Source organism: Taurulus bubalis, assembly GCF_910589615.1.
Source record: "Taurulus bubalis genome assembly, chromosome: 3".
NCBI lineage: Eukaryota > Metazoa > Chordata > Actinopteri > Perciformes > Cottidae > Taurulus > Taurulus bubalis.
Window position 1 is genome coordinate 23,491,084 of NC_136591.1, and position 144,179 is coordinate 23,635,262.

Genomic DNA, 144,179 nt, shown 5'->3' on the forward strand with positions numbered 1-144,179 from the left:
GTATTTTGTGCAGTGAGGCTGCAGCAGGCTGTCTGGAGAGCATCTGGCTATAAAGTAATACCACTGTCAACTTACTGTCTGTGATGACACAATGTCTGTGATGACACAATACTTCACAATAAAATAATTTAGATACAGCTATAAACTTTATGGCTTTCATAACATTTTAGAGGGTGTGATCAATCTATTTTGTAGTTTAAGAAGTTTTACTTCACAAAATTGTATGTAGGCATTAAGCACTTTAAACAGAACAGGTCACTGCCAAAATCCCTCGTGTACAGGAAGACAATCCCAGTTTGGGAATGGCGGACTCCGCCACTCACAATGCAAAATCCCTATGTTTAATTTTGATTTAACATTTATTTCAACAGATAAAATCCGTTGAGATAAAAGCTCTTCTGCGATGGCGTTCTGAAGAAGGCAGCACAGTCAAATGTCAAGTGCACGTCAGTTCCACGCAAACAATAAAACAAAGACAAAACAGTACATTACAGAGTAAAAACGTAGGTCAACAAACCAACAGAAGAGGTTCAATAGACAGATAGTGTATGATACACACTGTATAGACAAAAAGGAAACAACAAAATTGTTATGCGTGGCAGCAAGAACAGTTTGTGATTAAAACCTCTGATAACTTTTGTTTAAAAGTAGCTAGCGAGATGACCGACTCTAGATTGAGTCTAGTCTGCAGATCATTCCAAGACCAAGGCCCTTCATAAAATTGACAGAGTCCCATCAAAAACACAGATTGAGTTCATGAACATTTAAGGATGATACTTTTAATTATATACATGTGAGTGCTGTTGCAGTGCATCAGAAATCTAATTTACTTTTGCTTCAAATAGAAACTTGGCTGTGTGTCTGTGACCTCTTTGAAAGAAACACAGTTTCCTAACACTCTTGGCGAATAGTCCTTCCATAGTTGGCCAGCAGATTTATTGCTCCACATGGAAGACAAGTGAAACAAGCCTGCCAGCCTGCTATTGTGGTCCTGTTTGTATGCGTGTGTCTCCATCAGTGATGGAGACACACACTCTACATGTGTGTGTGTGCGTGCGCGTGTGTGTGTGTGCACGGCGTTGGGAAACATCCGAACAAATCTACTTCACTTACTGAGCGATTGAAAGTGAAAGTTTTATCACAGTTTCTGGTATCAGACGATGCCACACCGTGACTTAAAACAAATATGATGTAAGTCCGCCCGTGGCGGTAAAGAGCCTCTGGGATCTGATGGTCTTGATACGTATCTGTTTACCGGGAAACAGTGCGCAGTGATCTAATGTCATTTTGTTTTCTTCCTGCCTTTCAGGTTAAAGAAAGAAGCAAAAGAACAGAAAGAAAAGTGAGTACAGCACTTTTTCTGCATGGAGATTGTTTTTTGTTTTTTTCTTCCAGGGGGAAACAATGGGGACTTGAGATTTGATCTTTTTCCTGTTTTGCCCTGCAAACAAACTCTCACTCTCAGTCTTCAGCAGCTCCCGGCCTTCCGGACATTCTCCCGTATGCTTATCCTGTTTTGTTTTTTTCCCTCACTCCCTTTTTCTGCTGCCTTGCCATATTCTTTCACATTACCAAACACTTCCCAACGATACAATTTAATTAAAATACAAGCTACTACATGATATCATGTCATGCTGAGATTAGCATGCAGCTCTCAGGTGATAAACACGGGGGAATAGCAGCTCAATCCATTCAGGTGAATGAGTGACACTTGATGAGGGCATTGCCCTCTCTATACCTGTCCTTTACACCTGTCCTCCCTTTTGTATCTCATCTTTACATTCCTCTCATCTCTTCTTTACTGTTTACATCCCACTTAACTTCTGTTACTCCGGCAACTGGTTGCTCTGATATAGATAACAGTGTTTTTGAAGACCGGTTAAACTGTTCTGTTTATGGTTCTTGCTTGAGTGTTCAGTGTGCACAAGGTCATTAAAACTCTTTAATCCTCCTTCTGCGAACAGTCGTTAATATCTCTCGGTTGCAGGGGGGGTTGCTGCTTGTATTTTGGTTTTATGTCAGGTCATCTGTCATATAGATAAGTACTAGTTTTGAGACCTCCTCTTTAACCTTGTCTTGATTGTTTACGAGTCCGGCGTCGGTGGTGTGCGTCTACAAAGCGATGGTCTTAGGGTCATTCAACTCTCATTTCTGATGCTTTCATACTGTCATGTTAATTTTAACATCGGCGCTGACCTCTCAGTGGTGACGGGTCTCTGGGGGTCTTCCTGATGTGGTTGTGCAACTGTCAACGTCCACAGGGAAACCGGACCTAACATGAAAGAGGAAGTTTACGCATTTACAGGAGTTTCGTCCTATCTTTATTGGACGGTGTCATATTGGTCATTCATCCCAGCTGAGTCTGAATGAGCACCATTGGATGGATTGTCATGGAATTGAATAAACGCATTCTGATCCCCCCCATCATTAGGTCAAATGTCCTTTGATTTACAATCAAATAACTGCAAAACTAATGACATCCCCATCAGCCTCCGCTGCACTTTGTCTTTTGATGCTATTAAGCGAATGGTATCATGCTAACACGCTAAACTAAGAGGATGAACATGGTAAATATTATATCAACATGTTACCATTGTGAATATGTAACTATGCTGGCATTAACATTTAGTTCAAAGCACCTCTGAGCCAAAGTACAGCCTCGCTGACTCTTAGCCTTCTCTTTTCTATTTTACCTGTTATCTGGTACCTGCATCAAAGCCGGCATGTGAATCCAATATTTCCACAGGCTAAGCCAGGAACTTCCGCAACCTGTGCAGCAAACTCTGTTTGTTCCAGAAGACGAAGAAGACCAAAGGCAATATTGTCTGAGGCAATATTAGAGTTAAACATGACCTCTTCCTTAAGGAAACTTGTTATCATTGCAATCACGAAAATGCATTTAAAGATGCAACCTGCTGCTAGTTTTCAGGTAAAAAAAATAAAATAATAATAATATATATAGTGGTAATGTCACTCCTGCTGAGGTAAAACTGTGGTTTGAGGTCTTACTATGATGTGTTGAGCACATATTTTTGAACATGCCAGAATCTAATCATGATGAGGTAAAAAAATATTATTATCATTATCTTCAACCACTATACAGTTTTTCTCCTTTAAACAAAAGTCAGCATGATGCCCTGTATATACATACAGTTTCCATTAATGTCCACAGAGACATTTAGTTTTTTCATTTCTATTTGAGAAAAAAAAGATCTGTAGTTGTAATCATCTGAGACAGCAAAAGCTTGTGCAGCCTAGCTCGTCTTTGAATTCACATCCAGCCCGCACCTGTGAAACTCCAGGTGTATGCTTGACAGGCTTGTTCTCATTGTGCTGTGGTCTGAAACAGGTTGAATCAGCCATAAAGAGTTGACCCAGATACCTTGAAAGATACAGTTTTGGTGGAGTCCAAATTCATTGTCCTCTGAGAAATTTCAGAACAGCCAACCGAGCCAAACCTCAAACTATTAACAATTTTTTGTAATATTCAAGTTGGACAATGAAGCCATTTCCTACAGAGAATATTTTCTATTCATCACATTGACAAAACGCTACATTAAGCTGCAACCTTACGACCTACAAAGCAGGACACACTTTTGTAGTTGCTTCTTTATTTTTTTGTTAATTTCAACAGCTCAACAAAAAAAAGTGGTGTTTTTTGTGTGCTGCAATCTCTGAATCAAGATCACCCCCTTACTGAAACACATTTAGACATATCACACACACTCATGTGAACACTGCCTGATGCCGTACTCATAACATGATGATAAAAGTTATCATCCCAAACTGGCCAATAAAGACAAAATAATCAAATTAAGAAATAACCTGTTATGAATGAAAATGATAGTTTGGCTCTTTGATTAATATAAATGATAAAAGATTGCTATTTATCAGTGTTGGTTGTCAGTTGAGGCCTTTCTAAACACATTGGCCCATCTCTCCTCAGTCTCTCAGGCATCTCTCTGCGTTGTTGTCCTCTTTTCTCTTTGCAGAAAATCCCGGAAAGGCAAGGGTAAAGGCCAAAAGAGAAAACGAAAGAAAAACCGCGACAAAACAATTCACGATGCGTATGTCAGCTCCGCCTTCTCCACCTACCTGCACTTGAGTGTTGCGCTTCTCATAATTAAGCTAATTTGGGAGGAGCTAATTTGCCCCTTTTAATTTGCACCGTTAGCCCCATCAACTAGCATGTCTCTTCTGTGTATTGTCCTAACTTTGTCTCGTCTGTCATGTTCCACGTATTCAAATTATCAGTGTCTAAGCTCCCTTGTCTGCTAACGTTGTTTTGTTAACGTAGCTTTAGCAAAACTTTACGTAACTGCGATAACCGGGAAAGTACAGCAGGCTTGCCAGCCATATCCCACATCGCTAGAGATGAACCATGACCCATCTCCACACGCCAAAATACCCATCTAATCTCCCCACAACTTCACCAGCTCTCTGTCTGAATAATATCACTCCGTCCGGGGGAGACTGGGACCTTGGTTGGGATGAGATACAGCAGCGTATCATGAAAAACAGTACAAACTATAGAGTTTCTTCTCACATCTTGTCAGATACCAAGTTTTCTGATTGATAATGGAGACGTTTAAACAACGTGAAAATAAACAGATCAGCAGTGAGCAGTAACTTGAACATTTTACTGAAACAAGGTCACAGCTCCACCACCATGGCTATGCAGACGGGTTCAAACTGTTCTGGTATCTGTGCTGGCATCAGGATTGTAATCGCGGTGCTCTGTTCAGTGTTGAGTCTGTGCCGCTTTGCTGTGTCTCGTCCCCGTCTCCTTTCCACTCTTTGTTCTTTTCATCTTTACCAACAGTTTTTGCCATCGTGTGCATAATGCTGGTACTTTGTATGTAATGTAAAGATCTAAGTGATGGCTATCTATTGCCTTTTTTATTTTTGCTAAGGGGGATATGTAAACAAATTGTTTAGCATGTACTTTTTTGTTTTTTTGCCTGCTTTTGTCTCTGAAACTATACAAGAGCACCCATATTTTATTCAACAATAATATACAAATTATCTCATGTTTCTTCAGTGCTCATACTGTAAAAGAATATGTGTTTATGTATTAATTTGTCATTTGTACATTGAGATGTATCTAAGTCTTCATCTGTCAATTTTACACCTCTGTTCTGAATCTAATGTCCCTCTGTGGGAGACATAGTCTGCAGTTTTCACTCAATAAAATGAAATGTTTCTTAATGGAGCACCAAGCAGACCCCTGAGTCTTCTTTATCAAGAGTTTTCCATTTTTAAGAGTGAGAGCAAGGTCATTGACCCGCAGTTCAAAGCCAATATGTGTTGTTTTGTGTTGCATGAAACAGTCCAGTCCCTTTGCTCACTGCATGTCTATCACCTACAAGGCATTTGTGAGCGGTCCAATCAATGAGAGAGGTTTTTGGGGACGTGACGGAGAGTAATTTTACTGCTTGAGTATTTGCCTGCTCTGTGGGAACCTGTGTGCAATACTACCCAACTGTCACTTGCAGTACAACTCATCGGGCCGTGGCTTGGAAGAGCAAACTGGAGCGTACGAAAGGGTTGACCTAATGGTGACCTTTCTTATGGGTGGTAATAGTACACTGTGATAATCATACTCTCTCTCTCTCTCTCTCTCTCTCTCTCTCTCTCTCTCTCTCTCTCTCTCTCTCTCTCTCTCTCTCTTTCTCTTTCTCTCTCTCTTTCTCTCTCTCTCCCATCTCGGTCTGTCTCTTTCTGTCCAGTATTTGTGAGCCATGTTGTGATCACTGCTCGGAGAGGAGAAAGCGCTTGTTCGTGCAAGATCCAGCAACCTGCCGGTGCTCCTGCAAGCACACAGATGAATACTGTAAAGAACGTCAGCTAGAGCTCAACGAGAGGACCTGCAAGTAAGTTCTGTCCGATTATGGAGCCAAATGGAAATTGTAACTTCTGAGTTCTGCTCCAGAAGTATCTTGCGTACTTTAGTAAGGGCACTAATGTAGTTATTGTTGTTATAGTTGTTGCCAAACCGATCTAAGATGTGTCTGTGATATGCAAGTTTATTTTGAAAAGACTATGCATGTAACAAGAGGAAATTGACACATGTTGCCTTAAAAATAAGGAGTAACCTTTTGTAAGATATCATCAGAAACATTGTATGAGGATATGTTGACCTTGTCCATGGCTCGTGGTGACAAACCCAAAGAGAATTATCAACCAACTCTGCAGCTCCTCATAGCTCTACAAAGCTTTATATTGTTCTTAAACTCATTATTCTAGTTGAATGGCCTGCAACTTTACTGATTTAGTTGACCAATCAGGCTCTCATCGGTTTTGTTGACACTCTAAACCCACTTTAGGCAGCCTGGCCAGCACCAAATGGCAATAGCAACTAGATGCGGAACATAGTGCCGCTAAAGAGCAAGATATTTCCGTCCAGAGTTGGTGGAGACTAAAACAGAGCAAAAAGGGGGGGGTAGCATTGGACTCACATTTGTCAGGTGGAGGCAAAGAGGACTCCAAATAAATGTAAATGTCGCTCCATGACTCCTGGTTGATGTGTAGTCAACTGATTGCGAACACCTTCACCATATCAACCTTAAAAGGTGATAATATATCGGTGATGTGTTTGTGCGTAGTTCTACTGCCCCCAGGTGGCCAGAAAATAAATTGCAGAGCTTTGTGATCCAGTGACACGGGCTAGCAGAATACTGTAGCAGCTAGCATGAATGTAACATTGTGACTTTAGATCTCTATTTGTTTATGCGTGTATATGTCTGAGAAAAAGGCCAATGCATACTTCTATAGACAACTTGTATTTGTTTCCTTGTTCTGATAACTGTTTCATCTTTCCCTCTTGTTTAGATGTGACAAGCCAAGGAGATGAGAGAGGTGGCAGCACCAGATGTACAAGATGAAGGAATATTCTAGATATTTCACAGCACAGCACTTTGAACCGTAAGCTCTTCTTTTCTGTGGAAAGCATTCCCCTTGGACTGTCTTGAGAGTGAACAATAAGAAAGACTGAACTGAAGCTTCCTCCCACTGTTTATCTGTGTGTATATAGACCATGAAAAAAGACACACAAAAAAAAAAAGAGTACAGAATTGTTATGCTGCTACAAAAACAAATAACTACCCATCATTTGACAAAAAGCAAATAGCCTTCATGCTGTTTTGCATTTCTAACAGGCTTGTGATGCAGGTGTCGTCTCGTTGTCAATTCATTGTATGCAATCACTTCACTGGATATGAGTCTTTACTGTGGTTGTGTGTCAGGCATAAAATTGCCAAACCTCTCAATGTATATGTAACTGCTAAATCAGTGAGTGAGTCTGAAGAGGATATGGGAGCACACTCTTCTTTCGAAAATGATGGATGGATTTTCATTGGTCGATTTCTACTTTTGCTTTTGGAGTATAACAGCAGGAGAACCGGGACAGTTGAATCTGTCTTTACATGACAATGCAGGACTGACATGGACTTACACAATGTCACCATTGTGAGCAGCTTGCAGAAGAAGAGACTCCGGAGTGCCATATACTTTTAAAGGGATACTGGTTGTTAATATAGCATCTATTATTTTGCTATGTCCGACATGAAAACCACTGAAAACATCCTATACTGTATGTAGTTTGATTCCATTTGAAAAACTGTGCCTCGCAAAATGTACTGAGAAATCTTTCGAGTGCTTTTTAAATTATTTTGTTGTTTCCTTTTTGAGGAGAGGGGATTGTCAAAGTAGTTTTGTTAGTTTTTAAACTCAATACAGAACCTTTTGATTACATATCTTCATCTCTCAACTTGTACATACGTAATATCCCTTTATCCCATAGTCCATTTTAGATAATTTATAATGTTATAGAGTATTTTTCAGTATTCTACCCATATTTAATTTGGTCTATTTATATATGCAGTGTTATGTACCTGTGGCTGTCCTATCTCCCCCATGTGTAAGGTCACTGATGGCTACTCTCAGCATGGAGCCTCTCTGTGCTGAACAAAAAAAACAAGTCAAAAAACGATTTGTTAACATTCCCTAAATAGATCATTTGTACTGATGACATCTCCTCTGGATTGTTTCAACCCCTCTTATCTAAGGGTGTGGGTGCTGTGTAGGATTTTAACATGCTGTGTTTTTGTGAAAAGGTGTGTGTATGAGTGTGTGTTCACGTGCATTTGCCGATGCACACATCTGTATGGAGGTGTTAGTAAGTTGTATTTAAGTATTTAAGAAAGTAGCGGACCTGTGTTGTGTCCGTCTTGCAAGATGCAAATACGAATAAACTACTGCTAGCAGCTCAGCATACACTACCACAACAACACCACCGTTTTAAATTTGGATAACAATCTGCATCCTGCCGTAGACCCCTCATTATTAGTTATCTTTGTCTTTCCTTCACTATTAACATGTTTTCTGTGTCCATGTAAAGCAGCAAAGCATATTTATTTTCAAATTATATTGTTTTTATATAAAATAAGGAAAAGGTTGCTGTGTTGTGAATGCTGTGTTTTCAATAGGCAACATGAGTTTTCCATGTTTTTGTGCGGCAAGCTGATACTCACACATCTAGTCAGAATCCCTGCAGAATGTAATCTGAAAGAAAATAGAACAGAGAAATAAAAAATTCCTGCACGCTTTTCATGACAGACAGCCTTATGAATAAAATGGCACTTTGAAGCAGTAATTTCATCTGTTAAATCTAACTGTAGTCACCAATTTAGGATTACTATTATCAAAGGAAAAATGTACTATAAAAGTTGGGTTAGGCTTTTGTAGGTAAGGTTTTGGTAATAAGGAAAATCCTTTGGCATCTGTATGAGATGCATCAGGCTTTCAACTAACTCCAATTCAAACCCTCTATGCCTGTGGTTCTCAAACTGTGGGGGGCGACCCTCTAGTGGGGCATGGAGGTATTACAGGTGGGGCGTGGGATTTGGGATTAATAATCCTATTAATCCCAAATTATTCTCTGCATTTTACCCATCCTTAGTAATTAAGGAGCAGTGTGCTGCTGTGAAGCATTGGGGGTTCAGCGTCTTGCTCAAGGACACTGCGACATGCAAACTATGTGGAGACCAGGGATAGAACAGGCTACCTTGTGGTTTCAGGACGACCACTCCCCATGAGCTACATGAGAATTTTACATTGTACTTTTGTACTAAGTACACAGACAAAAAACGTCATTAATAAATACATGGTGAAATGCCTGTACTTTCATGGAAATGGCTAGGTTAACAGGTTGCGCTTGCGCGACTCGCCGACTCTTGGTGTTTTGCTAAAAGCCAATCTCACAAAAAGTTGGACCATTTTGTTAGAATTTTGTTGTGGCGGTGGGGTTCGAACATCTTTCTTCCTTCAAAGTGGGGCGTGACAGAAAAAGTTTGAGAACGACTGCCCTATGCCATCATTAGCCACCGAAGTAGTGTAAATAGCAAACAAAGTCCACCTGGGCGTAGGAGGGGAGGATGGATCAATCAATCAATGGATGGGTCAAACAAACAAAGGACTTTCACTCAGGAGACTTCTGTTTGTGTCCTGTATGAAACAAAGCCTTCATTGACTTATTTTAGCATACATTTTTATGTTACTTACCTAGCCTTCTCAACGCCACTGAAGTAACAAGCGTACTTATTTTACTTAAAAATCCTTATTTTAACCCCAACAATTATATTTTCATCTTTACTTTTGTTGCAGAAACCTGACCAAATACTTTTGTAAACCTAAAAGCTAAGCAAACCCACGTTGGAAGTTTAATTGCAAAGGGCCACTGACTCAACGTCTGTATTTGACGAGTTGTGTGAACGTATTGCAACTGATGCAGAGGACTCCAGCAAAAGAGTTGATCTTGGCTTTGGGTATGCTGCAACAAAATCTAGGAAAACACTGTTTGGCAACCACTTTGGGCCATGATTAGGGTGATTCTACAATCATTACTTCCATATTGAGAGATCAATCTTACCGTGTCATTTTATTTGGTGAGTCACTGTGAAGGTGGCCATCAGCTAAACTACCTCAATGCGAGGCGAATGAGACAATATTTATTTGCATCAAGAAACAATGCAGCGTGTTACAGTGAATAGTTTCACTGCAGCATTGGGCTGCCACCTCTATTGGCCATTTTCCACAACCAGAATTATTCCTGGAATCCAAGAACCTTTAGCTTTCCATACAGATTAACTGTAAAAATAAAAAATAAAAAACTTCCCTGGAACATGTTTTCTAATTTTGATACGTGGGCTGCACAGCCAACCACTTAACTAGATTATTTTCCCAACAGTCCCTCTTTTCGTGGAAAAGAAATGTTCCCTTCTTGGACACTTTCCGTATGTATTGTATAACAAACTTGATACCTATAACCTCCAAGTGAAAACACCCTCTGCTTTACCAGATTATCATGTCACCTGTTCTCTTTTAGTTAATCTGGGAGAACACAGAGCAGTTTTAGCTAACAGGGCATGGGATTAGGGATTTTTTCCAGTGACACTGCATCAGTAGCTGAGCTCTTGGCCCCTGGACCAAATCCAACCCTTATGAATGTAGATTAACTCGAGGTTTGTGGATCTTTGGCCATGTTTGTTTTGAAACTTGCTTCCTCTTAGCCCTGTTGCTTGCTGCTTCCCGCTGGATTAGCTCCTGCATGGCGCTAATGCTCTGCTGTGCTCTCCCTGACTCATGCTCTTTATGTGCATACCTAAATATAAAGCACACCATATAATCCCTGTAAATTGTGGGGCCCCCTTTACTGGGCAAAACACCCCAAAGAATGTCATAAACCGTCTAATCTGTTATTTACCAGCAACCCAGAAACCAGCGAGCTAAGGTCGCTAAACTGAGTTGATTTAACATCAGTTGGGATGGTTTGGATGTTGACATGTAAAAAGCATCAAAGAGAGGGTGATCATTTATTTGTTTGTGAGTGTGGTGACACCAAATAAGCATATATATTTTGAAAAAGAGGCTTTAAGACATACAATATATAATTTTAGTTAATTAATGGTTAAAGGAAATCCAACAGCATCCCAAAAAACCCTGAATTAACTTGCCTTTCACAACCATTAAAGGGGTTGTTATTTCTCTAATGTATAAACATACAATGTGATTATTCAAGCCCATGAGAACAGTGGTACTATGGGAAACTAAGAAGTACATTAATCCTTATATTATGTAACCTTTAAAAACATAGTCTGACCCTTTATGAGGAGAACAAATCCTTCATCATGCATATAAGAGATATATGAATCTCCAGTGGCAAGCAGTATGTCAACTTGGGGTGTGTGCGTGTGTGTAAAGGCTACTTCACTTCCCTTTTGATTTTAAGTCTTATCATTCCTGGACTCCCATTTATCACATGTGTTAGATTAAAAAGAAAATACGGTGGGAAAAATGTATTCATAATTAAATCATAGCTTGTGTTCTTATCTCAGTAAAGTCAAATTGAAAAGAGTTGAATGTAATCAGTCATATGCAATGGTGTATTGTTTAAAACCAACAAGCAACTTCAAAACGACAAATAAGTCATAGTCATTTAAAATTTTCTATAATCCTACTTCGAGATTTTGGACTCGTTGGTTTTTAAGGACAATAAACCAATGAACTAAATAAAGCGTTAAGCAAGCACAGACTCTTGCACAAATAGCACCACAGTCTGCTCTCATGCAGGTAACCTATGGAAAGGTGCTCAAAATCCCCATCCATTAGAAAGGTTAAGGCCGCAAAGAAGAGTCACGAGGGCCGGCGGACCAGAGATCCTGACTGATACTATCTGCTGAACCGATGTCGGCATTACATTAAGGGCGGATCGGATTGCCATGGGTGTACGAGTCCCTGCCTCTCTTCAGCCCAAAAGAAAGGGCATCCTTGCACCCTGATTGGCCAGGAAGGGAACTGCACCAAGCTACTCTCAATTCCTAATTAGGGGCCGGTCCCCCACACAACAGGCGATCTGAATAACCCTCCAATCAACTCAGGAGAATTGTGGCATACGTCCCAAATGAACTGGGAAAAGGGAAACGTGAAAGACTTAGGGATAACATATCGGTGTTTACGTGTGAGATAATGGCCATAGTTATGGCCTTACAGTGGGTAGAGGACATTAGGCCAGAGAGAGTGGTGATTGGATCAGACTCATGTTCAGTGTTAACTAGTTAGTTGGAATGCTTCAGCAGTCCAACTATTGTTATTGTCTTCTTTATTCAACTTATTATTATTCTATTTCTTCCGTACGTATTTTGAACCTCTTCTATTCCTTCATATATTCAGCTACAGAAACCGTTCAAATATTAAAATATTCAGCTACTTAAGGAGAAGATGGCAATGACCTCTTCATATTTCTGACTTTTCAAATCTTTGAATTATTAAGCTTTTTATGAAAATTAAAATGAATGGGAGCGGATGGGGAAAATCTTCAAATCCTCTTCAACTTCAAACGCTCACAAGTTCTGCATACGTTCAGCTAAAGACACAATTTAAACTTTTAAAATGTTGACAAAACCTTCAGCTATTATTCTATAATTTCATATTTTTGATATTTTTTCAAATATTCAAATTATTAAGCTTTTTTGAAAAAGAAAAATTAATGGATTCCTATGAAGAACATCTTCAAATCTGTTTAAATCTCTTCAACTTCAAAAGGTTAAGGGTTCGCCATGCTTACAGGTAGTGACACCATTTCAACTTTAAAATGTTGACAAAACCTTCAGCTATTACCGTATGATTCAGCTTTTTGATATCTGTAATAGTTTTTTAACTGTCAGCGTTTTCATTTCATGCTTTTTTCCGACCATTTCTGCCTTTAACATGGGTGTGTATTGCGCCGCTTAGAGTGCGTGATGTCACAGCTTGAGTGTAGTTCCCCTGGAGGATTAGTTAGATTTTATTTTTGCTTTTTGCCATCTCCTCCACAATACTAAGTCTTTGGGCATAATTTATACATCAAAACGTAGGAAAGCTTGTCTCACTTCTTAAACTTGGATCGATTTGAAGCCAACAGATTCAGGCGTGTTTAAATCAGACGATATGTGAGAGGTGGCCTCCTTCTTCTTCCATTCGCTCCCATGTTAAATCTTCCTCCAAAAATGTCTCTCTCCCACGACCGTACCTGATTTAGAAATTGCGACTAGAGACACATCGTGTAGCCTAGAGACCCACAAACAACATCGACGCGTTCGCAAGAGTCTTATCTCTCAGAAAATATTATTATTTTGGCGTCTTGCCTATGAACTTCTTGAGATATGAAGCTTTTTATAAAAAAAAGAAAACGCACTGGAGTCTATGGAGATCAAACAACTCAGTCTCTCAGTCATGTCACAGGTGTTTTCAGTTTGAACTAATCACTGCACACTGCAGCTGTTGGTGGAGAAACGGCGCGAACGGCTGCGCGCGTGACAAGTGGGCGGAGTTTACCCAGCATTCAGTTTGCTGGTGTAATTTTATAAATGTGAAACCGTGACTGAACATTTGTACCCTGTCAGGTAAGTAGCGCCCCCTGCGCCCTCGGCTGTAGTCTGTGGAAATTAAATGATTCTCTCTTCCAAGAGTGCAATGCACTATGGGTATTAAGTGTATGGTATATTCATATCTACATTCCCCTGGGTCCTAAGTCCCTCTCTCTGTTAGCTTCTTAACATGCTAACACCCTCTCTCTCTGTAGTTCCTCCCTATAACAACTCCCTTATTTTCTCTGTCTCTCTCCATCCTCCCTCTCTTTCTTTCTCACTCTCTCCTGCTCTGACTGTCTCCCCATATGTCTCTCCACCCCTCGCTCTCTCTGTTTTCTCTCCTGCTCTGTCTCCCCCCCTCTCTACTTTCTTCCCTGTCCTCCCTCTCTCTGTCTGTCTTTCTTTCTCTCCCTTTCTTTCTATACCTCTCTCGTTCTATACCCCTCTCTCTTCCTCTTTGTCTTTCTTTCTCTCTCTTCTGTTTCACTCTCTCCCTCTCTCTTTCTATACCTGTCGTTCAACTTTTATATCTTCTATTTCTTCTGTACACATTTTGAATCTCTTCTCCTCCTTCATATATTCAGCGACAGAAACTGCTCAGCTATTAAAATGTTCAGCTCCTTAAGGACACAATGGCAATGACCTTTTCATATTTCTGACTTGAAATATTAAGCTTTTTATGAAAATTAAAATGAATGTGATCAGATGGAGGAAATCTTCAAATCCTCTTCAGCTTCAAAAGCGTACAGGATCTGCATACCTTCAGCTACAGACACATTTTAAACGTTCAAATGTTGACAAAACCTTCAGCTATTATTCTATAATTTCATATTTCTTATATTCAGCTATATTCAGCTGTATTCAGCTATGTTCAGCTATATTTAGCTATTTTCAGCTATTTTCAGCTATATTCAGCTATATTCAGCTAAATTCAGCTGTATTCAGCTATGTTCAGCTATATTTAGCTATTTTCAGCTATATTCCACTATTTTCAGCTATATTCAGCTATATTTTGAAATATTTAAGCTTTAAGCTTCAGCTTTTTGCATTCCAACGCATTTTCAGCAGGAAATGCAATTTCTAGTTTGAAATGTTGTCACTCCAGAAGCAGAGAGGATTTAATTTATGAGATTACAAGCACTATACAGAATCAATCAAATGAGGATGACGGTTAATTGTGTGTGGGTCCCGGCCCATGTTGGAGTTGAGGGCAATGATAAGGCGGATAAAGCAGCAAAAAGGGCTTTGAAGAGTGGGAGAAATATTGTTAATTTAAAAATAAGTAAGTCAGAAGCTAAAGTGGTGATTAAGGGACAGGTCAAAAAGATATGGCAGAATGAATGGAAAAAAAGGGAACAAAGGAAGATATCTGTTTAAAAATAAACCATTGGTGGGGAGTGCAGGATATAGTGGATATAGGATGTATTATATATTATTGGGAAACATAGTAATGGAGGGTGTGAGTTCTGTGGAGAGGAAGAAACTGTGGGCCATGTTTTATTGTTACTTTCCTTAGTCCACACTCCAGATTAGTGGGTGGTGGTAATGCACCCGAAAGCTGTTTGCCAACCACCATAAAAAGCAATAGAAGAAGAAAAAGAAGAAGGGGAAACGTAATGCTTCTGTGTCTTCTGAATTTATTGTGTCTTGGATCTCTTTGTCTTTGATTTATAAAGATTGTAAGCATAAGGATGGAGTTGAAAAGTACAACAATGGAAGCAGGTGTGATTAGAGCTGAGGCAGGTGACGTGCTCCCAGGCAGGTAAATTACTTCCCACTGCTGACGTGTAAACCCATAGAAACCATGACTCGGCAAAAAACAATCCCAGACGGGTGTCCGCAGTGTAGTCAGGCGTGCTATGTGCTCACTCACACGTACTACGTCTTAAAGGCTTCCGATCTATATTTACCCACGTTTATGACTGATTGTGACACTGAGAACTATTCTCCATGAGTCATGAGGCAGGAAACCGGAGAGGGAAGGAGGGAGGGGATGAGAATAAGACTGAAATCAGTTTAAAGAGGGGTCAGTGGAGCATGGTGGAAAAGAGACTAATTGAGCTGAAGGGGGAGAATTAAAGAGGATAAAAAATGGGATGGAGGAGAGCGTGATTGAGAAGGGATAAGGCGGAGAGCTGAGGGGGAATTTGCATTTGGGTCCCCCTCATTCATGTGTGTGAGTTTGTTTGCGAATGAAATAAATAGAAAATGAGTGAAACGTGCAGAGAGAACCTGATATGAGGACGCAATATTTCCCCCTGTTAAAAACAGCAGATTTGCATAAAATGCAACAACATCTCTGAAACATTTCTGAAGCACATATGAAGGTCAATTGCAGTTTTGCCAGAATGGCTGCACCCACTCACCGCTCACATGGGTGTAGTCCAGCTTACACACATTACCACAGCGTTACCATTCACTGGGCATCTAAGAATGTGTGTGTGTATGTGTGTTTGTTTGTGTATTGATGTGTGTATATTTGCAAATGGCCGTGATTATTGATTCGTTGGACATCACAAAAGGCCTCTTTTTGTTAAAATATGTTCCCCCCCTGTTTGTCTCTCTTTCTTTGAGGCTTATATTCAAGTATTCCTCTCAACTTCAGTGCAAGGTACAAGACTGTGCACATCTAAGCTCACTAATTAACACCCTATATCTTATTTGTTTATTCCGTACAAAAAAAAACACATTGTGTGGGGTGTTTTTTACGCAAGGTTATGTGCCATTCTATGTTTTGGCAGCAGGCGTTAAATCAATCTTCTCAGATGACTCTCGGGCAGGAATCCTAAATGTATTTCCAGAAATGTCAAACTAGTCATTAAAGTTTTTGGAACACAGAACAGTTTGTGATATCAATCCCCTTATAGAATGCTCTTTGCACCTTGCCTCTGCCCGGGGAGGTGCTCGAGCTCAGGATCAGGAACAATTGTGTCTTGCTCTGAAAAACTTCAGGGCACTGACTTGAACCCAAATTAAGCGATTGTGAGCCACTTACAATGCCCTGTATCAGCTGTTTTGTAAAGTAATTTGAAGGCATTGTAGTTTAAAATGTTCCTGTTTACCTACACAATCTGCAAGTGAGGTAGGGATGTGATCTGTGGGAATTACTGCAGATCAGAAAGGAGCTGGATTTGTGTTTCGTTTTTTTGTATTGGACAGGCCCAGCCTTGTTAGAGAATCCAAAAGGACTGTGTTGAAAAATAATTGGCAGAACTATACAACTCCTGATCAACCACAAATTGCTTAAATTACAGGTGTGGAAGCTGATTTGATAAAGCATGAAATTTAAGGATGAAGTTAAAGATTAACGCTATCTCACTCTTTCATTCGCCCCCAAAAAATACGATTTAAGGGTCAAGGATGCCGGCAGATGAGGAGTTTTTGCGAAGGTGGATAAAATAATGTTCTCATAGTGAAAATTGACTCTTATAATCTCAAAGTCCAAAAGGATTTTTTGACTGCATCTCTGTGCATGTGTGTTATGTTTCTTATGAAGCAAAAAGCCTTTTGAAACCGATTATCAGAATCCTCTGCAAAGTGACACCCATCCTCTGCTATGTATCTAGATATTTTATGTTAATCTTAAAATACTTTAAAATACAGTAAAATTTCGCTATTTTGTTTTACTAACTAATAAAGGTATATTTGTGTGTGTGTGTGTGTGTGTGTGTGTGTGTGTGTGTGTGTGTGTGTGTGTGTGTATATATATATATACATATATATATTTATATGTATATATATATATATGTAACTTCCGTGTTCATTTACATCTTTAAATAAATAAGCAGCCTATACATCTATCTTTTCCAAAGCGTTTTATTACAAATTACTCATTTCAGAAGAAGTCTTTGGATGACTATAAATAACAATTTGCTTGACTTTGTTTTGATTAAGAAAACGTACATACGCCGGCCCTTTATAAATACGCGGCAGTTCTATACAGCAGACTCCTCCACAATGTAAACATTTTGCTCTTTCTCCCACATATACTGTAAATCTAACGTCCCCACCCACCACAACATTTGACTCATGCGTCGACCCCTTCACAAGGTGCCTTATAGAAACATAGAAGTGATAAATGATGTGATTTTTATCTCTTATCTTTCATCCAGATTGCCTTCTCCCGAATAACTGTGCCATCTGTTTTAAAGGTTACATTTTCCAGATTTTCTGTTGTGTTTGACAGTGTTTGATACTGCCACGTTATAAGAGTTGAGCTTTTGATGCAGTCATTTGGTCAAAGTTGATGCCTTCTCTTTGTAAACCTCTCCCTCCGTTTATGCGTACTATTTTCATCTTTCTCTCCGTCCTCTGTATATGACTCTAAATATCACTCCCTCAGGGCAGACACAGGGATACTTTTTTTCTTCTTCTGAGACCACAACAAACTTTGACCAGAACATTTCTCTGGCATCAGCAACCCACGACAATAAACATGACTTTTCCCATGATGAACCAAGCTCCTGTGCCTCTCGCATACTGCTCTTACTGGAGAACAGTTCACAGATAGTTCACTGTACTGGTATATAGTTCACTAATGGGTTAACACAGTGAGTCCCAAACACAGTACATAGACAGATTGGGGAGTAGCTCAGTTTATTTGTAAAAAATAAATAAAAATAATCCACTTTTTTTTGTGTTGAGTAGAAAAAAAAGAACTACCAAAAATGTGTTTAAACACAGCTAAAATTATTAGGTAAAAAAAAAAAATGTTTTAAATGGTTGAAATAGTGAACAAAAACAGTTGCAATAGTTATCTAACAGTATAGGCAAATAAATAAATGGTTGAATATTTAGCTAAAATAGTTGATGAATGAGAAATGATTAATAAAAATAGTAACAGATAAACAGTTAGCCAGAAATGATTGAGAAACAGTTGCAACAAATAGCTAAAGTAATAGATTAATGGTTGAAATAGTTTTGTTATCTAACAGTAATTTATAAACAATTGAAAACCATAACAGATAAGGAGTTGAAAGAGTTATTTAAACATAGTTTAACTGTAATAGATAACCCTGCAAAGTCGGCCAAACAGACCTAATCAATAGAAAAATGTGTAAACATAAATGACATCTACTTTATAATCAATTTAAATGAAGATACTTTGAACATGATAAATGGTGAAGGATGAGCTAACCTAATACACCTATGGAGCTACATCAGAAGCCTGAACAAACATAAATATGTTCAGAGACACACATTATTCACATTAGGTATTGTGTTAAAATAGGTTTGAAATGTGCACAGAACAGTGAAAAAGAAGGTCTGTCCGACATACAGACACAACGGCGTTAGCAACACAACTTCAGACAAATGATCTACTGGTACACCAGGTATCCGTGATTAATGGCTGCTTTTAAAAATGTGAGACACCATATGGTGTATAGAAGCGAGAGCCCATGCCTCTCAGCCATGCCTCACTGTTTCATTGTACACGCTGTCCAGTGGTGCTGCTAATTAGCCACGACTAATGGTTGGTAATGCATAGCGCAGAGACACGGTGTACAGGAGCAGGAGATATTTCCGAGAGATTAGCAGTCGGGGCTAGTTTAAATGTGAGATTAAGACATTCCCTGCATGTTCTCTGCGAAATACGACTATTTCTGGCCACTTAAATCATTTACATGTGATTACTTTCGCTTTTGCTGAGGCTTGACAATCCATCAAATTGTATGAGCGGGGGAAGGGAAATTATTAGTTCAGGTTATGTGGTCAAGTGTCTGGTAGAAGTGATAATAAATGTCTAAAATTAAATGTTCTCATTCTTCTTTCAATGGAAGATCTGGTCCAGGTCTTTATGACCACAATAGTCAGCAGTTTAAAGACTGTTTACGTATGTATGTTTCATTTTGTCATCCTGATTGTCCACACTGTAATTGTACTATGTTGGTCTATTAAGAACATCTATAGCACTAAAAGAGGGATCCACTCTACGCCATGAGGTATCTTTCCCTTTTTTTCCCTGTGAACGGGTTTTTTCCCTGTGAAAGGTTTTTTTCCCTGTGAAAGGGTTTTTACTATATTTATTGGGGGAGTTTTTCCTGATCCGATGTGAGGTCCCGGGATAGGGATGTCATGTGTACAGATTGTAAAGCCCTCCGAGGCAAACTTGTATTTGTGATGTTGGGCTATATAAAATAAACTGAATTGAATTGAATCTTTGGGGAGTATTTTCTTCTCTAAATAAGGGTCAAAGGTTAGGTTGGATGTGCTCAGCTATAAAGATTGGTTTGTCCTCGCTAATATTACACATGTTCTATTACCACTTGTATTGAAATGCATTAAAACGTTAAAAAAACAGCAAGTATCATGTTCAAATTCACAATGTAACATAACATTTTTTAAGACCCGACTCACATAATGTGTGACCTTGTCGCATTATGTTGTCATGTTGTTGTGATCATACAGTATTTTGCCTATACACTAGGGTATTAATCAAAAACTTTAAGTGGATTAGGTGTAATCGTCTTACTGTGCCATACTTAAAGGTTTTCACATACATGGATTGATAGCTACTGCCAAATCCCTTCAAGCGCCCGTCACTCAAACCTGTGCCAACTCAGAAGGCCCTCTGCTGCATCACGGCGTGAACCGCTGCCTCCCGAGACCCACGCCTGCGTCACAGGGACCACCGCTGCATGAGAGGCCCCCGAAGCACAAACATCTGGATCACGGGTCCAGCTGCTGCGCGGCTTCGCCAAGTGAACTGTTGCAGCATTTGACCAACTGTTACATCACAGGAGGGAGAGTAAACTGTTGCATCACAGGAATGGCCTCGGGTTAACCCACGAGTAGACCTGTTTCACCAGTGAGAGTTAACTGGAAATCTAGCATGCCGAAAGAGATCTGTTGCTATGCTTACCTGTAGTTTAACAGCTCTAATTCAAACTAAAAACGGGGACTATGTGTGATACCTGTCAGCCAATGAGAAAGGGATTTTTATGTGGCCTTGGTATAGTATAACAGATCTCTATACAAGATCAATAGTTATTTAGAAGATTTTAACATATGATGCTAATTATGTAATGCTTGTGTTAGTTTAGTGTTTTAATGTTATAATATCTGTTTTTTTATATATTGTTACTGCTTTTACTGTTTCTGTTTTCACCATGTAAAGTGCCTTTGGATACCTTTTAAAAGAAGCATTTTAACACAAAGCCTTCAGTTGTGTTTAAGGAGAGGAGCCTTTTTTCCGGCATTTTTTCTATTTATAGTGCTTGAGAGTCAGCTTTCTGGATTTACAACGTAATGTTATATAACAGCTATGTTGTTCCATCACTGCAACAGTCTTTTTGATGTCTAATAAGCATGGCACGGCGAAGTAACTACTATTTTAGAAACATAAAGAGCATTAGTTGATTCAGCAAATGCCCCAAATTTAAGTCCATGTGACTAAGCCCTCTGCTGGCTGGACCAATTATGACTCTCCAATCAAGGAAGTGTTTTTTTGTTGGTATGGAGCCACAAAGTTCAGTGATGGAGGTAGATGAGGTTGTTGGATGTCTTTTTGAAAGTATGTTGTAGTGTAATCTGGGGGACTTGTTGCTGCTACTGACATTGACTTGTCATGAAACCCCAGTCATACAGTCGTGGTGTCTGGGCATTGTGAAAGCCTGCTTGATTTGTCTGTCTGGCACAATGAAACATCTCCACTCCGCATTGGGATTTCTGCAGCACATCGCTGTGAGAAATATCCAAGAAATACTGCAGATTTGACTGCTTCTATACTGCTCTATATTTGCAGGCTTGCCAACGACTGTCTGGCAGGTTCAAGCTCAAGGACAGACAGATAAGAGTACACACACTGAGCGCACACACTCACACACACACTCACACTCACACAGGTTTGCAAGACTAAATTAAATATTTATCAAATTCAGGGAAACGTTAGAAAGGAATGAAACATAGCCTCACATATAAACTCTTACTGGAGAGTGTGTATAAACCATGCAATATTCATTAAGAGTTCTCGATGCAATATGTCAGCTCTTCTTCATTTTATCTTCAGGGGGTATACATGTACATGCTTTACCTTTGTACAGTGAGGTGTACAAGGCATTTTTCAGTGATAACAAGCTCCCATTAAGAATGCATGTCAGGTGCTGTAAATGTAACCAACCTGTCAACACTCAGCCGAGCCCTAATGGGATTTCACTTCCTGCAGTGTGTACACAGACTGTATAAACAATGTTAAATCAAGTGGAGATGAAAGCAGGTAGCCTAATCTTAACTCTTTCTATGCCGGGGGAGATATTATAGAAAAAGCAACAGTGCCGTGGATTTAATATAGCAAGAACCCTCCTTACTTTGTCAAAAAAAGAAATTGATAAACATGAACTCATCGACTCATTAGTCATCGCAGCAACACATTACACTCCTCTCTTTCCCCGGCCTACTATCTCTCCCTCTCAAATCTCCCGGTCCTCCCACTCTTTGCTCCCCTCCTCCGCTCGCCTGCCCCCTCGGTGTATCTCATTTTTAGCATCGCCGATCTGTAAGCCAAGAGCCGCTGTCACCAGACCCCCGAGTCCCGCAGAGTTCTTGGGAATGGCATGTGTTCCCAATTGGCAGCTTAACGTCGGCTGACCACACAACTACACACCAGGGGCTTTTCTAGAGACCAAGGTGGGTGAGCACCAGCTCTCGTAGTTCATCAAAACCACCATGAAGTAAAAAATGTCAGGTCGGGATCCACCAGGAGACTCCGCAAGGTTTCTGACACGATGAGACGAAATTAGTGCCTCTTTCGGACGCTGCTGTATCAAACAGGTGCACACATTCATCTGCAGTCTCGTGATATTGCGTCCCCCCCCCCCCCCCTTTACTCCTTCATAACACCTCTGCACACAGATAATGTCAATGTTGCTTCTCAGGTTTCAGAGGAAAGTGGCACAGGGAGAGCCAGGCGTTTCTTGGCAGTGACGATAGCGTCAGCTCTCCCAACCACGCCAGTCAGCCTCTGGTGCATATGTGCAAGTGATAGCTTGTGTGCATGGTTATAATATATGTTTAAGCGTGGACAGCATACCCGCTGTGCATTTTTTTGTGCACAACTCGAGTGATATACCACCGCGTGCAGATGCAGACGGCTTCGCACAAGAGCTGGATTTATAAAAAGAAAGAAACACACAGAATTTATAGCTTTGGCTCCGTGAGTGTGCCACATAATGTCACTGGGAGTGGCAACATTAAGAGGGAATATACAGAGAAAGGTCAAGGTGAGACAAGAGCAGGACAATGCAATTGAATCATCACCATTACTCTGGTTCTCTCCTTTTTATTATGTATTCCTCTTCCTCTTAATGATAAACTAAAAAAACATCCTTTTTATTTGTAATTCCTCTTCCTCTTAATGATGAACTAAAAACACATCCTTTTTTAAAACACATCCCCAAGTTTCTGTGTCTTTGAACACACTTCTTGCAAAGTTTTTCTTTCCTGTTTATTGTTCTTTTTGTCCTGTCATTGTTTTGCATTTGCTTTTCCTTGTCTGTCTCCACATCACAGGCACTCCAGCAATAATTAAATTTCCCCATCCTTCTCTTGCCCTCTGCATTTACTCTCTTGCACGCTCTCTCATTCACTCTCCCATTAGAGTTATACCTACGGCCTTTTATTTGGAGTTCATGTCATTTTTGATGATGAAGCTGTGTGTTGAATTTGGCGTCAAAGTGGATCTGGCTGGAAAAGTATGTTTTTTTTAGCCACACTAATTAACTACATGTCTGTGAACGATGTTGTTTTGAAATATCTAAACAACTATTCGATGTATTGCCGCGAATGTTTGACTTTCGTGGTAATGAAGCCGACTCCCTTTCGTGATCCCCTGACTGAATTTCAACAAATCCAAATTTTTCAAACCTTTTCCATCAGCCTCAGCTGTACTTTGTGTTAAGTGCTAACGAGCAAATGTTAGCGTGCTAAACTAAGATGATAAACATACTACCTGCTCAACGTCAGTGTGTTAGCGCTGTCACCGTGAGCATGTTAGCGAGCTGACAGAAGCATTTGACTCCAATCAGCACTATGTGCAGCCTCACATAGCCGCTAGCGGGCTGTACGACTCTGGTTTCTCCTTGATTTTCTTGTTTCCTCTCCTGGTCAAAGTCAAATACAAAAAGGCTAAAGGCTAAATATAACAGAATTTGAGGAGCTAAAGTAGACGGTATGACATCTTGTAACCTTCATGTCATCCTCACCTTATTAATTTATTTTTCAGTTGCACTATAAGAATAGGTCTCTATCTTTTGCTTTGTCTGCAACAGCTTGTATGCAATTTGTTTGAGACATTGTGGTTGGAATAGATTTTATAGCTTAAGGAAAAGTATTGCACATTAGGGATTCCACTTACCTACCGCCATCCACATCCCCAACCCACTTTCTCCTGCAGACAGTGGCATGACCAGGCAGGAACACAGATATGCACACTCACACGCATACACTGACACAAAGAGGTAACCCAGTAATTAGGGGTACTGTAATTGCTACTTAGCATTGTAAACTGGCGGGGCAGTGTTGCCAGGGAAGGGTTGTTGACTGTAGGTTTATGACAGGGAACTTAAATGGTATGTGTTTATCTACATTCTGCAGTGGTGAGAGCTGCTGTCTAAAATATCCACCAGGTTCTCCGTAATGGAGTTGGCTGAGGCCGTAAAGTTCCGTGGTCATCATCATTATTGTCACTGTAACTGGAATCTGATGTATGACTCCCTCAGAGGGGGGATGTCGGACATAAATATTAAATGATGTCATGCACGTGAGCTACTTTTTGTTGTGTAATGTGTCAGCTTTTTTCTACAGTAATGGCAGGTTATATGTGGTCTAAGTGCCATCCGCAAATTACTTAGGTTAAGTTAAGACAACTTTATGGGGTCAAACAGCTGGTCCCCACAGGGAAAATCATTACATGCTGAGGTTGAGAATTGTTTTTTTTGGTTTACGTTTTAGGTTAAAAGAGTGGCGGTCCTCATCATGAGTGGTTGAGGTTGGGCATGTAGCGGGTACGCCTAAATTTAACACTAGAACTGCAAGGTTAATGCCAGAGCTAGATATGTGTAGTGGAAAGAAACCATAAAACCTTTGACTATGTGGTTACTTCATGTAACTGGGCCCTTAAAAAAGCTTTGAAAGTAACACAAACTGTCATGTTGGAAGGTTTTTTGTACCTTGTATTATATGTTTCATCTATTGTTTGTAGGATTCAGTTGTATAGTTCTTATTTTCTAATGTAGGTTAACTGTGTAAATTAAAGGAACAACAATATAAATAAATCCCAGAACGTATTGTTCTTATCTTGACAAAGTCTGATATGTCATATTTATAGAAATATTGTACATTACAATGTTGTCAGTTAGCCAAAACCAAGGTCTGGGAAGTATTGTAATTCAATGCAGTGTCTGTGACAACTGTGATGTGTGTGTGTGTGTGTGTGTGTGTGTGTGTGTGTGTGTGTGTGTGTGTGTGTGTGTGTGTGTGTGATGGACTGTGATAGACAGGTGGTGGAAATGACAAAGTCAACTATTTGACACTGAGCAATTACAAAGGTAGTCTTGTGACTTTGTGTTGCCATATTTTCCATAGGTGTTGAAAGCAATGCTTTTCAAATACATATCATATAAGCACACTTTGCGTGTGTGTGTGTGTGTGTGTGTGTGTGTGTGTGTGTGTGTGTGTGTGTGTGTGTGTGTGTGTCCATGCATCCACAGCAAGCAGACCATAACAGTAGGAATCTCAGAATTAGATCACATCATACTTTCGCAGCCCCCGGTTCTTACATTCCCACACACAACCACAATAAATCCTCCCACAACAATATTTCCATTCAAGCCACACCAAATCACATTCATGAAAGCCGCACATTTCCAAGCTATTATTCCTTTTTGGGGCATTCTCAAACTCAAATTCCAATGTCCCAAATTTCCATATCATTCAGATGAATGGCAGATCAGCAGATTGCTTTTCCTGCCCCGCTCTGTAATAAACAATGGCTGCTTTTCAGGACTTCAAAGTGTTAGAGGGGGTGAGAATGAGCAGTTGGGTGGCATAAATATCAAGGTGAGAGATTAGGGCTTATCAGAGATTTGCTTTGAGGAAAAAATGTCTCGAGTGGCTACTGCTGGACTGAACAGCAATAAAGTCTAAGAGAAGTCCATGTGTTGCCACAGGGTCAGAGGGTCAGCTTCTGGTGATTTATGAGCTCATATGGAAGACAATCTATTCACGTTGTCCTCTACTTCTTGAAATCTCTGCCTTTAATTTGTGTCTTCTGCCACTCTTTTCCTGTGTGTTTGACCTAATGTACCCTTCCACCCAGAGAGCTTTGCCTTTCCAGGAAAACGCCATTTCACCTAGTCACCATACACTTTTGATCACCACTGCTCTTGCACAAGTATGGTAAACAACGACAAATTGATCTCTAAACAGCATTTCTGTTGTAAACATTAATGGATTGCGTTTCCAGTGTTATTCAAGGTCACCTAAAACTGACGTGACTCCAAATGCCATTCATTCATGAAGGTTTAGCTCCACGGGTTGTGAGGGGAATGCACTGGAGTTGTTGGGGATCAGGTCCCCCGTCATGGGTCAGGCAATACCCTACCGCCCCCCAGTGGTCAAGGGGCAAATGCAAACGACCTTGGAGGTCATATCAAAGCCTACACCCAGAGGAATTTATATGATAAAACAAAAACATATAACAATAAAAATGTTTTTTATTGTGAATTATCTTATTTAAACTTGGCCTGATATTGCTATTTTGATCTGAGGTTGCAGAAGAGTTCTCTATTTGACATTCAGCAATAATATAGCGTCAAACAAATATTATCTATGTAAAGATACAGTGGAGTAATGTCTACCTGAGCAGAGAATGGAGTCGCTCGGTGTGTTGTAATCAGAGCTTCTCTTCTGCCTTGTTTACATATCCAGGCCGGCTGTGCATGCCTTTTAGTGCATGTGAGCTCGCCCCACTTGTTAGCTAATGGTCGCCTCCCTGCAATACACTTCAGACCCCTTGAAAGCCTCATAGCAACATTTCGGGGAGATCTCAAAAACCACAAGACAATTATTTGTCACTTCAATGTATTTTCAAAGCGTACCAATGGCCTGCAGTTTCCATTATTCAAATATGAATAGCGAGTGCGAGAGACGTTTTTCCGCTGTAAATGACACATTCCTCCAGAGGCGTGACAGGTTGCGCAGAGCTAGCCTGTCTTCATGTCTATTTGTGGACCTAAATGGACCCCCTTCAGACATCATCTCTCTTCTGTTGGTGGTGGCTGTAGCTCAGGGGGATGAGCGGTCGTCTCGCAGCCACAAGGTAGCTGGTTCAACCCCCAGTCCCCCCATAGCTCACATGTCCCTGAGCAAGACCCCCAATGGCTCCCTGGGCACCCCCCAGGGCTGCCCACTGCCTCCCATCCAGGGATGGGCCAAATGCAGAGAAGAATTTCCCCAAGGGGTTTAATAAAGGATATTTTCTTTCTTTCTCTTGGATACCAGGACAGGAATGAGAAAAAGCCAAGTTCTGTGTCTCAGGTTTGAGCATGTGCTTGTACATTCAGTAAGTGAGAGAGATATGAGCTGTTACTGTGAGTTATTGTGTTGTGTAGTTGTGTGAGTGTTCTTATTGTTAATTGGGCGGGGTGGTTACAGCTGATATGGACATTTGACTTGGTTTTAACTCTCAGCTGTCAACATGTTGAGAGCCGTTAAGATGCAAGAGTTGTGCTCTCAAGTTCCTGTTTAGCCCCTTGAAGGAAAAAATCACAGTGTACCAGAGTGCTGGTTCTGACTGGATAAACTGGAACAAATGGCAAATTTGTCATCAGTGTACTTCAACCTGTTCTGGAAAGCAGCACACAATGAACAAGAATGGGAGGCAGCAAGATATAGCAAATCTAATTGCGCACCTGTCTGAAACCAAGCTACCGTGAGTCATTTACAATGCTGCACGTGTCAATGTTCGCACATAACTACAACTTGACCCCAATTCTCTCCTGACACTGTGACCCGGGTCAAGGGACTTTTACGTCACCCTTTTGACATGTAGCTCTTTTTTTTCCGCCACACACAAAGCCTTAACTATGCTCATGATGGACTGGAGGAACAGCTCAGAGATCGTGAACCAAGCTGACTGGTGGAAAAAAGTGGGCTCCCTGGGGCAAGTCTGTATCGTTCCCAGTAGTGCCAGAAGGACTCTGGTCGGGCTGCGTCAGTTCAGCAGGTGCTTTCTGCACCCTGAACTCTGTTTCTCACCAACACTGCAAGTCAGTGATTATGACCGAGATTATGGATTTCAGGCAGCAACAGCCTCTTCCTGCTGTCACTATCTCTTCACTCTGACTCCAAAAACTGGAAGTCTTTATACCTTTTCAGATGTCGTCACATAGACTTACACAACAACCGATTAAGGCCACACACTCATTTAGCCTACACGGACACAAGTACACACACACACAGTCCATTAGACTAAACTGTGCCCAGTCCCCGTAGTTAATGTTTAGACTCACTATGCCTGTAGATATACGCAGCAGGTGGTGGAGACGCTGGGCTGAAGGTCAGCCCCACACGTGCTGTTTGATCTTTTCCAGCCGACAGCGAGCCAAATGACACAAATTAAAGGCCCTGGGGGCGGGGGTGGGGGGGCGCAGCGTCTTTTCGTAAAAGAGACACAATCACCTCGGAAGAAGGAGGTCATTGTGTAGGTTGTGATATATAAGAACAGGATATTCAGGTGTGTGTGTGTGTGTGTGTGTGTGTCTGTGTGTGTGTGTGTGTGTGTGTGTGTGTGTGTGTGTGTGTGTGTGTGTGTGTGTGTGTGTGTGTGTTTGTGTTTTTTTCAGTTTAAAAACATTATTCTTTCTCGTCAGGTAATATAATCTGTTTTTCAGTGTACTGTAAAACGTTTTCACTGCAGCCACAAACTCCAGTCATCTTGTGGTCTATGTGTGACAACTATGAAACATTTTAAAACCACAATGAGCGGCTCTTCGATGCTCTACACAGCAGTGCTTTGAGCTAAATGTTTAGTAGGTACAATGTTGACCATGTTCACATGACATGAAGAGTGCTAACATGCTAACACTTCCTAATCAGCAATCGACACAAATTACAGCTGAGGTTGATGGTTTTTTTTGGTCCAAAAAAATGTATATTAGACGCTTGGAATTTCGACCATGCACCAAAGAATCTGGAGGATCACCAAAGTCATTGCGATTCATCGTCTGTGAACCATGAACATTTTAGCATGCTAGCATGGTTAATAAGCCAACAATATTGTTTAACAGGACTTTGACCGTGAAGCATTTTCAGCGTTGGCTGAGAGGAGCAGATATCAAAACCATATTGATTTCATTGGTATAAATAAAAAATATCATTAACCCCGTCCTCCAGGTCACCTTTACATAGACACAGACACAGTTAATCACAGTGCTACTGTACGACCAAGTGACAGATTGACAGACAGTCTGCCCAGCTGAGGGAGAAGAGCTGACAATCGCCCGGTAAGATGAAGAATTCAGATGTATTAAAAAGGTAATGCTGATAGACACCGAACAAAAATAGCACAGAAAATCCTGCACATGGTTATTCCCGGGGCCAGACTGAAGGTTATGAAAAGCATTGTTGACCGATCACGTCTATTTTTATGGGCCACCCCATACATGACTCCTTTTTGCAAACTAATGTTGTCAGTCAAGGTTTGACAGTGTGACTCTCATCACATGCACGCGCCCACTTGCCAAATTATCTCCACCTGCTCTTTCCAGTCCGTTCCAACCATTCTCCTTGAGGCCGGTGCAGGCCAAATCCTGCTGCTGTGTTGGCTTTGCTCTGCTCCGGCCGGTGAAAGGGAGGATGGGGGTTTTGTTCTGGTGCCCAGAAAAAGGCCTTGGGGTGTGACACAGAAAACAAGACAGGGAATACAGTGGAACAAAGGAATACCGTGAGGGAATGGGGTGGCCACACACAGTCTCACAGATATACAGTACGTCTGCAGGAAGGTAAACGTGGCCACAGTTCCCATGTGGGATCCAGGATAGAGAGAAAAGGAGACGAGGTTGAGCGTGTGTGAAATGACAGGAAAGGCAGATTATAGAGTGAAAAGGAAAGAATGAGACAGTGACCCACTCAGGCTGCCAGTAAGCAGCTGACAGCCTGGCCAGTTGCCTGCGAACCCAACGCCTCTGCAACGTGCAGCCTGCCTCGTACACAGCAGCGTCGTGGAAACAGTTACCAGGCGCGTCTGTTTCACTGAGTCAACAGCAGCCACTGGTGGACAATTCCAGACACTCATTCATAAAAATCCGACCACAAATATATTTCACAGGAAGTTTGGTGGTCACAGACGTCAAAGCCTGGACGTAGAAATTGCTCATGAAAATATTTTTAACCAAAGTCACGTAAGTTTCAATCGGTGATGGGTAACTTTATCTCTTCACAGTTGCAGGCATGACACAGTTTTGCCATCATGCACACCGATTTCCACATGTCCCGTCAATACGCAAGCATATATGTCCACACATTCTCACTCCAGCTGAAACAACAGCATCGCCACAGAGCCAGCAGGACATCCTCTGCTGTAACAGACTGTATAGGGCAGAACAGGACAGGACAACCTCCACCAGACATCCACGGTCCAAACCCAAATCAATTTAATGCCCCAGTACTTTTGGATAAAAGGGGAAATCACACAGTGAGCCTTCAGCAAGGACACTGTCCTTTGCTTCATGGGCCAAAGAGTCACAAGAGAAAAACTGTATAATTGAAAGCAGTTGTGGTCAGAGGAGGAGGTGTCTGATCTTTGCCTAATGCATGAGCAAGTAAAAGTAGGAGGGAAAAGACGTCAATGCGGCACTGAGAGAGGCAACGAATGTGATGAAACCGGCCTGGCCCCGTTAAGTAATACCTTAGAGAATTTCCATGTTTGCTTCATTTAAAACCCGAGCCTCCAGTCTGGGCCGGAAATCTACACTAACGGGAACAAATCTTGATGCACATACAAACTGACGTCGAAAAAGTAACGTAGAAGAGAAAGGTCAGGATGGTCTGCATTTTCTGTCTCACCTGCATTTATGTTGGTTAATAATACAAAATAAATTATTAAAAATTAAAAATCTGAAAACCTGTTTCACCATATAAAAGTTATTATGCAAAGAAATGTTTAACTGCATTGACTGCACTCTGGCCATAGCTGAAGTTAATTAATTTTTTTTTTTACATTTTCAACACTGACATCATAGAGCATAGAGCCGCAGTAACTGCAACCTCTGCAGCCTCAGACTCAAGAGGAATTCACATGATTTTATGTGTGTTAGAACTAGTCACATATTAAATGTATTCACAAAAGGTTGAGTTATTAAACTCGCCCCTTAGTTAGCATGTCTGTTGACAACAGAGAATTATGTAAGGAGATTTAATGCTGTTAGATTGAAGGTTCAAAAGATGTGTAGGGTCAAACAGAAAGAGAACGTTACAGTTAAATATACGAAAAGTGAATAAAACCCACGCACTTTTAGATCGGATGTTGGGATTGTGATACAAATTTTCTGCAGTTTTTGTGATCGCGCAAACAGGAATGTAAACGTTAGATACCAAGACACAAAAGAGACACAGCTCATTTACTTTAACGCAGTACCTTAGAGGTTGTGAGTGTGTGCGGCCTCCTTTGAGACTAAGAGCGTGTGCTTATTCTGACCTATATGCAAAGTCCTGTGTGTATCATATCCCCCCCGCCCGGTGCCCCCTTCCTCCGAGTTGGATTTTAGAGGCGTGAGGCAGAGAGCGTGACTAGCAGCGTGACAACAACGACGTGTGTGTGTTGGCCCAGAAGAAGGGGGGATCAACCATCGATTTGAATCAGGGGTGCTAGTGTTGGGTACAAAGACTGGAGTGGCGACTGTGTGCCTCTCTGCAGCTGTGGGCCTACGTGAGCATTGGCAGGAACGCTCTGGTTCCTCGTCACACACCCCTCCCTCGCTTGTTCCCTTACTCTCTCTCATCTCTCACACTACTCCCTTCCTTTGCTCATTTGCACCTTCTAATAGACTTCTTGCAGCCCCTCCTCCTCCTTTGCTAAAATCCTTCTTGCACAGTTCTCTCTTTTTCTCTATCAAAACTCCCTCACTCCTCTCCCACGTCATGTTCCCAAACGGCAGGGACCTTGACAGTGAGCGATGTGTGGTGTTCGGCCAGCCAACGGATATCTGAGACCAACGAAAGGGAAAGACAGAAAGGCAAAGATAATCTTTCCCACACACACACACACACACACACACACACACACACACACAGCTGATCTGGCCTTAAATGACCTCGAAGGGATATGTGTGTGCATTTGTGTTTGTGTGTGTGTCACGCAAAGCAAGTTTACTGATGTCATACATACGCACATGCAGTAGCATGAATGCCAATGCACACAATCATGTGACCACTCATTTATCTTGAGACTGTGTGTAATCACTGGGCTGTAAGGCCAAGGTCAGAGTTGATACTATGCACAGGATTTAGCAGAAGGAGACAAGGAGGAGGAAGGGATAGGGAGGAAGGAAGATGAGGAGGTAGACAGAATACTGGAAAGAACCAATAGATGGTGGATAAATGAGAGAGTTTAAAAGAGCTTATACATTGTTGTTCAATTCAAAATGGGAGAGGGTGATGCCAGAGGACAGAAAATCATAACAGAGAGATAAAGGACTGAGCTGAATCGTCTGACTGTCCTTGTGCTCCTCAGCAGGTGCATTTTTTGGCAGTGGATCGGATTGGAAGGCCCATGTTGCCACAGCCATGCATCCTGAAGAGCAGTGCTGACCTCTACTGGCTGAATATGGATGTGGGCCTGTGTTCATGTTGGCTAAATTATGCAAACTAATCTATGAGTTATGAGTTGACAGATAAAGACATAATCAGCCATTCCTCAAATTATATTATGACTATGTTTGTTAGGCATTGAAGGCTGCTAGATAACTACAGATAAAAGCTGTTTCCATGTTCATCTCCATAAGTCTGCAATAAATCGGTCTGTTACAGTGCACAAGTCTAAAAGATGAAGCAGTATTTGGCTTATTTGGCTTATTACGATAAATTGAGACTTAAAGAGCAACTGGGAAGTGAGAGCTAAACTTGATAACAGTCTGGACTTTAGCGTTAGCATTTTATGAATAAAAAAAATATACCTGGGAAGTTATAAAAAGAGGAACTGAGACCATTAAGGTCACACCCTAATAAACTAATGTGTGGTGCTAAAACACAGCTGAATGCAGCACTTTTATATGTTAGTGTGAACTGTATGAACCTCAGCTCTCTCTAAAGTGGATTCAACAGGATCCATCAGCGTTATTGGGCCTTCATCGCCAACTTCTTGGGTTGAGGCCATTCCAGCATGCGTCTGGGAGAACTTCTTTCAAAAAGTCCTTCAGCAATGCAATGTTTCTCTTTGTGTTCATTTATTTTAATAATATTTTAAGTCAGATAAAGGGAAGTCTCCTTCAATGAGCGCTGCCGCAACTAAATGATTACAAACATAATGGGAAAAAAACAAACCTTTGCCTAATGAGAAACCAAATCATTTATTTTAGTGAAGACAAAAATGCACAATTCATAGAATCATTTCTTATAAAAACCTTCATTTCTTAAACACACATTCAGAGCTATTATTATGCTGCGCAATACAACATCCACATCTTTAAAAAGGCGGAAACCCATTTCCTTCATTAAACATTCAGAAAAACTAGCATTGTATATGCCTTTATTTCCCTTGTTTGTTCTTTTTGGAACAGCTTAAGACTGCTTTCTTAAAAACAATGTTTCAATAAGAGCAGTGGAGACTTATGAGGCTCAGTGTTGATCTATGATCAGTTTTTCAGCTCAGTTTTTCATCTCCGAGATACACATCATCATCATGTCTGGAATGTCTCTCACTTTAATAGAGGTATTCTATGTTTTTGACATGTTCACTTGATCAATATTGATACTGCAAGTGTAGAATTTGAGGAAATAGATCACAAAAACTATTTCAGATTAGTGACATATGCAGAAGCAAAATGGCTGACCCTGGAGCTTTAAGTGACTCCATTACTTGGAAGTGCCTTTTTAAAGAAAACACAATTTAGCGCTATTCATTCGCACTTCAGGGTGAAGGAGAGAAATACGTCCATTGATCGCCTAACAATAAATGTGTGATGCCTGAGGCAGAAACAGTGATGTGAATATCATGTGACAACGTTCAGTCAGTGAGTAATCAGAGGAAGACAGGAGGAATGGCGTTTTCGTCATCATTGCCAAATGCAGACCCCTGGAGTCGGCCACCTTTATAGAACTGCCCAAGGTTCCATTTGGCGGGCGCAGACACATGCCACATGACCACACCTGTGGGGTTCACCGACACCACGAAGCTAGTGGAGTCTTTCAGCATCATGGTCTTCTCAGTGAAGACGTCATAGATCTGAGGGAGGGAGACCATGTGATTCTCCTGCAATACTCAGGCGTGTTTGAAGTTATGACAGGAGAGCTTTATCGATGAAGATGAAGAGATGATTATTGATTATGTTCAGTAAGAAAGTCCATGTAGCCTTGTGACACAGAGATACATGATGAGTAGTGATAAAGCTGTATGTGCTGTGATAAACTGCTAAAGTAATGATTTGCCAATGTGACAGTACAAAAATCAGGTGCAGATATTGAAATAAACTGAACAATAGTTTCTGCGGTTTTGAACAGACCAACATTTATAGATGTAATGGCAGTAATGAAGTGGAAGTGGAAAATAACATGTACTTGATATTATCTGCATTTAAAACAAGTATATGCATTGAAGACTAATTGGAAATTGACCCTGTGGTTGTAATAAATTCAGGTACTTCAAGTGTAACTTTTTTCGAGACAGCGAGGGCTGGATGAGTGGCTACAACAGACAAGGGAGGATAGAGATGTTGATTGAGTAGACAGGAAAACGTTAAAAGACACACAGTACCTTGTAGCTGCCGGCGGTGTAGTTGAGTTTGCTGAGGGTCGTCTGGTAGCGGTAGGGCATGTCGTTACGACGACTGAAGAATACCAACGCACTCGCATTGTTTGACAGCGGGCGCCAGAACACGTTAATGCCATTCTTGTCCTGGCAGAAAGAAATGTGAATAATGACTCAAAGAATAGGAAGAAATGTATTGTTTGAGAGACAGAGGATAGAAAAGAAGTAAACATTGAAGTCAAAACTCTGACCAGCTCATTTCTGTTTGTTCTTTTTTCACCGTGAACACTTTTAAGAAGCTGCACAACCCATAAAAAAGTGTGTCACCTTTATAATGCGCCTTCCCTGGATACCCATGGCGTCCTGGCTGACGCTGATGACCATTTTGTTCTGCAGGATGCTGCGGGCCCCGCTGCTGATGGTGCGCAGGTCATTGGACATGAAAAGAGGAGCAGCCATAATGGCCCACAGAGCCATCTGAGCCCGGGACTGGTCCATGCTGAGGCCGAAGTCGCCAACAACCAGCTGTGGAGGTCAAAATCAGATAATCAAGGAAGATCAAATAATAAAACGTACCTGTCGCACATTTTTTTTTACTGTTTTTAGGTGCCTAACCTCATATAGTAAATAGTAAACATTAACTAATTGAATATGATGTCAGTTGAACAGACCATATCTGGGTCGTTCCACTTTCCAGGTCCAGCTGCAGGTGCCAGAACATTCTGGTTCTCAAAGAACCAGTCAATAATGTTCAGGACACTGTCCCAGGAGTCCTGGATGTCGCCATAGTTACGCCACAGGTTGCAGATCTCACCCAACTGAGTGTAGTTTACCTGAAAACATAACTCAGTTTCACAAAAAGGTAGAAATATCAACTGGATTTAAAGTATTTAGAACGTAGTCCTCACAACAGAGGCTACTTAAAAACATTTTGACATGAATTATGTAAAAACTGTCATGCCTAAAGGTTCAGGTGGATGATATAAACTTTAAGACAATACCTTCGGTGGCAAGCCCCCCTGGTAGGCAGGCCAACTGCAGGAGTAGCCAATGGGACGGCCCGTGGCATTTAAAGCCTTTGACATGAGAGGGTATCCTGCCCAAGAGAGGAAAAATAATCAAATCAAGTCAGCAACATCTTAATAACCACAATGTAAGAGTCACAATGTCACTTCCTCCTTTCTTACCCTTCGCTTGCTCGGTGGCATTAGAGTAACAGCCGTCGAATTTAAACATATCCACCTCCCAGTCGGCTAAGGTCTGAGCGTCTAACTCGATTTTGTCCAGTGTGGTGCCAGGATACCCCCCGCAGGTGTGTGTGCCCATGTCCCCGTAGAGGCCCAGCTTGAGACCCCTGTCATGCATATAGCGTGCCAGCTTGTGGATGCCTCCTGGGAACCTGATGGATAGGCAATTGTCATGTTATACCAAAGTGCACACGGCAGAGATGTACAGTTAATTAGGGTTGGGTACCGAGAACCGGTGCCAATATGGCACCGGTTCCAACACGTCCGGTACCTACCGGACCGAAAAGCAACTCAGATTTCGGTGCTTCCTTCCGGTGCCTGAGCCGATTTTAAATACTTTTTTTTACACTACTCTGTAAAGTTGCACGGTATATAGATAGTAAAAAGGTAGCGCGGTACCCGCACGCTAAAAACGATTATTAAAATAGCGCGGATCAGAGCGCACTCGCTGCTCTGCTCTCTGACCGCCTGCAAGCCCAGCTCGAGGGGGCGGGGCTTCCAGCGCTCACACACACACAGTGTCACACAGAGATCGCTGCAGACACGAGCACGAGCTTTTGAACGTCCGTCCTCAGCTTGCTGGAACAAATCTCTCCAGTTGATATTAATGATGACGTGTAGTCCAGTAAAGCAGCAGTTATAGGATCCAACAGTGTCTGAGTTCTGTTGCACACGGTCCCATCAGGCCACCTGATGCTTGTGTCTGTTCTTTTATTTATATATATATATAGTTTGAAGTTAAAAGGTTTGAAGCTGTAGTTTGAAGTCAAGTGTTTTGTATGTACTTATTTATATCTATAGTATACTTTAAACAGTTCATAATATTGTTCAATTTGAAGAAAAAAAATTGCCTTGGCAATAAAAAAGTATCGGTTCAGGCATCGTTTAGGCACCGGTATCGTTTTAAAAGTATCAGTTTAGCACCGGTATCGGAAAAAACCCAAACGATACCCATCCCTACAGTTAATGGAATCAGGGCATAGTCTTGGGCACTCCTTTTTTGCTGGACTGAAAAATTATACATGTACCGACAGAGAGTATACGGTATGATGTCCCTCAAATAGTGAAGCTCTGAATCAGAAAAGCCTGCAGTGGTGTGTTTAGGATGATGACCACCTCTTTTCACTTCCAAAATGCAGAAGTCTTTTTGATATGCTGATGCTGCATGTAATAGCCTACACCACACACACAAGTGAAACTACTGACTACGAATGTTTTTCGAGTCATATGACTGTCACATTGTAATGACCCTGTTTAACTGTTTTATTGACTCGCAGGTTCAGAAGATACAGATTATTCTTTACACACTGTGTGCGTGTGTGTGTGTCGGTTTATACTGCTCCGCTACCGTTTAGGGTCCGCCTGCAGCCGCCCCTTCTCGTCTCTCTTCATGGAGGACCAGCAGTCATCTATGTTCACGTAGACGTAGCCAAGTTCCCTCCAGCCGTCCTCTGACAGTCTGTCTGCCATGTCGATGAACAGATTCTCACTGGAGGGAAGACAGAAATGTCTCAATGAGAGGTGGAATAGAGCCAACACATGTGATTAGCAAATATTTAAACTGGAAAGTCGCTAAAAGGTCCTTGGGAGCTGCAGATTTGGGGGCTAATTCTCTGTTGGTTAATCGCTATGAGCACATTTCATACATTGTTGTTAGAATTCAAACATATTGATTATAACCGCATTAACAGTTTGATTTACACAATGTCATTGCATAAAGAGCAGTCTAACTTTGTTGTAGTACGTGAGGGTATTTATTGAATGAGGTGATACTCTTAAGAGTGCTTCTTACTGTAACGGTAAAAAGAAGAGGTTCTTAAGTTAAAAGGCAAAACAAATATTTGGCAAATGAGTCTTTGAACTCTTTCACAAAAAAAGGAAAAGTAGACAATGTAGACCTCAAGACCTTTGTTATAACTCGAAGAAAAATATCTGTTCACTAATTACAGCTGTACGATTACTGAACCATTCTTCCGATTGTCTGCCATTAATGTTGGTCAACGCCCTTCATTTCTAAATTATTTCTCAAAGTATACAAACCTGATTTGGGATGGCTAGATGCTGAATAGGGGGGTTGAGACATTGCATGGAAGGTCAATAGTGGCTTGTTTGACTGGTGCAATTTCATCATTTTAATAATTTAGTGGGGCAGTGAGGAGAAGCAGCTTCACGTTTTAACAGAACTTGTGTGCACTATGTAGTCATTCTTGTTCTTAACAATTAATATCTCTAACAGCGAAATCCACCCTGAGACGAGACACTTATATTACAATACACCTGCTTTGAAAGAAAAGACCCCCGTCTGCTATATTCATGAAATGTGGATTTACCTGATGCAGTTCTTGGGGTCGTGTGCACAGTCAATGTCACAGCGGAAGCGTTCCCAGGCCAGCCAGCCCATCGGAGGGATCCTCATCTCTCCGTTGTCGAGGGCAAAGGTGGCCACGGAGAGCGCGGACACGAAAAGCAGCACCGCCAAATGCATCCCTGTAAAGGAAAGAGAGGTCAGCGCTTTGTGTCGAGGTGTTCTGACTGTGCAGAAATGTTATCATGTAAAGTTGTGTGTTGTTTCTGAAAGTGGTTTTCTTCAAAAGCTGCTTTTAATCAAACCAGCCAATGAACACCGTCATGTGACAAATGACAAATGGCATCTCACATACACCTCCTGAGTGTCACCTGACTAAGCATATGCAACAATCTGCCAGGTGACTTCTGCCATTGTAAACAGCTGACTGAATCAGAAGCCAGTGCTCATTACAAAGGACATGAAGTGCTTACAACATGGAAGAAGGATTGTAATGTTGCTAACTGGCACTAAACTGTGGCTTTAATGTATAATAAGCAGTACCCGATAATGTACTAAATAGATTATTTGTATAAACGATACAAATACAGTGTTTGCTGATTTACACTCATATGACACACTTAACATCGTTAAAAGATAATAGTTATAATAGTATAATAGTTACTTACTGAAATCCAGTGACCTGCTCTAATTTACAGGAAGGAAGACGAGCTCCACAACTCCGAATCTGTGCTCCTGTCTTATTCTTCTTCTTCTTCTTCTTCTTCTTTGCTTCCTTCTTCCTCCACTCCTAGACTACTTCTTTTGTTCTTCTGTGTCTTCAGTTTAAATACTCTCAGACCGTAGAACAAACACCGTGATAAACAGCCTCTCCGGTCGAGTGTAAAGACATAAAGTGAGCCGCTCCAATGAGAAAGACTACGAGCGCGTCACGTGACATCTCTGACGTCACCTGACTGCAGCGCAGGAGGTTGGAGGGTATAGTACGACCTGGGCCGCGTCCCATTCTTCTTTTTTACTCGCCTTGGACCTTTCCTTTCAATCAGTCCTTTCCCTACTTTTTTTATTTGTGAATACTTTTACATTTGAATAACTTTCCATTACAGTGACAATGAGCAGCAGAGAGCTACATTTGCGTTTGTTATGGTCTTCAAAAAATAAATTGTGGTACCTTATCTGATAAGACACCATTTATAAAGGGTTTATAAACAACTATAGCATGTAGAAAACTGGTGTCTTTGCACACGCGTGCAAGAAAAAAGATCTGTGGTAAACGATTTTAAGAGATTTTATCATTTGATTCTTTGAAATACAATATGTTATAGTAAATACCCTAATCAAGAGTTTTAAAGCTTTCACATATCTTAAAAACGGTTGCTAACAGTAAAGTGTTTCAGATGATCTGTAGCTCAGAGTATGAATATGGCAAGCTGTCAAAAAGTAATGGTTCTGTAGTAAAATTGCTCCAGTGATTGTTATAGCAGTATAGCATTTTACTGTTCTTTTTTTGTTTTTCCATTTGATTAGAGAGTAACTCCAACACAGCAGCAGAGTTCAGCAGGAGGTTATTTCAACCATTACAATCAGTTAAAACCCTTTTCATAGTATCACCTGAATATATAATAAATGAAAAGAGAACCTTGAAACATGCATTACAATATGTTCACTGGTTTACATAGTGGTTGTGAATATGCCATAATGTAACTGTTAACTGGTTAAGCCTCTGTAAAAACCTTCAAAGAGGATGAGCTTGTTTGGTCCACACTTTTATATTTTGGTGGGTGAAAACTGAAAAGTGATATCGAACAGGTAAAAGTGGAGCGACTAAATCTGAATATATGCATGGTAAAGATTTTTTGGGGGGCATTTATTGCCATGGTTATAAAGTGTCGGAAAGGACTCAGTTGGACGGTGCCAGGAGGGATCTATTTTTGTGAAATGGGTCCAGTTGCTTGATGACATGAAATCAGAACTAAAGCAACTGCCTGTCAGTAAGTTGCACTGACAAACTGCAGGTGGCGGCAATGCAACTCATGGATGAAGCTGCCATAGAAAGCAACAGAAGAAGAAGAACGTAATTTGCCAGCGCAAAGGTATCTACGAGGAGACATGGCAGAAACAAGTCTGGGTAAGATAACTCAACAGAAATACAGTGCAAACTACTTCGTACAACTTGAGATATCTAGCAAGGTGTCAGATATCCATACAGCTGCTTCCAGACTTAAACGTTGATATCTGAAAAGGACTTAAAAACAGCAGCCAGAGTTGCTGCTGTAATGCCTAATACAATGCACATACAATTTATTTTTTTGCAGAGAATCAACAGCATTGACACAGGTGTGTAGTTAGTGAAATGGTCTGTGGAAATGTTTGTTGTCTTTTCATAGTTCAGACAGATTTCCTGGTTTTAAGTTTCATCGTGGACCCATTCAAGTGGTTTCACTTTCCTCTTAAAGTGACAGTAGCAGTTTATAGAAATAAGGAACAGTCTGCATGTAAGAGGTGGGAGAAGTATTCAGATCCTTTACTTAACTAAAAGTAGCACTGCAATACCACAATACAAAAGTACTCCATTGCAAATAAAAGTACACATGTACTTAAATATATTCAAAGTAAAAGTTCTCCTAATACAGAATTACTTAATTACTGTTGGATTAGTACTGATGTTTTAACATACAAGCAGCAGTTTAATGTGGCCGGAGATTCAGCCCATTTTAAGTATGTATATGTGTTTGGGAAGTTTTATCTATAACAATACACAACAAAACTTATTGTATAATCTGATCGTGTGTTTTGTGGAGTTAAAAAGTACAATATTTACACCTGAAATGGAATTATGCTTTTTTCATTCAGTATGCATGATAATAATAATAATAATAATAATAATAATAATAATAATAATTCTTTATGTAGCACTTAGCAAAATGAGTGGTGACAAAGTGCTTTACAAAGGGCAGGCATAAATAAATAAACTCATCAAAATGAAAATTGTGAAGAATAGATTATATTTAATTAAAAGAGTAAGAACAAAATAAAACATTGAAAAAATACTGTAGCAAGATCAAGATTTTACTTTAATGCAACTCTGTACCATCTTTCGACTGAGGAAAGCCCACATCTTTCAAACTACATGCCACAGTTTTTAATGCAGGATTTATGTTAAATATGTGTACCGATGATGGGGTTATTTTCTCCAACTTTAGAAAGCTCCCATGCAGACCCTCAGTGGACATTATACAACAGACTGAATAGTACTACATTTATTGTGGCTTTATTGGCAAGAAAGTAAAAAAAAAAGAAAAATTGCCAAAGGATCAAAATATAAAGGTATTTTAGAATAGAAATTACCGAACATTGTGATTGTTATAAAGCTATAATATATATAATCTATAATAATATGTATACTCCCCATCAGGAGTAAACGTGGAAAATAAGTGTTGGTATTGAAGTAAATGTAGTCATTTTAAACCATATTTCTTATATAATTAAATCCTTGTGTCTTTTCCCCTCCCAGGTGGTGTTGGTGCAGTGAAGACAATCCTACAAAGTGCCGCAGCAGGTTTTGCTTTTGGAGAAGCTGCGTTATTTGCAGTTGAGCCCTCACTGACTACAGATGGCGTCCTGCTGAATGTTGCGACTCTGGCTGCTGGACGAGTGGGTTCCACGGGCGTCGGGGTAGTGACGGCATGCCTCGCGTTCACCTCAGTGCTCATTTCTCTCGGTAGTGGTTTCCTCCTCGCTGCCATGACGTTGAAGCTGTTGACCCAAGCCGGAGTGAGGTTGCCATGGTTGGTGGAGGCCACAACAGGAGCCTCTGTTGTAGTGGGTGCTGTCACTACTGGAGTGTTCGCCGGCATCCTTCCACCATGGGTCTACCTCACAGCCCAAAGCATTCTGGTCCTTGTAGTCTACTCATACTCCAATATTAATGACATGACCACAGCTCTGTTAATCATCTTCACCACTCTCTATCTCTGTGTAGTTTATGGAAGAATGGGTGTCATGGTTGGACTTTTCGTCATGGGTTTGACCATATCAGTGCTGTGCGCCCTTCGAAAGGCTCTGACGGAGAGGACGACGCAAAGACCAAAATCGAAAACCGAGTGCCAACTTTTGGAGAGGATATTCTTCTACTCTGTTTTTGTGGGGATACTGGGATTTTCAGTCGGCTTGGGGGCAGGCGAAGCAGGAGACGGGTCTGAAGCAGAGGTGGTCTTGATGCTGCAGTCGGTTCTCTGGGTGGCGTTTCTGTCTGCAGGACTGCTTGGAGCCGGCCTGGGAACAGTGGCCACGGCCGGGCTGGGGCCAGAGGTGGCTGGAAAGGTCACCGTGGGGGCTGCTATGATATCATCAGTATTCCTGAGAGCCATTCTGCATTCAAGCTCTTCTTTGGGGACCCGGAGCAGCTTGGGGGGGACGTTAGGAGCAACCGCAGCTGCAGGGGTGTCTCTCGGAGCCGCAAGCGTTGCAGCAAAGAAGGCGTTCGGGACTCGAAATTGGACTTTAGCAGCTTTGGGTTCAGTAGTTGTTGGTGCAATTCTGGCAATGCGCGGCGTGGCACTCAAAGCGACTCTCCTGACAACATCAGAACTTGTAACGATCACCCTCGTTGCAGTGGGGTCGTTCGTTCTGGGTGCACCAAAGAGCCCGTTTAACACTCAGGTGAATCTACAAAGGGGCCTTCTCACGGGGCCGGAGCTAATTAAAGGAATCGGCATGGAGACGGTCGCCGCAGCAGCAGCGCCTATCGGAGCCGGGGCACTCGGGGCTGCAGCGCTGGGTACCGCAGCTCTGGGGAGGCTGGGGACTGTGGGAATTCTGGTGGCTATATTGTTGGCTTTGGGAAGTGTTCTTAGTGGCATGATAGGGAAATCTCCGCTGACAACAGACTCACACAGAGACTGACTGAGGCCGAGGTTTAAATCTCTGTCTGAACCCAAGGCCAAGCACTAAAGCGTTGCATGCGTGTTTGTGTGTGAGTTGATTATTGCATTATTGCAAGTCTACACATGTGTAAAATGTATATTTTAAATGTGAGCTCATTTGCATCAGATTTTTTTTTTATCCATAAAAAGCACATTTGCTTGTTGATCAAACCTGGCAATATTGTCATAATCGTATTATGGAGGCTGGCAGTGATGAATAAAGTGGAAATAAAATGTTATCCATGCATCTGTATTTATTTGCTGTTTGTCAATATCGTTGTACTAATTACTGTAAATCACTGGAGAATCAGATAAAGAGTCAGTTGTTTGACAGTCGCTGTAAGGATCCCTTTTCCTCACTTCTTCGCACCAGCATTGTCACATTTCCCAAGACATGATTGCAAGGTGGCAGCTACTTTGGTTTCATCTTAGCAACAGTAACAGAGGACTTTCTGTTTAGAAAAAAGAGGGGGAGGGGGGGCTCGGGGAGTAGGGAGAGAGAGAGAGAGAGAGAGAGAGAGAATCAGTAGCTTGAAGAGCATCTTAGGGTAGAGTCTGTTCTTCAGATCTTACCATGATTAAGAAAAACATGGATTTATACATGAAAGTAAGATGCCCCTCCGCCTATAAACTAATATTGCCCTCTCTGAAGAGATGATATGTTGCATTCAAATGGATATCCACCTGTGGCTCAGGGTCTGCCATGACAGCACACATAACCACAGCAGCAAGAAAGAAGAAGTTTTTCCACTGAAACAACCGGGGGACTTGGGGCAGCAGCTCCAAGACTGTGAGAAGCTGATATACTTCTAAGGAAGTTAATAGCACCATAGAATTTTGTAACATAGAAATAATTTCAAAAGGTAAGCATTTTATTTGTTTATGGATGGTGAAACTAGGCATTGATAACAACCTGGGATGTAATTAAAATAAAAGTTAGTAAACAAGTAAGTTAACAATGTAAATATCTCCAAAAGATGCACAAAGATGGGATGCATCACAACTTTTTCATGGATTCTGGCATTTTGCGCACTTCAGGATTAATGCGCGACAGTATTACTTCATGAACCAAGAGGCCTGCCTTTATTAAATGAACATGTCTGTGAACCGGGTCCACACAACAGACACGGAGCCGTCCGCAGAGTACTCAGTGGAGTATTCGGTGCAGATTCCTAGTGACCCGGGACACGGAGCGGGTCGCTCGCGGGACGTCACCGTGCTCCAGGCGGGCTGCTGCAGCTGCCTGCCGCGCGCGGTGCGCCTCACTTTTGCGCCAGAATCACTGGAGAGAATTTACCAGAACTACTTTCGCCGACAGAGACAAGAGAACCTGCTCATGCTGGCGGCGTTCGCGGCTCTTTTCAACAGCTTTGTCATCCTCATGAGCGTGGTGGTGTACACGCGGGACAAACTGGCGCTGGTGATGGTCGCAGTGGTGGGGCTGGCTGCGGACATTGCACTCTACGTGCTGTGCCGGCTCCAGATGCTGCCCGCGTCGCCCGTCTTACGCGGAGCGGTGCCGTACGTTCTGTGGCTGATGATCACCGTCCACGTGTTGTGTTACCTGGGTCTGAACTACGAGCGGTTCCCCCAAGGCAGTGACGCCGCCGGCTGGCAGGCCTTTTTCAGTTTCTGCAGCTTTCTGACCCTCCCGCTGAACCTGGTGCCGCTGCTGCGGCTCACAGCCATCTCCTGTGGGATACACACCCTGGTACAGGGGGTCACCGTGGCTCGGAGGTTTGAGGATGACCTGCAGGGGTCCATGCTGGTGAGACAGGTAAATATGGCCCTCAGTAAAGGGACACAGAGCACCTGAGGATGAAAGAGACCCGTGTCACACATGGTGTGGAAAGCAAGGGCCATGGTCATAAGACAAAGCGGGAACCATTGTTTTAGAGAAATGGAGGTGTTAAAGACAGGTGAATAGATGTTGGCTTTGAGTCACACCGCAAACAAAACAACAGTTCCATAACACAAAGCCTGCAAAGAATGCAGCACTTTGATTTGACCTTAGTTCCCAAAATGAAATGTGCTCTCACGGCCATATAACATTTTTTGAATTTGGATCAATCATTATATATGAATTCCTTTTAAATGAATTTGATAATTATACATTAATTTTAATACAATGAATCCAAGTTAGTTTCCTTAATATTCTGACACTATATACATTCAGAAGCTTTATAATTGCCTTTGTGCATGTCAAAAATGTATTTTATACCACAATAAAAATACAGGTCATACAAAATGCAGCATTTACCCATGATGACCCAAAAGTAAAATGTGAATTGCAGACAAAAAAAAGGAAATTTTGATGAAACCATTTAGAAAATTAATTTACACTTTAATACAATTTTCTTGAAAGGAAGGGCATCAGAACTGTTGTCTAAATAGGTCGTTGAAAATATGTTGAGGCTTCGTCTATCTTAATGTGGAAACTGCAATGCCCTATTGAAAAAGATAATGTGCCAAATTCGAGAGTTGACGAGTCTGTTTCCGCTGGCTCCACATGGCTGACTCGTGCACGGAGAATTACAGACAGTGGTTACAAAGCGACCGTATGAGGACACTAACGACCATGTATACGAACACACATCCTCTGACCCTCACTTCAGCTCCTCGCCAACTGGATGCTGAACCTGTGCGCAGCCACGGTCGGTGTGATGTCGTACTACATGGCGGACAGGAAGTACAGGACGGCTTTTTTGGAGGCCCGTCAGTCACTAGGGGTCAAACTCACGCTAGAAGAGCAGAGCACCCAGCAGGTAAGTGGGACACACACACACACACACACACACACACACACACACACACACACACACACACACACACACACATGCATACTTTGCTTAATGAGATAATACATTTCCTTATTTGAGCACACACGCACACACACATTCTGCACACAAACACACTTGTGCAGCAGAACGCCCTGTGCTGCCTAATTACTGTGTGTTTTGCTCGGCAAGAGACTTGTTTTCACCAACGGAGCCACCGTCAGGGACACAATACAGTCAGCTTGAGCTCTGTGAGAACAGAACCTGTACCAAAATTGTGGGAAGATATTATTTGATATTTTGAAAGCATGTTTATTGTATTTGATTATTGCTCTTGATTTCCTTTCTCGCCTTCATCCTTTAGTATTGCGTTTTCTATGTTATTCCTTTTTACAGCTACCTTTTTCGATAATGAAAAGGATTTTTGTCAATTTTTGTGTAAGTTAATTGTCTTAATTGACTATGTATGTATGTAAGATAGATGTAGACTATGTATCACTCTCACATATTAGGCATGGAAGTGTTAGGCTTGAATGACATTTTTAATAAACTGACAATGATACATTTTTCCTTCACAGCCGTTTTATGCTATTATGTATTTTTTTTCTCATGTCAAAAGGGTGACAGTATTTTAAATTTGATGGCAATCCATAACTTAATCTATTAAACACAAAGATAATGTAACCTACACTGTCTCCAACCTTTATTTGTATTCATTTAGTTCTATTATTGGATTTCCTCTCACTCTCTTGTCACTCTTTCCGAGATTTTCACAATCTATGGGGAAAAAAGGAGTCCAGACCTGTGAGAGTGGTTTATTATAGACAGGGGTGGAAAAGATGGAGAATGATGGTGGATATGTAGATGAGGATAGAGAGACAAAAAGATTATAGATATAATTCCCAAATTGCCTTTACATGGGGGGGTCCTGGTAGAAGACATGAAGGCCCAGTCAACCAGTTGACAGGATCTTTTGAGAATCCCTTTACTGCCTCAGTCATGCTATGCACACACACACACACACACACACACACACACACACACACACACACACACACACACACACACATACTGCAATATACATAGGCATTTATTCTTTCTGTCAGCACTGAATGTGACAAAACTCACAGTGTTTCTACTATCTCCATGTAGGAGGAACTGTTGCTGTCCATACTGCCCAAACATATCGCAGATGAGATGCTGCAGGGCATGAAGAGCCAGGCCGATCAGAATGAGGTCCAGCAGCAGCAGTTCAACACCATGTACATGTACCGCCATGAAAACGTCAGGTCGGGATCACAAAATTTGCTTTTTTTTGGGGGGGGGGGGGGTTTGATGATTTCATTGTTACGGGAAGGTTTGAGCCGCTTGTTAAATGTCACATTGCAACTTCTTCCCTTCTGTTCCAGTATCTTGTTTGCTGACATCGTGGGCTTCACCCAGCTGTCCTCAACCTGTAGCGCCCATGAGCTTGTAAAGCTGCTTAATGAACTGTTCGCCCGCTTCGATAAACTGGCAGAAGTGAGTGACGGTTTTCCTGTGTCTTCGTTGTAGTTAACTGTATTCATTGTACTCTCCATGTCACTGGTCAACTCTGAGATAAATATGGTGCTCCTATAGTAGATAAAGCATGAAGTACCCTCTAGGATGCCCTTCCAGTGGCGAAAACAGGATGAAGTGGTCACTAGGATGCCCCTCTAATGGAGAAAACATTATGAAGTGCCCTATAAGCTACCCTTCCATTGTAGAAAATGGGACAATGTGCCCTCTAGGAGGCTTTTCCAGTGGAGAAAACAGGATGAAGTGGCCTCACGGATGCCCCTACCATGGAGAAAACATTAGGAAGTGCCCTATAAGATACCCTTCCAGTGGAGAAAATGGGATGAAGTGCCCTGATGCTTTTCCAGTAGATAAAACGGGATGAAGTGCCCTTTAAGGATGCTCTTCCAATGGAGAAAATGGGATGAAGTGTCCTTTAAGGATGCTCTTCCAGTGGATAAAACAAAATGAAGTGCCCTTTTAGGATGCTCTTCCAGTGGAGAAAATGTGATGAAGGGCCCACTAGTTTGCTGTTCCGGTGAAGAAAATGTGATGAAGTGCCTTCTGCGGTACCTTTTGCATGCTAGTATGTGCAGCTGGTGCCCTTATATATATTTTTCACACGTTCCTCTCAGACCGCTTGAGTCCATCACTGCGCCATGTGCTTGTCTCTCTTCCTTGATTTGATCAAGACAATAACAGCACATTGTTTTGTGTAGTTTTGTAGCTGTAATGGATATGTCATTTTCCATGGTTTTACATTCATATTTCTGTTTTCTAGATTTATTTTGCGACATTTAATTTGTTTCTTGCTCTCTTGCAGGAACATCACCAATTGAGGATTAAGATCCTCGGAGACTGTTACTATTGTATCTGTGGTCTTCCTGACTTCAGGGATGACCACGCTGCCTGCTCCATAATGATGGGCCTTGCAATGGTAGACGCCATCTCGTGAGTAGTGATTTTATTTTCACCCAGAAATACAACATAAATACGACAAAAGAGATGTAACAAAGACATAAGCATAAGTAAAGGGAAGGGATAGTGGCGATGTAGAGGTTGTATCATGGTCAGTTTATTTGTATATCTCGTGTATGAGACAAAAGGGAATCATGAAAATATCTTTTTTTTTTTAAGTTATACAAGTTTACACAAGAAAAATATATAAAGGAAGAAGTGAAGAGTTAGGAGAACGGTCGGGATATTTCTGCAGTCAACAATTTCTAGACAGAAGAGAATATTTGAATATGGATGAAGCCATGGAGACATGAACAACGAATGACGATACAACGGAGTTCCTCCGCTTTCCCTCGTGCTCCAGGTACGTGCGAGAGAAGACTAAAACGGAAGTGGACATGCGCGTGGGCGTCCACTCGGGCACCGTGCTCGGAGGAGTGCTCGGGCAGAAGAGGTGGCAGTTTGACGTTTGGTCCACTGATGTCACTGTGGCCAATAAGATGGAATCTGGGGGGATTCCTGGGTGAGAACGCCTTTTTTCACTGTCGGGGTGAGCAATCAAATTCTCTCGTGCACTTTATTTCAAGAGGATTGTGTGCTACACAGGAGGGTGCATATTTCCCAAACCACCAAGGACAGTCTGCGAGGAGAATTTGAACTGGAGCTGGGGGATGGAGGAGGGAGGTGCGAGTACCTGCTGGAGAAAGGCATCGACACTTACTTAGTCCTAGTGCCTAAACAGGTGGCGAATGGGCTCAGTGGAAATGTAAGTTACTTCTTTCTTTCAGGGAAATTATCATTATAATGTATTACCTATTTTTATTGTTTTATTGTGTTGGACAGACAAGGATGTAAACTGTTTGCGGAGTCATTGAACTGGGAGGTGTTAATTCAAGTTATTTTAATCACATTAACAGAAGTTGTCCCTGCTTCTCTGCTCTCAGAAACCAGGCATGTTGTCCAACAGAAATTCAAACCAGTTAATCAACACTACAGCGACCAATGGGAACGCAGCCTCACCCCAATCCACGCCCACTGAGTCTAGACAGGAGGTAATTTAAATTTAAAATGTCAACTATAAAGTCAGGTATTTGATACCTCATACATAGAAACATACACATGTTTCTACATTCCATTAAATGCACAGACATTATTAAAAAAATGGTTAGCCTTGTTAATCTTACCGATCCAATCTCTCTTTCCATGTTGACAACATCAGAGGAATAGGATGGTCGAGGAACAAGTCATCAACAGACGGCTGCAGCAGGAGCTGCTGGAAAGAGAAACTCAACAAATGTAAGAAAATCAGACAATCAGACAAAAAAATATCGTAAAAGCAAAGAATGACAAATACAAAGTCAGAGAGTTGACTTCTCGCCATGTTGCTCACAGCATGAAGGATCACCAGATCAACCCTCTGTCGTTGCGTTTTGTGGACGCGAAGTTGGAGGAGCACTACTCCTCAGAGAAGGAGAAGCGAAGCGGAGCTGCCTTCTGCTGCTGCATCATAGTGCTCTTCTTCATTACGGCGATGGAGGTGTTCATCGACCCACTGTGAGTACTTTGTCACACATTTACATACAAATTACATATAATAATACACACATTTAAATGTTCCTTAGACATCTGTTAATTCATGAACCAATAGTGTCTTAGAAAAGGTAAAGTTGAAAATTGACTGATGATGTGTGCTCTTGTTCCAGGTTGGCTGTGAACTATGTGACTCTGGCAATAGGAGAGGTGTTGTTGCTTATCCTCACAGTGTGCTCCCTGGCTGCCATCTTTCCCAGGGTGAGGAAAGAGAATCCATGGTTGTGGCGATGGGAAACAAAATTCATACAAATTTAATTTGTTCATTTCTTTGTCTTTTTTGGCTCAAGAACAACATTGTTAACCACATCTGATGCGGATGTAAATCATCAGAAAGGGGCACACTTAACACTGATAAATTGTCCTTTTTCCAATGAGTCAAATCTCTAAAAATTCTACTTAAAGGCACAAACAGATTTGTTAAATGTAATTTGTGACATGAGACTAATGGGATCGTATAAAGTATACATAGACATTAAGTAAAACATGTTTGTTGTTCATAGATGTTCTCCAAGAGGATGGTGTCTTTTTCAGTGTGGATTGATCGCACGCGGTGGGCCAGAAACACATGGGCCATGGCGGCCATATTTGTTCTTACGATGGCAGTGATCGCTGACATGGTACGAATGTTATAACTCTTATACAATGCAGTCATGAATGTGTTTGTGTGTGTGTGTTAGGGGTTGGTTTTCTCACAAAAGCTAAATACATTTTCATATTGTGAAATCTGTTGCTTGGCTAATCCAGGGCATTAAAGTACATCATCATAATAATGCAAAAAACTATATATATCGTCGTTATCACCCAACCCTAATGTGTGTGTCTTTCCATTGGTGTGTCTCCGCTTTGTCCTCTTCAAACCATCACCTCCTTTCATGTATCTGACTACATGTTCCCAGTGGGGTCCATTAGCTGTCTGTCTTGCTGCCTGCTGGCTCATTTGTCACGGTCCCACAGGGAGCAGCCTGATACACACACCGCTGCCTTCGAGGTCTGACAAGAATAGAGGACGCTAAAGTGAACATTCATTGTTCTGTCTTAGCTGCCATGTGGAGGTGACAGGCACAGTGGGACGAAAATGCTCAACAAAAAAAAAAATAGTCCCACTGTCCCTATTGTTGCCATTGTAACAGTGTTATTGTGAAAATATAGTTCAAACAGTTTATTTAATGTGAAAGGGAAACAACCGTATACACTAAATGTGCCAGCATTAAACACATTTGAAATTGTTTCATTACGTCACGTCCTAGCTATTAATACTGGGCTGTAAAACAGTTGTAAAGTGAACATGACTCATGCCCTTCATCCCTGATATTACAGCTGAGCTGTGTTCCACCGTCTCTTCGAGTCTTCAACAGCACTTCTGGCCCCGTGTTGGAGTCCTTTGGTGACCGAGGCTGTGCGGAGAATCCAAAGCACTACAGCTTCATGGCTGTGATGTCACTCATCGCCACCGCCATGTTGGTGCAGGTCAGCCACCTGATCAAACTGGGCCTCATGGTGCTGGTCGTCACGGCAAATGGAGCTGTCAATATCTACAGCTGGCGGGACATATATGACCTGCATGACTACATACAGTTTGCCTCATACAGGTAAGAAATTGGGTAAAGCAGATCAATTAATCTATTTTTATGTCATTTTATTTAAAATACTTAAATAAATAAGCCAGTAAATAACTATTGTGCTATATTTAGGTTTTTTTTAGTTTGTTGTGTATAAAATACATTTGTAATACATTATTCTGCCTGTTTCTAGAACATCCATAGTGCCATCCAAGTACCTCATGACCGTGATGATCATTGTCATGATGATTTGCTTCTACCTCTTTGCCCGCCATGTGAGTCACTGTCTCCTATACTCCCACACTGTATCACACTTTGCTGACCCACTGCGTCTTCTACAGCCTTTTAAAGTCAGCACCTCCAGGGGACAGCTTCCTGTAACCGTGCAAAGCAATCATGAAATGTCTATAATGGGTTTTTCTTTTTCTCCATACAACTTTCCCACCCTGGGGTGTGTGTGCAGTTGGAGATTCAGTCCAGGAAGCTGTTCCTGTGGAAGATGGGTGTGCACGACCAGAAGGAGAGGGTGTTTGAGATGAGACGCTGGAACGAAGCGCTGGTCACCAATATGCTGCCGGAGCACGTGGCCAAACACTTCCTGGGCTCTAAAAAAAGAGACGAGGTACATACGAGCGTGTGCCAAGTTACAGTGTGATCTAGGAATGTGGGTGTTTGGGTGGCAGTGAGAAAAAGAAAAGAAATGTCAGGAAGGAGAAGGAGGAGGGTCACAATACTGTTTAAAAGCCATTCTAGCTTCCACCTTCTTCAGGGGACACAGAAATAACTATAAAGCAACTCAATATAATTGTGTTTATTTAAATATTTAATAAATCACTGTATGGATGCCTGTACCTCATCACAATGCAATATGTTGCATATCAGTGCCATCTTGTGGCGTATTTCCAAATTACACATCGAAGCTTTCCTCTGGTCTTATAATCGGTGAAAATGAATTATAAATATAGCAATATACAATGGAAGCAAACTAACATCATGCAATTTGTCATTTGTAGGACCTGTACAGCCAGTCTTACAATGAAACAGGTGTGATGTTTGCTTCCATCCCCAACTTTTCTGATTTCTACACCGAAGAGAGCATCAACAACGGAGGCCTTGAGTGTCTCAGGATTCTCAATGAGATTATCTCCGACTTTGACAGCGTGAGTCCCAGCTGCGTTTGCACAGCTTGTAGTCGACACATTGAGACACAGCTCCCAGGTATTAAACACCTAACTACTAACTGATGCGCTCGTCTTCCACCAGTTGCTAGACAAGGATGAGTTCCGCTTCATCACGAAGATCAAGACAATAGGCAGCACCTACATGGCTGCATCAGGTCTCACCCCAGAGAGCAACACAAATGAATACAGCAACCGCAAGGTGTGACACATAAACTGCTTATATGTTATAAATATACCTTGTGGCAGGTATAACAATCTGTTGTGCTGTTTTATCTAAACTGGTGATGCATGTGGCGGTGTGATAGTAACTGTGAAAGTTGGGCTGTTGCTCTACAGCCAGAGGACCAGTCACTGATCGAGCGCTGGCAGCACCTCGCTGACCTGGCAGACTTTGCCTTGGCGATGAAAGTCACCCTGAACAACCTCAACAAACAGTCCTTCAACAACTTCATGCTCCGAATCGGTTAGTGTGTGTGTGTGTGTGTGTGTGTGTGTGTGTGTGTGTGTCTGCGCGTGTGTGTCTGCGCGTGTGTGTTCATGATTGCATGTTAATCCCCTTTAGGTCTGAATAAGGGGGGAGTTTTGGCTGGAGTGATCGGAGCTCGTAAACCTCACTATGATATCTGGGGCAACACAGTCAATGTAGCCAGCAGAATGGAGTCCACCGGAGTGATGGGAAACATCCAGGTAGCACAGACACAACAGCTTACATATAACACACTTGAATGTATCCTGTTATAACTCTATTTATTTATTTCATGCTCATTTTCAACTTCAAAATTCTGCTTTTATCCATCTCCTTTAAATGTTATGTACCGCTCTGCCCTCAGGTGGTGGAGGACTGCTACGACATCTTGAAGGCTTATGGCTTCCGCTTCATCCGGAGAGGGCCCATATTTGTCAAAGGTAAAGGGGAGCTGCTAACCTTCTTCATGAAAGGAAAAGACAAACCCAGGAGCAATGGTGGTCCAGTGACCACTGCCCTTCCGCACCAAGTCGGTGACCTTTGAACATTCTCACCTGGTGAAAAGCTGTTAATGAAAAGATAAGCCTGGGCTTGCATAATGTCCAATCGGTCCATTTCTCTCATATACACAGGTTGCTGACATATATCTTTTTCATAAGCTCTGTAGCAATGTAAAGCATATGGAAGTAGACCAACACAACCAAATAATATTAGTATACGCATTACAACTGTAAAATACCATTTCACACACAAATAAATTTAATAAGATGAACTGATTCTTTATAGTTGTACATAATTCAGATTGCCGGATTACAGATTACAGTTGCCGGAGCTCCTGCAATGAGAATAACAAGTTTATAACATATAAAGTACTTTCCTTTGTTGAATCTATTTTGTTTATTTATTTTTTTGCTCAGGTTTTGTTAAATATTGTAGCTTAATCACACTGTATTTATACTGTGTTAATAAAACATGTCTGCTCTATGTTTTTGAGATTGCTTTGCAGATCTTGCAGTCTTGAGAATGATTCTAATAAAGCAAGAATGAATACAAAGAAATAGCAGTGTGGATTAATTGTATGTTGCTAATCATTTACAGACATAAAAATTAAAACGTAAGTGATTATGTCAACGTCACTTACTATATGTGCAGTTGAATTTAGTTTTTGTTTGTTTAGTAGTAAAAGTAAGAATGAATCTATGCCAAATGTTAGCATGTTGATATGCTAATGTTACTACAATATTGCCATGCTAAAGGTGTGCACTGTTACAAGACAAAGGCAGGTCAACAGTGTTGGAACAGTGATCGAATTATAAATACAATGTCTGTTTGTGTATTGTCCCCAAGGGGAAATGATACAGTTGTATATTTAAACATTTTCATGACAAGTTGTTTCTGCTTTTATTTTTACTCTTGTGTATATAGTAATGCCGTAGCATTTTATTATTATTATTTGAGTCAACTTTTAGCCCAAATCATGTCAACTTTTATCCAAAAATCAAACAACCTCTGTAAAACAGTTTACATTCGATTTAGGTCTATTCTTGGAGATAATTAATTTGAGGCCACATGATTTATTGTCTTGAGATGATTTTATGAGTGGTTAAATATAAAATGTAAAAGCTGCACCCCTGCGGAAATTCAATATGAGGTTGTTCCAATTTTAAATTCCGGATATATTAAAGTCCAGTCTCTGGAGACATTTAAATTAATTTAAATGTGTATGTTATTGTTCTAAATTCATTATTATGCTAACTAGGTTCTCATGCGCCACCCATGGATTATAATTCTACCCGGAAGTTTGGTAGTGTAGGAATTTCCGGTTACGTCAGAGCGTCAGGACTCCATTAGAGCTGCAGCTGATTTGAGAGAAACAACAACAAAAACGGACTATCTGACAGCGCTCTCATAGTGACAGTCTGTTCTGAGCCAGACAACAAGGCCTCAAATCTGGAAGCTTAACCTTAATTTCCCACCCGGAGCTCCGCCGGCTTCTAACCACGGCCGCTCTCGGTGAGGAAACTCTGGCCTCCGCTTCCTCCTCCTCCGACTCGGACACCGGCGGAGCGTCGCCGCCCCCGCGGAAGAAGCACCGAGCCTCGGCGGCGGAGGGAGCAGGAGAGCCCGGGGCTTCAGCAGTTATAACAGGCCTGTCCGGAATTGTTTTAGGACTTGCTGCTAACTCTCCACACTCTCAAGCCACCTCAGCCATCCACTTTAACCGAAGTGTCGTCAACAACCTCAGCAGCAGCATGCAGGCAAACGGGGCAGGACAGGGACAAGAATCTTCAGAGCTCTCCTGCCTTAACAGCGCACAAAACGGGGAGTCATCCTCGGCCGGAGGAACCCACTCCAACGGGCTCCTCTCCAGCACAGACAACGGGAACAGTGTCGGCACCAGCAATGGCTCTTCAGCCGGCCCCGTGTCGGGGACTTCGGCTTCCTCTGCGGCCTCGGGCTCGGAGGTCGGCGGCTCTCTGAAGAAGAAAAAACGACTATCGCAGGCGGAGGAAGATGTCATACGATTAATAGGGCAACATCTCCACGGGCTGGGGCTGAAGTAAGTTTATTCAGAGTCGGGGGAAGAACCTAACGTACAAAAACACACATAACACGGTGAACGTACGAAGGGGAATCCACCTCGCTGGTGTTTCGAGTGAAACACGAATAGCAGATGGCAAAAGCGCTGTTTAGTGCGCTTAACAGACACAAACATGGGGGGATGGGGCAGTTAGCCTGAGAGCTCGGCAGTCAGTAGAAAGAAGGGGTCCATCTTGCACAATAACAGTTGGCTTGATGGCTAACGGAGATTCGCGCTGAGGTGTTATGTCCTGCCATTAAACTCCTCTCACACAAACATAAATCACAGTTTAACATGTGGCTGTTTTTAACAAATCCATCGTGAGGTAAAGGGTGTTTCATAAACCGCGATGCGTTAATCCACGTTATAATTTTCGCACTGAATAAAAAGCAATTACATAATCTAACGTTTAATCGGAGATGTTTGTTTTTTTGGTTTGTAAAACATAACATTAATGTCATGCGAATGTTTAAACTTGATTTAGCTTCTTGGCGAAGTAGACGAGCAGGATTATCGAGTTTGAATTGTAATGTTACGTTTTATTTGCGTTTCAATGTAGGAGGAAATGTTAACATGCGGATTGCAAATGTCGGTTTTTCGGCCCGATGGTTTGTGTTTTTCATAATTTTCTCGCCGTGTGTGGGTTTTTTGTTGTGTTTTTTTCACACGACCGTGTGGATGTAACATTAATAGTTCTGCCACACGGAACCAACCAGCATGGTTATGAAAACCGTCCTGGTTATTTTAGTATTCCGACTGCGCTGTTTGCACGTCCGGAGCTGTCATTTTCTCAAGTTGTTTATTTATCTCGCGTTCAATGCTTCACCATTTTACGCAGCTGTCTTTTAAACACGATACATTATTTCCCTAGATTAATGCCTTTATATTTTGGTCGCTGTCACTGTTGTCAGAGCAATGTGTCAACAGTCAGTCACAAACGATGACGCGCACGTATCGTGGCATACTTATTTAAAGACGGCGATCAATACCGTGGGCGACTCTTGGTTGAACATAATCGGTTTGTTTTATGGCGGCTGAAGAATGCGCTTTCTAGCAGCTGTTTTAGGTGGAAGCTCTGTGTTTGAATCTAATTATAGCGTGTTGGGGTTTTCGAGAAATGTATCCAACGTAAAGCACTCAAAGTGTCTGTGGTGGCCACTGTTTGATTGCGAGACATCCGCAGATCCATGGTATCCAGCTGAGCAAGTGTAGCTGCCATTACAGGGCATTATAAAAGAGAGCTTAACATAGCAATGTTTATAGGGGGGGGTACATGACATTGGCTAGTATGAAACAGAGCCCCTACATTTCAGCTGGGGAAATGCAAGAGAAATCAGTGTTGCAGCCAGCTGGATGAGAGGCTCAACACAGCTGCTGCGCCACTCCATTGATACCTGAGAATGATGTCATCATGCTGAAGGTGTCAGCCACCCACATCCCCAACCCACTTTCATTATCTCTCTCTCTCACACACACACGCACGCATCTCTGCAGACGTGTTTGTGGTGTAGTGTGTTCGGACAGATGGTAATGGTTCATGGTCGACAGCCTGAGAGGATGATATCAACTGCAGTGGAAGCTCGGTTAATGAACCTCCTACTGTCAACAGAGAATGCTCTAGTAACAAAACAGCTCGGGCTGGATTCCCCCGGACAGCAGTGGTCGTGAACTTGCCTTCATTCCATTGTCAGCAAATTATTATTGTTCACGGTGCTAAAATGATTGCTGCGTATCTGCCGTTCACCTATTTGCTCTCCTCCTAAACACAGTTACAGTGGAAATATGCAATAGGTGATGAGATAATCAAGAAAAGTTGAATAATCTGCCTAGAAATACCACTTTATATAATCATGGTAAAATAACTTTTTAACATCATACAAATGATGCAACATTTGTTTAGTCCACTTAGGTCTAAATTATTGCAATTGCACTTTATTCTTAAGTTAAATGATTTAAAAAAAATTCCACTTGTCTTATGTCTATATTACATCCTAACATTCTCTGCCTTTCTGTCCCCCCTCTCTGTGCCTCTGCAGTCAGACGGTGGACCTGCTGATGCAGGAATCAGGCTGCAGACTGGAACACTCCTCAGCTACCAGGTTCCGCAACCATGTCATGGAGGGAGAGTGGGACAAGGTGAGTCTTGGGTTAACACGGTCACGTAATAGCACACACCTTGATGGACAGGGAATTGGTGACCAAGAGGGTCCTTGTTCTACTGTAAGATGGAGAGCTTTTTGCAGGTTGTCTCATATGTCTTATTGACAAAAGCAAATATTTTTCCTGTTAGGAAGTGTGAAGGAAGCTTGGGAAAACATAAGCAACGTGTTTTTAGTGGTCTGCATTGGACCACAGTTGCACAAGCTCATAGTAATATTTGTTATATGTTGTACACATGTTATGCATGTTTACCAGGGCAGTACCAGGGCAACTGTTTTCTTGACTAACAGGTCATACTGTTAACTTGCTATTTGACTTTGGAACTGGCAATTATAGAGCACATAGCTTTGTTGACGCTCTTTAACCCACAAGCACAGAATTCATGTATTTCATGTTATGGATTGTTGACGACACAAAATAAATCTGCCTCTTAATTATTAATGTTGAGAGCACAGAGAAAAGTCAGTCTTCTGGTGGTTGAATAGAATGTTTGGTCAGTCAAAGGGCCTTCCATCATTATGAAATAGTTAAAGGTTGAATTAAACTGCTCATAAAAGTTATGCCCACCAAAAAGTGTTTTTTTTTTTTTTAATAGCAAAATGACAAGACACATATTATGTGCCCTTGATTTTACTAAAAGATCCAATTACACCTGAACACCTGAAGCATAGCGAAGCGTTATTGCAGGATGTTGTGAGGCCTCCGTTAGACCAACAGTCTCAGCTGTCACACCCTGTTCTGCAGCAGGATAACTCCAACATTTAATAGCCGAGGCTTATAAAAAAAAGCACACATCCCATTCAAAATTACATTGTGAATCTTCTGGAATGACCCTGTCGGAACTGCTGGGTGGAATATTAACACCAGCACTAAACCAAATGGAGGCACATTTTTGAATGTGGAAAGTAGGATTGTGCTCTCCACAAACCACTGCTTTGATTCCCAACATCTAGTTTTTCAACTCTCAAAATGTTTCAAGAGGCCATTATTTTTTGAGAGACATACAGATGTTTTGTTGTCTTTTTATAATCACAGCACATGGACATCAGACTCAATTTACTCATCTTATACAAGAAAGAAGAAGTTGACCTGACCATAAGATCTGTATTACTGCTTGTGTGATTGTTTGTTCTCTTGTGCATGCATGGAAACTGCTGAGCTGACAATTTCTCTCTCTGTCTCTCCCCTCCATCACCCTCCCTTTGTTTTGATTCAGGCTGAGAATGATCTCAATGAGCTGAGAGCACTGATGCATTCTCCCAATGCTATTGTGGTAAGCTCCCTTGAACTGAACTGAATGACAGCCGGTCAGTTAGAAGGCATAGCTAGAGGTTCTAGAATGGAACCAGTATAATGCAGGGCTGCAGGTTCTTGTTGTGGAACACTGAACGCTAAATAAAATGTTCTGGATGACACCGCAGGATAGAAACACCATTAGATTAATGGAATTTTTGCATACTCCTGTTTTAAGCCAAATATGGTTAGACTTTGTAAGCATTTTTATTTATTTTTCTGTTCAGTTCCTTTAGTTTGTCATTAGATTGATTAAAACTAATAGACTCAAATCAAAATAGGCCTGTTTATGTTATTGATTGATTCAATTTATATTATATATTCCTTGCAACTAGAGCCGTACTGATTGGCTGATCTTGGGGTGTTGCAGATATATTGTATACAAACCGATGCCTCACAAGAAATTGCAGTATAGAAATGGCAAAATATTTTATAAATGGTTTGCGTTCTCCATTTTATATATATATATATATATATATATATATATATATATATATATATATATATATATATATATATATATATATATATATATATATATATATATATATAGTCCACGAGAGGGTTACTGAGTTTTTATTTTTTCCAATTTCAATGGTGAAAGAGTACATAATCACATCACAATACATTTTAATACAATTAATTAGGGAATACTTAAAAATGTTTATTTATGTTTGTGAAGAAAAGACTATCAGCCAATATACTGGGATTTTAGAAGTATAACCAGAGCTGTGTCTCAGTTCCACACTCCATATGCATTTTTTCTGTACTGCATCCATCCAAACTGAAAAGGGCTCAAATTAAGTGTGATCAGTGTGATTTTATTGATTTTTCTTTTGAGTGTGGTGTTGATCTATAAACTATTGCCCCACAAGGTAATGGACATTTGAAATAAGGAGCTACTCACAGGTGGGGAAAAAATAAAACTAACAGTGCTCATAAAAAGTTGACGTCAGGAACGTCTTTGCGCAAAAGTTAAATAGAACATTTATAGAAAAAGCTCTTTGCAAATTCTAAATTGGCAGTTTGATCTGTATGACTCGTATAATTATTTTGATACATTATAAAAGAAGATTTATTGTATACTAACTGCTAAAATGGTTGTAGTTTTGGTTTTTCGATATTGATCATTTCAGCTTAAAAAGACTTAACACCTTGTATGGTAAATTTTGCCGTGACTTGGTATACTGTGAAGATTTGTACAATAGTACACATGCTGCGCAGTATTGGAAATGGGGCTAATTAGCCCCAACTAGCATGCTAATTAGCAGACAAGATGTGCTTCAGAAATGGTCCCATGTGTCTCGGAGCCTGCTGCTCTGTCAGAAGTCTGTCTAACTGCCATCCCCAGTTGGGTTATGGAGATGATGACTGCAGCTGTTGATTTTCAACTGTAAGTGCAGTGTGGGTAGCCATTTTAGGTCTCGAGTTGTAGCAGGTTAGTGTCGTCATTGTCAACATGACTTTCACTGCAGTTCTTGCAGGCACTTCACTTATATCGCAGGCCTAGTTGGAGAGTTAAGAGATGTCTGTGTTCTTGCACTCTTTGTGTTGTAGACCTTTTGTGGGTGGATGTTTTCTTATATATTCATGTGTTACTACACACTGTTGCACCCGTTGTCAGGGCTACAGCTCCTTCTGCATACCTGAGATAAGACAGAGACTCTTGATACTACAAGTCTTAACACTGACCAGCAGCGGCTGGTAAACACTTGCCAGTGGTCTTCAGTATGAAGGAAGTAGGCGATGTGTCTTGGTAATGTTTATAAATGTGTTCTGAATGAAAACATGATACCAGCGTTTTGTACTTTGATGGCAATTGACACTGGTAATGTATACATTTTATATAGGATATGTTCTCTTTTTAAATTACATTTTATTTAAGGTGATTTTACAATGCACAGGTGTAACCCTCAGAACATAAAGCTTTGTATGTCCTTCTATAATCATGTGACCAGCTGTTGGACAAGTGGTTGAAATCACTTATCAATAACAAAGGGAAACCTGACACAGTATTATGAGCTTGTTTTTCATTATTTTCTTCCTTTTTTGTACAATCTCTTCTCTATTCTTATGTCTCACTTCTACGTAGCGTATGAAGTTCCTGTTGCTGCAGCAGAAGTACCTGGAATATCTGGAGGATGGCAAAGTCTTGGAGGCTCTGCAGGTGCTCCGGGGGGAGCTGACGCCACTCAAGTACAACACAGATCGCATCCACGTACTTAGCGGGTACGGTTAAAAGTGTGATACTGCATCTGTCTCATTGCACCACCCAGTCCAAACAAATACACACTTACAAACTTGGATAGCTTTGTATTCACCAATTATACAACTACCACCTCCTGAGCCAACTATAGAGCTAGTGTTTTAATGGAGGCTGGCTAGTCATTGGAATGGAATACAGCAATGTTTTTAAATATGTTTCCTTCAATGTTGTAACCCAGTTAGTGTTTCTTAAGTATTTATCTTCTATAGTGAGGGAAAGCATGACTATTGACATTAATCATGCGGCCTTTAAAAAAATTAAAATAGTCTCACTTTTAAACCCTAATTCTGTTTTTGTCCTGTACTGCGCTAAGTTTGATGGCTTTTCTTCCATGATCTACCGTTTGTAAATAATTTGGTTGTCTAATATACATGTCCTACTATATATTGTCCTACTGCAATACAGTACGAGGTTGTCAGTAGCTACAGGATTATCTAATACATGAGCTGATCAATGCACAGTTGCCCATGCCCTCAGCAAACGCATTCCTTTGATCCATAATCTACACTGCCGACAAGCCTGTTTGTCTTCACAGACTGTCAGAATAATCAATTGATCTGTCATTGTATTTCTGTCGGCTCGTTCCTCAAAACATATGTGCACTCAACGCACTGTTTCCTCTTTCTGGAAGCATTATTCCCAGCACACTAATCACTATGTTAATAATATTGTGTGTCCCTGTTCTTGCTGGCAGCTTGTCAACATTTAACTATATTTGTTGTATTTCTTACTGTGTATGTTGTTGTTTTTCTGAGCGGTGTGCTTGTCTTCCTCCAGGTACCTTATGTGCAGCCATGCTGAGGACCTGAAGGCCAAGGCAGAATGGGAGGGCAAGGGCACCGCGTCACGCTGCAGACTTTTGGACAAATTACAGAGTGAGGCAACATGTCAATGCTCTAACCCCGAGAGCTAACACACATATTGCAATATCTATAACACTACTAAAATAGCAGTACTTGAATAACCCTTGTGTCTGCGTCTCTCTCTCTGTAGCGTACCTGCCACCTTCTGTGATGCTGCCCCCTCGGCGGATGCAGACCCTCCTGCGGCAAGCAGTGGAGCTGCAGAGGGACCGTTGCCTCTATCACAACACCAAGCTGGACAGTAATCTGGACTCAGTCTCTCTCCTCCTCGATCACGTCTGCAGCAGGTTGGTTACTGCACAGCTAGCATGCTACTCAGGCCCCTCAATACCTCCATTTTGGATTATCAAACTTCAGCATCTACTCACATGTTGAGGCACTGAATGCCGTGCTTTGTGCACCTCTTCTATGTCAGAAGGCTTAACTCATTTACCCTCTCTTTTATTTATTTTTCTTAGTTTTTGTTTTATTCTGCAGTCTCATGAGGTTAAAATCCCTCCAGCATCTTACTCCTCCAATATGTCTACCCTACCCTTGTTGTTTTATAAGTTTGAACTTTGTAATCTGGAGAGATATAGACAATATGAACTAAGAAGATCTGCTTTTGCTGATTTGAACATTTTAACCTTTGGTCTTCTTCCGTATCACAGGAAGCAGTTCCCGTGTTACACTCAACAGATTCTGACAGAGCACTGCAACGAGGTGTGGTTCTGCAAATTCTCAAATGACGGAACCAAACTAGCCACCGGCTCAAAAGACACTACAGTCATTATTTGGCAAGTGGACCCGGTGAGTGTGGAAAAAATACCTACATAAATATGATTTAGTGCACAGCTAAAATGATCCTGCTGGAATGTGGTGATCAGGGCTTTTACATTGAAAGGCAGGTTTTTCTTGGACATTTTTAATATGTATCTTACAGTAATGTACTGTCTTCAACTTTCCCATAGTTACTCTCATGTGCATATTTTATGGACATTAACGCGTGTAATTCTGAAGCACTTTAATTTACAGTCTTAGATTATGAGACTGATTATCTACAGAAATACACATGTTACCACTCTTTCCTTTGTTGAAGTCTGTCATCATCACATGTCTCCAATTCATCACTGACCACAAATATGGTTCTCTTCATTGGATCAATAACATTTCAATTTGGTTGGTCATCTCTTTCAGTCAGGAACACTGATGTTTGTTTTTAAGTAGAAAGTATGTTTACCACGTCTCTACAAAATATGAACCCTTGGCCATATGACGTTGTTGTCCATTCACAGAAGTAGTTCGTCCTTCAGGTCCTTTTGTGTTGGCTCAGACTTCCGAAATACTTTTTTAAGGACTCTTTTGAATTTAGTACACCTTTGACATGGAATGAGGACACATTATTTGTAGTGCTGACTGGACTCGGGTATACCTCTGTCTGGAATCTCTTTGAATGTTAACCTCTGTGTGTGAGAATTCATTTAATTATAATCCTCTTCATCCTGTCTTTGTGTAGGAGAGCCACCAGTTGAAGCTGCTGCGGACCCTTGAGGGTCATGCATACGGTGTCTCCTATTTAGCCTGGAGTCCCGACGACACCTACCTGATCGCCTGTGGACCCGACGACTGCTCTGAGCTGTGGCTCTGGAATGTCCAGGTGACATTTATATGCTTGTCATACCCCACTGAACATTATCTTGTACTTGTGATACATTTTAAACAACAGATTTTCAATGTGCCAGCCCCATTTTTCATGAGAACATTTGATTGGTGATGTGAAAGACTTGAGCTGTCTAATTCAGTTAACAAAAAGAGAAGACAAACATGCCTTAAGCCTCTGTAGATACTCTGTAGGCTGTGTGTACTCAATGACCTCTCCTCCCCTTTCCTTTCATTTGATCCACCCCTCCCCCACTCTTACTTAATGTTTCTTCTTGCTGTCTCCCTCCCCCCCCCTATTTTTCTCTGCTCGTGTTTTTCAACTGTCTCTGCCAATCCCCTTGATGAGCAGACGGGGGAGCTGCGGACCAAAATGTCCCAGTCCCATGAAGACAGTCTGACCAGTGTGGCATGGAACCCTGATGGCAAACGCTTTGTCACCGGAGGACAGAGGGGACAGTTTTATCAGTGTGTAAGTGGACGGGTAATTTTGCCCAAAGAGTATTGTTATAATTTATATATATATATACACACACACACACACACACATCTATAAGGAGAGCACACTGTTAAACATGTTGAATTGATGACATTTTGAGCAGATTGCTTAAAGTTAATTGGATCTTTCTATGTATTGATTATCCAGCCACAAGTTTGTTTAGCACATTTCTTTCAGGAAGGGTTTGGGATGGTTAATGGGTTTATCTAGGCGTGCTGCGCAGGACTGTGTATAATTGATGACGTGTGTATACTAGAAATTAATATTTCAACTTATTTCTTTAAAAAGCAGAAAGTTAGAAATAACTACAGTAGAAATGCCAAAATATACCGCTGCTTCATTGGTGCTGTGTGACAAACCTGTCGCTTGTTGAGAGGAAGGAAAGCAGTTTGACCTTACCTCCTCCTCAAACGTTACTTTTGTGTGTGGAACTAGTCTGATTGTTGCACTGCGTTGGCGCCTGTGCAGAAATAAAGATCATCTGACCGGTCCTCCTGTTTAATACGGTCACCATGTATTATGTCCATATTTTCATTCCCATGTCAAGAATAAGAGATGAGGGATCTGCTGTCTGTGTTGACAGGACCTGGACGGTAATTTGTTGGACTCCTGGGAGGGCGTGAGAGTGCAGTGCCTGTGGTGCCTGGGTGATGGCAGAGCAGTGCTGGCCTCAGACACCCACCAACGTATCCGGGGGTACAACTTCGAGGACCTTACAGACAGAAACATGTATGTACCAGCTCTAATAGTCCCTGTCGTATATATGTAGATTAAGGTTAAATTATTAGTTGAAAATACAACACATCCAGCCAAAGGAGTTTGATATTTAAAGCCCCTCCCCTGTCATTGCATTCGTCAATACAGTGCCTGACTGCCTGTGTCTTGTTTACATGTCCTCTACAGAGTTCAGGAGGACCACCCCATTATGTCTTTTACTGTTTCAAAGAACGGAAGATTAGCTTTGTTAAATGTAGCAACTCAGGTAAGCTTTTTGACCAACTCCACTGTTATCAATATAAGTTAATTGGCTTCTAAAGAACACTTTGTTTTGAGAAACACGATGTGGAACGTTTCAGCAGTTACAGGCTTTTCCTCTACTACCTTTTTTGTAGGGAGTGCACCTGTGGGACCTTCAGGACCGGGTGCTGGTGAGGAAATACCAAGGTGTGACCCAGGGCTTCTACACCATCCACTCCTGCTTTGGAGGACACAACGAAGACTTTATTGCCAGTGGCAGCGAAGGTACAGTCGGAAAGTTGAGACAGTATGGCTCTTTGTAAGAAACGGAAGTACTTAGACTGCCCCTGCTGCCTTTTTTATCTCGTTCTGTTTGTGTTCAGTAAAAAAGCGCCAAGCATTTCAAGTCTTCGCTCAGTGTGATGCGATATGGTGCTGTTTCATGCTGATCTGAGTAATCTGTCTCTTACAGCTTGTTGCACAGGATCCCTGCTAATTAGTGCTGTAGTATTGCCTCGTATGAACAGACTTCACATAGATTTTTACTTGGCAGTGATTTGGATGTTTTTTCCCCCCTCCTTTCATATTTTTGCTCTGATCTGTAATTACCCATGTGTTCTCATATCTCCTCCCATGTCCTGAATATACTTACTTCCACTTGCTTTGTTGCCTTTGTCATCCCCTTCTCCGCAGACCACAAAGTGTACATCTGGCACCGGCGGGGCGAACTTCCCATTGCTGAGCTAACGGGCCACACGCGCACCGTTAACTGTGTGAGCTGGAACCCGGCCATCCCAGGGCTCATGGCTTCCGCCTCAGATGACGGCACAGTGCGTGTCTGGGGTCCTGCACCCTTTCTCGACTCGCAAGAGGCGGACGGACTCAACGGTAACTAACAAATCTATTTTTCCCAATAGCGCAAGTAAACATAGTCAGCATACTCATTTTAACCACCAAAATGATCGTTGTAGTTTTATGTTGAAACTTGTTCTAAAATTACAAAGTGTCTATATATACAAATATTTACCTGATATCTTTCTTTTTTTCTCTTCCCAGAAAACTGCAGTAATATGGACAGTTGATGGTCACTTATGGAGCAGATGACATCTCTCTTTAACAACAATCCAAGAATCCAAGAATAAAACAAAATCTAAACGGGCAAACAAAAATCCAACACCAAGACAAGAATAACAAATAAAAAGTCACCAAGACGAAACGAGAAAACAAAAGTGAGAAAAATTTGTCTCCTGACTGGCCTAGAGAAAACTGGTGGAGGTGACGGCAGACCCTTTTGAAAATTCAGGTCCTCAACCAAAACCTGATCCCGACCAAGAGGGAAACCAGTCAATACCCAGCGGGATACAACCGCCATCCACTGGTGAGCTGGAACGGATGTTCTCCTCCTCCAACTGACCCTCCTTCCCCCCCATCTCGCTGCATTGTCACCAGCCATGCCAGGTCCTCGCAGAGTTTCCCAGGAAACCCACGCCCACCTTGAGCCTGGAGGTCCCGGTGATGCCTCCAGACAGATGTCGCAGACCAGCCATCTATCTTTGGCCAACATCTGTCTGCCTGTTTGTCTCTCACATCACCTGTATAATGTCTCCATGGACATTGGGCGGGGTGTGTGTTGTTGGGGGAGGATGGTCCATAGGGGGGATATAGCAACTCTTCTGTATGTGTGTTCTCCTCTTCCCCACTCTCTTGCTATATTCTTTGCATTTGATCTGTTGGACAAAGGCTGAAAATCCACCGTGAAAACACTGACCGACCAGCTGACAAAGAACACACACAAAAAAAAGGCTATGCTAAATGTTGGATTTTTTTTTATAATAGTCATAGCGTAATTCTCATTTAAGAGGTGAATCTTAGCTCAAGTAGTGCCCGTGGAAAGCTTTAGCGTGAAGATTCCACTTTGTGTTTCTCGACAACAAACTTTTAAATCCTTAATTTAACTTCATGTCTCAAGCTGACAGCCCCCCCCAACCATCCCTCTGTCGAGCTAGCTACCGCACAACTCCATTAAATCTGCCTAAGAGGAGATGGACAGAGGGATTCACAGTTCACATATCAACGGTGAGGGGGTTCAGACGTTGGTGGTGAGGTGGGGTTTCCACTGTCAGGACACATACTATGACCTTACTCAAAAGACACGCTTTTGGATGTGAAAGAGTTCAAGTGCAACTTGGTGTGTGTGTGTGTGTGTGTGTGTGTGTGTGTGTGTGTGTGTGTGTGTGTGTGTGTGTGTGTGTGTGTCAGAGAGAGAATGAGAGAGAGAGAGCAATTATGCATGCACACATTAGTGAGAGTTAACATTTATGGGTGCAGGTTTAATTGGCGCGTTTTTTTGTATGTGTGTTCAATTCACACCAGCAGAAGGTTCACACCCCCACCCCCTCCTCCCTTGTGCTCCTAATCCCATAGTAAAATTGTAAAGAGGATTTTAAACCAATTCTAAGTTATCCAAAGCCCCATAGGGACCTCTATCTGTGGAACAAACGATACTTGAGAGCCATTTTGTAAAAGAAAATCTTTTCTTTAATCCGTGGCTTTAATTTTTACATTAGAATTTTGTTCTCCTTACCACGTGGCATTTGAACGGCACTGAGTAATTGGCAACGAATCGCCCCTGTGGGTAAAAAGAAAAGGACATCAAAAAAATTTAAAAAAAAGCTTGAGGCATGTTTCAAAAAGTTGTAAAACTGTTATTAGCAAAGGGTCATTTCATATGAGAAGTTAATGCTTTGTAATTACTGAATGAGTAGTTGGTGTGGCCCGAGAGACGACAGGCACCAATAACCAGAACCACACTCTGAACCTGGGGAGTGTTGTTGCGATCTTGAAACAAACAAACAAACAAACAAACTGCCTTCCTGTTCATACAGTTGCACACAAACCTTCAGTATGTATGACACCCCCCCTCCCACTGCACTTTGAGTGTTCTTTTTGCTCACTCGCATCTACTGCAGTGGCATAAATCCATGAGCTTCTCACAATCTTATGGTCGCCTCAATTGCTGTTCTGATGGCTTAAAAGGTTGCATTGGCAAAGACTCCAAACCTAACCGGAGATTGCAAAAGGAATTGACCCCCCCTCCACACACACACACACACACACACACACACACACACACACACACACACACACACACACACACACACACACACACACACACACACACACTATGCCTCTATGCACCCAAACGCAGTGACTGATCATCTCATAGGCATTATAGAACTGAGCCCCGCCTCAAAAAGGCATAGCAGCCTGATCTCAAGGGTACCACTTTTGGAACGTAGAGAGAATTTAGCATTAACACCCTCACCCTCACCTTTGCTCTCCAGCCAAGTTATTCAGTGGTCAGTGCGCCATTCAACGCTTTCTTCCTCCCTTTTTCAGGGTATGTAATGACTATTTGCTACAGACTGATATACAGTAAAACATGTTTAAAATCAGTGCTTTTCTGTCTGTTTTTATTGAACATTTTTGTTACTTCAATTTTTTGTTCACATTATATCATTTTTGGTTGACCTCTATCCCTGTATGATCATATTAAAATATAACCAGACATTTGGAGTCCTCATTTCTTTTGTAATCTTTATAACCCCCTGTTATCATTATTTTATATATATATTTTGTTTGTTTCTTTGTATTCAGTTGGATTTTTATCGACTACTACTGCTATTACAAATGAATATGCACACCCATGCCAATTGGTGTGGGAAGAGTTTCTAGGAAGTGTGTTACCTACGATCAAATCAGGATTGAACTTATACACCCCTCGCCTTTAAAGAGTTTGCTTCATGTGAAAATCGACTTTATCACATGACTGTGTAATCGCCCAAAATCTCTCTGTGTCTCTCATTGTTGATTGATCCACCCCTTATTGAAGCCAAGTCACTTGAGGCACACTGGTGTTGTTTGTGTGTCACGGTCTGATATTCACACTTTGGAAAACCTGTATCTTAACTCCTGGACTGCAGAATGGACTCCTCTTCCACACCCGATGTTTCAGAAGACTTGAGGCTAATCGCACACATTAAAACCCCAATAAGAGTTTCAGTAAAGCCCCATCATTCACCCGCGGGTGACAAATGCTGTGTCTGTATGCAACCTTGTGTCTGCTCTTCTTTTGTCTTGAGTTTACCAAGGGAGTTGTTTTTGATTAAAATGTCTTATTTCTCTCTCAGAGGTGATGTGGGGGTGGGGACTGGGTGGGGGATACTAAGGGCTTACTGTAGCATCTCTAAGTTCCTTGGGATATCTGGTGGGAAGGGGTGACGGGTGGCTTTGCGTTCAATGTGTTATTTGCAAAAGTGATTGTACTGTTTTGTATTGTTGTGTAGGAAAAGTGTCATGTATGCATATTTTCAATAAAGCATTCAGGGTTTTGAAAAAAAAAAGAAAAAAGGCCGATGGGAGTTTGATGGGACAATATGTTTAGAAGGCCCAAAGAACGTTTTCAAAACCCAGAAAACCCATCTCTCCCAACCTTTAAATGCAAAAATGGACCCGGGTTGGCCCAGAATCATTGCTTTGGGCAAATCATGTGGCAAAGGGTCTCTAATGGGTTAAATATCTGCCAAAATTCTACTTTGTATTCAGTTGTTTATAATGCAATTTCAGGAGCCAGACCATTTGGTAAAAGGCTATCTTTGATGCCACTAGGACTAATAAGAACAATTGGCAATAAAGTGGCATTATTTTTGAGTAAATCTTGTTGTTGGCCATATATTTCTATAGAAAACTTGCCATTTAAGCGGGTGTCCACGGCATGGGTGCTGACAAAATGTGAGAATATCTTTGGACAGCCAAAGTGTTCAATATTAAAAATGATGAAGTAAATAATCTTGTGACTTGATACAGACCAAATGTATAATACAACCATGGAATTGCGAAATAATCCAATGCATTTTTTTAACATTGCTTTGGAAGACAGCATAGCTGGTTCTGCACGTTTTGTCTCATATTGGCTCTGTGATGGAAAATTGTTTGAAATAAAAGGGTCATTTGTGGAAAATATTGTTATGAAATTTAAAAAGAATTTGAAAACGGATCTTTTGGAATTTAAACTCTGGACTGAATAGAAAATGACCTGCAGTAAACTCTGTCATTGTAATAAAATACATAATGAAATAATATTTCACAATAATGAGATTTCTTTTTTTTAAATGTACAGGATTATTTCACTATATAGTGGTTATATTAAACATTTTGTGTGTATGTATTGCATGTATTATTTATCCATTAAAGACTACTGCGGGTCTGCAGACTCATTACGCCACCTGGTGGTCAATTGCTAAAACTAAGTAAAACAACAACAACAAAACCATTTTGACAAATATAAACTTAACTACAAGTAAAATATGAAACGATTTTAAAACGAGTCTCAGTAGTAAAAGGCCACAGACCCAGCAAGAAATACAACTTGAACAGACTTTAACTCAGCAGCGGTACTCAGATCTGTTATTTAACTAAAAGTAACAATAATACACTATAGAAATGCTCAATTAGAAATCAAAGTTTTGCATTTAAAATTACTATTAAATACTCATCTGCACAATGGCATGGTTTTTGACAATGCATCTTGTTTTACTGTAGTATACTCATTGAACGATGCATGTAAGTACTACATTAATGATGCAGCTGGTAGAAGGTGGGGCTAATTGTAATTACTTTGCTATCTTATTGATAATATGTTGTTTAAATAATCTGAATCTATAAACTAACTGTATCAAATATATATAGTTCAGTAACAATATTTCCCATTGAAATATAGTAGAGCAGAGGCATAAAGCAACATCAAATGGAAATACTCAAGTAAAGTATAAGCATATCAAATCGATACAATTGTTTTAAATGGAATTATTTATTTTTGTATATGTACAGTACTTGATTAAATGTATTTAGTTACTTTCCACAGCTGCAAATCAGCACCCCCCCAAAAAGTCACGTGATCCACATTCACCATCCTGCTGCAGTTTATTCCATCTGAGTGGTGCAAAACATGTATTTTGAATAAGACACTCAGGAAAGCGATGAGTTTGTATTTACTGCAGAAGAGAAGCAATACATACTGTCTGTTTTCCTAAACGTACATATACACATAGTTAGAGTGCCGTCTGCTGACTGATAGCGATATGTCGAATATAAACAGCACAACAAACCATATAGAAATCCAGCTGACGTGAATTTGTTTTGCTCCATCTGAAAGGGCGTGGCGTCCAAACTGACGTCACGCAGCCCCGCCCACTCCACCCTCTCCCTCCCTCCCGCTCGCGCTCTCTCTCTCTCCGCCTCAACGTCTAGTCCAGTGTCTCGTAGCCGAGAACAGAGCACCGTAGAGGGGTTTAATCGGCTGTCAACCGAGCTCCAACGGCAGTCATGGCGGCGCCGTTAGCCCACTTCGACGAGGACTGGCAGGACTTCAACGAATTCCAGCCGGCCTCGGCGTCGGCCGACCCGCTGGACCTGCTGAACTCAAACGTGGGCGATCCGTCGTCGGGCCTAGACGACTTCTCCGACCTGGACAACAGTTTCTCCGGTGAGATCTGCAGCTTCAAATCGATGGAGGACCTCGTCCAAGACTTCGACGAGAAGCTGACGGTGTGTTTCCGAAACTACAACACCGGGACGGAAAACATCGCGCCCGTTAAGCCCATCACGGAGGACAACCACTTGAAGGACGATGAGTGAGTGCGAGTTTTTAATCGAATTTCAATTTACGCTAACTTTTAATCTCTTAGCCAACGTTAGCTAAGCTTACGTTGATGTTACACAGGAGGGGGGCTCTTAGCTTGGCTGCAATCAGTGTCGTCCAAAGTTTGCCAGCGAGCTCGTGCACGTTCTGTCTTATTTTACCAAAGTGTGTGACACTTATTAATGATCAGGTGAACTTAGACGCTTGAATGTAAGTTGTCATTCAGACCGAGAGAAGTATAAATACATCGTAGTCTCACAAATATCAAGTACAAAGTACTATCTAGCATATTTTGACAATGTAATCCTTAAATGGTTGAAGTGTGTGTGTGTGTGTGTGTGTGTGTGTGTGTGTGTGTGTGTGTGTGTGTGTGTGTGTGTGTGTGTGTGTGTGCTGAAGAGATTGGAGGGTTCCTGCCACGTTACCAGTACTTGCTGTCAGGATATATTGGTTGATGTTCGCTATTAAACCACTGATCCATAACGTGTATGAGCCCTGCTGGTCCTTCCTTTGTCATGTTTGTTACAATTACATATGTTAATATGTCATGTTTCATACATGACATAGTCTGAACGGGTACACTGTCAGCATATATTCTCTCCTCCTTAACAGCCCTCGTCATCTCAGTCTGGGTCTCAGTAGTTGTTTTATCTGGTAGACCCTCCAATGTCAAAACTACACATTCAACATGACATCATGTTATTGCTTCCCAACAGCAGCCACTCACACCAAGCCCACACAAAGTATGGACGTCACTGTGACTCCAGAGCTGTGTGGGCTGCATAAATCATAAATCACCCTCCTCTTGCCTTCTTCTGCACATTGCAACATTGTAACATTGCAACATTGTAACGTTGCAACATTGTCAAACTGTTAGATCTAATCACACAATGTATGTAAAAAGCATCCCCTTCTCTACCAAAAGGGAAGTTAGTCATGTATGTGTGTGTTTATTTTGCTTGAATATCGTACTTGAATATTGAGTTTGTGACTCCATCACCTAAGTAAAATAAAGACCACCATCTTAGATTGAGATTGAGAGCTGTGCTTACATAACCTTAACATTAGCTGGGTTGACGCGTCGTGCCAAGTCGTGGCATTTTTTGACAATATATTGATGGCAGAAGCCGACTAAAATTTCGTACGATTGAAAATGCAACGGTTCAGGGCTGCGATGAATGACCTTTATTTTGGATCGGCTACAGAGCAGCAACATGTAGTCAATACATATATTAGTTGAAAGTTAATCAATTTAGTCATTTATCTAGCAGAAATGCCAAACATTTTCTGATGATCAAAGTCAGTTTTATTGTCAATTTTCCATTTGTGCAAACATACAGAAGATTGAAAGTACGTTTCTCTTCTGTCTGACATAAAGTGAATTGTAATAATAATAATAAAGTGCAACACAGTTAAAAAGTTTTAAAAAGAACAATATATAAACAACATAAATTAGGAAACTATAAAAGACTATAAATCTGTAGTTTCTCAAAGGAGGATTTGCTGCTTGTCTCATATATATATATATATATATATATATATATATATATATATATATATATATATATATATATATATATATATATATACACTTTTTGTTTTGTTTAGCGTTGTAAACTTTATATATAGTCTCATGATTATTTTCTTGATTAATTGCATCAAGAAAAAAAAAAATATATATATATATATATATATATATATATATTTCTTCAGTTCCAATTTCCATTTTTAAAACTGTCACATTTGACAAAGAACGCTTCACACTTCTGCAACTAGAACAAATGCAGTCATAAATAAAATAGTGGAGAGCTTGTCACAGCAAAGAACAGTAACAATCTCGCCGTTAATGGCACTCTGAGTGTTTCGGGGAAGGCTGGCCAGACAGGGGGGAAGCATCTATGGTTGTTGTAGATAAAGAAACGGAGGACGGAGGGAATCGAATAATTGGACAGCAGCCCGTAGAAACCCAAAGAGCAGTGCCAAGCTCAGTGAGAGTCTTTTCTGGATGACTGGACTTTTGCAGGACGTGCCTAGGCGCTTAACAAGTTCTCCAGTAAGACCTCGGATGAGACGAACAACAGGGATGACAAGGATGGTGTGTGTGTGCGGGGGGGTTTGAGTGAGAATGGAGCAATCAAATTGTGTTAAAAGGAAAGTCGTGCGTGCGTATTATATGTGTTCAAGATAAAAGAACATTCACGCAACTATATTCAAGCAAGTAATTCCCCCAAAAATCGAGACTGGTCTTGTTTTAAATGCTCCCACTGAAACCGAAGCTAATCGTGTCACATGTCCGACACAGTGTCATTGCTTGAGGCACAAAAAGTATTTCCTGCCAGCCTTTGCCCTATTTAGAACAACCCTTCAGCCCCCCCACTCCCCAAGCTGTGTGTGTGTGTGTGTGTGTGTGTGTGTGTGTGTGTGTGTGTGTGTGTGTGTGTGTGTGTGTGTGTGTGTGTGTGTGTGTGTGTGTGTGTGTGTGTGTGTGTGTAAGAAAGGGTATGACGATGCAAAGCCTCTCTGACACATGGGTTCACAGCAGCCATCCTCGCTCTGCTTGCAGCAGTCAGGGCCTAGAAAATAAAAACACAGTGACTGTGCGTGTGCACTTAAATTTAATATTCTCCACAGATTCTTTTTTCTATCAAAGTGATTGAAAACCTGCACAATGCGACAGTTGTTTGTTTCCAAATGGGACTACAGGAAAGGCAGTTTTATTTAATGTTTATATAATTGCAGTAACCTTTTAATGACGTTAAATTGAATAAATCAGATTTACTAAATTACCATGAAACACTGGCCGTCAGTTAACTGAGCACAATTTTTCTAATATTTTGCAAAAAATCCCTCAAGTGTTTGAAAGATGGATTTTACATTTGAACAACGTTCTTGTTTGTTTAGCGGATTCTGTGCCTTCATCTGCTTGGCTGCCAACGTGCACGCTGCAGAGCATTGCAAACATTCAACAGTCTGTCAGTGCAACAATGACACTGTCTCTAAATCGTCCGATCTTATCCGAAAACTTGTAAACAACTCTAATGCCCTCGGCACACGATTTGGGGAAATGCCACGAGATTGAGCAGTCGTTGCAGTCGTTGTCAGTGGTTTTCAGGCTGTGGACGCTGCAGCGGGAACACAGCGAGGTGGTGAGGGAGCGGGCCGAGGACACGACACTGCCAAATAAAAAAGCTGTGTCACAGTAAAAAAGAGAAGGAAGACGATCTTGTCTCTTCTACTGGGTGTTAAAAACTCGTCGCTTGCCTTCTGTTCCTTTTGCTCCCAACTTTTCAACTATTCTGTTTCCCGTGCCATTATATCATTTTCTAATCCTAACTAAAGCAGAGAACCCCTCTTGCTTTCCTCCCTTCAGGGTGTGGAACGCTCTGACGGATAATTATGGCAACGTGATGGCGGTGGACTGGAAGACATCGCACACTCGCTCCCTACACCTGCCCACCCTCAACATCATCGAGCATGAGGTACAACGGACACTCAACCACACACACACACAGAGTCCCTAATTTTAACAATGGATGCACACAGTAAATGCATAGGCTACATTTCCAGGCAGCCTTTGAACCTTGCAGAAGAGACACAAATGTAAGCAGGTTGATCCTCTGCCATCAATCTGCTTAACCCCCTGCTTGTTGTCTCATCCATGTTTGTATCTCTCTACCCCCACCCTTCCTTCCCCATTGGACAGAAGTTCGATAACCAGTCTCTGGATCTGTCCGACGACGAGGAGCTCAGGGAGCAGATGGATATGCACTCGATCATCGTCTCCAGCATCAGCGACGAGCCGCTCTACACGGCCGAACAGGTAACTGCTAACGCGCTGCTTTTTCTTTTCAAACTAGCCTCAGCTTAGCCAAGTAATTACTTTGAGTCCATTCGAGTCCAATCCATGGCCCTTTACTGCATGTCATTCTTTCTCTTTCTCTATCTCTCTTTCTTTATCTTTCTCACTCTCTGTCTCGCTCTCTCTTATTCCCTCTTTCCATTCTTCAACAGCACTTCTTAAAAAAATATTCCTGGAGTACACCATGTTCAGTTCAGTTTTTTGGCCTCATGCACATACACAGACACACACATACACACACGCCAAAATATCAGGTTCTGATTGGGATATTTGTTCACGGGTAGCTTTTATAAACCATTTTTAGATTCTCTGATGATCTAAAAGAGTTGTCACAGCGACAAAGTACAAATGGAGTGAACTGAGCGAAACCAAAATAGAAACCTGGAACAATGAATTTATTGCTCACTGTTGGCTTGTGACATTCCAGTTGTGGTACTTGCAACTGTTGTATCTCTAAACATCTAATAAAGTAATAACTCACAACAGACTCTTGTTTCCGAGGGCCCCACTTGGTTTGGCTGCGTCCGTCTCTGCTGCTCTTCATGTGTCTTACACAAACATTAACCGGCTGTCCTGGAAAACCTGAAAAACAGTTGTCGAATTTTTTAGTCTTTGAAAACACAAAAAGAAATGTCTCGGAAAATCATTTTACCATTCTCCTGTAGCTGATCATCAACAACGAGGCTTTCTGTCAGACCTTCACAGAACAAATAATGTTGCCATCTGAAAGGGCTTTGTTATGTTAACGTTCAAATGGGAGACTGCACTTCTTTTAGGTCAAACGTCCATAGAGAGGAACATATAATTGTACTACACAACACCATATCATGCTACATCAATACTGAAAATGATCTCTAGAAAGGAGTATGACTCCTAACATCTAACGGCCTTAATGACAGCTGTAAAATGACAAACCTTTTTTCTTCTATGTCCATACAACTACCACAGAAAGCACTGTCACATATTCTCCTACACCCTGACTCAAATATGTAAAACTCAAATGCGGTACCACACGTTTGTGAACTTATGTGTGTATTTTTTGGGGTGGGGGCTGCGGTTTAGGTGATCGAGGAGATAGAGGAGATGATGCAGGAGTCTCCAGACCCGGAGGACGATGAGAGTCCCTCACAGTCCGACCTGTCCATGCTGTCTCAAGACCTCCAAGCCCTGAAACGCTCCGGCTCCAACACCAGCTACGAGGACCGTGAGTACCACCGCAGTTAGAAACATCTACAAGAAGAGAATAAAGCTTTTATTATTGTGAGACAACAGTGATTTTTTTCATACTGCCATTTGATAGTTCTCTAAATCACTCAATGAAGTGCAATGGGTCTGCTACATGGAGAAACGGCTACACACATACACACACTCATACATACACACAGGCACGCACACGCGCACTTGCACTACCATTCTTACGTAATATGTCACAAATGCAAACGGACAGCAATTCCGGTTTTCATACATGTTATATAATCAACTGCATATATTTGGTTTGAGCACAATTTGTACTGCCATACTAGTGCAGACGAAGAAGTTGCACCCAGTTTGCCTCAAGTCCATGGATTTAGTTTCTAGATATCTGCGTATACTAAAAACAATATTTAGTCTGTTCGTCAAATTAGATTGTATTTAATATATTTACACTGAGCTAGATACACAAAAAAATGTGAAACACATTTTCTTAAATTCACATTACTTCCACCTTTTGATGTTTGCCTTTTTATACCTTTAGTATGTACTCCACTGTAATGTCTTTATTTATCATCACCATTACAATCTTATCGACCAGGGCTTACACGCTCCAAACATTTACAGCATCATTTGATGTATTTGTCCTTCTTTCTCTGCACTTCTCCCGCGTCCGTGAAGGAGTTGACAGTAATGCTCATGGAAAATACTTTAAATTGTATATGGTGATGGTCGGGGACATTTTGAGCAGGAAATCCATTGTGCTTTTCAGCAAATCTGCTATGTAAACTCCATCCATCCATTATCTGTAATCGCTTATCCTGTTCAGGGTCGTGGAGGAGGCTGCAGCCGAGCCTGGCAGGGCTGCCGCAGAGAGGCAATTTAGAGTAATCAAATAACCTGAGCTGTGGGAAGTTTCCTCTACGGAAACTGTTTTTTCAGATAAGAACTTCTTTGCTGACGGTTTCATTTGATATATAAAATGTAGCATATCATGTGCTTTCAGTGTCTATTATCACGTGTGGCATGAGAGCGTGTGAAAAGTGTCTGTGTGAGAGTCGGTCACACTGCACATCTTATCTTCAGTACCATGTTATGTGCACTGATGCATGTAGAGATGAGAAATGCATTTTAAATATATGTACAGATTTCCAAACTAGGTAGCTTTTGTGTACTTTATGACACACGATAGTATTGGAAGTCACGTAGAAGTGAATGAATATTCAACCTTATAATGTTGTGTTTCCATTTCATTAACTTCCAAACCACCAATCTCTCATGCTGAATACTCATCAAATCTACTGTTCTCTCACATAAACCCAGACACACAACAAGTACACACTCTGCTTTCCCCTCATCTATCTGCCACCCTCAGGGCTGCGTCAGCTGTCGGTGTCTGAGCTGACCGAGACTTTGGAGGAAGTGGAGATGGCCATTCGCCGCTACAGTGAAGAGCTGATCCAGGCTCTGGCCCTGCGAGATGAACTGGACTATGAGAAGGAGGTACTTTCGTTTTTTCATCCTCTTCTAACTGCATCGCCTCAACGTCACAACGAGGCAACAACTTGTGAAAAGCTAAGAAACAAAGTCCAAACATGGCCGAATTATTAACAGCATTTCAGCCGACTTTAGAGTCATTGTCAGTCTGACAATTCCTAAGTAATTATATATATATATATATATATATATATATACACACAAATGGTTTTTAAATGTTAGATTTGAAGAAGACGCAGGCATTTGACATCTGTGTCATGAGAACAGACTGCACGGCTCGCAGTGCTCTAGACTGGTAGTAGCGTCACAATATAATTTGCTTCAATGTCGTGAATGTCACAGTTTATTTTTAACAGGAGATAAAAATAGTTTTCTTTTGGTGCATTGCATAAAGAAGAAATCAAAAAGTAAATGTCAGTTTGATCCTAAAAAAACAGAATAAATTCTGAGTTTTGTCAAAAAAAACCCACAGGTGAAGAACAGCTTCATCTCGCTGTTGATCGACGTGCAGAATCGGCAGAAGGAGCACCGCGAGCTGCTGCGGAAGAAGAAGAAAATCCGAAGTACGGCTACAACCAGGCCCAACGGCAGGACAGCCAGCACGCACATCCCCGGCACGGTGAGTCATGCGCCGACATGGCGTGGGAGGCCTTGTCAGAGACGAAAACATATGCCCTGAATGCATGACTATGATTATGTTAACGAGCAATGATACACAGCCACACAGTTCTTCAAAGTATAGGGTGTGTGTGTGTGTGTGTGTGTGTGTGTGTGTGTGTGTGTGTGTGTGTGTGTGTGTGTGTGTGTGTGTGTGTGTGTGTGTGTGTGTGTGTGCTTTCACACTTTTTCCGCCTTTCCCTTAATATAGAAATCTCTTTACTTTCTTTTTTTCCTCCTTCCTTCCTCTCACTCCTTGTAGCTCCTCACTCTGGAGGGACTCTCCAATGTCATTCAAAATGGCCTCCGTCAAACTTTTGGCAACACAGGAGGGGACAAACAGGTGCCCCTGCTCTTTCTTTCCGCTCACTTTTTTCTTTGCAGATATTTTCTGTCTTTTTCTTGTGTGTTTTCTTTTTCTTTTACCACTGGTATGTTTCCTTCTCCACAGCTACTGCTGGCGTTTGGTGTCAAATGCTCGATTGTTTTCTTTTTCCTTCTTTTCTCTTCGTGGTTGATTTCTGTCTTTCACTTGTCATTTTATCTCATTTATTTTTTTACCACTTGTCATATTTTGCAGCTTTTTACTGTTTTCCCATCTTGTTCTTCCTTTGCTTTAAGCCAAGAGGACCATGTTGCATAATCATCGCTTCCTTTTTACTCTATTAAGTCTCAACGAAACCAACTACAGGCATCATATGTCAACCTTCATAACACAACATCACATTTTATCACCTTCTTACGCCATGTAAGGCTTTTTTGTTTTAAGATTTAAGTAGATCACTGTGCAATGAAAATGTATGTGGCAATTATAGATGGACTTTTACTGTTATTGACCCTTGGCTAAGCCTTGCTGAGCTGCTACTCTGTCAAGCAACTAGTGCAACCATGAAGCCCACACTGTCACTAAATGCACTCTCTGAATATATATGCCATTTTTGGAAAATCTAAAAAGGAGATTTCAGAGAGAAGTAGACGGAAAGGGACAACAAAATGCATTTGAAGGAAATATCCTAGCGGTCAAACTAATTCAGCAGCGAAAACAGGTTTAAGCTACAGCCTCCAGATCACAGTGTAGCAGTGAACCAGCACGTCACCTGGCGATTGAGACCAAAGACAATACAATTAAGGAACAACACTGTTCCTGTAAAGCTGGGTAGGACTTTGTTTACTGAGACAACCATTAAAAAGCAGAAGAAGTATATGTACACATTCAGTTTACAGTCGGTAGTAGAGAAGTGCTAATGCTAGTTTATGATGTGCTATCGGACTAGAAACCAACCTCCCAGGGTAACGACTATTGTTATTACACAAAGTCCACTAACCAGCCTGAAGGTGACAGGATTGCATGAGTCTGTGGAACAGAGCTGGCCGGTACTATGCTATGATTGGCCAGTCCGTGTTCGAGGGGAGGGACTTAGTGAAGAGCCTTATACTTAAACATATTATAACAGTGTTATTTCCTTGTGTCTTACATGATCTTCTTTTTTTCAGTACCTAACCACAGTAATCCCTTACGAGAAGAAAACTGGCTACCCAGTGGTAGAAGACCTCCAGATCCTCACAAAGAGTGAGTGCAGTGATACCGTCCAACACACACACACACAAACACACAATGGACCACGATGATCAAATTGGACATGGTCGTCTCCGCAGCTTGTTTGCTCTCAAATCTTTAAAGAATTTTTCTTTGTTTTGCTCAATGCATGTATATATTTTTAAATATATGTGCTACTCTCTCCTTGCTAGTCCTTCACGCCATGAGGGATGACAGTGAGAGGGTCCCTGCCCTGCTAACAGACTACATTCTCAAAGGTAAACATGCAGCCTCAGTCGATTTTAACCGCTTCCCCGTATGTTTGATATCAGCGAGCGTCCCGAGTAGGGATGGGTATCGTTTGGGTTTTTTCCGATACCGGTGCTAAAACGATACTTTTAAAACGATACCGGTGCCTGAACCGATACTTTTTTATTGCCAAGGCAATTTTTTTTCTTCAAATTGAACAATATATTAACTGTTTAAAGTATACTAGAAATATAAATAAATACATACAAAATGTACTTGACTTCAAACTACAGCTTCAAACCTTTTAACTTCAAACTATAAACAATATATATTTCAAAAGAACAGACACAAGCATCAGGTGGCCTGATGGGACCGTGTGCAACAGAACTCAGACACTGTTGGATCCTAAAACTGCTGCTTTACTGGACTACACGTCATCATTAATATCAACTGGAGAGATTTGTTCCATCAAGCCGAGGACGGACGTTCAAAAGCTCGTGCTCGTGTCTCCAGCGATCTCTGTGTGCGCGCACTGTTTGTGTGAGCGCTGGAAGCCCCGCCCCCTCCAGCCCCGCTCTGCATGCAGGCAGACAGAGAGCAGAGCAGCTTATGCGCTCTGATCCGCGCTATTTTAATAATCGTTTTTAGCGTACGGGCACCTTGCTACCTTTTTAGTATCTATATACCGTGCAACTTTACAGAGTAGTGTAAAAAAAAAAAGTATTTAAATTTCTCAGGCACCGGAAGGAAGCACCGAAATCTGCGTTGCTTTTCGGTCCGGTAGGTACCGGACGTGTTGGAACCGGTGCCATATTGGCACCGGTTCTCGGTACCCAACCCTAGTCCCGAGTACTCCATATTTAGAGCTGTGTCACGGCCAGGTGGCTTTTGTTTGTGTCGGGTCCACCTGACACTCAGACTCCCTGTCCCCTTTGCCAAAGTACAAAATTCACATCTTCCAGGGACGGTAGGGAGAAGAAAAAAACAGGATGCCACAGAAAAAAGTAGCACTCAACACAATACATGAATTCCAGGGGGAGGGGAAACAATGCTTTTTCTTGCCACCCTTCACTGTTGACCTTGTACCTTCCTTGTCTTTCGTCTGTGCTGCATTGTCCTCTGGGTAGCTCTGGTATGAGAGCAGTGGAAACTGAGGTTTGTGAGGCACTGACACATTAACACAGATTCTTCACCTCCAGCCTTCTATTCAGAGCCCTGTCAAACGCCCCTTTCTCTCTCTCCTTCTCTTTCTCAGTGCGTCTTTGTAGTTTCACTATCTCCCCTCCTCAAAGCAGCTGCCTTCCCTCACTCGCTCCTCGCTGTAGTGTCTATCGTATCGTGCGGTGCTTGCGGCTGCACTACACTTAACCTGACACACACCAACACACTCATGCACACGGTTCCCGTTTACTGCAAGCTTGTAGTAGCAGCTGTTCTCGGGTCTGCTTTCTCACCTGTTTTTCTCTCTTTTCTCTCCACACATTTCACCCCCCGTGGTAGTTGCTCCTCCATCATTTCCAGCTCTCCTTCATGTGCCACGCTGCTCATCAGAGCGGCATTGCTCATGAGCGGTTCTGTTCTTGTCTCCACAGTGCTTTGTCCGACGTAAAGCCAAAGGCGAGCCTCCTGCTTCCAGAACCATTCATTGGACCATCAGAAGAGGGTTCTGGTCATCGGGAAGAACCCAGTTAATGGATTCACAATCTAAATCTTCCTTTCTCCCCCTTTTCAACTCTTTTCTTCACTACGACGACTTTCTTTCCTCGTGGCATTTTTTTTTCTACTCTGCCACGGTTTGATTTTCCTAAGATTATATAACTCCTTGGTCTTTATAGTTCTTTTCATATGTGATGTTTTATCTTTTTAATGCCTGAGTGATACGACCCTGTATATCCTGACTGCATGATGTGTATGAATGCCAGTAATCAGTATTAGTCTGAGCACGTCACTTCCTGATTAGCCAGTGGCTCTTGAATGGAGAAGGGTCAGGTGTATTTTAATTCCACGAGCTTCATCAGCAGGCCTCTGCAAGGGAAATGCACTTTTGTAAATCTAATGCATTTGCATCGGCAAAATTCATGCCTGACGGGGGAAACAAATCCCGACAGAATCTCTGAAACAGTCGGCCGATCTCGAGCATTAATCCTGTTTTTTCCTGAATGGAAACATTTGCTGATTCATTGCATATAATGTCTATAGGGGGTTGAAAAGATTTTCACAATTTCTTTTTTTTAGTTTGTTCGTTTGGGTTTACGCTCAGTTTTGGCTACAAGTTGAATGTTAAAATGAAATATTTTGTATACGATCAAAAATTGCACAGTTTTGGAAAACTTTTGACTTTTTGAAAAAGGGAGGGAAAAAAAGTAATAGCTGGATGAACAAACATGTAAAGCATATTTTTGGAGATGGAATTGTTTTTAGTGAGATTAGCGACTTGCCAGTAGCCACCTTTTGTGACCACATGGCAACATCATTGAGTAAATGCTGCCCATTGACCTCTGAGCCCTCAAGTAGTGACCGCCACCCCCAACAACTTTATCACCTCCCAGGAGTCGCCATTACACGAGTCTGAAAATACCTCGTAAAACATGTCTTTTGCATCGGTAGAAAATGAGCGACCTGGTCGTGTCATTAGGATAAATATTGATAATGTTAGGTTTGATAACTGTATAGTTAAGCTTCCGTTATGAGTTGTGGGTTTTCTCTATCTGTGAACCCTTTAACTGTTGTGGAAATGTTGTCATAGCACTTTAGTCCGTCAGTGATCTGGGCATGTACTAGTGGAATATGTGGTGGATGTACTTTAGAGTACTTCTCACTAAATTAGAGTTAGATGAGGCATAGAAGCTTTAGCTAGTGCCTCCAACATGTGTCAACATGAAGGATCGTTGTCCTTCATCCATCTATTTACCTTAGTAGTCATCATGAGCATGAGAATTTCAACCTTAAGGGTACTCCACTGGTTTTACACATTACAAGGAGTTTAAAAGATGTGGGACAAATGAGAATACGCTACTGATATGCGTTAAGGGAATTGTAGGTTCCGGTGTTTTTGGAGCTAGAGACTCCCGACAATTTGGGTGAGTTATAATACCAAGTTACTGGTGTACCCCTTTAAAAACCTTGAGCCACCAAACTAGCGCAGCATGTCTGTTGGCCCACTAACGTTCAGATCACCAGCTACTACAGGTGCACCACACGCCGCCGGATCAGGTCTAGTCTCCGTCTCAGGTACGACCATCAGTGTTGGCAGTTTACATCTTGTTCTGAAAGGTACTGACATTCCTGAGTCTTTCTATGTTTCTGGCAATAACGTTATTAGCTAAACTTCAACTTTGCTGCACTTTTATCTTTTCACAAATGTCTCTACAAACGCCTGGACGAGCCAGTGGAGGTGATCATAGAGGCCTCTTGCCGAGGGTAAACCAGGGTAGCATTACAGATGTTGACTGTTGTGATGTGTTGAAACGCGTGCTTAGAGGTCCGAGACTGCTTGGTAGGAGTTGGTGTAGCTGGAAATGAAACGGCACAGTAGCATCCGTTTGGAGTAGCAGTCCAGTGACGATGAACAATGAATTTATTTTGACTGGTTAAACCTTTTATAGCAGTTCTCTCATGCATGTGGCTAGAAGGAAAGTCCGGAGGAAGTCGACGAAGGGGTGTGATAAAGTTAACGGATGTTGGGGAAGTTCGCACAAACGGTTGCTTAAATTTGAGGGTTCCATTTTATTCTTTTGTAAAAGAAGACAAAAGCGTGTCGTGCTATATTTAACAATTTATATGTATCTGTTGTTTCTCCTGTTGCCAGCTTTGCAAACATTCACAATCTAGCATTACTTTGTTTTGTTTACGGACATTGATATCACACTAAAGGGACAACGTGCATTTTGCAAATGGAATGCAGAAAACTCAAATCATTTAATTTAAACTGTTCGGAAGATATCGAAAAGGGCAAAGTTAAACATCAGAAGGCTTGTGGCAGTGAAACACATTTAGAGGAAACATTTAGAGAAAACATCTCTGTTGATCCTCATTTACAAAAGCTAACAAGGTCCTTTTTAGTTTTATATTTGAAATGGCAGTCGTGGATCCCATCTGGGAACCCCTCATGTGGTCTCTAGTTATTATAGACATATCAGTGTAACTACAATTTAGAGATTTATATTTATATATGTAGAACGAAACAAGCAACAGAAAAGAGGCTGCCTTTGTAAATGCCTGGAAATTTTGTACATTAAACCGACTCATTTTGTTTTTAATGCAATATAATGCCCTAGTTTGGGGTTTTATGTTTCTCTCATGTGGTACTGCAGTATATTAATTTATTATGTAAATGTTTAATTTGTAACCCTATTATGGACTGGAATGGTACAAGTGTGTTTATGCCCACAATGCATTGCAACTCATTTCAAATAAATTAATATGTGACAAATTTGATGTGGTTTTGGCTGACTTTTCACAGCAGTGACATTGACACAGATGAAGTTATCTTTATTTAAAAAACATTTCATAACCAGTTAAAAGTATTGTATAACTGAAGAGAACCTGAAAAGAGATTGAGAGGGACGTGTGTATTGCATCTTTAGATACTGATATCAAAGTGTGTGTGTGTGTGTGTGTGTGTGTGTGTGTGTGTGTGTGTGTGTGTGTTAACTTATCTACCCATGGATATTATTTCAACTATTTTCATATCAATATTGAGATCAATCAGGTTATGTAAAAAGTTGCTCAGCAATCCAATGACCAGACAGAAAAAAAACATCCAAAGATATATCAAGATAACAAGTTTTCAGTCATGGAGAGCAGGTTGAAAATTAACAAGCCTGTAACCAAAATGATCAGAAAAAAAAAGGATAAATATGTTCTGCTGCATCACCGTACAGCAGCTTTGGTTTGTCTCGTGGAGTCTGTATTCTTAGTCCTAAACCAAAACAGCTGCTTCCTCCTTTCCCCTCAGAAAGAATGTATCCTGACCAGATGTGTTTTTAATGTCGGAGCCGTCACATTCCCACTTATATCTCCTCCCAGTTCTTCCAGTGATCTTGTCACCAGTTAAACTCTCTTTTTTTTTCCCCATTGTGAGGGAGAAGAAACTTTCCCTCTGCTGTCCGACATAAAGAGGTGGGTTTCATGTGACTGAGGGGCCTCGCTCATCAAAATGTTAAACATGGAGCGCTTGCCTCCCGTCGTGTTTCAAAGGTCGTCCCTCGGGTCACAGGTTGGTGTCGGTGAACATGGTGTGCTCCTTCCTCACCGTGCTGAACCCTTTGACGGTGTCAACAAACTCCTCGTCGTCCATGAACTGAAAGGGAGGAGGACAGCGCTCGTTAAACCGGAGTGAGAGCCCAATTTAAAATCCTCTGTGTTTTAGCTTGTTTCAGTAGGTCTTACTACATATGGGTGATGGGTGTCAGTGTCCATGTTTTCTTTTTATATTTGTATTTTGGTGCACAGCTGTGAAGATGTGTGCCAGGGAATACCGGTTGATCTCTGTAATGTCACTGTTCTGTAACACAGTGCTCTGAACAGGTTTCTGGGGTTTCTCACCATCCCACTGTCATGGCCAGAAATGTTTGGGTCCCACACTTCTTCATCGCCGTCTCCCGTTATTGACTTCCCGTCCATCACTTGGCTGACGCTGCGCCTCAGGGAGTTCACACTGAGGATCCCCAGCTCACCTTGAGGTGGGACCTCGCCAATAGGCTCACATTTAGCTTCCAGCACTTCCTGGTGAGGAGCGGAGAGAGATGTTTACGTGTGCAGAATGTGTCTTCGCATGTTTTGGTGAAGCACTCTTTATTTTAATTTTTTTTACCTCTATCTTCATGGTGAAACCCTTCAGTGTTACACTGTTGGAGAAGCCCGTCGTGTCGGGCACCGTTTCAAACTAAAAAGGATAGTGGGAGAGAGTTATTCACACTCAATAGGTCTATTCTGTCTCACTGTTATTGTGGCATTATGTCTGTGCCCGGGACACTTCTCACCTGAGACATTGATTATGGTTTATAGACAATTTTGTTTGTTCAAATTAAATTACTCTTTGATTGATAATGTTCTCCACAAAATAGAATTAATGTACTTTCAAATGTATTTTTCCCATTGCGCTCTCTGTAATGATGCTCAAATATAAACGACTCAGACCCCATAGACTTATCCCATAATACAAAATAAGAAGAGGATGGTTCATAATCATTTTCTCTTGATTATTTTTTTTGGAGATTTAAAATTGACTTACTTTCAAAGTGGCCACATCACAAATATAACAGAATTAATCATTTAAAAGTATTTATATTTCAACTAAATATAAAAAGAGCATTTGTTATAGCATTCTTTATAGTCTGTCATAGTCTACACGGGAAAGGTATTTTTCACATGAACAGATATTTGGCGTCTTCATGTGATGAATTAAAAGCATTAACAATGGCTGCGTTCCATTTTCCTTTCCTCTGCTGTTACAAGGCCGAGTGTTGCCACTAAACAGTGCACAGTGTGCGGGTAAATGAGTGTCCCCTCACCAAAACCAAGTTGCTGGTTGGATAAATAGCCATGGGGTTCCTCTTCTGCATGGGCAGGGCCACCAGCGGGGGTCTCTCTCTGGTGAAGGGAGATTTGTTCAGGGCCTGAAAGGGAAAGATGGATTCTGACCTGTGCTGTTGAGGTCATTCCCTTGGACATACTGTATAATGTAAAATACGTGTCTCTCACCTTATGGAGCGTGACACCTAACACAATGGCGAGCAGCAGCAGGGCGATGGCTGCCATCACTACGATGAACCACAGCTCCCGGACCAGCGGCTGGTCTCCCTGACCTCCCGTCGCAAACTCGCCACCTCCTCCTCCTCCTGCAGGAGGAGTGAGGCTCGGTGAATCTGGAGGAAAGGCCAGCGTTTTATATCTGAGGTTTGATCGTAATTAACATTTTATTCGATTACATTTCTGAAATAACCTTCTTACAACCATTTTTTATGGTATGAAACACTCTTTCTGGTTTTTACACCTCCAGAAGACTCATCACTAACTGAAGTTTTGTCACACAATCTATGTAGAAATATGTAAGATAATCTGTATACTGTCATATAATTTAAAACGATTGCATACACCCTGCTTATCTGAATGTCCCTAAATGGATTCATGCAGACCTCTGTTGGGTTTTCATTTGATAGGAATACATCACAAGTCAACTCTGTGAGATAGAAAGGCAATCACATGTGCTGCGGAAGAGATAACACTGTAACTGGAGACAAACGTGTTCTCATGGCCTAGTTTCTAGCTCGAGCACACTCCCTAATCAGACACTTTGAATAAATTCCTCTAGACTTCTGCCTTCTTAAATATGTTGTTAGAAATTGGTACAGTAGGCCCTAAAGGCAACGCGATGCTGTTGAAGTGAATATGGAACGCTGCTGGTTCTTTTCGAACATGTTCCAGGAAAAGATCTGAGAAAATACAGAAGGTTTAGATATTCTTCTTTTCAAAGTGGACAGTAAGGGAAAGCCTGAGTTTAGACTCTGGAAGGTGATAAGTATGTCCAACCAGGGACTCACCAGTACTGAGGTCCGTGGTTTGGCCTGTGTTGGGGGTGCTGGCAGCCCCTCACTGAGTGATGCATCGATCAACAAGGCAAAGACCTGCTGGGTGTTAAGGATCACACCTGTCGCCCCATCAATATTTTACACCGCGATACTTTTACTTGCTGACTTGCTCGCACAGACGAGGAAAAGCTGAAGGAAAGTGTCCCCAAGTCCCGTCTCCTGCCCTGAGGCTAATGTTTCCTAGAACACAAGGTCGAGACGCTTAAACGAGCCTCGCACACACTGCATGTGTGTTCCTCTTGCGCTCCAAAACTCCCATCAACCTTTTGCTTTTTTTTCAACAGTGCCATGGTAACGGCCGGGTGTCAGGTTTCAGTTTACCTGTAGAGGCATGGCAGGAGCCATATCACCCCTCTGGTCCTCAGGGGCCCTGTTTGTACATCCTTTCTTATGGGAATATAAGCCCCATGTGTGTTGTGTTCACTTATATTATGGCATAATGTCATGTAATTAAAAAAATAATGGTACATGACATATTCCCAGTAGTTTGAACTGGTCTGGCATTTGTTACAGTCTTCAGTGAAAAGATGATACTCCAGCCCTCATATTATGTGTTATAATGAGAGTCTGTCTTTATATTAAGAGAAGGAAATTACTGGTTCTCTCTCAATGATAATGCAGCTATATGTATTAGCTTAGCTATTTGTTATGTGTGCTGTTGGACATTTTAATGCACACCACCAGGTGTCTTAAGATGCCATATGTAATGACCAAAAAGATAAAACATCTAATATTTCGACAGTATAATCATGTTTTTTATGCCCTGTAGAAATTGCTAGAATTCACTTGTGATCATTGTTTACTTGACTTGACTTTATTTTAATTGATATGGACATCACAGTGGCATTAGAATTGTAACATACATCTAGGCACAAAAACGAGATGCACTGTGTTGAGTGTTTGTAGCGAAATGCTAATTTAGGCTTTTTTTAAAAATAAAATATAATAAAATAAAAAAGGAGAATACATCCACAATACATACATGAATGCCCAATTATATTTATTTTACTGTATGCCTTTTTTAAAGTTACATTATTGTGTTTACCTGTCTAAAACCTTATGGGTGAGATTTGACTTTGAAAATGTTGGCTACAAAATGAGAAATCTGACGTTGTTGCTCATACCACAATGAGCGGCCTATGCTGCTCCTTGCAATGACCTGTGTAACCACATGATGGCGCTAAGCAGCAGTGGCTGTGTCGCCAGTGTTAAAGAGGCACCAGCAGCAGAGGAGAAACTCGGTAAGCAAGTTCAGCTGCAGAGCCTCTTATCCTGCGTCCCAGCCGTCATTGCAGTTGCACTCAGAAATCAACTAAACGCCCCTTTTGTCCTCCCTATCAGGACAATGCAGCACGGTTAAGCTGAAGGCCCCCGATGTGCTGAAAGTCTCTTTTCTCTGTGTCGTCCTGAAGTGACCTCTAACTGTACATGTACTTGTTGTCCATCTGCTGTGGGGGAATGATTGAGAATGACAGGCAGGAGGTACAGCAGCAGCTTTAGTAACAGTGTGTCAGGGCGTTCGTGGTTGTGCCGCAGGACGACATCAAACTTTTAAACGGATGGAATCCTGGGATGATTTGTGTTCCTGTTTTCTTCTTCTCCCTGAAATTGATGGTGTCTATGTTGTACTGCACATCGGAGCCTCCTGACATTGTATTTACATTGGATGCTTTATCCCCGCTTAATTTGACATGCATTCAAACGTGTGTTTCGCCCTTTGTCACTTCGTTTGGATGTTTGACCTTCACTGTGCTTACTAAGCACAGTGAAGGTCAAACATTCAAATAAATTGACAAAGGGTGAAACACACTTTTGAATGCAATGCATGTGCAGCACCAAGTAGTCTGGGAGCATTCGTGGTTCAATAAGCAAAGAAGCAAAAAAACGTTTGAACTTATTAGGTCTTAAAACACGTCTGGAGATGATCTTATTAATTGCAATTCTGTACATTTGTAGGAAAACTCCAAATGGAGACAGAAACTGGTGATAAATGTAAATGAGTTTTAAGTCATCAGGTGTAACATCTAACTCATATTCCAATTTATATTTTATTTCAGTCTTACGATAAATTTCCAAGACTTACGATCCAGTGACGGGTTGCTCACTCTGAATCACAAAAGCTGTTAATCAGAACAAAAACACACTTGAGTGAGATATTAAATAAGGATAATCAGAATCATTGCATGGTTTTCTTTTAAACGAAGACCGCTCCTTAAAAATGTGTACTCATCAAGGACATTTCTTATTTTTTGTGTGGAACCCAGCAGTGTTAGCTCAAAAAGGACAGCTTAATATCTGAACGCAATGTTGCCAAATCATAGTTTTACCAAAACAAAGTGATTATTTAAGACTTTCTTTGAATCTGTAGCCATCGGTCCCCGGCTCCAGACATAACCACTCCGTGTAAGAGGGGGGCCTCACATTAACTAACTGCTCATTTGATTTATTTTTACAGAAGAGCTCTCCTCAGTCTAATACCCTAATCAGCATTCATACCTTGCCGTGATGATTCGGGACAATGCTTTTTTATTGAGGAAGTGATCTCACCCTTGAGTGCCAGAATCAGCCTTTTTTTACAGCCCATCTCCTCAGGGCCTCATCCATCACCAAGGTGTCTGGGCGACACGGCCGCTAGACACATACTAACTCATTTAAGGAGAGGGACATACAGGGATATATCACTCAAGATCACTAACTCACTTACTGACGGCTGATGTGGTGAAACATCTCCAGCCTGTTCGAAATCCCTTGGTGCACCGCTTGAGTTTTAACCACAGGAAAATAGAGATTATTAAACTTCTGCTGACAGATAAGGTGGGAATAAAGGACAAATCCGCTTAGATTTGTCTTTCTATCTATTCAGCCATCTTTATTCTTCAGGTTTTGCTGGCATTGACTCCTCTCCTCTCCTATGTACAAACAATATCACATGCTTCGTGCTACGGAACCAATCGTGACTAAACGTGACTGTAAATTCAATCAAAAAGCATGTAATCCTACAAAATACACTCGTGTTCAATCAGCAGCCTAACAAAGGTAGAGCGTTGCTCATCATCACTATATTTTTTCAATTATATTTTCAAATTGAGTCGTGTGGGCCTAAAATATGGCTCTGAGAAATACTGGCACACTACATTTTATTGGATCAAGTGCACCATTTTAAAAGTTCTATGTGAAGTAATATACACGTAGTAATTGTGTTGTATTGTACATAAAAAAATCATGAAAATAGTAATGTACAGTACTTACTAATGCATGTAGACATTTCATTTTTTTTATATATCATAGTTTAGTATTTTTTTTAATCATGGAAAAAATCATAAAAGTTCATTTAAAAAAAAGAAGAAAAAAAAGAAGAAAAGAAATATGTAAAACAATCTTAAAAGTATGTAAATAAAAAAAAAGCCATGGTAAAGAATGTCAAGAAATATCTTGAAAAAACTCATTGTATAGTGTGTATGTTATCACGGTGTTTATATTTAAAGGGTACAGTTTTCGAAGGGATGTGTACATGATTGACCTGGAGATGTACAAGTCTGAGTCAGTGGGGATCCAACGCTTTGTTGATGAGGTCTAATGCTGTTGGGAAGAAACTGTTTTTGTGGTGTGAGGTTTGGATCCTGCCAGAAGGAAGTGACTCAAACGTGTCCAGGTGAGCGGGATCAACCACAATCATTCCTGCTCGCTTCAAGTTCCTTTAGGCATACAAGTTCCTTGAGGCATACAAGTTGTGGAGGAATTGCAGCCAATCACCTTTTCAGACTCAGTCTGTCCTTAACCTTGGCAGTGGCAACAGGTTACCAGATGGTGGTGGAGGAGGTGAGGATGGAATCTTCCGGAAATTCACAACCATCTCCACTGTCTTTGGAGCGCTGACCTCTAAATTGTTTCGTTTGCACCAATTTACCAGACGGTCAATCTCCAACCTGTCCTGTAGACGGACTCATCCCCACCAGAGATGAATCCCATGTTATTATAAGTTTGTGATGAAGAAGTCATTGTATAGTGTGTCATAAGAATACTTTAGTATGTTGAATACTAGAAGCAGTAATGGGGTTTTTTTAAGTCACAGTATACTATGTCTTAAAATGTCATAAAAAAGTTATATAGTCTGTTGAAATAAGGCCAGAAAAATGTCAGAAAAGCCCATAATATACTTGATTTCAAAATTAAAGTAAAAAGAACATGTCATAGTATGTCGAAAAGTGTGATCGTAATGGCAAAAAAAGTTGTCGTAAAGTATGTTAAAGTAAAAAGGTCACAGTATACCATGTAAAAACAGTCATAGAATAACGTCAAACCATAGTATACCTTAATAAAGTAAAACTATTATATGATTAAATGTCAGTGATTTGCATGTCATAACAAAGCATTAGTATAACATGTTGTAAAAAAAAGTAATAAAACGTTTAACAAAATTATAATATAGCATTTAATCAAAAATGTCAGTTTGGGATGGAGGTAAAGCATTATAAACGCTGTACTCATATACATTATGCCCACCACTTGTCACGAAGTTGTCATGCAAATAAAAAAAGAGCTATAAAGCATGTTAGGGACACTTTTACAGCCAAAGACTGGAGGTGAACACAAATCACTTCGTTGTCGTGGGCCAAAGATGCATATTGAAAGTTTCATCGTTTTGTTGTTTGTTGACAGAATCAATATTGCAAACATTAGCTACAATATTGGCAAAAACCTTAAAAGATTAAGAGTAAATGCTAATAGTGTAGCTTTGGCTTTTGCTAACCTCCACTGAAGGAGCAGCAGGTTAAATCATTAGAGCGAGTGATTAGAGGCTAAACTAATAGAAAGATGAAGGCATGGCCTGCTGTTAGCGTGTTTTGTAACCTGTCCTGTAACCAATGCAGCATGGTGGAATTAGCATGCTAACTAGCAGACAGCTAACTACTTAGCCAGCTTGCTAATTCTGCAATGTGTTCATGCAACTTTGGTTGGAAGAAATCAATCTGAAAAAACAATTCAAAGTTCTCTAAGATTGTTTTGTTTGCTCCTTCTGTTTACTAACAGACCCATCCTTATAAATGCATTACATATGAATGTGCTGAGAATGCACACATAACCTTTATATGAAGTAGACCGAAAGTTGTTTCAATGTCAAGAATTAACCTTCAAATGAAATGTCTTGAGTTTTGAACCGAACTGATATATCATTAAATAAAATTACAGTTACTAGATTTTACAGGAGTCCTAAATGTTCACAAATATGTTTTGCTGCCAAAATGTATTAAACAAAATATGTTAAGCAAATAATATCCTCGTGTCTGCTTACAACTATGCAATAAAGTGTTATATACTGCTTATGAATGATAAATAGGGTTGTTTAAATCAAAAGCATGACCAAAATATGAATTATATGAATATATAATACATTTGAATTTTAAAGTACAAATTCAAATGATTGAATGAGGATGCGATGAGTCAACCCACCTCTGCTTCCATCCGCCTCAACAGGCTTCTGATGACCAGCACTCCCCGGAGTCACTGTTAGACTTCATTACATTACGACCGTTAATTATAAATCTCCATCCAACTGGGATCTGATGTTCTAAATGTGCAATAAATGTGCTAACTTGGAACTGACAGTCCATTGTCAAACCGTGCAGAATAGACTGTCCTCACTTACCAGCGCTTAATGAATTGGTTCCACGGCCTTTCTTCTCTTTATTGAGAAAGATGACACTCAGATGATATGAGCTTTGCATTAAGGGGATCATCTTTATTGCCCAAGAATCCACCTGAGAATGAAATAGCACGGCACAGCTCGTCCAAACAAATCTTATTTGCATCCTTAAACATCTCTGTTGGCATAAGACATGACGTATATACAGCAAAACGTACAGTACATACATTAAAACCGGCATATTGCTGCCGTCATCTTGTCACAAAAATATGCACATTATAGCGTCACAGTACCTTGAGTAAAATAAGGAGAAAGACTTTTACTAATTGTATTGAGTTTCCTTTCGAGTTTAATCCCTTCATGTAACGGGTGCAGAAAAAAGACTAATTTCAGATATAACTACTCTTCACACAAAACACTAACAGATTAACAGAGCGCCATCACCAGTTTCCCCAAACTTTATGGCTAAAAGGAAAAAGTAGTGCACAAATTTCATCCTACAAAGACATTCTACCATAGAAAGGACATCAAATGCCTCCCTAATCCAGATTATACAGTATGGCAGCCATTTTACATAGTTAAAGTTTATATCTAAGGGTCTACAATAACTCTACAACATTATGATCTTTAAGTACGCACTCCAATTGTAATCATGTTGCTTCGAATTTCATGATATGGTTTACATTGGTATCAGTGCTGTAGCAGAGAAGCTAGTAAAAAATGATTTTACTATGATTTAAAAATCTTTAAAAAAATGATTACCCACTGTATTTGTTTTAATACTCTTCATTAATGCCACATTAGAAAAGAAAAAAAGAAAACGAACAGAGCCACCTTTGAATAAATACCACTTTGCTTTCGTACAATTGTATAATGCATCATATACTCTTTCCCTGAAATTTGCAACTAAAATCAGGAGGCCGGTTATTGTTTTATGAGATGCTGATCACTTAATAGCTTCCCTTTAATCATTTATATATGAATGTAGTGGATAGATAGATACTTTTGCCATACACAACACAGCAGGGATGCAGGTTTATGTGAATGTCTTACAGGCCACATTATATTATTGTGAACATATGCTGGTATTAATAGTTTGAGTCTTTACTCTTTGGCAAGACTTTCCTCTTAGGACACATTTACCTTTTCTCTACAAAAAAGGACAAACAAAATCAAATCAGTAGAAGGCTTTCTAAATGTACTAGAATGCAGATTAACAGGTTTCAAGATGGATGAAATAATCCAGGAGGATATTCAAGTATCAGGTGTTTTTTTGACAGAAGGAGCTCTACTTTTGTCATGTTACTGTAAATATCTCTAGAAGGCGCTTTCTTCTGCTTTAATGCTGTCTGTCTGTCTGTCTGTCTGTCTGTCTGTCGGTCCATCCGCCTTCAAGCGTTTTGAAGCAGGTCAACGCGCTTAAATTAGTGTCAAACTGTAAAGATGACAATGTGCCTCGTCGTCAAGACACTAAATGCAAATTAGACGGCTCCATTCACACTTTTGTTGGGAGAAGGAAAGATGTCGCTCTAAAAATGTTCCATATGCTGGAACACATTTCCCGGCAGATTTGAAACTTCTTTTGTCAAAGCTGAAATGGACAAACAAGTGGTGTCAAACCTCACCATTACCCGTTATCCTTCATTTCCTGTTGTCCCGACCCCCTGCACCAAGGGTCCGGACAAAGCTGATGGCTGTCTGTGTTCGGGTCAGGCCTTGGCCTCCAGCAGTTCAAGGAACAGTTTGTGCATGGGCACGCGGCCGTCCTGTTTGATGCTGCAGAAGTGCTGCACAGCACGAGCAGCTGTCTGACGGAGGAGAGGAAGGGTCATGATCAGCTTGCCGGCCCGCCGAGGGTCCTCTGGGTGGTGCATGGCCTCAAAGTCTTGAAGGGCCCCGTGAAGGACATCCTGGAGTCTCTGAACTGCCTCTGAGTCCTCAATTTGCATGGAGTCTGGGAAGGAAAATGGAATTCAGGAATTCAGGTCAGGTGGAAGAAAATAAATATGATAAACAAAGTTAAAGCAGAATTTCAAAAAGCCTGATTTGCTACTTTAATTAAATTGCACAAATGGGAATGCCATTACTGTGAAAGCTATTTGGGCATAAACCAAAAGTACAATATGGGACAAATTGAAATTTGACCTGCTGGTGGCGCTAGAAGAGAAGTCAGAAGATCAACAAAAAGATTAGGATTTGTCTAATACCTGAATTAGCGAGCGCGATAGCCTTGAGGACCACAAACTCCTCCTTCTCCAGCCCCATAGTTTTATACTTCTTCACCAGCTGCAGGATGGCGTTGTTGAGGTCGAGCAGCCCGGCCAGCTTTGACTGCTCCTCGTCCATGATGTAGTCCTCAGCGTACACCAGCTTGTCCTCCAAGACCAGCGAGCGGAACACCACTCTGAGGATCAAGATCTCCATCCAGCCGCTCTGCAGGAGACTCATCTGGTCCGCCAGAGAGAGGGAGGGGAAGCCTAGGGAGACAAGAGGATCAAAATGGATCAGGTTCTTGGGATGCAGAATAAACTGGGCTATGGAATTTGAAAGAAGTGGGCTTTTAAGGTCTAACACGTGGGTCTTCATTAGAGGGTCTGTGACCCCCTAGGGGAGGGAAAGAAAGAAGCCAGTGTGGGGGCTCCACCCGCAGATCTTAATGGTCAAGAGTGCACACACCAGATGAATAAATCAGAGATGTATTTCGGAGCAAGGCCGTTTAAGACCTTATAAGTGAACAACATTTTAAAAGTAAATTCGAAAGCACAGGGGAGATGTGATCATGCCTCCTTGTCCCGGTAATGAGATCAAGCAGCAGCGATTCAGCAATTGTTAAAAAAAATTACCTAATTTTAGAAATGATATTGAGTCGGATGAAACATGACATGACAACATTTTGACTGGATCATCAAAACAGAGATTTGCATCCAATAAAACCCTATATATTACTAGCAGCCCTTTTTTAAGAGGCTGTCAAGATTAGCATCAAGAGAGGTGATGGCATTTGGAGAACATAATAACTTCAGACTTATTTTACATTTGAGGACATCCAGGATTTAATATCAGAGTGGCAAGTTGTGAGAATTGCTGGGCTACGAGGATCTGAGGAGGAGCTCCATCTCTCAGCTAAAAAGAGAGGCATTGAATACCCCATGTTGAATAAAAGGTGCTATTTGGTTGCATTGCGGATCAAGCCGACTGACCCATACTAGGGACAAAAAGTCAGGATATTTCATCCTCGGTTGCACAAATCTTTCTTTTAATCTGTCCCCAGCAAATCCCCCAACTTTATCAAATGTCAATACCAAACTGCTGAAGAACCCCTTTAAATAATGTGTTTAAATTCATTTCACACAGCTACCCGCATTGATAACAATAATAATCATGATAATAATCATAATCATTTGTATTCAATATAATATCATTGACGGTACAGATTACCTCATAAGAAGACCACATTGCAAAGGGCATAACAAAGGACAGAGGGAGTAAATAGGGGGTGAATTTAATTACACTCTGTGGGACACACCCACTTTGATTGACAATTACACCTCACAGGAGCATGATTAAACTTGGTCACGTCCCCCGCATAAACCCGCATACACACACTCACACACACGTTTACTGTAATTAAAACAGATGATTTTATAGAACGGGGGGAGTAGGGGGAGGTGTTTGTGTTTTTGACACCATCGGTGATTGTTATCAGGATCCACTGCTCTTTACAATCACCACGGGGACATGAGTGGCGCCCATTTCCCCACTATTGCTCCCTGATTGATTAGAAACGCTGTCTGTGCACAATTTCATTGGTCGATAGGGATCAGTATTCTGGCACAGGACCATTGATCAGGGCCAGAGACCTGTTTGAGCGTGTGTGTTTCGCCCTGTGTGATGACATTTCAGACAACATATTGATGTATTTTAAGGGCAAATATAAGTTAAACCTTCAATAAAAGGAAAAGAGACTATTTTAAAAGGGACAAAGTGAAGGGCAACGAGGGCAATGGGGAGTGTTGACATTTGGGGAGATTTCTTGAGCCAGTGTTAGTTGTATCATACCAACAACAACACACACACCCATATAACACTACAGCCGTCTGTAACACACACATACTTGACAGCCAACTCGCAGCACAGACTCAAAAGGGCCAAAAGCAAAGAGGGCAGTTGGTCTTTAGCCAGCTCATCTGCCAGTCTGGCCCTCAGACTTCCGACCGCATCACCGTCAATCTGCCTGATTAAAGCAGACACGGGAGAGGGGGAGCAGCCAGGACAGTTGCCCCATCACACTCACCTCCCCCTGGGCAGAGAACTCAGATGGCCCAGGCCACTTTGCCCAGGACCCTGGTTCTCCCAGCGATGGGGGCCTTGTGGCCTGCCACTCATCCAGAGCTGATGTGACATGGCCATTACGCTGCTAGAAGGGGGCAGTCTTTTTCCTTTTTTAAATATCCATTCTCTCTGTGTGTGTGTTTGACTCTTCTATCTTCCTTTCTTTCTTTCTTTGTCCCTCGTTAGTTGAGCTGTCGGGGTCTCTTTTACCTCCTCAACCTGCTCCTTGTATGATGCCATTGTCCCTTCCTCTCATTACGTCTGCTGTCACTCATTTACTTCCATTATTATCTTTTCCTTCATCCTTTTTTTTATCTGCTTTGTCTGCCTCCCTGCTTCTGTCTTTTTCTATTAAATTGAAGAAGCTACAATTCCCCCACTGGAAGAACAATGTTTTCAGGCAACAGTGTCATTTTGTTTGCCAAAATAACAATTAATTTATTCTAATGAATAATTATCTGTAAGGCTCAAACTTAAAGTGTATTCTCAGCACAGATACATGCTAGAATATTATAATAAAAAAAATAACAAGAAGCTACCAGGTAGGAAAGGAGACCATACATTTGATTGGATTGTTTTATTCGATTTAGTTTATAGAATCTCTATAGTAAAGAAAATGATCATCAGATGCTATCTGAGGACAAAATGTACCAGAAATACATGTTTTATAATGATTACAAAGAGAGGAAAGCTAATTACAGCATTTGTAAACCAATGAATGTTATGTCATTGCTATTTGTAACTGATAAAGGCCTTAATTGTCAATTGATTGCCACAGACCTGTTCATACATAGTATGTATGCTTGTTTGCTTTCTTGTCGAGCGTTGGATGAGAAGATTGATACCACACTCATGTGTGCCCGTTGAATACGAAGAAACTATCAGCAGCCAGTTGGCCTAGCTTAGCATAAAGACTGGAAACAGGGGGAAACAGATAGCCTGGCTTTATCTGCATGCCACTTAATCTGCCAACCAGTACCTCGAAAGCAGAAATTTATTAAAATATGTTGCTGCAGTCAAGCAAAGAACAAACATGTTAAACAGCTTATTGCACATTTATTTTAGCAGTCTCCCCTTGTGTCCAGTCTGTATGCTAAGCTAACCAGCTGCTGGCTCCAGCGTCACATTTATTGTACAGGCCCGAGAGTGGTATTGATCCTCTCATCTAGCTCTCAGCAATTAACTGACACTAATGAACAGCAACAACCTGCCTGCTACCGGACAGGTCGTTAAAAATCCTCTCCTCTTTTTTTAAATGGATGTGGATGGATGTTCCTGAGATTTATTTGCCTCAACTTGCCCCGATGGAAGTGCATATTTTTGTTGCATTTATATTTTCTTTCCATGGACATTTCATAACTTTAAGTAAAATTAGCCTGACAGTTGGAGGAATACATGGCTCCCTGTCTGTCCTTCCCCTCAGGTGGGGATCTGCTGTGTTGACGGGCGCTCTCCGAGCCAAACCCTCCACTGGCAAAGGGCTACAAATACACCCATCAGTCGGACTCCGTCTGTCTCGTGCGCTGACAGTAAAGAGCCGTCAACGGGAGAAAAGAGGCAGACAGCAACAGCCGGGGGGAAGACACCAAACCCCAACACACACTCTAATGGTTGCTTCATGTCCACTTTGTACGAGGAAATACAGCGGGACGAATATAGTTGAGATACAAGCACTCACGCTCACTCACTCACACACTCACACACTCACACACACACACACACACACACACACACACCTGCTTTGTTTGTTTTGTAAGCATTTCAAAGATAGGACATCAACAAAAATCCCAGGTGTTTCCCTGGTGATGTTTTGTGTGTGGATAACTACGGCTGATAAAGCAGTCACGGCTTCAGTTAGAGAAAAAAGACTAATGGTTGTTGCTGGAGAACAATGATTCATTTCAACATACTGCTGGTTGAAACTTTGGGTTAATTAGGTTTGTAATGACCCATATACTATCAGACCACCACTTTTAATTGAAAATGCCCCTCACAACTCACCTAAGCCTGAGGTGACATCTTCAAATTTCTTGTTTCGTCAAATCTAAAGTCCAAAACTCAAATGTATTCAATTTACAATCATAAATGAATAGTAAATCTGAGAAAAGCAGCCAATCTTCACATTTGAGAAGCTGGATGCAGCAGATATTCTGTAATTTCGTTCAATAAATGGCCTTAAGGATATTAACTTATCATTTAGGCCAATTCATTCTTTATGTTATTTTTGTCAAAACTGAATATTATTGGGTTGGTCAATTAAAAGTAATACATCAACTTGTGATGTAATGGCAAATAAGAAATTGTTTTTTTCAAACACAAAAGTGCTTCAGATTAACGTGCAAGTGCTGCATTTCCATTGAGAGTGCGGAGTAAAGGTCTCCAAAGCCAAGTATCAAAAGCAGACCTGCAAACCTTGTTGCCACCGCATACGATTACAACCGCCGACATAGCTGCATACCAGCATTTTAATCCCACTAAGCTGTCAGAATGCACTTCCCCTCTCCTTTCCAGCCTTTCATCCAATGGAAAAGAAATAATGTGGACATCCCTTCTGCTGTTCCTGTGTCAGAGGAGAAGTTAAGTGTGTTCCAAGTGTCAGGAGGATTTCTGTAATTCAGAGGCGGGCCGCGGCCCAGGAAATGAATTAGAACTTCCAGGTGGCCACTGGTCATATGGTTGATATATTAGGAACAAACATTGGTCAGCAAGGGCATGGCGCGCGCGCGCGCACACGCACACGCACACACACACGCACACGCACACGCACACGCACACACACACACACGCACACACACACACACACATAGAGGATGACAGATAACACACAGCCGCGCCAACGTGCCCTCTCGGCATTTTGGCAACCACAAGTCACAACAATCTCCTCCTCTGATCAGATTATAGACTTAATGTGAGCTAATGTGAGCGAAACGACTGCCTGACCGATCGTACCTGGGATGTGTTTGGCCCAGCCGATGTTGACCACCAGCTCTCTGTCAGCCAGGTCACACAGCGTGGTCAGAGCCTTAATGTCGCTCTCCGGTACCGTGGGGTCCGGCATGGCGAAGATGCCCTCGGGCTCGGCCACCAGCAGCAGGGACACCACTTTGTTTTCTACCACACCGCCAACAAAGTCTGGGAGAGATGGAAAGAGTCCAATTAGATGTTTGTTATGATAACCACCTTTATTTAACCAGTATACATAATACAACCAGTTGATGTAGCTAGTTTCACAAAAGAACATGCAAACAAACACCGTGAGAAACAATCACAGATCAAATATTTCCATGGAATGTTTTCGTCGCTGTCCAGTGAAAACAATGCATCCACAAACGTTTTGATTTTTTTAATCAAAAGGGATACATTGTACCTTTATGGGATGAGAAAACGTAATTTAAAGCTAAATAAAACATTTGAAACCTCACAGGATTACCTAAAAATTCCATGGCATTATGTAAAAAAAAAAAGAGAAAAAAAAGGGAGAAAACCGGGCTGTTTTTCTTAGTTCATGAAAAGCTGAAGTTTTGAAGATACATTCATTCATTCAATGCATCCCACGTCTCAATTCCGAAACTACGGCTGGCATTGATTAATGCCAACTCATTAGCAAATACAAGCTATAAAAATGATAAAGTGTGACAACAGACAACTTCACAGATTTGACTGTTTTGAACTCGCAGACCACAACGCAAATAAAACCAGGGCCTCTCATATATAATAAAGGAATCCATCAACACAGACTGACTACTTAACCATTTTAGTCGTGTTCATTATGCACCTTGCAGGCTTTTGTCTGGACACTTACATGTTTTTTTCTGAGGCAAGGCATTCTGTGGGTTCAGATACGAGCTGTTCTCCGCATCTATTCTCCTCTTGTACTTCTGTCTGCCACCACGAACCCGGTCCAAACGCACACCTACACAAACACAAACACAAACACAAGGATATTAATGATGCATTTGGTGTCGGACAAACAGACACGCACTCTAAATATATACGCGCCTGGTTGTCCTTAAACCACACGGGTGAAGTCACTCACATGCACAATTTATTATTCTCATTTCATGTATTGGATTTTTCAAAAATGTGTCTCAATGACTCAGAGGAGACACGAACGTGACATGTCTAATGCCGGCACAGCAGCATGCACCGTGTAACACGACACCCGAGAACTTCATAGCAGCCGATGACAACTGCTCATTTTAACGAGCATTGTGGTAGCCTCGTCACCACGGTGACAGGGAGTTAAGTGTGTGTGTGTGTGTGTGTGTGTGTGTGTGTGTGTGCGCACGCACGCACAGGGGGTATCACTTGGCGCTGAGAGTAACAGTCACCAGGTGTATCTCTCAAGAAAATGTGCCCAGCGAGTGTGAACGTGACTCAGGGATCCTTCGGTAGTGGTGTTGGGCTACCTGATCTGCACAGAGGCCATAGTGACCCTGAATAGATCTATAATGGCACTCTGCGGGTATTATTCGCCCACTTGACACCTCACAGAGACACCTCATCCCTTTGAGCCTCCTATACTTATTCTTACTTGTGCAGATATGTATGCAGAGCATACATGAACATCCACATTAAATAACATAATGTCCTTTTAATCAGGCATGTGACACATCTTGTAGGGGTTGAAAGGGTTCTTCGTTATTTGCATCATTGGTTTGAAAAGGCTTTTTGTGTCGTTTTATAGCTAAGCCATTACAATAACAACAATTTTATAGAATTTCTGCTTTATTAGTTAATGTACCATGAACAGAGATAGGCAAGATGGCTAATAACAAAGTGATGGTGTGAAAATGTGGTGCGTGACCTTTGTGGTAAGCCAGCAGGCTCTTCCACAAGACTACTATGAAATATCATGATTAGATGTTGTATAAATGTTTACTTTGATGTTTAAAAGGTGGACAGTTTTGACCGATAAACACATGCAAAATACTTTACAGTACTGTATGTAAGCCTACAGTATGCATCCAACATGTGCAAAGCATTTTCTGCATAAGTATTTTACATGAGGGATTTCTATATTGGAGTTTTTCCCTCAAAGCTCTTCTTGCTGGTTTGAATTCGCTCAATTGAAGAAAAAAGGGATATGACGTATTTCACTGCAACAATCAGGGGTGATCAATATTATTATTATTATGATATAAATCCATTCTAGATATTTTATATTAATTATTCATCCAGAAAACATAAATTGTAAGCCAGCCCAAAACAGGAAATGTCATGTGCTAGTGTTTCAAAATGATTTTACACTTATTGTAGTCAAAGTAAATGTGACATCTTATCATCATGTAGATTTTTAGATCATATCGTTGAGACATACGTCATACTTATGGGCATCTCATTTGGTCAAATGATGGTGAAATAGGTCAAATGTGAGGAGGCAATTATGGGGCAAAGAGGAAAAAGTGAAGAGCTCGGACACAAGAAGATGACCGGCGAAATAAAGAAGAGATTGGATGGACAAACTCAATACGTCCATATCATGGGGGGCAAATAGTAAGTGTGGATTATCCTGGGTACTTGGCAGGTGTCCCTCCGAGGTGTGCGATGAGGGATGAGGGCTTGTGAATCAGATGAAACACAAACTGGTAGCAAGCCCTGGATTAAATTCCACTACTTATGGTGACTTGGTCACTTAATATGTCGTAAAAGCTTGTTTTGTCCGGGTCTATTTGTGTGCGTGTCGGCGCTCTGGTCTGACAGTATTTCAAACACACACATCAGAGCTAAGTGTAGCTCTTCACAGTGGAATGTGCTGACAACAAAAAGGCCGAGAATAGCTTTGGTGGATAACAGACACACAAACCTTCTCCCTGTTCGATAAACGCAGACTACTCAGACATTGATCTATTTTTTGCAGCTTTCATCACTCGGGCCGTCTTCGAGGGTGTCTGGATCTTCACATGGGAGGCTTTACAGGTTCCCAAAAGGCTCACAGTATAGCAGGATCAAGAACACCGACATCTCGCCACTGATCCGGACTGATCCAGGTTATCATGTTCTTTGGCAACGCCGCCTCCTTCCTCCATCACTGCTGCCATCATGAGCATGTGTCCAGTACAAACAATCCCACAAACACTGTCACAAATGTACACAACGCTGCTATGACGCTACATTCCCCCAAACACGGCTTTTAAAATGACAAGGATGTGGAAAGTCGGCACTCATAGTCTCAACGTTTTTTTTTTGCAGAATACAGATTAACACACCTGAGACCAAAGGCAGCTGAGGAGGAAGTGCTGCACCACTGATCATATCGCTAAGGAGCATACATCATACAATCACATCTGTATGGTGAACTGTATTTGGAAAATATTGCCTACATTTGGTCAACACACATGTTTTCGCTGCCCTTAGAAGCGACAGCAACTGTAGCATTGAGCACTAAACAGCGCTTAATCAAATCACGTCCCGGGGTCTATATGTCTTTTAGCCGTGTATTTAATACGGCTCTGACTCTCCCCATTAAACCTCACAGCTCCTCTGTCTCAGCCTTTACTGCGGCCTCTCCGGGGAAGAGGGGCATTACGAGACACGATGAAGCGCGTTACGAGGGCGCTTACGACGGGAGTTACGAGGGGCAGTTCGCATTTCACGGAGGTCCAGGAATCCCACTAGGCATCTGGAGGAATTTACGAGTGGGGAGGGAAAGCAAAAGGGGGTGGCGAGAGGAGACGGGGGGTTGAGAGGCGGACTGGGATGCTGCTGATGCCCCCACCCTATTAGAAGCAGCTAATTTAGAAATATTGCAGACACACAGTCACTCACAAAAACACACAGAGGTGTGTGCATAAATGTGAGTGCAGGTGTTGAAACAAACTCATATACACAAACTGATACACGTGTACAGATGCAATAACTGTGTGTGCCCATCACTCACAAACACACATTTTGGAACATAGCAGCAATAAACAGATGTTTCTGTGTGTTTGGAGATGAGTAGGTGGGATTAAAGGATCATTCAAGTTTATTACCACTTGGACCTTTTTTTCATAGTTTTAGACCCCATTTCTATTGGTTATGATAACATTATAGGTGGGGTAATTGCTGAGATCGGGGATACATGGCGACATCACCACAACAAAGTCCACGAAAAAAGTCAGTCGATCACGCAGGTTGTAAACAAGTCAACAGTTGAGACACATTCGCACTTTATTTGGAGTTAAATATAATTGAGTGCACCCAAAATGATGACAATAAAACTGTGTGTGCGCCAGCTCTGGGTTGGTCCATATGCAATGTTTACGAGAGAGAGAGAGAGAGAGAGAGAGAGAGAGAGAGAGAGAGAGAGAGAGAGAGAGAGAGAGAGAGAGAGAGAGAGAGAGCTTGGGTTAAAATGTAATGGTTGACTTTTAAAAATGTTTGGCTTTGTATAAAGGCCTGGACATACCGGCATTTAAAATCAATCAAATCAAATCCAATCGGCTCATATTGCGATATCCATACAGATTGCCCAGCCCTAGCTTGTTGTGTTACGTAATCCAATTTAACTTAACCTCTTCTGTATGAGCTGCTTCTCAAAAGTGGTCGAGGGTACAAATACGTTTTTTTAAATAAACGTATAGTCTGCAAACTGACAATTTTAGCAAGCTGTAAGCGAGCATCTTTACATTTACTATGCCTCGGTCCTAAAATTGTAGCCGACACACACAGACACACATGTTGTATATCTTCTCCCGTCTCTATTATCTTCTGGAGGCCCCGCACAGCATGCAGCAAGTGGCCGGTGCAGGAGGAGGTCGCTAATGTTTTCCTTTTTGAGTCACTTCTAAATCTGGACAACAATATGTCACCAGACAGGCACACAGTCAGACTAAAGGAGCACCTGATTGCTGTCACAGATTCTCTGTGTGGTATGTACGCATGTCACCACCGTTGGTCCATATTTTGGATGACCTTTTGTAACATAGAGATTAAATTAGCTGTAGGGTGCAACAAACAACACATGTCATTGTCAATTAATCTGTTTGATTGTTTTCTAGATTCATTATTACAAAATATATATATATAGAATATCAGAAAACAGTGAAAACTGTCCATCCCAGTTTCTCAAAGTCAATCCAAAACCCAAAGATATCCCGTTTACAAAAAAAAGAGAACAGCAGGAAATCTCCACATCTCAGAGGCTGAAAACAGCATTGCACAATTGATCGATTATCAAAAAAAGTTGGCGACTGCTAACAAAAGATGTAAAGCCCGCTAAAATTATTTGGTGTATTTTGTAACCTTTATTTAGTCTGTTGCGGTACAAATACAGTTTAGTAGGGCACCACTGTGAATATAATTCAGATTCTGATATAAATTAAAAGAAAAACATTGTCAAGCACAAAGCAATAAACTGGTTAAGTTAGGTTCATTGTCCCATTTTCATTAAATTATTATTTGTAAAAATGTACCTCAAATATTTAATTTAAAATTTTACTTTTGTAAAAGTCTCGTCCCACAATGACTCGCTGCATTATCTCACTAGCTGCTGCAGTTTTTCAATCACACATACACACACGCAGGCACATTTCCAGAAGCCATTTCTATAGAACACTGGTGAAGCAAAAACTGACACAATCGAACAGTTAGTAGCCATCTCCTCTCATCTCAAAGACACAGCTATGCATTGTTCAGCCTTGTGTTTACTACACATACAAAGAGAGACACACACATCACACCTGGCACGAAATGTCTGAAGTTTAACTGTCAACGGTTTTAGGTTTCACTGGAGTCTACAGAGCTACTGTACATGCCGTCGCAAGTCTATCAGGTGAGACGTATAGTGAAGCTCAGCCGGTAATCAGGGTGCTGTTTCCAGGAATGCACAACATAGATATTGACGGGCAACACAGACATGTGTTAGCCTTCACTCGCTGGGTGCTTTATTTTCTTCAGCTGTCCAAAGGATCATGTTTGAACTGCTGCCAAGACTACCAGCCCCAATCAATCCCAGAAAAAAACTCAAACTATGTTTTGACCCACGTCTAAAAGTGATTTTTGGTGTATAGCTGACCTTCTCTCAACATGCCCACGGACAGACATTTGACGAATCGACAGGCCTGGCAGGATTTCCTCCTTCTCTTGGTGATTTCACATTCATTGGACGCTGGGCAGCTGTATTCAATGTTACCTGGAGGAGAAGAGAGGAAGATTAAAAAGAAAATAAATGAAAATCATTCTGATTCAGTCAAAATATAGGCGTCACTAAAACCTGTCACAGTACAAACACTTAATGGTGAACTCTAATGATTTAATATTGTACTTCCATAAATTGGAGGACTCACAAGAGGCTTTTTAAGTATGGTCACTATATATACAACTGTTTTCACAGGATGTCAAGATCTCCCCATGACAAGTAAACTGATCAGATGAGTGGCACATTTAAATCATTGAGAATAAACATTATATTCTGTGATTTGTAAAAAGAAAATCATCATTCAGTTACTCAGTGCAATCACACACAAACGCACGTTTCCAACACCTAATTGGAAGTAATGTGCGTTAAGCCCGATGGCATTCAGCCAGTTATAGGCGCTCTCAGCTGCCACCTTCGATCAGAAACAGGAAGTATCTGATGAGCCAGACATCAGATCTCCCTGGTTGATCTGACAGCCGTTCATCCTGTTGAACCCATCTACATTTGCCAACCTTAGAGGCCTAAACACATCACAGCCTGCTAGGTCCTCAACCTGGGCCGCGAGCCCGCAAAGCACAAGACAATCCTTTTAAAACACCCACACTGCATGCCACTGCCTGTCGAGCCAATGTGCAAACATTCAGCACCATATGTTAGCTGACGCTTTAAAGCCTAAACTCAAACATGTTGACTGTATACAAGATGCACTGAAAGTTTAACCGCATATCAGCTGTTTGCAAACAGGTCTTTATTTTCCGCAGTTTGAGGCAGGGGGCGGAAGCTGTGCGCTAACTGATCGGGTTTTGTTGATACCAAAACAAATGAACGCATCTGCACCATGTTGCTAGTAAAACAGGTTTATATGATGCAGGAAGGCATTATCAGCCATGCACACTAAACTGTTACTAAGTGTAATACTGAGCGTGGAATCAACGCCTGAATGTGTGTGTGTGTGTGTGTGTGTGTGTGTGTGTGTGTGTGTGTGTGTGTGTGTGTGTGTGTGTGTTGTCTCTCTCTTACCCTGGATGGTCCTCTTGAAGAAGGCCTTGCAGGCTTCACAGGAGGCCACACCATAGTGGTAGCCCGAGGCAACGTCACCGCACACCAGACACACACGCTTGGCCACCGAGCCCAGCATGAATTCACACTTCACTTGGCTTTCTTCCTCCACAAACATCCTGGATAGAGGTGGAGAGAAAGAGAGGAAGGGAGGAGGTTAAGGGGACACATTAAGAGGAATGTGCTCAGATAGTAATAGCACTTCCATTTAAACACACAACATAAATAGACAATATATATATTGCACACACCAACCTATTTGCTGCTACATTGCTGGCCAACCCCGCTGTGTGACCATAGAGGCCTAGGGAGTCCAGCCCATTGTTGTGATTGTGATGGACTTTGACTAGGGCTCCGTAGCTGGAGTTCGTGTCCGATGAGGTGCTTTCAGGACTGGGCTGGGCCGGGCTGACGTCCCCCTGAGAGCTGGGGCTGGAGGGCTCACGCTTTATAGTGGAGGGACAGGTGGGGTCCAAGCCCCTCACTGACATCCTGCCCAGATGTCTGGAAAAGAGGGAGGAGAAATTGTATTATATAGGGTATGATCGGACATGCATCGTATTGTAATACCTATATATGGTGGTTAGATTTGACTTTTAGGTCACCTTGGTGTTGCTATAAATATTAATGACTGGCTAGTTTTATTAAGTCAGGCATAATTAACACAGATTGGAAAAAAACATTACGGTTAATCCATGGATTAATATATGTATTTCCAAACCACATACAGAGCAGAAAGCTCCACTACACCCTTTTTCCACCTCCATCAAACCCCCGCCTCTCCATCACCCCACCCCTTCATTCATGCATCCATCCATTCCAGTCTGATCTATACTGGCCGTTTGTGATTTCCAATCCCCACATATGCAAAGCTGCTGTATATTACACTTGCTTTGTTTTTAAAGAAAGAGATTGCTTAAGCAAACGTAGGGAAATAGCCAAGCTGGTTATCATCCACTTCATCGTGGCCATTGTGTTCAACCCAAACATGGGTCTTTCCCTCTCTATTGTTTCTTTGTGTCTCTCATCACTCTCGACCTGTCAAGCATTACCGCTAACCTGTTCTGACAGCAGTGAGCAACTTGTATTTACTGCTAGGAAATGTTAGACAATGTGGAGAATAAAAAACCATTGACTAACAAATGCTTTGTGGTGCAACAACAGATTAAATGCCATCTCCCAAACCACTTAAAAGAACAACAAAGAATGCTTTGAAGATTTTTTCTGTTGATAATATTAAAACACAGACAAAATACATCCATGTCTTGTGTCTTAGCATTGCTAACATATTTTAAGAAGTATTTTCTATGAATACATCCATTATAACGACTTAAAATAAATGTCCCTGGGCGTTAAAGTGTGTATCATTACTTTATTATTGGATCAAGATGTGACTACAACAGACTCTCTGTCACCACGACGAGCAGAAAAAGCATCTGAAACCAGCTGAGGTGTACACCAGGCTCACAGGCATGTGATCTGCGCTCACACACGCTCACTCACACACACACACACACACACACACACACACACACACACACACACACACACGCTCACGCACACACTCATCGTGGCGTCAGACATTCATGTGTAGATGTAAAAATAAAAACCATGGACAGGCTCCCAACTCTCTACGCACACTTCAGATTCATGTGGTCTGGAACATGGTCAAGCTCTATGCGCACACACACGCACACACACACTTGCATACACACTTACAGACACATTTTAAAGCAAGTGTCTTCATAAACACCCTGACACATACTGGTATGCAACTGTTTGTTGCCAGGCCAACTTAAAAAAAAAACCCTGCTGTCTCACTCTCTGTCGCACTATAATCTAGGCCTGGTGGTGAGGTGGTTGTCCAATTCAGTCTGTTTCCTGCCATGTAAATCTGTGTTCGGTTGGCCACAAGTCATTTGGTAGGCAAAAAGACTGGCTGCTTTTAACCACCTCCAGAGTAAACCATGGGCATTGACCCCTCTACAAACCCACAAAGACCGACACACAGACGCATAGCGAGAGACAGACCGACAGCAAGATACCAGCAGCAGACTTCTATAAGAAAACAAGGCAACTATATTAACTATAGCAATGTGATCAGCATCTGCTGTCTGAGGTGGGGCTATCATCAATCACATATCTTCATCCCTTATGAACAGTGCAACAATTGTCATATTTTCCCCTTATAAAAGAGTTATGGCGAACATGCTAGCAAGCATTTGCCTCTTTACGCAGCAGCCACACATTAACATTACCATTTAGTCCAAATGTAAGTCTAATGTTCACTCTGCTTTTAGCTCTGTTTTGGCCTCCAGCAATTCCTGAAAAAAAAGACATGTCCCTTTAGCTGCTAAATGCTGCGTTATGTCAACTAGCTAGTTGCTAATTTGATGCCCTCTGCGGCCAGAAGCAACAGGAGAGCATTGAGGGAATCAAAACAGTTGTTGTGGACTGTAAAACCCTGGAGGTTTGGGGTGGTGGTAATAATTTGCTGTGGGGTTTTTACACCAAGCTGTTGATCCACATTTCTTAATAGTGCAGCTATTAAAGTACCCAAAAATATATCGTTTTGTCATTGTTACTGAATTCCAGGCATCATATCAGCTCTAGTTTAGAAAAAAATCCCAATAATACCCAACTCTTAAACCTTAAATGGAGTCTTAAACCCACCAATTAACACAACATATAAACTCTCCCCCTCCCCGTTGCCAACTTTCACCTCTCCAATCCACTTTGAAGACTATAAAAACAGAACAGTGAGGAGATTTTAGACTCTGGTTTACTCGTTGGCCATCCATCACAGACGTCCATATTGCTGTGTCAAGTCTCTGACAGATACAGAGTGAGATATACTTTGTGCTCTCCTGTCATAATGCATCACGGGGAGGAAGACGAGGAGAAGGAGGAAGAGGAGGAAGAATAGAGGGGACGGCTTGGTGTTTTGCTTTCATTATGAAATGGCATTAGTGTGGGGTGATCAGGTGTGATGTAATATTCACTCTGACAGATTACTAATCTACAACTCCACATAAAAGCCCATCAAAAGACTGTTGGTGCAGCTCCTACAGCGGCATGCAGCGGGGATAAATCAGAGAGGATGTGTGTGCAATGTGTGTGTGTGTGTGTGTGTGTGTGTGTGTGTGTGTGTGTGTGTGTGTGTGTGTGTGTGTGTGTGTGTCAATGGCTATTCAAAGTTATCATACCTTACCCCTTTGTGTCCCAGAATTCAAAACAACTCTAATTGCACCTTGGCAACAAAGGCCAAAATTCAGCGTGAAACGACGGGCAGACAGAAAGAGAGAAGAAGAAGAGAGGCGGGAGGAAATTACAAGAGCGGCAGACAGATAGAGGGAGTGTGAAAAAGCCGGGAAGGGACAAAAAGAAAAGGGGCAGTCCTGGGGCTCATTAACCTGGGGGTGTTGAAAGAAAAGGGAGATGGCAACACTCACTTCCAAATGAGCAGAGTCATAATGCAGACAATGACCCAATGGATGAAGGAGGGAAGGAGGGAGGGAGGGAGGGAGGGAGGAAGGGAGAGTGAGAAGAAAACAGTGAGGGAAGGAAATACAGAAAGCAAGAAGGAAGTGACAAAGAGATAAAAAGAAAAGTAAAAGAAAACCTACAGGCCTTGTGTGAAAATAAAATGCAAAAACCCACAACTACTGACTAACCTTTTAGCCTAACCCCAACCCTGAGGAGCAGTTATTTAGGTCAGTGGGGTCTCAGTAGTGTTTTCTTTTTTGGTTGTTATTTTTTACTAATGAGCCAGTAGGAGATGAGCAGGGATCAGTGGCACCCCGGGCCATCCGTAAGAGCCTTAGTCAGGCTTTGGACGAAGCTGTTAGCAGGGAGATGAGGTGCCTGCTGCTGGAGCTTTGGGCCCACGGGCCCTGGAAACATGGATAGCGTGCCATACAGGGGATCATCTGCAGCCATCGCTGCCTTTTCTACTATTCTTTATCCAGTTTGCTTGTCACCAGCGATCAGCCGACCTGTACATCCACACATGTCTCGTCTCCTGCCTCACTCTCTTTTCTTTCCTTCCGCCTGTCTCCCAGTCTCGTGCCTGTCTTTCTCTGCTCGGGGATGTTATACTGTCAATCCCAAAACGCTTGATGAGATGTTTTCTCAGGGCTAAGTGATTATGCCACAGCTGATTTAAAAAAAAATAGCGCAGCAGTGATGATAATGAACATGACTTTTCTTCTCTTTTTTATGATTACAGAAAAGGAAGGCAATCAAAAAGCTGTGCCGGGGTAATCAAACTGCTGCTTCACAGGCGTTTGTTTGCTTGGTGCATGTCAGGAAGGTTTTTGTTTGGATGTCACCGGCTTTTCTCAAACTGGTCTTCCCCACTCACCCTCTACAAACACTCTGAACAATGTCAACTGTAAGCAACGTAACCACGCGTCCCCACCGGAGAAATGTGCATCTAAATGTCCCCAAAGCACAAATAAACTTTACATTACATTATTATTTACATAAAACCGTATTATACCTTAAGAGCTGAAAGGATTAGTCAAATAATTATATATATATATTATATATGTATAATTCAACAGAAAAAGCTAAAAACTAATATTTTGATCATCGATTAATAGTTTGAGTAAGTATATATAAATTGTTGCTTTCCTATATTGAATTGTGAAGTCTTTCTGCTTTTCTCTGATATATCATAGTTAACTTAATATATTTCAGTTTTGATTAATGGTTAAAGCAAAACAAGCTATTTGTAGACGTTGTCTTTGGCTATAGGAAAGCTAGGAGTTTATTACTATTATCTGATGTCTTATAGACGATAGGATGAATTGATTAATCCACAAGAAATAACCATCTAATTAAATGCTGCAAGGTGAAGAAAAAACTGCAAGCCTCAAACTGGTGATTAATGGAAAATATTTACACTGGCTTAATTTAAAAGAAGATAAATAAGGATGCCTTTAAACGTTCTGACACATGACTCTAAAGTACTTAAATCAACTTGAAAATCAAAAGCCTACACTGCATAATACCTATGCAGCACAAGCAGACACACACACACACACACACACACACACACGTATAAAACATATATGTATATATATATATATATATATATATATATATATATATATATATATATATATATATATATATATATACATATATGTTTTATCTCAGTCAAGACATCATAAAGAAGCAGTCTACTCCTGTGTGACACCGTGAGAGTACACACTTCTCGCGCGGTGCAGTCCTTGTGAAAGGTGAAAGTACTTACTCTGTGTCAGAGTGGTAGGTGAAACACTCTGGGAGGTAGAGGTCGACTAAATCCATGTGCACTCTGCCACCATGCTCCGAAGATGAGAAAAAAAAGGATGTTTGTCTCCGTTTCCTCCTGCTCTCCTTCTCTGTATTCTCTCCTCTGCAGATTTCATAAACTGTAGCTCTCACCGCAGTGTCTGTCACTGTCTCTTTACTTTGCATCCAAACTTTTTTTCCATCTACTGTCCTCTCCTCTGTGGCATACCCCTCTCAGCTCCTCTCAGCTCCTCTCAGCTCCTCTCGTTGTCCCTGCGTCTGTCTTCCTGTCACTTTTCACCGGCAGCCTTCCCTTTGACCACTGGCTGCCTTTGAAGTCCTGACTGTTGTGAAGCTGGCTGTGTGTGACAAGGGTCTCCGAGCAGAGCTGGCCCTCATGAGCCACACCATTTGAATGGCCTTCCCTCAGAACGCTTAGCTGGCGGGTGATTGGTTGTCCTCTGAGCCAATGAGAGGCAGCCTCTCGCTAGGGCAGGTGGATGTGACAACAGAGGATGTTTAGGGTTTAGTACTAAGGAATAACGTAGGAACTGGGAATGTAGAAGGTGAACTCCCACATAAATAGCAGCGGATATATTTTTTGTTTTTTATAGCTGAGGAACAAAAAAAAGGACTTTGAGTAAATTACCTGTTTCTATGTGTGTATGAATTAAAGGATACACCTTGATAAACATACCGCCACATGTATCTACACAGTTGTATGATCTTAATCAATGAATCCAATCTAATGTAGCCAATGCAAAATTGAGTAACATATTAATAGATCCAGGAAACATATAGATGCTTAAATCATCGACAATAGGCATTTACCAATGAAAAAATATGGTTCCAGCTTATCAAACATGAAAATAAGAGGCTATTTTTGGTTGTATACTTAAATTAAACATATTTGAGTTTTGCATTATTGGTTGGACAAAACAAGCATTACCACAAACATTCCTCACTATAAATATAATCAAGAAATGGCTGTATTCAGATCTGAGGAAAGAGCTTTGATAATAAACACATGTACAACCACACATATGCGCCGTTTGCAACCAAGCCTTAGCTGACTTACTGCTCACACTTTTACTTTTTACTTTTATCTGATCTAATCAGCGATGGCTATGTGCCTAAAGTCATGCTTTTCACCTTTCACTGACAGCACACACATGCAAAATAAGAAGCACAGCAAGTGGTGCTTGGCATGGGAAGAGGGTTAACAGGTGCAACAAGATGTAGCGTGATCAACAAAAGCACAGGAAAACTGATCTAAACACACAAACTCAGTTTGAATTTTTTGACATAAGTGTGATTGAAATGTTTTCAGATTGTCCTCGCTTGCCTTATGTTCAACTTGATTGGATTTGCCAAGAATTCAGTGACTATAAAATATAACCTTTAATAAGAACAATAATAAAAGGCCACTAATGAAGTTGGAAATGGAAGCCCGGTGTTAGAGGAGTCAGCCTGTTGTCACTACGTCCTAATCCACTTAAAAGACAGACGCATTGGTGATCTATCAGAGTCCATGTCGACAAAAATCCCTGTTGGTGCAGACAACCAGCTTGAAGGTGTGTTTGGCTGTGTAGACACACACACACACACACACACACACACACACACACACACACACACACACACACACACACACGTACACTTCTCAGCCTTGTTAAGAAGTCATGGGTCTAATTAAAATCATGATGGAGAAGTCCCAGCACCGGCCCCAGTGTGGATGCCATGGAGCATTGAATACATGAGTTATATTGCAGTATAGAGTAAAGTGCATAAAATATGTTTTATTCACATTGTTCCAGTTGTTTCTGCATACGCATCAGCTCGGTACAGCAATGAAGTATTCATTAATGTCCAAGCAGGAACATATTTGATTATTTTTCAAACCAAAAGTCTGATGTATAATAACATTTTGTGAATTAACTTCCTCACTAATCATAGAAAAACTGTCTTTGAACATGCAAGAACAACAGCCACACATTCCCCCAAATGATAACTGTTTGAACATCAAAATGCCCGGATGCCAGAGGGAGTTTGGTGCACATAAACCACAGAATTTCTTCCCTTTGCATGTCAGTCTCTTCTCGTCTCGTCGAGATGACGTTGCGCTCGTGTTTTTGAGCTGACCCTCACCTGACCAACCTCCAGGAATAAAATCACCTGCGCTAATCCGTCGTGCAGATAAGGGCCAGACAGCAGACTGCCTGGAGTGGGCCTTATCTCATTACGCGCCACATGAAATAGCTCGCCAAGAGAAATGCAGCAGCCTCATACACGGACATGCAACACAGGTAAACAAATGCGAACGCAAGCGCACGGAAACACAAAGGGGGGAGAGTGCGTATGAAAAAGGGCCATGAAAGATAAAGAGAGTGAGACTTCTAATGGTACATAATTTTATCTCAACCATAAAACACAAAGAGCCAGACACTGAGTGCTACTATCGTATCAAATCTCCTAAAGTTAATGTATCACATAAACCATTATCTACACTGAGAAATTATCTTTTATAAACCATTTAGGAAACCAAATGTTGACGCTAAAGCAAAGTGGCTCTTATCTCTCGGTGGCCTTTAGTTTGGCAGCTGCCATGAAGGGATTCTTTATTTGCTCAAACAAAGCTGAGAAGTTTTTCCAGATATTCAGAAATCAGAATTTGAGATTAATAATTTAATCAATGGTTGATATTTTCCTTGGCACCGGCCGAGTGGTTTGAGCGCACCACAACAATATTAAGGCGCACTTAAGTGACGCCAGAGTGGCGTCAAGCGGACCACTTGAAAGATCCAACGCACTTGAAGTAGTTTATTTCTCTGATAATCTCCTCATTAATGTGTGCCACTTGTTCAAAAGTACAAAAGCTTTTTGTGTCACTTTGCAGTGGCTCTATGTCAGGTTTATGTCGTTTGAGGTAATATAAATAAAAAGGTTTCACTGAAGAGAAGGAGCTCTCATTGAACTTCATCGCTTGATTGAACCGTTATCAACAAAGAGGTTTCGAATAAATCCAGATTAGGGGCTGCTGATAACGAACGTGATGTCAAATGATCTATCACTTTTTAGCGATGCTAGCAGCTGCAGGCGTCTGCTAACAATTTATAAAGATCTTTTAGCGCAAACGATTCGGAGTAAAGATTCACACATAGTGACTTCACAATGGATATTATTTCATTAGGAAAAGCCTTTGTCTGGTTTTTGATTGTTTTTTTGTAGATTTGTTATAATGTAGGGAACTATAAACAATAATGTCAACAATAATGTTAAAGAAAAGTCACTGTCCCACCTGTCTCCTCCTGTCAGTGCAGTTTTATGATTTCTGTTGATATATTTGATGTTGATCAACTAATCTGTTAAGTGTCTGGTTGCACAATACATTTTGTGTGATTTGATATAGTTTATCTACCAGTGAGGACTGACAATTATATTTTAAAACTGTAAATATTCGATGGATGGATGCTTATCTAAAATACATATTTTCTTTTTATCATTTGTGTTTTTCTGCCAATATTTATTTGAAAAACATCATTAGTATCATTTGGTATTGGCCTCAAAAATCAGTGGCAATATGAAGGAGTAAAAGTTACTGAAACCAATTGAATGTCAAAAATGTATTTACTAAGAAATAGTTCAGATGAAATAAAAACCTCAGGGGCTTATAAAAAAACATGTCAACCAAAATGGCAAAACCCCAGAAGACGACTGTCAAGTAAACTAAGCAAAGAAGACAATAACATGAACCAGAACCAAAATCTAATGACAAGAAATGGAAACAGTCTCAACAAAGCAAATTTAATTGAACACACATGGCTGCAGTTAAACATCAAAAATATTTTTACACTGCTGAAGCTGAACTGAAGACAGGAGCTCAATAGCTGCTCCGGAGGGACGCCGCCTGTAACAGAGCGCCCAGCTGCCAGCTATTGACCCTGCACACCAGATGCATCACGTTCTCTCTGACGGAAAGCAAAAGTACAAGTGAAGCAGACACCCTTCGCACGTGTGTGTGTGTGTGTGTGTGTGTGTGTGTGTGTGTGTGTGTGTGTTCACCCTTTTCTCCTCATCCCTAAACTCACAGCCATCAAATCTCAGCCTCCAGGGACAGCTGTCGGATTGACTTCCAAAACTGGACAGTCACTCTGCAACTCCAACCCCCACCACACACACACACACACACACACACACACACACACACACACACACACACACACACACACACACACACACACACACACACACACACACACACACACACACACACACACACATTAGCATCAGCCCCTCAGATCTAGTGAGTGTAATCTGCTTAGTTTATGCCTGACTCACAGTCATCCATCAATTACTGAGACAGAGGGAAAGACTATTGACACTGTGTGCAAACACCATTGTCTCGCCGCAGTGGCACAGTACCTCAGACACTTCAGTGGTTTACAAAAGGAGTGGAGGGGCACGGGGAAGTAAAAGTGGAGAAAGAGAGGAAGGAAGAGAGTGGACAAGAAAAATAAGATAAAGAACATGAAGATAAATAGAGAGAAATGTGATATAGAAATGGAGGAGCTTTGATCTGCATGCTTCCGCATCTTTAAATAGATGGATGGGAGGGAAATGATACATAGAATGATGGATTAAGTGACAGATTGGAATAGGATCAGATTCATTGTATTGATCCGTTGCGCACTGTACAGGGATCAGAGGTCACACACACACACACACACACACACACACACACACACACACACACACACACAGACACACAAGAAACCAAAGAAAGCCTCTGGGAGAAGCTTAAAGCAACGTAACCATAGAAATGTCACTTAGAGCTACTGAGACCTGCTGCTGCTATATTCTCGGAGGGTAAATGGTCTTTAAATGGTTTTCACTCATCTGGACATCCTGTGGTCCCACTGGGGAGGAAGTTAGTCGGTGCTGGGACACGTATATGCACAGGAAGGCATTCAGGCATTTCATTAGGCCTAATTTGGGATAATTTTATGAATATTTGAGACTAAATGCACGGAGAAATACAATGGACTTGCAGGCTGGTTTGCACCCTAATAACTTGGATGGACTGCCTCCTAGTGGACAAATATGTTACCATCCATAGCCGCTTTGCTGCCTTGAACTGACCACAAGCTTGATAAGGGTTGATCATTTAAAAGCACTATTAAGGACAGTAATTGAACTGTAATGTGACTGACGTTTACCCTGATTATGTCCAGCTTTTGTCATTGTTTGTCCAATCATCACGCTATGTTGTCTTCTGGCAGGTGCCCATCTGGAGGTTCTTAGTGTGATTATGCAACCAAGCCTGTCCTAACTGAACAATGTGGATCACTGCGACACGGCCCCTTCATATTCTCATCAACCTGTATTGGATTAAGAGGTCAGCCTCTGGTCTCCAGCTCATTAACTTTTTACTTTGGGTCATTGTAACAAATAGGATTACTTCTAAAATGTTTAAATGATTTGAACAGATGTGCTTCTTTCACATCCTTTCCACAAGCAACTCTCTTTTTACACACACACACACACACACACACACACACACACACACGCACACAGACACACACACACACACACACACACACACACACACACACACACACACACACACACACACACACACACACACCTGGTTCCCAGACCGGTCTCAGGTGAGGAGCCGTGGATGTGGGCCCAACACACACACATAAAATCCTGGGAGTCAGCACCACACACACACTGCTGATGTCAGGGCATTATACATACGTTCACATAACTCCACACACACACACTCACAAAATGGCACACACACTCCCGCACACAGCATGCAGTCTCATCTATCTTATCATATCACTTTTATCTCCACAGGTGGCAAATTTAGCCCTCATGCTCACTGTCAGCATGTCTACAATAAACAAATTGACACAGACATACACAGAGACCAAAAGAGCTATCCTGTCGTGCTGTTTAAAAAATTAAAAAAAGTCGACCACAGCTTTATGTATTCGCCTTCTGGCTTTCTTTCTATCTCCCCATCTATCTCGAGCCACCCCTCGAACGTGGCCTAACACATTCTGTCAGCAGCTCCACAGGTGAGCCAGTCTCAGCTCACGACAGTGTCTCACACCATGTAGCGCTCACGCCAATACTTGTCTAGCTTTCTGATTCCATCACCTCCTTCCTTTCTTCTTTTTAATCCTTCACACTGAGTCGCCATCCGTTCCTGACTGCCCTTCCTCATCTGATCATACAAGATGCACCGGAGGGGGTGGGGGGGTATTTCCTCCTACACCAGCCTCCTCCAGGCATTGGAGCCTTCTTGAAATTGACCCCACCTTGCGGTCCTCCTTCAGACCCGTTCAACAGTCCACTGGTTCCGGGCCACGCCAAGGTACACGAGTCAAAATGTAATTTTCTGCAAGATTACACATGATAATGACTCGCTTTGGAGGGACGCCATAAATGATGACTTTCAATTATAGATGCACAAGTATCGATCGGTCAACAGAAGCAGTGAGGAAGAGGAGAGGAGCTGTAGAGATGTACAGTAATGTTGTGTTTACTGACATCTCTCTTGACGCCACACACACACGCACACACACACGCACACACACACGCACACACAACACAGAGGACGCTGCTGCAGGAAAACTAGAATAGCTGAATAATTGCAAGTGAACTGCTTGCAAAGTCTTACATGGGTTGTGAAGCAAGTATTGATGGGAAGCCTGAGCAATAAGTTCACCTGGAAGCAGAGTAGACCTTGACCTGGCCACACACACACACACACACACACACTCTCTTACACACACAGACACACAGAGAGAGAGATATTGTGCGCACCTCTGTTTCCATTCAAACACCACATTGGTCTGTTTCTAAGCAGACAGAAACAAAAAACATTGGTCTATTTGCTCTAATTACAAGAAACCTGCACCTACTTCTTCCCTTTCGCTCATCTTAAAGCTTTTGCTCAGCACTTACTGTCAGTTTCATCCACCGGCTGGATGGCTGGTCCTCCGCTCTACAGCTGCAGTCAGTCAGTCTCAAGGACAAACGCTCCAGCTCTCCTCGCCTCCGGTCTCTGTAGCTCAGCGATGCAGCAGCACGCACACACACACACACACACACACACACACACACACTCCCTACACACACACAAATACATAAACACACACACATGCATGCATTCCCCTCTCCTCCTTTCTCTCCTCTCAGCATCTCACTCAGATCCAGTGCTGAGTTTACCTACCTGCCTAGCTTGCTGGCAGGGGAGTCCTGAGAGTGTGTGTCAGATGGAAAGTGTCTAAGAGGGGTGGCGTGGGGGGCAGCCAGCGTTCCCTTATATGCAGAGGGAGGCGGTGAGTAGAGGGGAGGGTAGAGGACACACAGCGCTCCTGTATTCCCATAGATACAGAGGAGGGATTTCTATTGCAGCCGCGCAAAGATGGGAGACGGAGGGAGAGAAAAGAGGGAGGGAGACAGAGGGAGCATCATATTTCAGCGATGTTGAGTCAGCATGTGAATGTGATGCATGTGTTGATGGAGTTGGACATATTTAGAGGGCATATGGTTTTGGCCAGTTGTGGATTAAAAAGGAGCTGCGAGTGTGTTTGTGCTGGAAAAGCAAACAGACGAGAAAGTTCTCCTAGTTTGTGTTTATCAGTGGATGTTGTAAGTGGCTCGAAGGCCATGAATCAGCTTCACAACCACCGGACTTAAAGATATATTTCAACAGGTTTCATATTTGTTGTATTTCCATCTGATAAGTAACATCTGAGTGAGCGAAAAATGAGTTCCCTGTGGCAGCTGTAAGAGCTAGCGAGTTCTTTTCAAACCTTCAGCAGAAACGGGCCAACATTTTCGCCCATCCAAAATATTGGCATGGCCGATTTAATTGGCTTTTAACCTACGACAGGTATATTTGCATCACATCCACCTTTATTGCTGTGAACTCTGGCCAATTAGAAACAAGACAAGAGGAAACGCCGAGCCTGGCTGCCTTCAAAGGTACAAGCGCCTCTAAAGCTCTGAAATTAACACACACACAACATCGTTTGTTTAATTTTTTTTCAAAAGTCAGTGTAGTTTTACATTTGGCTTTTTGACGGACTATTTATTTCCTGGATTCTCGTCACTATAAGGTTTCCAGGCAATCAGTGCAGACCCCAACGAGCGCCTGACCAAGAAATAGATAGATCCATTATGTAACTCCCCGTTGTCATTTATTTAGCTAGGTCTCCAGGAATCAATGTTGATGTTGCATGTTTCTGCAAACCACAGACGGATATTGTTGAATATTTGTAAACGCTCTCAGAAAGAGACGTAGAACAATGACATGGTATAATAACTAGTATAACAAATGAGAACGTCCACTAAGGTTGGGTGTGTCCAACCAAGACTTTCACCCATGAGACTGCTTTTGTTCCTGTTATTTAAGCTAGTTAGTTAAGTTATATTACTTTTTTTTTTTATAAAAACAATATGGCTACATTGTAACCATATTGTTTTAACACAAACTATATTTTTTTCAAACCTAAAACAAGTACTTTGTTGCCTAAACCTCGCTTCAGAAAGTCAACCACTTGGCATTGTGCGATTCTGCAAGCGTGACACAAGACTGATATTAAATGCTGTTTATCGAACAGATATTTGTTTCATAAACGTTAACATTTAACGTATCCCCTGGTTTGCAGTTACGTACAATCGACTTCCGAAAAAGATACGTATTGATTACTAAACTTTAAAAGATGCTGGTTTGTGTATTTTGTCACATTTGGACAGCACACAGTTAGCCCGTTTCCAGTTATTATGCTAAGCTAAGCGGCTGCTGGCTTCACATTTATCTTTTCATCCAACTCTCCACTAGATAGAATAGTTAATTTTCCAAACTTTAAAACTATTCCTCAAAGGGATGCTTATAAAAATAAAATAAAAAACATGTACCACACCACCCCTATAGTGCGTAATTATGTTTTTTAATGGATATTAATATTAGTTTCAAAAATCCAGCATGCTCAGGCTCCTATTAAAATAGATTATAAAATTAGCTTTTGGTATAAACCACTTGATGAACTGAAGGGGTGGGAGTGGCCTCATCTGACAACTATCACATTGTTCAGGCAGTCTGAGTTTAATACTTTCACGGACATCTCACACTTCTCTAAACAGGCGTAGTGGGGTAAATAACACCCAGCTGGTGCTCACTAGTTACAAGAACAGAGAAGAGGGAAATAATATTGTTACAGTACAACTGCACATTTATAAATTCATAATTTCATTTTTTATTATTTCTTTTTCTAGACATTAAACTCTACCTGCACTTAAAATAATTTCAAATCTTTGTTGAGAACAATCTATGGCTGGAGGTAAACTACTTTACTCAACAGCCTAAACAAACACAAGAAACAATGAGTCTAAAAGTTATTTATAAAATGTAATTAAAGTAGCACTTCGATTGTTTTCAGTTAAAGGACCTGCAAGTCAGACAAGTGCTTTCACTTCCATCTGATTAGACCTCGAGCACAGCCTATACTGGCCATCAGTGCTAATGAAGTGAAAACACCTGTGAAACAAGGTATTTAAGACACATATATAATTTTTTCCAACTTCTGAAACATTGAAAAGAGCTAAATTTACCAATTCTCTTTTACTGGAATTTCCAAAACTGAGTGCTTTTAACCAGACAATATTATAGCCACGTCTTTGTGTACTGTATGACAAGTCATTGAGCATGGCTATCTATGGCAGGCTAAATACTTCAGCATAAGCATATGTCAGGACGAAATACGTCAGCAAGACTTAACCTCACACGTTTTCTTAGTAAACATCAGCAGAACCTGCAGCAGCCACAGCTGTACATGCATACATAGTGGTGCTACAATGAAGGGGAAATTGTGGGTTTGATTTAATAATTTTCTTGTTTTTAGATAGATAAAAAAAGCATTCTGATGATATGACATTTTCCATTAAATGAACAATATAATAGAGGGTGTGGGGGGGATCCAGATATTCCAACACACATCCATACAGTGTACCCTTACTTCATTACCTTAAAAAGAAACTAACAATATATCTCGAGGTATGACCTGCTCAAACAGTCTTTGATTCCAAAATGATTGTGCAATATTGGACAAAACAATTTCTCATTAATTCACGAACCAATAACGTTGACTGAAAACAAACTCCGCTGTCATCCTTGGCTCAGTATAACAAACTAACTACAATGCATCAATGTCATTCATTTTCTCCAACATGGAGTTTCTTGAGAAGACATGTTTGCAAAAAGCATTTTCTCCAGCTCAGTTTCATGCACTTCCACGTGTGCGCGCGCGTGTGTGTGTGTGTGTGTGTGTGTGTGTGTGTGTGTGTGTGTGTGTGTGTGTGTGTGTGTGTGTGTGTGTGTGTGTGTGTGTGTGTGTGTGTGTGTGGATATCCCAGGCTTCTTGCAGTTTCCCCAATATGGGAAAGTTTCTCTTTCATCACAGACTGTTGCTAGGTAAAACCTCATTCCTTTCCTTCTTATGACTCGCATGCCTGGATTAAATATTTTTTTTTGTTATCGTTCGTCGCCCCGAGCAGCAGTTCATCTCCTTCAGTCCTTGTAGGTCTTTGGGCATCTAGTCCCAGCCTGCTTCAGGTTTAGGATCCAGACACCGGGTGATCAGTTGAAACCCAAACCGGTGCCTTTGGGTCTCTGTGTGGCACGGATGGGCTCAACAATGCCCCGGCCCTCTGGACCCAGGCCCATCCCCGGGTTCCAGCCCATGCTCTGTAACATCCGACTCCCCATGTTCGAGTCGGGGATCGGAGCCGCACTCTCCCCGACCACTCCTGAAAAGAGAAGTCACAGGTCAGAAAACAAAACCAAACAAAAAATATGTTGTTTTTGTTGTTGTTTTTACTGCCTCTGCCAGTCAAGTTGCAGTTCACATCCATGTCTGTCAAAATGGCATCACCTCCTTAATTTATCCCATTAGGCATATGAAAGTTGTGTGAGGTCACAGTGACCTTTGACCACCAAAATCTAAATCAGTTCATCCTTGAGTCTAAGTGAATGTTTGTGCCTGATGTAGTGAAATGTCCTCCAGGCGTTCCCGAAATATCACGTACAGAAGAATGGGATAGATGCAAGGTCACAATGACCTTGGCCGTTGACCATCAAAAACTTGTTGATTTGGTCTTTTTACGTCATTATAAATGGGCTATGTCTGTGTTAGAAACATCCCCTTTGGCTCTAGGAACTTGTGACGGGCATGTTTCTAATGTGAATCGATCAATCAATGAGGAAAATAACAAGTAAGTTGTTTGTTGTATTAATTTGCAATTCTGTCTACCATCTGGTATATCCTCTATGAGGGTCTGTAAAACGTGTTGCACTGAAGGATCTCTTCCTGTGACGTCATCAACATTGCATTACAACTGTTGATACATCCAAGAATAATTGTAAATCAATCATCATGTAATTAGATTATCCAGTTCTGAAGCAAAAACAACATCCAGTGAGAGAAAGTAGGTTCTCATGAGTCTCAAAACGGTCTTTTCGTCCTTCCTGGTTCATGGTCCAGCGATAGATGCAAAGCCGCACGCTCATTTACACACATGGTGGTTGAGCCCCCCGGTGGATTCAAGCCAAATTCTCAAGATGTGAGTTTGGCAGGGCCTCTGCTGCCCTTGAGCACGGCACCGGTTTGTGGGGCGACTAGAAAATGTGTTTGATATTTGTGACGTATCGCCGAGTGCGTCACTTTGGATAATAAAAAATGATTTACAATGCGTAAAATGTTCATATACCTGCTACCCAAGTGTTGCTGAGACTATAATATCTTCAATTTGCAATACTTAGTTGTGTGTTGGGCCAGAGGATGAACAGAGAAAGGGCGCTCACAACTAAACAAAAAGCTGGTCCTTCATTGTGCATATAATTCTGGTGTCACGGTTTAAAATATGATTAAAAAAAAAAAAAAAAAAGGGACATGGCTTCAGAGTACATATATTATAGTGGGAGTTTTGACCTAACAGTAAAGGCTTTGCTGCCTTGTCCTTCCTCCTACAAAAGCATCAACTGGCCCAGAGGTAAAGAGAGTGGTTTGGGGGAGGGGGTGATACACAAGTGTTACTGGCTAAGAGCTAATCCAGTGTCTCCGCTCTAAAAGCATGACTAGCGAGCTGACTCTTGTCCAACTTCAGCAAAAGCTAAGATTGAATAATGAGGGGGAGAGAGGGAGCAATATGAAAGATGAGGGGACTCCATTCTCTCGATTCATTCTTTTAAAAAATGCGTAGCGAAAGCCTAATTGTTTACACCAGTGTGTATGTGCGAGACAGAAGGCAATGACGAAAGCAGGCTGGCGAACATACTGAGCTCATCCAAGAGGGGGAGGGAAACGGGCGAGAAAGTGAGAGCCAAAAATACAATAAAAGGGGCAGTAGGTAAAAAGTACCAGATGGTGTGTTAGGTGTAGCTAGGTTTGCATCCAATACCTGAGGGGGCGTTGGAACCGAGGGGTGCTGCTTTTCGCCTCCGCTTGACATCCCCTGTACACAGAGAGCCGAGGTGCCCGCTGGTTTGTCTGCAAAACCAGCCAAGCGTGACAAAAAAATGGGAACATTAGTTTTAGCTCAAATAACACTGTGGAAAGTAGCTTTTTTTCTTCATTTCATTTGAAAAAACACCATTAAACAAGGTGAAACCAGTGGGACGTTAGGTCGATGAGACCGCAGCAGAAACAAAAGCAGTTACTAAATGAAATTAGCCCGAGTTTTGGTCATAAATCACTAGTGTTTAAAATGAAACTGTTGTTCTCACCTGCTGGCTGTTTTCACTGAGCAGCTTCTCCGATGCCCTCTGTCTGACCGTGGGTCCCAATGCAACTGAAGTGGCAGGGAAGGGAGGAAAAAAAGAGGAAAAACTTGAGTTAATGCTCAAGCACTTTGCAACAAATCCTTGGAATAAAACAACACATCTGTCTTAAACACCAACCACGTAGGTCCTTGTATTAGATCAACATTTTTACTTTGCATTTGAGAGGGAATACGTTGGTAAAGAAACATGGCTCACCTGTCCGTGCTCTCTCCTCGAGCCCGAGCTAAACCAAGGCCTGTTGGAGATATAATAGTATATAATAAGGCCCTCAAAATTTCCACCAAGGCAGCGTTCCAGAGACAGAAACCAAACTGCTATTAATCACCATGTCTTGCTGTGGGTGAACTGTTCTCCATCACAGAAACGTTTACCTTTCTAGACTTTAACTTGGGGACCTTACTTGCATTTGAACTGCAGGAACTTAGTTGCAGTAAATACTTTAAATTAACTAGGGACAAATATGGAACCGGTAATATGAAATTAATATTATTCGTGTTCCAGTTTACTTTGCTTTTACATTGTCTCAATACCAATTTAAGTCATTTTTGTATTGCATGCTTTTTTGTATCCAACTCTGCTGGCTACAAACTATGCAAACAATTGTGTTTTACATTACAATAAAATCTGAATTGATTCTAGAAGTATAGTGTGGCTCACAGGTTGCTACTTTCTCTGAAACACTTCATTTGTACAGCACCTTTCATGAAATAAAATGCAACTGAAAGTGCTACAATCATAACAGCAGATTAAAAAGAAACTACAATTACCGCCTCGCAGTTGTATGCCTCTGACAACCAGTCATGTTGCAGTTACATCCATGTCTGTCCAAAACATCATCAATTCATCATTATCCATCCTATTAGACATCCGTACGAAATGTATTAGCATATTAATTATTGACGTAACTGTGACCTTTGATCACCTAATTATAATCAGTACAACTATGAGTCTAGGTGGATGTTTGTGGCAAATTTGAGGAAATTCGCTCTAGCCGTTCGTGAGATATCGCGTTGACGAGCATGGGACAGATGTCAGGTCACAGTGACCTTGACCTAAACCGCCAAATTTAATCAAGACATCACTTTTGGCTCTGGGAACTTGTGGTGGGCACGAATTTTTATTGTGAATAGATTAATAAATCCTGAAAACAACAAGTAAGCTGGTCGTTTTACTCATTTGTGATTCTGTCTACCATCTGGTACCAACGCTATATAAAAGTGTTAAAACATGTTGCACTGAAGAATCTCCTCCCGTGACACCACCACTCCTTATGGTCGGACAACTTGAAAACATAATGCATCTGATTGCGGCTCTCAATGCCAGCGACATGAAAGTATGAACAAGAAAAGACACAAAAAAATCTGAATTAATACGAATTTTGAAAAAGATGGGGACTCACTCGTGGGGGTCCTGGGTTTGTCTGCCCAGTCTGTCATTGAAGCTTTGGCTGGAGCTGCCTGCCTGAGATACCTGCTGGTTTCCATGAAGACGATTCAGCCTGGCCTGGAACCCTGACAAACAGAGCACTGGTTCGTCACCTATTTAGCTGAGGACATGATTATTAAATGATGAAGCCTGGTAAACAGTGAGGTGGCCACTGAGGATGAACCGTATTCTCTGAGGTACTGGGATTTATGTTTTTTTAAATCACCAGCTATGTATTATTTGTATTTATAAATCAGGTTTTTTTTTTCTTCTATTTAGTACTGCTTGCTGAATAACAGGTAGATTTTATTTTTTATATTTAATACACAACAACACTTTATAGCCTACTGCTGAACAGTGATCAGTATTTAGCCCCTACTGGTCATGAGTGAGACTGTAACAACTACTACATTGTAAAATGTATGCGACTGTGCCTCATCTAACCATATACACTCATCCAGAGTTATACATTTAACTAGAATTTTACAAAAGTGCTGTTTTTAACTGTATGTTTCCAGCCTACCTCTCTGTGCTCCATGGCTCATGAGGGGGAAGGATCCAGTGAGGATGCTGTTGAAGACAGGATCCGCTAGGTCCAGCTCCTCTGAGCCCGTCTCCCTCTCCCACCAAGGAACCACTCCTGCGATCCCACACGCACCGCCGGGCCCTGAACCAGAGCCTGGCTCACCCTCATAAAACCAGTCGCTCTGCTCGTCATCAGCTGGAGGAGAGAGGAAAACGGGACCGTTGTTTCACTTTACGGGAGGTATTTGCAAAGATGTGCTGTCAAGGACTGATAAGGAAGTGCTACTGTGGCTAAACCTTTATGAAACCAACTTATGTGGCATTAAAAAAAAAGGTTGGACATTCTAAAAACTTGCTCCCACTAGTGTTCACTCTCATCTAAAAGGCAAGTCATTTGCAGTGTGCATGTAGGCATTTAAAACAGCTGACAAATATTGAAAAACTAGCCACATAAAAAGGCCAGGGTTTCCGATAGTGTATTGAAGACTTCTCTGCCGTTTGAACAATAATATTTAATATAGGGCTGCATGATTATGGCCAAAATCATTATCACAATTATTTTTTTTATCAATATTGAGATCCCGATTATTTATCATGATTATTCATTAATTTTAGGGACAACATCTTTTTATTGCGCTTTCACGTTTAAATGAACAAGAACACTGCTTCCACTTCCATTGTTGTGCTACATTCTGGCTAATATACAAATCTTTGCATCAGACTGGTCCTTATCACAGTGCATCTTGTAGAAGGAAAATATAAATAAAATAGTATCAACACTTTTTACCCAAAATTAAATCAAGAGATCACTGCTTTCACTTCCATGTTGTGCTACATTCCAGCTAATGTACACGTCTTTGCATCAAAATAAAAGTTATACGGTTCTTATTCACCTGAAGCAAAATATAAATAAAATCTTTACCCATAATAACGGGCTAACTTAAAAGAAATACGCCATCAGGTCAGTCATAGTTGCAAAATACTCGACAGCTGTGTCATCCCTTTGTATTCCCACCCCACACGTGTTTCATACAGAGCAGGTAATGCCTTTTTGGAGAAATAATTGCGCGAGGGGACCATGTATCTCTTGTCTAGTGTCTGAAGCCTTAATTGCACAGTATTTATTGGACACATGTCTTCGGCCAAATGAAATGCGATTGCATCCGTTATTTCAGTGTGTCTTTGGGAGGTGGATGGATACACTGTCACGCTATGCAGGGTCGCTGTTGTGTTTTTCTCGGCTGACGGTGGACGTGGATGGAGATTCAGTGTGGTAACTTTAGCCTTAATGCATTCTTCGTACTGTGGTGATTTTTCAGGTGGTTGAACAAGTTAGTTGTATCACAGACACAAATCTAACGCACTCTGTGCACATGATTCTTGGTTCTTTGTTCTTGGTTAACTTCACTTGCCATAAAATCCAAAAAACTTGCAGACAACGGCTCGCCTTCTGCTCCTGACATTTGATTTACCTTTCACACGACACCCGTGACCGTCTGCTCTCTGTTCTGTTATCTGTCTCTACTCTTCTACTAACACCGGAGTCGACTCGATTAATTGTGCAGCCCTAAATTAACATGAGTATATGTATACCTTGCCTTCCCTCGTCATTGGTGTAGAGGCCTCCGTCACTGCTGTTACTGACACTGCTGGTCTCACTGAAAAAGAAAGAGCGGAAGATGGAAATGCAAACCCTTTTTCCAATTAACAGAAGCCGAAATGTTATGTTGTCTAAACGCAAGCAGCCATAAAAGGACATCTGCCTACAAAATGTGGCTGAAATAGTTGGTATGTGCGATACCCAGCAGTTCTTCCTCACCTGTTGGCCTATTGTGTCACACACACTCATCTAGAAAGTATACAGAAGCAGCGATAGAGGAGTTGCAACTTCTGGAAACATGGAGCATGAAAAAAAGAAAAGTCAACACACTAACCACCTGTCACTCATTTCCTCATCCGAACCCTTCTGCTCCTCCAGCTCCATCTTGTCCTTGGACCCATCCGTTGGAGAAGAAATGGGGTCCTCACTCTCCACCACCACCCCTTCATCTGCAGCCTCCATTCCCAGCCTGTAGGGAGCCATTTTCCTCTTCTTCACCCGGTTCTTCCCTCCCCCTGGCCCCATCAGTCCACCCCCACAGACCTCCATGGCACCCCTGACATCACTAGGACCCAGTCTATGCAACCTGGCACCAGCACGGGCTTTGGGAACAGGTGGCGGCCCTAGCATGGTACAGGAGGGGGGTTCTGGTTCGGCAGGTGGGTCCACAGCCATGCGTTTGACCTTGCGCCTCCGTCTAAGGCTGCGTGTTCCCTCTGCAGACCCCAGGACACCCAAGTCGTCTGGCCAAATCGGCCGCTTGCCTCGTCCAGTGTCAGCTGTTAGAAGGGTGCGCCGTTTGGGGCCAAGTTGCTCATCTGAGTCGCTGTTATCACGGGCATGGCTGTTGGCAGCAGAGACACCCCCTGTACTGGCACGGTAGTCCTGCAACAAACGTCATAGAAGATATCAAACCGTGATTCTGGTGCTATATTTAGAAACTTGAGATAAACTTGAGGATGCTATTAAGACCAACGCTATATTAAATTTAAACAAGTTGGTATTAAAGAAACTCTAAATTGATACAGCATTATGGTCCAAAACAGTAAGACAACTCAGGCACTCAGACAATTTATACTAAATTAACCATTCCAACTTCATGTTGAGAGCAGTGGATTACAGTTTCAAAAGGGTTTTCAGGTGTTGTGGGATGTATATTAAGATGGAAGGAGAATGTTGTGAGAGTATCAACAGAATAGCCTGGTTCCAGATCTCTAAGCACTCAAACATCTTTAAATCAAGAAACGTGAGTTAACCATTTACTGGCATCCAGGGTTAAAGTAGAATTAAAGAAGGCGTTCCTGGTGATAAAATAGACAAAGTCAGGTTTAATAAAAAACCACCAGAGGCTTGAACCATTTCCATCCCTCATGCTCAGTCTAATAATTACTTCTTTTTTTGTGTACATTGTTTGTGCTCCTCAATAGAAGAGGGTGAACAATATTTCTGTGCATCTTGACAATATAAATCGTTATATTCTGTAGATATTCTTCATTTCATTATTCTTATGTCTATTAGAGTTCAGGTTGTGTGAGGTCAGTTTAACAAATACTGTCTGTGAGAAGTTTCTGTGAGAAATGTTCCTCAAGGTTCCACGCATTGCACCACAACACTCACACCTGTTTATCAGTATGTTGACATTAGGCAAGCAGACTGGCCATTGCATGTTCCAGCCTTGTGAGAAAAGATGAGGACACGATTCTCCTCCTCTTAGAAATGTTAGAGCCAATAGAAATGTTCGATGTTCATGACGGAAAACCGTGTATTAAAGAGCCGAACTTCAGGCTGTTCGGGGTGTTTTTGGACGGTCAACCTGCGTGTTGACTGGACGACTCCCTGCCATTGCGATTGCAACTGCTTTGCTACTTTACTTGTGATCAAGGAAAATAAATTCCGAGAACCAGAGAAGTTGTTTGACTAAGTTCTTCCGGACGCTTCACCAGGCATCCAATAATTAGCACCCATTAACAATCTTAAGAACATCTTGTGTTTTGCTCAAGGACATCTCAGTTGGTTTTTAGCCAAGATGTCCTGGGCGAACGACCATCTGTGTCCACGATTCGCTCTACCTTGTGTTCCTCCACGCTCGACTCTGAGCCCTCGCTGAGGTGACCCGTCTCCCAAGGCGGGTGCGGGTTGTCCGAGCGTCGTTTTCTGCCCCTCCGCTTCCGAGACTGCCTCTTTAGCAGACAGCCCACGGCCAGCGCGTGGTCTCCTCCATCACCAAACCCACCACGGGCGGCTTGCTCGGAGCTCTCCTCCAGCGCGGACACCAGGTCGTGGACCAGCTCGTCCATCGTCTGGCAAAAGTGCCTGAAGTGGAGAAAAAGAGAGGATCCTGTTTTACACATTTAGGATTGTTGTATTTATATGAACAGTGTGCGCAGGTGGTGCTGCTGCGTGTGCGTGTGATTTGCAGATAGTCATTGGAAAGCTACAGTTTCCTACAGCTACTCCTAAATCTGAGCGCCGTGACGTTAATTAGCTTAACGTCGGCAGTTGAGATGGTTAGTTGCCATTAAGACACGAGCAACTGCGAATTCAAAGTTAGCCAGAGAGCAAAGTATAACATCCTGCGAATTCACTGTTTAATACTTACGTTTATAAATGAATCCCTAACGTTACACTTCTTGAGGCTAGTGAATAGCTTAACAAGCTAACTAATGTCTTCTCGCTATCTATCTTAAATCAATGACAACAAACGTCTACTAACAAAACTATCACTAAAGAAAACCACCCCTCAACCAATAATCAAGATACGTAGCATTCAATTGTGGTAATCTTAACGACTGTCATCGGGAAAATAAACAAAAGAAGAAACCCCGTCGATGTTTTTGCTTTGCTAGCTAGCTGTTAGCAAAGCTAGTTTTAGCTCTCCAGCTAACACGAGAGTGGACGTGAACAATATGTGAACGTTACGTCTCAGTGAGTTCAAAGACCACCTACCAGCCGGTTCCCGCTTTGCCGATGGTTTTTAGATTAGCTGCACGGAACATTAAAGCCCCCGAATGCCAGATACCTTTAACCAGAAACTACGGACAAAAGTGTGGTGTCAGACACCACGGCCACCATCCTGACACAAGAGCGAGCGATAAGCTAGCAGGATCAATAAGCGACAAGAGGAGGACAGTGAACACAGCCAGAGGTATTATGCTGCTTTCAGGTGCTGCAGGAAATTTGATATTAGCATTGTGACACGAGAGCAGAGCTGCATAGCTAAATAATACAAAGCTATAATAAATAAGTAATTATCCTCCTGTCTAGGCTGAAGTTCTAGGAAAGCTAATTATTTTTATTAACCAACAAAATCCAACCTGACCTTAAAGAAAAGTAATATACTTGTAACCGAAAAATAGGTACTTTCTTTTTGTTAGTTGATAAAAGTCTACCGTTATTATTCTCAAGGAATATGGATATGTTTATTTATAATGTGTACAACCAAAGACAAACGAAGTCTAACAACCAAAGCATGTCATTATAAATCGGATTTTAAGTGTAGCAAGTGAATGCAACGCTATATCCGCAGTCGTTTACATTTTGCCCACTAGAGGGCAATGTAGTTTTATTATTATTTATTTATTATTTATAAACAGCAGCCGAGGTCGATGCCATGGTTGAAAGCGGCCAGCTGGACTATCAAATATATACCAAAGGTCACCAGTTAAAAAGCATCATTGGCATAAGTGTCATATTAATTACAGTGGTCACTGAAAGAGGCCCTGGTCACCAGAGAGACTTGGACTTCACCCCATACGACAGGTGTCCTGATCTTTCCTGTTAGACGGCACTACCCTGGTCAACATTGGGGGGCAGCAGCAAAAGGGGTCACACTCGCTGTGTTACCTAATGAGAATCTTTTACACCTTGAAAAAACTGTCAGGCATTGGGAGAGGGGGCTCCGTGCCAGCCTTGGTAATTTGTCATCTAAATGTGATCAAGTGTAAGTGTATATAAAAAATCCTCTTAGACCAACATTCTGATAAATAATCCGAACAGATGTCCCCACTCTTCAAATGCCTTAGAAGTCAGAGGGTCCGGTGGACGATGACCACTCCAGGACAGTCTCGGGTTTCTGACCAAGGGGCCCAGGTACATTTAGTAAGACGCGGCCCACTTACAGTCAGACATTTGCTCACAGACAGAAGACCCAAGTTCTAGATAGGACTGGACCTGTGGAGTTTGTTTATTCCATTCACATCTGCTTAGAGGGAGCAAAGATTAGAAACCTGCGGCTGGGATCAAATACATTATGTAATCATGACATCGGCAGAGGATGATGAAGAGTTTGATGAGGCTGTTGACCGTTATGCCTCTGACAACAAATGGAGCTGGGTAAAGTTTGTACAATTCTCTGCATGTGTGTAACCAAAGCATGAATTGTGGGGAGAAAGAGTGTACATATTGATTAACACAATCAATGGATTGAAAAGGTGAAGGATTATACTTTTAAATGCATAAATGGAAAGAAATGCACAGAGAGAAAAGCAATGTGTGCCTGGACGCATGCATGAAATTAGAACCAGCTTTTAGTACACATTCACAGACAAGGAATTTGACTCCCACTACATCTCCCACAATGTACTTACACCGAAATAGAAATATATACTCCATACAAGTCATGTGTACGAAATAAATAAATACGGAATATATGTATATATATATATATATATATACATATATATATATATATGTATATATATATATATATATATAAGGATGATCGTGTACAGTATGTAAATGTACACTGTATACTGTAAGTGACAGACTAAATATATAAATAATGGCATGCAGTGGATATGTTAGTGTTAGAGAGTTCTTGACAGTTTGTGATAAAGCATATGTGTTGGTGTGTTTTGTGTTTCACGACAGGTCCCAGGGCATACGTTCATTCAAAATGATGCTCTGTTTTTTTAATAGATAGATATATACTTTATTAATCTTCAAGGGGAAATTTGTTGTCGTAGTAGCGCCTTACAATTTGAAGATACAAATAAACACACAAGATAAAATATATAGCTGAACATAGTTGACATTTTAGACTACCATAAAAGTAGCAGGTCCTGGAGTTTGTTCTTAGGACAACAGAGACAGCGAGAACATGAATGTGTTTTTCAGTAATCCCCCCTCGTAAGATGATCTGACCCGACTGAAACTTTGGAGGGAGAAGAAGGGTGTGAAAGGGGAGGAAAGAGGGGTGGAGGGATAGCCTCGTGGATCAGGGGGTCCATGCACCCCGTCTGGTTATTTGGTTAAGAGAGATTTTACCTCAGAAGAAAACACCTAATTAGGTTTGGTAAACATTAGGAGGTAAGGTAATTACTATACCCCACTTTGTTTTGCATTTTGGGGTAATTTTCTGAAATACCACAACATCTTGGTTGTCCTTAATCATCTGGCCTTTTGTTGGGACCAAAACATCCTTAAAGTTATTTGTAGATCTTTTAAATATTTCTTTTTGAAAATACCCCCCATTTTAAAATCTTACATAAATAAAAAAAATCTAATTTGCTTCTCTTTTCTCACAGTCTGCAGCCAGAACACAACAATGTTTTGCCCAAGAGGCTGTTCTGCACTCATAATATCTCTCATTAAGGACAAACTGTTATTTTTCCCTTTTAATCCATGTTTCTGAGGTTTACAGTTCCAGATAATGTTTCTATCATGTCTCATGACTCTCAGGCCAGAATGAACTGAGCCAATCACAGGCCTCGCTGTCGACCAAGCGTGTCAAAAAGATTGTGCAATGAATTTGCCACTTGTACTTGTTGTTGATGTACTGTCGATATTTTTAACATGATCATCAGCGTTCTACCATTGTGTGGCTCAAGTGCATAAATGATGCATGACCAATCACTGTATCGTTTCTGTCACATGGACTGTATTTATTATGTTGTTAAGATTGAACATTTTCGATTTGATTTGGAGTGCAAAAATGTAACTGGGAAGTATAGACGATGAATGAATACCTATTTTAAAATGTTTGCAACGTTCTTGGCTGGTGTGTGCCCAGAGCTGATGTTTTCTCTCCCCTACAGTTTCATAATATCACCCTTGAAAGCCACATATTCATTATTGGCAGATGAAGAGCAAACAAATGGTTTCACTACAGTGTGATTGGTGCATAGTGACATATCCGTAAATCCAAAATTGGGATTGGATGAACCAAGTGTGAGACCACAGCAGCCGACACACTCCTCCAACAGAGAGGGTGAAGGATTTACTGCAATGCTAAATAAGGTCAACCTAGAGGTTAGGGTAAATCTTAATCTAAAATAAGTCAGAGTTAAGCTATTTGAGGGGAATCGAAGCAAATACAAAACCAAGATGTTTTTCTTTTGACTCTCTTGATGAATGTTTCTGAGTGGTTTAGATACAGCATCATATGTCAGCTTGTTTTGCCATAGCCTGACACCAGTCGTAGCGCTGACTATATACATGAAATGGCTATCGTCTGCTTTTTGCTGTCCAGAGTGAATCAGCTGAGCTCAGCTCCTCCCGCAAAGCAGCTCGTTCTTAGAAACATGTCCCCGGGCAGCTGTGTGGCTCGTATATCCTTGTAGAATCTCAGCGGCTCTAACTGCTGTCTGTGTGTGTAGCATAGTCAGAATGGGCCAAGCACTGCTACAGTTGAGCTATATAACAATATGTTTCACGTCGGTTATTATTGTGTCTACTTTGAAATCAGGATGGAGACATTTCATGTGATATTTGTAAGCAAATAAGATGACGTTCAAGCAGAGTTTGTGTGTCGTTATGTCAGGGGAAACTTGCAGGGTTACGCATGTATTATTTAGTTGTTTAGTACACAATGTGCTACAAATGCACATGGTACATTCAGGGTGTGACAAAAGGGTCAGTTACACGACAAGTGGCTTTGTGCTGTGATGAATGAAATTGAACTGTACACCGGCACAGAGGAGAAGAGCTTCCTTACAAATGAGAGAAACATGCTCACAGGAAAAGGCCTCAGTTTAAATATGATTTATTGACAAAAGAAAGTGTGAACTACATGATACTAGTCAATGTTACATAACGTATTATGCAGTAAAAGAAGCTACCAATCTATCATTCATAAAACTGCTGAATGTCAGCTGAGGTTGCAGGTTGGTGCAGGGTCTAAGTCTGGCAGAACATGGAAGGTTGTAAACCACAAAACACACATGCTTCAGCCAGAGCAATGCAGCTCTGACATTGTACAGTGTGACATTGTGACATGCACTGCTCGCCACTCAGCAAAGTTCAATGAGCTCACAACAGTGGCAACTAGCGGGACAGCGTGAACCTTTTAAAATGTATAAGATAGAAGCACGAAGGGTTCAGCGTCGCTGGACTCGGGTGGAAAAAAAACCTCACAGGAACAAAAGTATGGAAAAACAATTAGTTGCCGTGCACTGCGATCACACACACACACACACACACACACACACACACACACACACACACACACACACACACACACACACACGCGCGCGCACACACACACACACACACACACACACACACACACACACACACACACACACAGTCTACTGGCTCTTGTTACAAAAGAGTGGCATGGGAGGCTGTTGTAGAATGTAGCCTATTAAATATTTGAGCTTTATTTTCCTGTCAGGTCTCAGTCTAGACCGGCTCCATCGCATGTGCTGTCACACGGGCCTGTGATTGGCCGGAGAGATCACCTCACTGCTCCAGGCGGACTGGGTGACTTCAAACGCTGACGTAGACGCCGCTACTTCCCGCCGTCTACTGCTGCTGCGGGATCCTTTTTATGCTGGACAGCGCTCTGTAAACGGAGACGTCACCGCGTGGCGAGGTTGCGCTACAATGTAACGCGTCGTATCCACTATTCTCACATGAAAAAAAAAGGTAAAGCACAACTGCGTTAGTCTTCTGTGACGTAAACTGTCACTTTGAGGAGACCCTTTTCACGCGACGAGCCAACATGTTTTGCCACACACGCGATAGCGAGGAGACTTGTGTTGCCACTGTGGCAGCTGAAACGATGCGTTTGGCAACTCAACAGCTTGACGCTGATTGGTCAACAGGCGGGTTCCGATGGAGATGATGTCATCCGCCGACCAGGCTCGCTGAGACAGACGGGAGCGAGAGAAACAGAGGCGGTCAGAGAATTAGTATCGCAATTACTTAAATAGTCCGTTTTTTGTGTGTTTTTTTTGTCGCTGTAAAGTCAAGGTTTTGTCAAATTGCTCTTCGGTAATGTGTTGTTGAGCTGTCATTCACCGCTGTGGAAACGTCTCCGTGTGTGTTTTAACGGCTGCCAGCGCACAGAAGGTATGATGCTGCTTTTATAGTGTGTTTGTCTGCACCTGCATGTCTGATGATAACTCTTATTTTAACACATCTGTCATGATCAATACTGCTTTATATAGGCATACTCATCAGTTAACATTCATTACTACTAACACAGGACGTTTTTATGAGTCAGCTATACATCTATTTCAATTTGTTTATGTCTTTTCTTTTAAAATGTGTAGCTGATTGGTGTGAGGGACGTGTATTGCTGAGTATTCTTAATTAAACTGTTAATTAATCACTTAGGCACTTAGGTTGTGAGGCATATGGATGTATGTGTGGTGTAACGTTGGACTAATGACACTTGGTAAAAATGAAAGTGTGTCTATACTTGTAGCAGCACACTATTCCAGCCTGCAAAAGTAAAGATTCATAACTCCAGCTTGCAAACCTATCTGACTCATGAGCTGTTCAACACAAGTCACTGGCTTTTTATAAAAATAGGATTTCGCAAAAGGCTCAGTTCAGTTTTCATCCGCTCAGTTGTGAAGCCAAGCAGTGCTGTCAAGTGTTTTGAAACGCTGTTCCTCTTTTTGTTTCATCTGTAACACAAGAAAATCTATTTTTGGACGAAGCTGAACATGTAGCAGTGTTCACAGAAAAAAGTCCCCCGCTTTGAAAATCAGCAGGGATTTGCCAGCGGCGCTGTAACTCAATGCCTCAGTGAAAGGTGAATTGAATAATTAAAGATGGTTTAAGGTCATTGGCAAGAAGTATTTCAAGACTCTGATATAGTTATGGCACCTCGGATTCACCGGCTGCTCTAAAATTAGGGCTCCTGTTCTCCTGTTCTCCTGTGAGGAGCCCGTTCTCCTGGTCACATGCTCAAAGGGGGAGCTGTGTTGGCATTGTTCCAGATCTTCCCTGTTGCTGCAATCCTTTTGGGGGCTCACTGTCAACTCAGTCAAGGTCAGACCCCCTTCTCTGTTATCAGACAGCTGCAAACCCCAAGGAGTCTTGACTGCCACACATGGGATTCATCATTTGTGGCCATTGGTGTTTGCATCACATAAATGTACATCACGTAGTCACTGTTTGGTGCCAGCAGGGGTGACATTGAACAGATACTTTCTAAATGGTTTTAGTTTGTTTCCTTACCTTCTCCTTGGAGGAAAATAAAATATCTTATTTGCATTCCTTTGCAGTAGTTTGTTTGAGAGTTGAGGTGCCTCCACTAGTGACTCAACACAAGATTGTGTACTTTTCCAGATGTTTTAAAATGTTCACTTTGAAAGCAGTGAGGCAGTACACTGAACTTCCTTGAAAAAACAAAGATGTGATTGTGATCGACTCCTCGCCTTCCTCTCTATATGTTACTGTGTTGCAATCATCAAACCAGGGATATAGTATGACTGACTATAAGAGCTCTGTAGATGTCTGCAAAGACAAACAGACCACATACTCCGACGAATGCGTTCAATCTTTTTCTTGTGTCACAGTATGCTTTAGGTTTGAAAAGACATTTGCATTGTCGACGTGCTCAGCTCTAGTTCCTGTGACGTCTCTGCTCTAGGACTGTCTGAGTACCGACCGGTCTGACTTGCTGTTTGTCCTTTGACCTCAGTTGACGGGGGTGACTGAATGGAAAACAGTCGGGTAGGATTTCCAGACTCATCAGGAAAAGGGGAAGAGGAGGGGAAGCTCAAAGTGGCATCAGGTTCTTTCTACAGTATGTAGGCCAAAGACTACTGAACAGGAACCAGCCTCCATGTCCTCTTTCCAAAGCCAGACCAGTCTTAGTGCAGCTTAAAAAACTGACTTCAAATCATCAGTGTATAGGAATAACTTCACCCCTGAGGGAGAGTTGTGCGTCAGTGGTTTGACTGACAGACTGACAAATGGCACAGTAGGTGGGTGAACGTTTGAGCGTTTGTGGCTCTTGGCACCACTACAATGTAGCAAATTTAGACCTTTTCATATCGATGTAGTTGATAACTTTAATGCTAAATAATATCTTCCTTTTCCCTCCTCCAGACCCGGCAGACCATGAACTACGTGGGCCAGTTGGCAGGGCAGGTGTTCGTCCAGGTCAAAGAGCTGTACCGAGGCCTCAATCCCGCCACCCTTTCTGGCTGCATTGACGTCATCGTGGTGAGGCAGCCCGATGGATCTCTGCAGTGCTCGCCTTTCCATGTTCGCTTCGGCAAGATGGGAGTCCTCCGGTCCCGAGAGAAAGTGGTAAGGGCGACCTCCTTCGCTGTCACATTGAGAGACACGTAACCTTCCAGATACTTAAAGTCTTGTTTCCATCCTTGCTGCTCAAGGTGGACATGGAGATCAATGGAGAACCAGTGGATCTACACATGAAGCTTGGGGACAATGGAGAAGCATTCTTTGTGCAAGAAATGGAAAATGATCAGGTCTGCATGAATGTAATTGTATCTGAGCAGTGAGTGGCTTTATAAAACCTGCTCTGGTTCAAAGTTTGATACAACATTCGTTGAACACGATTCAAGTCTCAGTCTCCCCCCTGACACACCCATGTTTACAACCGAGAGGCGTCATCCAAACTATCTTCCTCCTTACATGCAGTCTTACTGTACAGTAGTTTGAACAAGGCCGTGCTGTGTGTACAGAGTTGGCCCGGCGGCAAGGATTTTTTTCCTTTCCTTTTTGGCTGAACACCATTCCTCTGTGAGGGAATGAGTGCTGAACACAGCATTTACTATATCAAGCTTTCTGAAATATATTTAAAGCTGCTGCCAAAAGACTGAGGATCAATCTGGCAAAGAAGTATGCTTTTAAGTAGGGCATATTTGGGAATTTGCTTTTAAGTATGAGAGAAGTGGTAATAGGTTGACAAGTTGAAAAGATGTAGTAAAAACATTGAAATACCCCTCTCTAAAAATCGTTTTACTTGAAATATTGTTATGTTTATGAAACCCTTGAGAACCATACAAAAAAGAAACTACAAAACAAAACAAAACATGAAAACTATGGAAAAAAGCACAGCTGCTTTTCTTGAGTTCTTGGAAAGCATTTGGTTTTTCCAAGATTTTGGAGCTGCATGGCTCATGTGTACGTGTGTGTGTACGTATGTGTGCAGCTGAAAGACACAAACAAGCGGTGAAATACTGAGGCCGGGGGCCCCGGCACCATTGAGGGAAGTGGGTAATTTATTTTCCCCAGAGTGGTGTCAGATTCCCAGGCCTGAAAGAGAAAGGAGGGGGTTCTGGGACACCGAGAGGTTCTTGGCACAGGGAAGAAAAACGTGATGGACAGTATTGTCAGACCACAAATCATATGGTTATACCTCACCTCACCTCCTTCACCCTCTCTCTCTCTCTCTCTCTCTCTCTCTCTCTCTCTCTCTCTCTCTCTCTCTTTCCTTATGTCTGCACACATACACATAAACATTTAGACTCCCCTGCACTCGGCAACAAGAGCCTCTTGGAAAGTATTTTCATTTCCTAGAAGGAGGTAATATACCCCCCCGCCCCCTTTCCTAAAACTAAGGAACAGAGTCTGTTTCGGATTGGCTGTTTGGTTTCACTGGCAAAGGCTCTCCTCACAGCAGAAGTAGCTGCAAACAGTTTTGCAATGATTGCACAATTGTGCCTTTTGACAAAAAACTGCAAAACATTACGGCCATGTTCCAAATGCCCAAATCTAGTTTTAAACCTGATTACAGAAATTGTTAGTACAAATCACACTCCCTGTCCTTGCACCGGTGCAGCAGTCCCTTTTTGTTTGGTCTGGATGTGCTCCAAATAAATGGTTATTTGTGTTGCTCAACAATTCATTTAAACATGGACTTATAATTTAAATAAATGCAGATTTACTCCATATCGAACAGTTTTTAGTGGCAAGACTCTTGTGGATGTTGCGTGTTTTGAATCTCACCTCAAAAGCTATTTAATTCTCAAAGGCATTTCATCGATGCCCCTGACTTTATCTGGTTTCTCACAGGAAGTGGTCCCCTCCTACCTCGCCACCTCTCCGATCATGTCGGATGGGCCCTTCCTAATGAGCTCCTCCCTGATGGGGAAGAACTTTGGGCCCCCCATACAGACCCTGAGCTCTGCGGGCTGCATGGGAGAGACTGGCGGTGGGACGATGATGAAGAAGAGGAGGAAGAGGAGAAGGAAGGCTCGGGCGGACAGCATGAGGAGGGAGGAGAGCGGGGACTACTCTGAGGACGAAGACATGTTCACCTTAGACATCAGCTCAGATGAAATGACGGAGGCGGAGAGCAACAGGTGAGAATGAATGTGGAGAGGGTAAATGGGTCGAAGGAGGAGAAAGAGGAATTAAGAAAGCAAGAGGAAGTACATGTGAGGTGCAAGCAAAGATGAAGAGAGACACACAAGGCAGAGCAAGGGGAGGGGGGGGGGGGGGAAAGAAAGATAAAAAGTATAATACATCACTGAAATGAGCAGCTGTAACAAAATTGGAGTCTGTCAGATGAGAATAAACAGACCAGTGTGTGTGAAGAAGCCTCCGGCTGTGGCATTGGCACACACACACACACACACACACACACACACACACACACACACACACACACACACACTGATAAGACACTCAAGACCATCTGGAAAACATAACGACTAATTTGATTTTTACTTGATAAAAAATAAGCTTTCTCGTGAAGAGAGGAAATATGTGTTTTTTTGTTTTGTTTTTGTTGTCGTTATATGTGCGTACAGTACGCCGACATGTGGCGTATTGGTTTTATATAAAACAGACCGGATCAGGCATGCAGCTACAGGAGCCATGTTCCTCCCGTACTGTATGCGATTAAGTCCATTCAGCAAGAGTGAATAGATTTATTCTGACACATGTGCGGGGAAACATCACATCTGAATTCTCGCTTGTCTCTCCTGCACACGACTGTGGAACAACTCCAAGCTGACGTTGGGCACAGGTTAACACCCCCCCCCCCCCCCCCCCCCCCCCTGTTGTGTTGTGACTGCGTACAGAGAGCACGTTCAGGCATGATCTCTGTGGGTGTGAAGTGGGTGAAAAGGGAAAGGTAAATTATAGACCATGACTAAAAATAAACAACGTTGTGTTGCAGATATAGATAGATATAGATAGATATGGTTTACAAATACAGTTTGTGTGTGTTTTTCAGGATTCGGGACGTCCTAAGAGATGAGACAAGAGTCGGCTCTTTCAAACAGACCGGCATCTACACCCGTTCAGATGGAGAGTGGAGCCCAATTCAGAGGTGCTTCATGCACTCATTTGACTCATAAGACCTCCATGGTAGTATTCAGAATAAACAGCTCCATAACTCTGGATTATCATCTGTTTTCTTTCTCAGCCCTGGAAACTCTCGCCCCACCTCACCCAAGAGCGACTCGGAACTACTGACCAAGCCGTCAGACAATCAGAACCCAGCCATGCTCTGGGCGTGGGGCGAGCTGCCACAGGCTGCCATGGTAACCAACAGAGTCCACTGTGCACACACACAGCTCGAAATATACTTTATAAGTAGTTTTTGGGTACGTTAATGTTAGTCTGATGTTTTCATATTTCGTCCTCCTCAGCCGTCCTTCCTCCCAGTGAAACCCGACCCTCGCCCAGTGTCCATCCCTGTGTCCGAAAGCACACACTTCCGCG

At 41.7% G+C, this 144,179-nt stretch overlaps 8 protein-coding genes across 14 annotated transcripts in view; 5 read left to right on the forward strand and 3 right to left on the reverse strand.

Moving 5' to 3' along the window:
• vegfab (vascular endothelial growth factor Ab) overlaps window positions 1–8,456 on the forward strand; it is a 14,135-nt gene extending 5,679 nt beyond the window's left edge. For 2 of the 3 annotated variants that reach the window (XM_079215364.1, XM_079215366.1), the window contains exons 5-8: window positions 1,310–1,342; window positions 3,993–4,067; window positions 5,730–5,873; window positions 6,832–8,456. In XM_079215364.1, coding sequence (XP_079071490.1) covers window positions 1,310–1,342; window positions 3,993–4,067; window positions 5,730–5,873; window positions 6,832–6,853 — 274 coding nt within the window. In that variant the 3' untranslated portion in view covers window positions 6,854–8,456. The remainder of the gene's footprint in view (window positions 1–1,309; window positions 1,343–3,992; window positions 4,068–5,729; window positions 5,874–6,831) is intronic. The other variant, XM_079215365.1, reaches the window with a different exon arrangement.
• A 24,495-nt stretch (window positions 8,457–32,951) lies between these two features.
• LOC306734027 (alpha-N-acetylgalactosaminidase-like) lies at window positions 32,952–38,792 on the reverse strand. The gene is made up of 9 exons (XM_079215353.1): window positions 38,586–38,792; window positions 37,943–38,099; window positions 36,961–37,101; window positions 35,553–35,764; window positions 35,367–35,461; window positions 35,037–35,198; window positions 34,693–34,890; window positions 34,372–34,512; window positions 32,952–33,843 (listed from the first exon to the last, which is right to left on the reverse strand). The coding sequence occupies exons 2-9, from the start codon at window positions 38,095–38,097 to the stop codon at window positions 33,640–33,642; spliced, it is 1,308 nt and encodes a 435-aa protein (XP_079071479.1). The 5' UTR covers window positions 38,098–38,099; window positions 38,586–38,792; the 3' UTR covers window positions 32,952–33,639.
• Window positions 38,793–43,938: 5,146 nt separating this feature from the next.
• Window positions 43,939–53,458, forward strand: LOC306733383 (adenylate cyclase type 3-like; the record flags this gene model as incomplete). The annotated part of the gene is made up of 20 exons (XM_079214610.1): window positions 43,939–44,619; window positions 45,458–45,607; window positions 46,772–46,908; window positions 47,029–47,140; window positions 47,982–48,109; window positions 48,480–48,638; window positions 48,722–48,881; window positions 49,060–49,167; window positions 49,335–49,411; window positions 49,508–49,669; window positions 49,819–49,906; window positions 50,209–50,325; window positions 51,026–51,297; window positions 51,461–51,542; window positions 51,731–51,889; window positions 52,281–52,427; window positions 52,531–52,647; window positions 52,785–52,911; window positions 53,011–53,135; window positions 53,279–53,458. 20 exons carry the CDS (start codon window positions 43,939–43,941, stop codon window positions 53,456–53,458), a joined length of 3,288 nt encoding a protein of 1,095 aa, XP_079070736.1.
• A 1,708-nt stretch (window positions 53,459–55,166) lies between these two features.
• On the forward strand, window positions 55,167–69,278 carry LOC306733384 (WD repeat-containing protein 26; the record flags this gene model as incomplete). The annotated part of the gene is made up of 14 exons (XM_079214611.1): window positions 55,167–55,474; window positions 57,532–57,631; window positions 58,872–58,928; window positions 61,041–61,177; window positions 61,992–62,089; window positions 62,208–62,364; window positions 62,728–62,866; window positions 63,573–63,713; window positions 64,068–64,187; window positions 64,798–64,943; window positions 65,118–65,196; window positions 65,327–65,456; window positions 65,865–66,059; window positions 66,228–69,278. 14 exons carry the CDS (start codon window positions 55,167–55,169, stop codon window positions 66,251–66,253), a joined length of 1,833 nt encoding a protein of 610 aa, XP_079070737.1. The 3' UTR covers window positions 66,254–69,278.
• A 2,271-nt stretch (window positions 69,279–71,549) lies between these two features.
• LOC306733704 (fasciculation and elongation protein zeta-2-like) lies at window positions 71,550–82,583 on the forward strand. The gene is made up of 10 exons (XM_079214985.1): window positions 71,550–71,863; window positions 75,242–75,350; window positions 75,575–75,691; window positions 76,793–76,934; window positions 78,297–78,424; window positions 78,891–79,037; window positions 79,338–79,418; window positions 80,570–80,645; window positions 80,825–80,890; window positions 82,454–82,583. Exons 1-10 carry the CDS (start codon window positions 71,556–71,558, stop codon window positions 82,468–82,470), a joined length of 1,191 nt encoding a protein of 396 aa, XP_079071111.1. The 5' UTR covers window positions 71,550–71,555; the 3' UTR covers window positions 82,471–82,583.
• Window positions 82,584–95,806: 13,223 nt separating this feature from the next.
• LOC306734659 (estrogen-related receptor gamma-like) lies at window positions 95,807–113,925 on the reverse strand (the record flags this gene model as incomplete). Of its 2 annotated transcripts, none has more annotated exons than XM_079216025.1 (8): window positions 95,807–96,051; window positions 96,305–96,574; window positions 101,379–101,561; window positions 102,232–102,342; window positions 107,428–107,544; window positions 108,571–108,728; window positions 108,865–109,113; window positions 113,870–113,925. In XM_079216025.1, 8 exons carry the CDS (start codon window positions 113,923–113,925, stop codon window positions 95,807–95,809), a joined length of 1,389 nt encoding a protein of 462 aa, XP_079072151.1. The 2 variants fall into 2 exon arrangements, with proteins under 2 accessions (XP_079072151.1, XP_079072150.1); XM_079216024.1 differs by having other exon boundaries at window positions 108,859–109,113.
• A 9,024-nt stretch (window positions 113,926–122,949) lies between these two features.
• Window positions 122,950–133,369, reverse strand: gpatch2 (G patch domain containing 2). 3 transcript variants are annotated; one of them, XM_079215029.1, is made up of 11 exons: window positions 133,245–133,369; window positions 132,368–132,611; window positions 130,636–131,183; window positions 130,292–130,356; window positions 128,697–128,894; window positions 128,148–128,259; window positions 127,516–127,569; window positions 126,944–126,983; window positions 126,692–126,756; window positions 126,367–126,455; window positions 122,950–124,716 (listed from the first exon to the last, which is right to left on the reverse strand). In XM_079215029.1, the coding sequence occupies exons 1-11, from the start codon at window positions 133,292–133,294 to the stop codon at window positions 124,547–124,549; spliced, it is 1,635 nt and encodes a 544-aa protein (XP_079071155.1). In that variant the 5' UTR covers window positions 133,295–133,369; the 3' UTR covers window positions 122,950–124,546. The 3 variants fall into 3 exon arrangements, with proteins under 3 accessions (XP_079071155.1, XP_079071154.1, XP_079071156.1); XM_079215028.1 differs by having other exon boundaries at window positions 130,633–131,183; XM_079215030.1 differs by lacking the exon at window positions 127,516–127,569 and having other exon boundaries at window positions 130,633–131,183.
• A 1,121-nt stretch (window positions 133,370–134,490) lies between these two features.
• The window catches only part of LOC306734119 (phosphatidate phosphatase LPIN1-like), a 15,263-nt gene continuing 5,574 nt past the window's right edge, over window positions 134,491–144,179 (forward strand). The window contains exons 1-7 of one of the 2 annotated variants that reach the window (XM_079215453.1): window positions 134,491–134,630; window positions 140,586–140,789; window positions 140,876–140,971; window positions 142,521–142,810; window positions 143,689–143,784; window positions 143,881–143,998; window positions 144,107–144,179. The exon at window positions 144,107–144,179 is cut by the window's right edge and continues 228 nt beyond it. In XM_079215453.1, the coding sequence (XP_079071579.1) occupies window positions 134,556–134,630; window positions 140,586–140,789; window positions 140,876–140,971; window positions 142,521–142,810; window positions 143,689–143,784; window positions 143,881–143,998; window positions 144,107–144,179 (952 nt within the window). In that variant the 5' untranslated portion in view covers window positions 134,491–134,555. Of the gene's footprint in view, window positions 134,631–139,388; window positions 139,521–140,585; window positions 140,790–140,875; window positions 140,972–142,520; window positions 142,811–143,688; window positions 143,785–143,880; window positions 143,999–144,106 lie in introns of those variants that run through there. The other variant, XM_079215454.1, reaches the window with a different exon arrangement.

What these genes read in the sequence shown, in the direction of transcription:
- LOC306734027 (XM_079215353.1), bottom strand. Translation starts at nt 38,097, where the DNA reads ATGCATTTGGCGGTGCTGCTTTTCGTGTCCGCGCTCTCCGTGGCCACC. An exon ending in TGCCACCGAGCAAGCGAAGG is followed by an intron (nt 35,462 to 35,552) that starts GTAAGAAAGGAG and finishes TCTCTTGGGCAG; the next exon opens with GATACCCTCTCATGTCAAAG. An exon ending in AGGGAAGGCGCATTATAAAG is followed by an intron (nt 34,513 to 34,692) that starts GTGACACACTTT and finishes TCTTTCTGCCAG; the next exon opens with GACAAGAATGGCATTAACGT.
- LOC306733704 (XM_079214985.1), top strand. Translation starts at nt 71,556, where the DNA reads ATGGCGGCGCCGTTAGCCCACTTCGACGAGGACTGGCAGGACTTCAAC. An exon ending in AACCACTTGAAGGACGATGA is followed by an intron (nt 71,864 to 75,241) that starts GTGAGTGCGAGT and finishes TCCTCCCTTCAG; the next exon opens with GGTGTGGAACGCTCTGACGG. An exon ending in ACACAGGAGGGGACAAACAG is followed by an intron (nt 79,419 to 80,569) that starts GTGCCCCTGCTC and finishes TCTTTTTTTCAG; the next exon opens with TACCTAACCACAGTAATCCC.
- gpatch2 (XM_079215028.1), bottom strand. Translation starts at nt 133,294, where the DNA reads ATGTTCCGTGCAGCTAATCTAAAAACCATCGGCAAAGCGGGAACCGGC. An exon ending in GAGCCATGGAGCACAGAGAG is followed by an intron (nt 128,260 to 128,696) that starts GTAGGCTGGAAA and finishes TCTGTTTGTCAG; the next exon opens with GGTTCCAGGCCAGGCTGAAT. An exon ending in CGGTTCCAACGCCCCCTCAG is followed by an intron (nt 124,717 to 126,366) that starts GTATTGGATGCA and finishes TTCTCTTTTCAG; the next exon opens with GAGTGGTCGGGGAGAGTGCG.